Source organism: Larus michahellis, chromosome 2 (genome assembly GCF_964199755.1).
Source record: "Larus michahellis chromosome 2, bLarMic1.1, whole genome shotgun sequence".
NCBI classification, from domain to species: domain Eukaryota; kingdom Metazoa; phylum Chordata; class Aves; order Charadriiformes; family Laridae; genus Larus; species Larus michahellis.
Window position 1 is genome coordinate 158,193,150 of NC_133897.1, and position 144,179 is coordinate 158,337,328.

A 144,179-nucleotide genomic window follows, 5' to 3' on the forward strand; every position below is an offset into this window, starting at 1 on the left:
TGTCATCTCACATTTACATATTAAATGAATTATGCTATAGAAACACTCATTTCCCTCCACTGAATCTAGACAACAGGCTTGGAGGTAGCTATTCTTGGTCAGATGAAACCCCCTTTAGACAATGTAGTGCTAACAATGTAGACAATGTAGCAGACTAAGAGAATTGTATAGGATTAAAGCCTGCTAACTTATTTAGCAAATACCTAGTTAAATTCACTTGACCGATCCTCTCAGCGACAATTTTTTTTTTATGTGCCCTGCCTGCTGTGCCCCACACAGCAGTCAATTGTCACTCAACTAACCGAGGTATTTGGCTATGTAAACTCCTTTCCACTATCTTGTAAACTCCTCATGTGAGGCCTTGTCCATGATAGCAGATCGATTCTGACCTACATCAATTCTAGCAATGACTTAAAATGCACTAATGACTTCTTTGAAGATTTCAGAAGTCTTAAAAGCAAAATTAGTTTTTGTTTTCAGAGATGTGCTACTCTTTCTTGGAAGATTCAGTGGGAAAATGCTAAGGGGGATGTACTAGTCTTCCCTAGCACAATTAAAATATGTATAAAACTGTATTGTCCTACTGGCACATTTATATTTTCTGCCTCCTTTGATCCTTTTTTCTGCCTCCTATTTGGTCCTTTCCTCCTCTAGGAGAACCTGTCCTGCTTTTCATCAAAGTCGGTTCCCCTCTCACCCTTCCATCACTCATTTATGCCATTACTGCTGGCCTTCACCGGTCAGATGGTGTCGCTGTTGAGCAACGCAAAGCTGCTCTTCCTTTCTGAGCGAGGGGAACACTGATAACCGAAGTGATTTGCTTGTAGCACAGGAAGTAAAAGACTAAAACCTGTAGTGCCACCTCTGTGTTGGTAGTGCCGGAGCACATATCCCACTGATATGGCCTGTTTCTTTTTCAGCTGTGATTGATACTGAGAAACTAGATCCGTCTCAAACAATTACTGAAGAACACTTGTTAGTAACTCAGGATCTGACTTGACTGTAGGTCAGAGCTACAGGAGAACTCTTCTTCGGTTGAGGTCAAATGGGTTCCTTTCTTTGTGGACAGAGACAAACGGCCCATCACCATGACTACCACAAAAGAATCATTGAAATGCATACTTGGAAAATGGTTTTAGATGAATTGGCAGGTTTTAGAGTCAGAAGTACAGTTTTATGCACAGCAGTATGGACAGAAGGAATTTGCCCAGGTTGACCATGTCAAACTTCTACTAGAGGCTCTGCCTTCCACAGATGCACTTTAGACGAGCCCAGGAGAGAACTCTGTTCACTGAGATCATAGCGACCAATTCATGAAACAGGCTACTATGGACAGATGGAGGGGTTGCTGGATCCTCCTATGTGGCATCTCAGACTCTGACCTTCCTGGCTATAGACTGTTCCCTTCTAGGCATAATATTTGGCCAGCATCATTGCATTCTACCACAGCACTGAACATGAAGTGCCTTAATGGACTCTGGTCACCTTCTATATGGTACTAAACTTCGCCTCTCACTAGTGATGTCCGTGGATTCACAATTACATTTCTATCCTCATCAATTTCTATCACATATAAACTAGTCCTGTTACAGCTCCCCCATGTTGTACTTTTTTTTTAATGCATCTGCCCCTGTGGCTGGCATTTTCCTCAGATACCTCCTGTTCCTCAAACTTGCTTTCCTTTTTCAGACTGTTTCCATTGTAGGTCTCCATTCTGACTACTTTTGTGACTGAAAGTGAAATATAGCAGAAGCATCAAAATCCACCTCTCAAAACTGTATATTTCCAGTTATTGCCTTACTGTGTCATATCTAATTTGGATGGGTGTTTCAGGATAAGAACTACACATTTTATGTCCATATCCAAGAAAACATACCTTCGGAGTCAGGGAGATAAGGTACTGCAGATCTGATAAAAATGTACATGAACTTCATAACTATCACTAATTAAAGAGTGAAATGTCTCATTCTTTTTAATGAGCCTAAGAGGTTTTTACATGCCCATACAATCTACACTGTCCCTCCACATTGACAGTATAGTTACAGCAAGCAGGGTTCACAGTTGTCACCATTCAACACAGGGGCTGACCAGGACTCAGTGAAGAGTGAGTCAAAACATGGACATCCCTGAACCAAGAGCACAGGCTTTCTTCACCCTGAAGGAGTACAGCCAGATAGACTTGATGTCAACAGTTTCTGGGGTTAAAGTTTCACAGGTTAAGTTCAGAGTTCAGGTGGAGGAGGAAAAGTGAGAAAGGAAGAGACAGGGTGATGTTAAATGACAGTCCAGTGCTTAGGGCACTCACCTAAGCTAGAGAAGACCACAGTTCACATCTCTTCTCCAAATCAACCTCAGGTGACACCTGAATCTCTGACTCTGTGGTCATTGCTGAATGCCCTAATGCATGTTTATGCTCAGTCTTGGCTCTCACCCTCATAAACATTTTTGAAAAATAAAATAAAAACAAACAAACAAACATTAAAAAAACGCTGGTGTGTGGGGTTTTTTTCCTACCTTCAGTGCAGATTGAAAATTGCTTTTGAAGCCTTGGTCTTTTTTTTCATTTTTTTTCCTTCTATTTTGTGAAAAAGAATTCTTATTTTCATGCCAACCCCCACCTTCAACTCCAGTTAACACCATAGGCCATTTGACTTGCGATGGAGCGGAACTGATTGCATCCCATAGAAAGCAGCATTGCACAGGCACACCAGTCTGCTCCTGCTTACAGGATCCAGGGGGCTGATGCTTTGTGTGATAAAGGCCATTTCTTTCTCAAACTTCCCTTTCCTCTCTGCTGAGTGAAACAGCACTGTCCTTGAAGGAAGTGAAGCCTCAGATTACCACTTAGTAACATCTGATCCCTGCCTAAAAAAACACCATTATATATTTTCTTGTGGCATTGCTATTGCCCAGGCCTCTAATTAGCTGTGCCCTGGACTGTTTTGTTGGTTATTCTACCGTAATGGGCCTTAGCTGAGGCCAACAGGTCTATTGAAACAGGCACCATGCAAACAGACCGCAAATTATACGTTTTCTGTCCCAAACAGTGATTTGCCAAAGGTCACACGAGAAATTACAGGCAAAGGACAGAACCCAAATCTCCTGTATTCTCAGTCCAGTCCATTAACCAAAAGATCTCCCTCTCACAGTAATTCCTATGGCTCAGTGAGAGTTTTTCCAAAACACTCGATGCAATAAATTACACGTGAGATGGAAAATGTGCATTAGCGAGGAGCAGGGCTGGGAGTACAACCACGTGTGTTGGTAGGAAGGCTGTTTTTGTTTTTTGCTGACATGGATGAAATGCAAAATAGGAGAGAGCTGGTTAGCCTAAGATGTCACCTGATACAGAGAGAAGGAGATCAATAAAAAGCTTTATGTCAGACCTTGCATGCCAAGACAGTAGCTATGAAAAGACAATGGGGCTTCACGAGAAAAACAAACACATGGTTAAACGGGTGACTGGAAAAAAGTACTTCATGAAGGTTACCGGACAACATAGGAGGATTTTACTCAGAGATGGAAAAGAAATACTCATGTTCCAAAGAAAAATAATTTTGAGGCATTTTTACTGAAGAAAAAACGAAAGCTTTCAAATAAAAACCCTCCTTTCTGCCCAGAGAAAGAATCAACTTCATGTTCTCAGGCAGAAACAGACAAGAATAAAGTACTTAGATGAATGAAATCTTCATCAGCCAAAAGGTTAATAAATTTTAAGTTCATCTCTAGGCCTTGTACAGGTGGGAGATAGTAAATTCTAGACCATCTCAATGGAGTTTGCATACACACTTCTTCAGACTGAAGGGGGTTTCCCCCTCCTCCGGGAAAAGTAATTGCAAATAACACACATGAGATTCTGAAACGTCAATCCCATGAACTGGCAAGTGTGAGATTAACAGAGCTATTATAGAGAGGGTACTTTTTGATGAAACTGGCTTGAAAACCATGGAGAAGATAGAAAAAGTGGCACCTTTCAAGCAGCAATCCAATTAGAAGAGAAGAGCTTGAGCCAGTATTCATAGAAACATAGAATCACAGAATACCAGGCTGGAAGATATCTCAAGGATCATCTGGTCCAACCTTTCTTGGCAAAAGCACGGTCTAGATAAGACGGCCCAGCACCCTGTCCAATTGAATCTTAAAAGTCTCTAATGATGGGGAATCCAACACTTCTCTGGGGAGATTATTCCAATGGCTGATTGTTCTCATCATGAAAATTTTTCCTCTTGTGTCCAATTGGAATCTCCCCAGGAGTAACTTGTACCCATTACCCCTCATCTTTTCCCTGTGACTCCTTGTAAAGAGGGAGTCTCCATCTTCTTTGTAGCCACCCTTTCAATATCAGAATGTGGCAATAAGGTCTCCCCTGAGCCTTCTTTTCTCCAGCCTGAACAAACACAGTTCTCTCACCCTTTCCTCATATGGCAGCCTTCCCAGTCCTTTGATCATCTTGGTGGCCCTCCTCTGGACCCTCTCCAGCCTGTCCACATCTTTTTTGTACAGCAGGGACCAAAACTGAAACCAGTATTCCAGGTGTGGCCTGACAAGCACTGAGTAGAGTGGGATAATGACTTCTTTATCTCTGCTGGTGATGCCCTTGTTGATGCAGACCAGCATCCTGTTGGCTCTCTTTGCTGCAGCAGCACACTGTTCACTCATATTGACTTTGTTGTCCACCAGGACCCCCAGGTCCCTTTCCAGAGAGCTGCTCCCCAGCCAGCTAGATCCCAGCCTGTGCTGCACTCCTGGGTTATGTTTTCCCAGATGCAAGACCTTATGTTTGTCTTTGTTGAACTTGATAAGGTTCTTGTTAGCCCACCCTTCCAGCCTATCCAGGTATTCCTGCAAGGGTGGCTTTCCCTTCCAAAGCATCAACTTCTCCACTCAGTATTTTCAAAGAAAAATTTACCATCAACCCACTACAACTTCCTCCAGGATGATAACTGCAGTATTTTGTCCCAGCCTCCATTCAGAGTACATTTTGTCTCTCAATGCCACTCAGAGATGGAGAAGTGATAGTATTCCTGTTAAGCAGATGAGGAAATTGAGACAGAGAGAGACTACATGAGCTGTGCAAAGCTACACAGGAAGTCTAGGGCCATGCCAGGAATAGCAATTGGACTACAGGACTCCCGAGCCTCCTTCCAGATGTTAAAACCAGGGGTGTTATTTAACAAAGATTAATTTTTAGGGTCACAGGAACAGATCCCTCAATTGTCCACCAACCTTAAAGTACAAGGCTTCCAGTGCTGAGTCATATAAGGAGGCATGCACTGGAGGGTACACTCATGGCACATAGGGTCATGTACTGTGGAGAAGCAGGGGTGACAAGTTGCCATCCCAAAATGTGTCTAATATCACCGTCCTCAGCTGGTGCAGAGAACACCACCAGAAACCTTTGAGGTGAAGCTGGAGGGCTGTGTCGTTAGCTGTGTCTGGCAGGTGGGTCTTACACAGAAGAGGTGTCTCCATGTCCCACTGTTGAGTGCTGCTGCAATGATGGTTCTGGGGAGGGGAGAAGATCAGTGAACATCATATATAAGTTGTGAGATCTGTCCTCAGCAGGAGCAGAACTGTAAGCCACATAAATGCTTAGGAGTACAGATCTAGCTAGAAAGAGTAAAGGCTTGCTAGGGGCCCATTGGTTTCCCATCACATCTTAATTTCTGAAAGCAGAGAACAAAGCATCTTTTTGATTCTTAAACAGGATTCTTCTGGAAATATAATATGTCTTTATGTTACAGAGATAACAGGTTCTCAGATGAGATTTGCAACTTTTATCAGGCCTAACAGAGAGGTGCATGAAATCTTGAATTACTCTTGAAAATTTTCTCATCCTTTGCTGGTGATAGTAATATAAGACAGAACCCCAGCCAGCAGCATAAATGAGTAGCAAGAGATATCAGTGTATGTGAACGGCATATTGGCACTGTCAAATGTGCATTTACAGCTGGGAGCCAGAACATTCGCCAGCACTCATTATGCAGACCATGCTTTTATACCATGCAATGCATTGCATCCTTTTGGCTGTGCAGACAACTATGGGGACAGAGCTGCATCCACCCCAGCTTGTTATGGTGTACGACACCAAACATTATCCTCCCTCTTTCAACCACATTCACTCTGTCTGCCTAATCAGGGAAACGCTGCACATCTGTACTGACATGGGTAAGGTTATGTTTGCAGTTTTAGGGCTGAGTTGGTAAGTGTGATCCCAGTAGCATCACTTAATCCCTTTCTATTCCTTAGGGAAGAGACGGCCATAAGGGAAGGCATGAAGCAACGCTAAAGAGGTGTGGGCATAAACCAGCAAGGACTAATCAGAAGGGGAACAATGGAGCTGAGTGCTGCTCCAGAATCTCACTCTGATAACTGCCTCTTTCAAAATCTTGCACCGTCTCTTTCAAAAGCCTGACCTGGAGAAACTGCCTTATTACTATCCTTGGGGCTGGACTATAACTTTGCATCAATTCCTTAGGATAAGAAGTTACAATTCTCTCAGATATCTGCCTGAGCTACCTATTTATTGATTCCCAGCACCAATGACAGCAATTTAGTGCGTGCTGCCCAATCTTATACCATTTGTCTGTACTCCAAAACAAGGGAGGGAGGAAAGGAAGGAGTGACAGTCAGACCCTTGGCTCCACTGGCTTCCTGTGCCTCGTCAAGGTCAGAAGGGCAATGGTCCCTCCCAAGTGGAGGGGAAAAGATTCACGGCTTCACAAAACTGCTCTTGGAAATGGCATTTCATGCTCAAGGGCATGAATGAACCTGCAGAACAACACCCTTCCCTTCTGCAACGTGCCCATGGGCTTCCGTCAGTTCCTACCAGCAGCCCCTTTATCTTTCTTCCCTTTCCTTGAGCGCGACTGACAGAACACAGTGTTTTCCCCTCAGCATCAGGGCTGCCACTGGTGATGCTCAAAGCTATTGATTTCAACTACTCTTCAGAGCTCTTCAGCCAACAGGGAGTTTTACTCATTTCACAGGGTGGCAGGACCACAAAAGAACAAAGAGGAAAATCGGTTTCCATGTAATTGTGGAAAGAATGGGGAATGCAGAGTTTGAAAAGCAAAATTACAGCCCAAGGCTGTTGTAAGCATTGTTATGCAAATCCGCATGAAGGCAGCTAGGATTTCTCCTCCAAGTTCCTAGCAATGCCCACAGGCACCAATTTTTAATTAGAAATTATCTGGAATGTTCAACATGCCCATACGTGCACTGAAACACCTGTGAGAGTCCCCATTCCTCCCCTGGGTGTGACAATACACTGACCAGTGCCCAGTTCCAACATGGAGACCCTCAGTGAAAAGTCTTACTGTGGTGAGAGAGAGAAGGGCTTGGAGCAGTAGAAGTCACTTGCTGAGGGAGTGTTGGATGACTATCAGATTTGTTCCCTGCAGAACACACTCCTTGCACATGTTGGGACTGAAAGAAATCTTTTGTTCAAGAAAACAACAGTGACATCAACGCCTTAAAAAAACCTCCAAGAAGCTTGTTCAGGAAAGTGGTTAAAATAAGCTCATCTTCCACCATTTTGTGTAGGTATTGTCCAGGCTGAAGGCAGGATGGTCAGTTGTGCTGCTCCTTGCAGTTTCTACTCCACTGAAGATCAGACATTGTGATTCCTCTCACAGACAAATAAATAATCCAAGACCTTATATCTACCAGCATTTTCATCCCTATCATGTGCTGGAGCATTTAAGGCATGCTGAAACCTGGTGGTGCAGACAAATATACCAAAGCTGTAAGCATCTATATGCTTTCAACATATCTTTTAATATTAGAAGAGTATTTCACCTAAAAAGACTTTACCAGGTGAACTCACTCTCCATCTGACAGTAAATTTGGCACTTCAAACATAGCTCTTTCTTGTTCATTCTCACAGGAACCCTGGGCCCATCCTGGAATGTAACAGAAGGGCTGCACCCACAGGCAAAGAAATGATGCTCCAGCTCTTTTTTTCCTACAAGATGCTTCCATCTCATAGTTTTTTCTGGGACTGAACGTACACTCAAACCCACTGGTCCTGCTGTACCTTGTATAAGGACTCCCACAAGAATATCCCATGTGCTTCTATAGCCGAGGAAAATTATGGCTGTCACGCATAGATACTTTAGCTAGCTTTGGATGCGGTTAGTGCACTCATCCCCAAATGTAGGAAAACAATCAGGTGGCAGGTATGGGATCTAAAGTCAGACTGTTAGTAGAAAAACGTAAATTGCAAAAGGCTGAAATCATCCTGTATTCACAGTGAGTTGTACGTGACTCGCACTGGCAGGAATGCATGGTACATGCAGTAAAATAGGTAATTAGGGAACACAGAAAGAGCGGAAGCTGACTGCGAATTTGGATCAAGGTAAAGGTTTCTGTATGACATCCCCAATTCCAAAGCTGTTTCTAGATACCTAAGCAATTACTTGGACCTCATTATTATGAATTTTATCTCCATCACGTCCCTCTAGGGCAAGCAGTATTCCGTTTCCTTTCCCAGATGGCAAATAACTATATTAGATATGTAGTAAGTGACCAGAGTACAGCAACATAAATTTTCTGTGGATCTAGGTTTCCTGCAGGTCCTTGTGCTGTCCTTCTCTCGACTCCTAGCTTCTTCCACAAGCAGATTCAGAGCTGCAGCCTGAGCCATCCCTATCAAAGCATCACAGATGTGTTTGCAGTCTCAGCCACACAGTGATACCACTAGGGAGGCGAGGAAATGGACGTGGAGCTTCCTATCTGCCCTGCTGAGAAGCAGCAGCTTCTAGAGCAGCATGGTGGTGCTCTGCAGCATGAAGGGCTGGCTGCATGCAGAGAGGCAGGCCTGTGTGTCAGCTCCTTCTCTGGCTGCCCTGAGAAACTCAGCCAATTACACTAATGGAAAAACTGCATCCAAGTTCTGCCAGTGCTTTAACTTTCCTGTGCTTTGCACCCCTTCATTTCAAAAATAAATGCTTGGAGGGCACCCTAGCCTGATTAAATCACAGGAATATACAGTGTCTGTTTTCAAAATTCTGTGACTACTAATTAATTTATGTCATCAAACAATTATTTTCTACCTCATTAGCCCATGAAATGTGAAGATTGTGTCAGCACTTTTGCTGGCAGTCTTGTGCTCATTAGTTTGTAACCTTGGCCAAAAAGAGAGAGAGAGAGAGAGAGAGAGTGCTATTTGACAGCTTCAATGTGTGTTTGATACAACAGGTGCTGCAAACTGGAGTTATTTTCACATTCCCCTTGTTGCTAGATGACTGAAATACCACGACATGGAAATGTCTCTCACTCATGATTTGATGACTAATATATCATGAAAGGAACGAGTGGGGAAATGGAGCAAAGAAGAGCAAGGAGGGCTCTTCTAGGTCACACATACCACAACAGAGTGTCATCATGTGCTCCTCCCGGCCTTATTTCTCCACCAGAACCGCAGAACTCACACAAGGTATTTGGGTCAGGTGATAGGGGTTTCACTTCTCAGATTATATGACAAGGATCTGAAACAACTCTTCGCATGGGAAATGGTGGGACACCACAGTCAGGGTAGCATGTAGAAGTGGAAAGGAAGGTACGCTTGAGTTACCTGGCCCCATAAGGCCCTGCCAACAACCATGTACTTCCAAGGAAGTTTCCCACGTTAAGTATATATAAAAATAGCACACAGTCTTGGTGATCAGTTAAACGTTCCTGAGTAGGAGTCAAAACTCCATTGTCCTTGACTGTTTGCTGACTTTCATTATGTTAGTTTCTCACCTGATTTATTTTTTTGTGTTTCCTGCCCTACTTTTTTTTCAGTTGATCTATGTTAAGATTAATGTTTCTTAACATTTTAATTTTGAAGAAGCATTTTTCAGCAGTAACACAGGCCTTTTAGTCAGTGCAGTGCAGAATTTTGCATGGAAAATAGTTTAGTTAGAAAACACTCTTCAAAAAACATCTGTGAAGGACATCGGTTTGTCCAGGAGATTGAAACAGTTGGGCCAGGACACAATTTTTTGCTCTTCCTGCTGCACATGGGATCAGTTGTTTAAGCCTGAGTTGCCATTGCCCCTTTTAGGATGATCTTTCTTGCTGGATCGAATCTTTCCATTGTTGAGGAGCCCTTAGTCATGGAAGATAAAGTCTACCCAAGAAAGGAAAACTAAGGTACAATGTACGCAAACTACATTTCTTACTGATCATCTCAGACCAAATGTAGGACTGATACATTTATCAATAGAGTTTTTCAGGTCTCAGCTACAAAGCTGCAGCTGACCTGCCCTGGTGCTGGTGGCTGTCCTGCTTCAAGCAGAAGGTTGGACAGATGACTTCCAGAGTCCCCTCCAACACAGCTTTTATGGTTATATAAATGTCAAAGTGGTACTGAAGTAACATTTCACCATGCTGCATTCCATTTGCTGCTTAGTTTCACCCTAATTTGGAGCAAAAATACATATTGATGTATTAGAATTCCCAGAGAGCAGAATTTCTGAGCTTCTATCAATCAGAATTATTCAGGTTGTAAACAGAAATTTGACTTATTATTAACTACCTCTTAATGGTCATGCCCAGTGGCTAAGAATTCCAGGGAAAATGGTGATTTGAGGGGAAAGAAAGTCAGGAGTTCGAGGTTGCTGATGAGGACCCAGGAGAACTGCCTTTGCCACAGTCTGGGCAACCCTGACAGATTTACTCATACTTTACTTATACCCTGTGCCCCCCCCCCCCCAAAAAAAAAAGGAGAGTAGCGAAATAACATAATTAAATGTTATGAACACTCTTCACTGTGTCATTAAAAGACTCTGGAATATTTTCAGTCAAATAAAATTCCTTCCAAATACTCATTGAAGACAAAACATTACAGAAAGGTTTCCAGTGCATAAGGCCATTATTAAAGTTCAGGACATTCTGGCCATGTCTGATCTGAGGGAGAAAAAGACCATTTTTTTCCACTGTTTTTTTTTTGGGATATTTCCATTCTGTAAAATTTCTCCCAGCTTTTTGTCCTAAAATCAGTGTCAAATTAATACGAATTTTGAGGCTTGTTAACTGGCACAGAATAGAATGGACAGTGTCAAAAAAATAAAAATAAAAAAAAAATTGAAATATCAAGTTTTCTTAATTACCTGCACAGGAAAATTCCCCAGTTTAGTAGCTTAAAATCTAGAGAGATGTGAAACTCAGCAGTTTCAGTTCACAGAATGTAATGAAAACATTCTTAGATTTTGATTTGCATGGGGTCACATTTACAAAGCTTCTCTAGAGTTTCATATTCAAAGAAATTAGACATTCAGGTATCAAAACCAGGGTGAAGTATTGGCTCCGCTTAACCCACCGGTAGCTTTGAAACTCATTGGTTGGTTGGCTGAAATTTGCTGAAACTGGTAAATTTACGTTGGTGAATTTCCCTGCAAGTCTTTTGGTGTTACTGATGAAATGTCAAGTGATCTGCCTCATAGAGAAGTCCAATAGACTTTAACTATAGTTAAATTAATAGTTAAAACAAGAAATAAAACAGTCCCTGGTAAAAATGACATAAAATCTAAGGGACTGTAATAGAGAATTATAACATGTCTCCACATTTTATGAGTTTGCTCATTAAGCTCCACAGCAGAGATAAACTTCTCTATTAAATTCTATTGTAGGACTTTAAAGAAAATCTATATTATTTTATCACACTGGTGGTTGGATGTTCATGGCAAGATCAGGACACATTGTGCTAAGTACTGTATAAGCATATATTATACAGCCCAGTGTTTAAAAGTTAGACTTAACCAAAAAAAATCCCACCCTATTTAAAACATTCGAACAACTGAAATTTATACTCAGCTACACAATTCTCATATTTGTCTTTAGCACTGAAATTATCGAAAAGCATGTTTGTATTAAAAAAATGTACTTTTTTTTAAAGTATCTGGTCCTGTGTTGTTTTTTTTAAAGCCATTTTACCTTTTTGCAATTTCTTGCCCTTTCAGGTTTATGTAAATATCAAACAGCATGTCACAAAATCTTTTACAGGAACAAAATTCGCCATGGGGCTGACAGTATGCCTAAGCAATATCACTCCAAAGAATGTCTTTGGTGGCATGATAAAAACATCTGAAAATGTGGAGTTAATAAATCAGTATGTCTTCGACCACAATACGGTGTTACTTCTCTTCTACATTAGGTGTTGTGGAAAAACAGTCCATTTTCTTCAGCATGCTTTTAGGTATGCTTTTAGGAGTCTGTGGGTGGTATATTAAAAGCCCACAGGTTGGCTTTTCTGTTTCTTCCATAAATATTTATTTCCAGTAAACAGACAGAATTTCCCAGAGTCCCCAGATAGTAATGGCAAACTGATGAGTCTTGGCAGGGATTGACGTCTTTGTCACTGGAAAATCAGCCAGCATGACAAGGAGATCCCCTTGTTTTAAATTATGAAAAACAAGAGAGTTAACAAGGTCGGTGTCCCCTCCCCCACCAAGTCCCATGCTCCCCCCTCCCTACTCATTTAGTTAAAAAAGTGGTAAAGAATAGAAGAAGTTCTGTTTTCTACCAACAGACTTTGAACCCACTTCAGTCCTCCTTCCTGTGTATATTTTCTGATGCTTCTTCTGAGCTTTGTACTTCCTGAACCACAGAAGTGCCTACACACTCAGTTTCCTCTCATTAAGACGTGAATATCAGCTTTTACATAATTTGAGTGATCAGACCTTTAATGGCCTAATTCTCCTGTCTCTAACACCAGATCTATCACGCTATCACTGTTCAGATACTGTTGAGTTTTGTCAGAGTAACTAGCATGAAGAGTCAGGCCTAAAGGCCTCGGGTGAACCAGCCTACATAAATTATGCTGTTTATAGCTATTCTTACTTCCGACTCGCATCTGAATGCATATGATGTGGTTTGGGGTGAGGAGATAAGTACGCAGCATGACGTCCCTGTTGGAGGAGTATTATTTTAAGTTTATTGCTATGACCAATTTTTCCCCTTCAGCTGTGAATTTACTAAAAGGTGCTCCAGCCCATGAGAATTGTTTCAAAGCTGGTTCCACACAAAAAGAAAGCTGAATTACACAACCGTCCTAGACGAATTTGGGCTGGAGGTGGAAAACGTTTCTCCCTGTGTCTTCCTACTGCACGTGTAGTGGGATTTACTGTCAGGTTGGTCTGCAGGAGATTACGTGACAACAGCAGTGATCAGTGCCTGCTCTGATTCTGAGGACACCACCCACCTGATGCACAGAGATAAACAAGATCTCACCAACTGCAGATGTTTACTTTGGAGATATGACCTTCATGGGTATAACGCAGCATAGCTCTGCTTGCTGCAGTAGAGCTATGGCACTCCAGTATGAGAGACAGTTTGCGACTGGAGATACATGGTTCAAGGAGGAGGAGTCCAGACCATGACCTCCTCTTCCCACTCTCCTCCCTCCATGGGACAGGTTTTCTCAGGGTGATGTGGGTTGGTGCAGCTCTGGACCCCAGCCCTCGAGTCCCGCTGTGACTCGGTCACACCTTATGCTGTGCATGCTGATGGGAAGGTGGCATTTTCACCTGAATTTCAACAAATCTGTCAGTGTGCAGTAGGTGTCAGCACTGAGACATGGCCCTTTTTTTGGGAAGAAATAACCTTTGTCCTAAGCCTAAACTCTATTTATTTTCCCAGCTCTAATCCGGGGCTCAGTTGGGGAACATAGGAATTATGGTGCTCTTCTGCACAAGCTAAATCCCAGCTTTGGTGAGGACAGAGGCAGGGCTCTTTGGTCCTCAGAGCAATTTGTAATTATGATAGCATCTGCCCAGAGGGGTTCTTAGCAAGATGAAATTGAAGATCAGGAAATAACCAAACAAAACTAAACAAAACTAAAGCAGGATGGCTCAGTTGAACACTGAAATCTGGACAAAACCCACAAAAATTCTAACGCCCTTACTCTGGTAGTCCCCTGTAATAAACAAAGCACAAAGACATCAGAAGCTAAAAGTTCAGTGAGGTTGAAACTGGACCAAAAAGCCAGTAGTGACAGAGACAGAGAAGGCCAGACCCAGTTCATGTACTGGGTTGTGGACAGAGGGGTTATATACTGGAAAATCAGCTGGAAAACGCTAGGTAGTATTCCAGTATATCTGTGTCTATCATGGTTCTTTCAAAAAGAATTATAATCTCATTAAAATGAGAAATACTAAAATTAAATCTTCCGGCACACTTTCTTAAGCAACAGGAAAAATTAAGCACTGATTACCATCTACATTTTATCTACCCACTCACCTGCAGTAAGTGATCTTTGTAAAAGAGCAGGTAGAATATCATTAGGGATTTCTAAGTTCTTATTTAATGGTGGTGAAGGACAGGTGAGCAGACATTGCTCATGAAAAAGTTTAATGCCTGTTGTTCAAGGCATTTGGAGAGGTTACGTACATAGGTGCTGTCATGCACAGAAACGTCCTCTACTGCACACGCAACGAGCAGAGCAGTGATGTGGTACCAGATGTGAGCTGTGGCAAGGCTGAGCAGGGATGTCACTCTGCTGCGGCATTTGCATTTCAATAGTTGCTTGAGTGCTTGGATGCAGGGTGTTGTTGGAACTGCTTAGTTGGATATGTTGTATAGATACACATATAGATGCAGTTGATGTTGATAGGATTCAATAGATTCTCTCATCTTTCAAAAATTATGGCATTATTGGCAGTCGCTGCAGCCAGACTTCCACCAGAAAGTTTTGGGACCTTTGTTCTGCTGACAATGAAGAGGAAGTTCATTCTTAAATGGTATCTGCTGGTTTGTCCCCAGTGTCTTAATAGAAGGGAACTTCATTAGCACAACGGATACAGTATCACACCACACACAGACCAGAACTACAGAGAAAAGAGTTTCCCTAACCCATGCAAATGGGTTTGCTTTTATAAATTTTCCTGCTCTGCAATAAGACACAGGAGACTTAAAAATCTTTCACGCATAGGTAAAATAGTAAATCACCCCACAGCATTTCAGTGGTGAGGACTTCTGCCTGTGATGTGGAAATTCCAGGTTCAAGGTCTTACTCTACCTAGTTTAGAGAAGGAACGTAAATTTCACTCTCATCCACTACAGGTGAGCGCTCTAACCGCTGAATAATTTCCCTACTGCAACAAATGTTTTTTTAAATAAAGTTGGAAAAGTCCTGAAAAGATGCCTGAGAAAGATACAGCTCAGCAAAGCCCCATAGTTTGAGTATACATCTAAGACAGAAAAAAATCAAGTTTACATTATGTTTTGAAGTGGGTAGAGAAGGAAGTTGGACTGGACTGCAGGTTTAGGGGCTACATGCTGTTTCCCAATGAAAGTCATAGAAAAGTTTCAGCCACTATGAATCATCACATTCTACAGGGAAATAAATTTTAAAAAAAAAAGAAAAAAAATTTTAAAAATCTAAAAAAAAAACCCTCACCACCACTTCCTTGGAAGGTTTCCAATCAATTCCAGCATGTGCCTGATCCACGCAGTCCGCTGAACACTGCGGGCATATTTCCATTGACCTCAAAAAGATTTTTCATCAGGCTCAGGTTAATCAAATGTGGTTATTGCGAAAGGATTACATAGAGGGAGAGAGACAGAGGAGAAAACTGTTGATTCTTAAAATGAGGGGGAACAGGAAATGTGGTCAATCACCCAGACCGCTTTTGAGTCAGGAAATATGCATTGGGTGTGGAGAAAGTAGAGATCACTGCACTCCAGAGCTCATGACACTAAAATTTCCAAAGGTACAGGAGGTAACATTCTGAAAAGGGTTTAACTTTGAGTCATTGTGTTCCAGCTTTTGGAAAGGAGTGAAGAGTAGATGATGAGGAGTAACACGAACAGTTTCTTTTCCTCGAAACTATCCCATCCTTCTCTCACAGTGAAGGCATGCATGACTAACAACATAAAAGAGATGAGAGTTTAATATGTAACAAGGAAGAGAGGAGGAACATTTAAAAAGCTAACCTTTCACATAGATTGGGCATGACAGTGGAAAGCTCAATGCACTTCATTCATCAAAGCTGATAGCAAGATAAATACTCAGGATTGACTCTTCCAACAAAAGTATTTCCTTTTTATTCATAGTGGGCAAGGGCATTACAGAGGAATCTCTCCAGCCTTCATATTTGTGGTCAAAGCAGCTTTTGCCATCTGTATTAGTGGATGGAAGATGAAGTTTACTGAGTCATCTCTATGGCTATTGAGTCCATGAGAGTGTAGAGAGCCTAACCGTTGGGGTCTCCAAATCAGGTAGTATCAGGCTTATTCATGGAGAAAAATCAAACAAAAAGTCAGAAATGAGTAATGGGTCAACCATGAAAGGTGTGAGACATTGGTCCTAAAGAAAGCCTGAGAATGGAGACATACCAAAAGCCTGGGAACACTTCAAAGTTAGCTTGCAAGGCTCAGCCTTGCTGTTGGCCAAAGCACTGATTCTTTGAAGGTAAAATACTTTGAGAAAGCATTTCCAGAAATATTTGCATTGTTTTCCTATCAGTTCATGCCAGTTTCATGCCAGTTCTCAGGCTTCAAGCTTTCCAGCTTTGCAAAGTAGGGGATCCCTAAGCTCCGTTCATCAGAAAAATGTTGTTCTCACCCAGAGGAGGAGCTGGAAAGCTCAAGAACCATTCAGGCTTTCACAGATAACCAATAAAGAGTGACATTTTCCAAAGTATTCACAAGTCATACTTCACAAATAAAGACGGAACTTGTGTTATTAATAATGGACAGGGTATAGTGAGCTGAAGGACTGTAGAACTAACTTGTATTTAAATCGTTGCATGATATAATGAAACTTACTTATCTTCAATTGTTCTTACACCACAAACATTGATCATAAAAAGTGGAAAATACACTTTAGTTTAGTAACAATAGAGAAAACCCTACGAAAAGTCCATCAAGTATTCTAATTTCTATGTCACCCTGCTACTGCTGCCCCAGAAGTCTAAAGTCTTAGAAGACCAAAGCATCAAAGAGTTTCAAGAGAGAACTAATGGGAAGGCAATACTAGGAGTGCACGAATCCCATGTTGCTGATGTAGAGAAACAGAAGCAGAACATTTTAAGGGACCAACATCAGTTCATAACAGAAGCTTGTGACAGAACAGAAAACTCTACCCATTTCCTGAGTCAGATACTCGTGTCTCCCCACAAGATCAACATTCTCCCTATATATACTTTCCCCTTATCTTCTGAGCCTTTGTTAAGTTTACATGCACAGAATTGCATTTTTACGGTTCTGCTTTTTCAGATGCTCTCTATGAAGCAAGATAACCATGTGTTAGAGGAAGGGTCATATTGCCTGATGAAGTCAATAGCAGAACTTCTGCTGATTTTGGTGATGCTCTATCACACACTTAATACTACCAAGCAAATCCTTTTGCACAATGCATAGAGAAAAGATTTCTCTCCTTCACCTCAATTTCCCACTCTATACCTTCAAAGAAAGCAGTGTTTCCTTACAGAGCACATTCAGATTCTAGGAAAAAATATTAGAAATAGATCATGCATTTGAATTTGGGATTATTATTGCTATCGGTTTGTTACCATTAGACCTGGGGAGAGAAAGGTTTGAATGGACTGGTTGCTATTACATTGAAATGTGGGGGAGTTCTACTGGAAATGGCTGAAATCGACTGCAACCCCATGGGCTACTGATTTCTGTTGAGGGAAAGCCATGTCTTGGCTCTGGGTCTCTCCTAGGAAGAGCAAAGAAGGTTGAAAAGGACATAGCCCCCCTAGAAGGAAGGAGGATAAACTCATGCCTTCTCCTCCTCTCCTCCCAAAATGTGTGTAGTATATTTTGTGCAATCATAAAGGTAATTCCTAGGTAGCTAAACATAGCTGTCCTAGCCTCAACGGGGTTGCAAACAGATTAATTAGAAGAAATAAACTACTGTCCTAGTGTGAAGGGTAGGGGTGGGTGGCACTATGTGTGCTCAGAGGACTGGATATTCCCTAGGTATCGTCTAGCCAACAGAAGAGGAGAGCTTTGCCCAGAGGGACAGAGCTGCAGGGTGCTCCAAGCTCCCCTTGGGGGCTGCCCGTTTCCTCCACTGATGATAAAAGGTGTGTACATTGACTTCTAAAAGGAAATGTCCCCATTACCTAAAGTTCAGTTTTATGAACAACCCCGTCATAGCATAAAACTGATTTGCAAAAGGGAGAGGTGGTTCAGAGCTTTTGTGATAGAATAAAACCCACAGTATTATGGCCTGGATAAATAATGCCCTAATGCCTTCCATCTTCAGGCAGGAGAAAAGTGATTTTAAACTCTGAAAAACATCTAAACAAAACCGCCATCATATGGGGTCACAAATAGGAGGGCTTGCATACAAACAGGGCTGGTTCCCTCTGCATAAATTCTGGAAAGCCAGATTAATTTAGACTGAATTTACCACTTTGCAAGCAGCTAACATAAGGAATGCAAAGCAGGCTGAAAGAACTGGGCTTGTCCAGTTATGAGCTGTTGAATGGCCCTAACCAGTGCATCAACAGAAACTAACACCTCGGTGTGTCTATAGGGGAATCACTCCACAAAATCCTCCATGTCTTGGATTTGTTTTGTGAAATGGGAGTCTGGTTCTGTAGCCACCCTTACTGAGAGCGCCGTTTCCCTCTGCTCCTCACACTCACGCAAACAACCATACCTGTAAGCTAGGAGTTGAATGCCAAGAACTCCTTTATTGGACATGTTCCAGCAAAAGAATTAAAACGTTTAAAAGAAAAAGAAAATTTTGCTCTTTCCCACACTCCACTCCTGACTTCTGGGGAAGGCAGGAGATAGATAACTTTGACCTATACTTGTGTTGCTGCCAATTTCTTTGACACATTAGTTCATGTTTGCTCTGTCTTTGTTTCAGTGATGTGTTGTGTAACATGAGCGAGCAGAAAGCCAACTATGCACCAGCAGGAAGGCTTGGAGTACTCTGATTTTTGGCACAATGTGATGTATTGTGAGCTGGGTTGTAAGTATCTGACAGTTAGTCCTTGGAATTGGCAGCCGTACGCTAGAGACCAGTACCCTGAATAACCTAACTCACAGGGTATAGCTGGGACCAAACCGTGACTTCATTCATCCCCTGCGCACACGTGCTCGGTGCGGTGAGCATTCAGGACTCGCTTGAGTGCTTGTCCTGTGCTCAAGGGCAGCACCACACTTTGCCCTTAGCACATGCGGCAGAACTAAGGTAGGTAGCTCCACACAGAAAGATGTTGTGCTGCATGGACATTAGAAACGATTGATGGATGACAAGGACTGTAATTAATTGTATCTTCACCCTGCTCCACAAACACACTCACGCACATACACCCACCCATGTAACTTGAGCACTGAAAGGTAAGCTCCAGTGCTGGAAATGTTCAAGATAAAAAAAAATCAAAGGAACAAAACTAAGGAAAAAAAAATCTGAGACCTCTTGAATCTGCTGACCAATGATACGTCTCAGTGATAGTACCCCAAATTTGTAATATTGATGGGTTTTGACCAGGCATCTGCAGCTTTTCTCCCGTATGTTCACTTCACCTCCCCTGTGACTCCACTGCCTTGGGCTTAGCCCTATCCTTGGTTACAGACCAAAAGGCTGTGAGGAAGGAAGAGCCTGCAACCCTACATGGGGGAAGAATATATTTAAGGTTATTTACCAGCGTACACAAACCAGCCTAGAAGACAGCTGTGAAAATTGCACTGTGTGTTTCTGTGCATTGTTAGAAGTCAAGATGTCAGTTCCTCATCGATATCAGGGACCAGTAGGATTTCCTTACTTTCCAGGAACCTTCTGAGGAGCTCAGGGGTTGTGGTAACAGGGCATCTTAGATGACAAATTGACCTATTGTCTCTGGTGGGAAGACCACAGGGCAGCTTTAAGCCATAGGGTTTGTTTCTCAGCTGATTTACTGCCTTTCTATTAATGCAGTTCTGCTGAGGTCCATGCCATGGCTCAACCAACCACCCGTGAAACAGAGCTTTGTTCCATAGGATTTCACCAGCTACTTTTCCACTGAGTCAGGGATATTGAACACTGCACACTGGGAGGTGCTCGGGGCTTGCCTTTTCCTTCTTGTGTCAATGAAACAATCCTGCACTGAAAAGACTGTTGAGTCTAAAGACTCAGGTATGTTGTTTTACATGGTATGCAGAGAGAAGGGCTCCTGAAGTCAAAAGCTGGCAGTGCTTTCCAAATGAGGGTTCAAGGACCTGCTGCCAGATCCCCAAAGAGAACTCATCTCGTCAGATACCTGGTCCTGGACTATAGCATCCTCTGTGCAAGTGAAAGGCCTTGTGGAGCTGTAGCTCTCGCCCACCTGAGTGTCCAAAAGCACATATGCTGTCCAGGACATGGTGCATTCAGGCACAGCAGCTCACCCAGCTCTGGATGACCGCATACACCATTCCCTTCCTAACTGAAGAACCAGACTGTGTTTATACAACTGCAGCCTCACTGCACCAAAAGAGATGACTTAGTGCAACCAACTGCAAAATTTTGTATTTTTCATCCTTCAAATGCATGTTGCAACATAGTCTTCATTAGTAGAGCTTTAGTCATCAGATCATAACTGAGAACGGAGCTGAATTCTCTTCAAAAGTTCCCTATTTACTATTTTAAATGCTCCACAGACAGTAACTTACCTGATGTGCTCAGTGCAGGCTCTGTTTTTTGGGGGGAAGTTTTTCAACCTTATTTAACATGGAGAAGCTCTGTCAGTTCCTGCTGGGATTCCTGATGATCTCTGCTTGTCGCTGGCAGAGCCCTGTGTAACTGCATTAGTCTGGTTTGCTTTTCAATTAGCTGTCAGTCTGTGACCAGCAGAAGCCTTGAAAGAATTGATTGAAAGCCTCACAGTCAAATGGTATCAATCTGGAACCAAGGAGGAGATATTTGAATTCAAAACCCACAGAAACAGGGATCAGAACAGAAAAAAAAAAAAGATCCAGTTAAAGGTAACTGAAAAGGATGTTAAACTTTGACAGATGGATTCGAGCAACAGGATTTGTGGTTGCAGTTTTCTACATGTGTTTTCCCTGTCAGAAGGGAGAAGGGTGAACTCATCTATTAGAAATACATATAACATGGTGCATACAGTAACTAATTTTGCATTTCTTAAGAGAAAATAAACTTCCCAAGATAAATGTTATTTAAAGAAAACTATTGAAAAATACTAAAGGATATAATAAAGTCTTTATCAATAGTTAACAAGGGAAAGACTCAAGGCAAACTTGCATCCATCTTCCCCTCACTGCTGTAGTCTGGCAGTCTTTAATGTCGTTACACAGCCACCCTGTGAGGAAGAAAAGAAAGACTATTCCTCATTTTATTCATGCACAGAAGGAGAAGCGACTCCCTTCCAAACATGGAGTGAAGCTGTAGGCTATAGATCTTGCTCTTCTCTCTCCCAAAACCGTCTCCCTTTCCTTTGCCAGTTCTGATGATCATCAGACCCTTTCCTGAACCAATTCAGCTCACGAAACCAGCAGAGAACTAACCTGCAAAAAAATAAGCGTGCATACTTTTCTGCTGGTTTCATGAGTTGAATTGGCTCAACCAAATGTCAGTTGAGTACCAAAGCATATAAAGAAAAGACGAAAGCCCCATGTGCAGGAAATGCAGTTAAGAAAAGAGGGAATGGGTCTTCCATTTTTTGGCATCAGTGGGCTGCTGGATCAGCTCAGCTGTAACAAGTCAGTAATTTCACTGGGAGACAGTAACAGAGGTGGGAACTGAATCTGGTTCATGCCCTCAACGTGCAGCCATCCTACATTTCATATTAGTTATGGCCAGGGCTTGACCTCTCGTGGTGTAAGAAGGATGTTTTATGGTCTGAGCTCGCAGGCTTTGACTGGTAGCTGGAAGATTCATAGGCACTATTTCTTCATGTGCGTGAAGACGCGCATGAGAGAAGATCCTACTCAGTCCTGAGCAAAAGGGAAGTATGCATTTCTGAGAAGAACAGGGAAATTTAGTCAAACACTAAATGTTACTCAGCAGCTACTTACTGTCAACAGCTATTTTACACCCTAGGGAGAAAGAAGGCCTTTTTCAAAAAGCTCAGCTCCTTTATTAAGGTGGTGATTACCTGAAACATTGGAGATGCTTAACTTTATGTATTTTTGAGCATTATTCCAGTGAGGAACATTAGTGTGTGACCCCCCCCCAAATGAATTTTGTTGGCACAAGTGACATGGTGGCAAACAAGGAGCCAGCAGCCAGGCTCTTAATCTGACTTTTCCGAAGTAGCCAAAATATCATGTAATGGCACACAAAGAAAATCACACAGAAAACCAAACACATCCCAAACAAAGTCAAGCAAAGCTAAGAGGAAACTGAACTTCACAATCCCATTGTTTAACATAATAAAATATGGGGAAGCCTTATTAAATTGTCCAAGTACTCTTAAAAAGTTACAAAGCAGGAAAAAAAAAAAAAGAAGAAGACACAAGCCAGTGTAATCCATCCAAATCACCTTTAAAAAAAACCCAATCAATGGAATGCACTTTTCCTGCCCAAAACCACAAAGTGAAGGGGTTGTTTCAGTTTTCCTCACTTTACCAGGCTTACATCTTGGAGCCTGGTTTTCTGGCCTTTTGTGTCATGCCTGTAGCATAACAGCACTTGGTAACAACATCACGTGCACCCTGTTATTATAATCATTAGCCCTTTCAATTAAGCCTCAATGGCTTTAAAAGAGAAACTGCTTGCTTTCTTCACTGCTTTCTATTATGTTTCCTCTTAGTTTCTCCGTGAAAATAGCTGTACGTTGCAGCTTCAAAATTGCTGGTCTTCTGCCCTTTCAGACTTCCCTTTCCTGTTCTGCAGCACTGTGCGTTGTTTCCCCAGAGCCTGCCTCGCTGGGGGATTTGAGTGCAGCCTCCTGGGCTGTGGTTTAGCCGCACTCAGAGAAGCTGGGGGGGAAAGACAGAGTAGCAGGAGGATACGAGGTTCAAACCCCCCTGCATTACCAGGGTCCTCTAGTCAGTGCAAAGCAGTTACCTGTTTATACCTGCACTAAGCAGAGCTGGACACAGCAGCCAGATTCCTTCTCCATCAAACCAGGCATTGCTAGAATGCACACCACGATGCTCAGATGAGTATTTGCCAGCTGTATGCAAACCAGGGTATCTCACATCCTTTCAGGGACTCATCTAATCTACTGGAATAAAACTTCACCTCCTCGCTGTCTGCAAACGATCACAAAGGAGATGTAGCCAATGTCTGGCTCCAAAACCTTTTGGATGTAGTCCCACATCCATAGTCTTACTAGAGTCCTCTTTACTGCTGCGTAGAGGATACTTGCTTGGATGAAAAGCAGAAGTTGCGTTTTCTCTTTTGCTCACTGGGAGAAGCCTAGGCAACATGTTCCATTAAGATCCATTTTCATCCTGACCTGAGTCATGGGGATCGAGTATCATCTCACATGGAGTCCTACAAACCAGGAGCAACTTCAGTAAGGCCAGTGGGGTATCATTATACGGCCAAGTGTTTTTCCCTCTAACGCAGTGGGGCAATGAAAGTCCTTTAAGGCAACGGGGCATCATCTCACAAGAAGACAATACTCAGCCATACTGAAAAGGATTTTTACACCTTTTCTTTTTCACTGATAGAGACTTGCAAAACAGTCATAATGAAGCATAATATTGCCCTACACTTCTGTGATTATTTATTTCTCAAATAAAAGATGAGCAGGGAGCTTTCTGTCATTGTATGGCCAAGCAGCATGGAGTGGCCACAGATGTACTATACAGCACTTTTTCCTGCGTGGCCCTAAAATGTAAATGTTTGGTTTAGTTTTTTTTTTCCTAGCTCACAGTGCATGAACTTATGTAACATTTTTGTAACACGAAACTAAGAACGTGCATTACCTTCCTTCAGTGCAACATGAGGGTTTGCAGGTGCAAAGAAAACTGTGATAGTCCCCAAGGGTACAGGGGGCCAAACTCATGGTAGTCATGTCTTTGCTGCCTATTAGAACATCTGGAGCATATTCTATACCCCAAGTGTTGCCTGAGATAGTGTTACTTAGCACATTTCCAGATCATGCCACACAGCATGCTAGTGCTTAAACATCACTGATCAACTGTCCTGTGCTGTCCCTTCCCTGGGCATTTTTTACTCACTAGTAGTGCAGCGCTACTTGATTTTACAGAGGCATTGAACTAGTAATGGAGCACAACTTGACCACCTGCACTTTACTTGCTGACTGAGGGACAACTGGCGAAGAGCTTCAAGAGTCATAGAAGAAAGATTGTCGGTGTGGAGAAAATGATGAGTGTACCTTGTTCATCAGTCTTTCTTTGACAAGCCATGACTCAAAAACACACGTCAAATGCTAAACTGAGTGAAAAGATGCTCTCTTTCTCAGGACTTCTTTTTCCTTCTGATAAATCACAGCTACACTTCATTGTCTAAAGTGCTTATAGCACTGTTCAAAATTAAAACCACAGTAGCAGCTGAAAGACTTAATGTGCTAATATAAATGCCCCTACTGTTTGCAGTCTATGTTCCCTTCCTGTGCAGAATATAACCTAGAAGAAGGTGAACGTTTTAGGCCTTATTATGATGGTAGACAGGTGCAGCACCACTGTGCCTTGCTCACAGATGACAGAAGCCAAATAGGGAAGAGAAACAGAACAGAAGGCAAAATTAGATCACAAACGTAACCTAAAAAATTCTAAGACAGGAAATAAAAAAGCATGTTAAGGTATTCGATTTGCTTGGAAGATGTTGATATGTTCCACACCATCTATTAAAATACACCTTTTCCTCCCCTTTCTTCCCACCATACTGAAGGTACTGCAGCCACCCAGGCCAATAGCAATGCAATTTAGACAGAAGTAACCTTTATGAACCCCACGACTACAACCTCCCAACGCAGGCACTTCAGAGGCGCTGAATGAATCATTTCCCACAGATGAGAGACAAGAAGTCAGTTCAGATGGATGGACTGAGCAGCACCAAAGTGATATCAGCTTGACAAGCAGAAGTAGCAGTATATCATAGGTCAAATTGCTTTTGAAAGTTTTGTAGGTTTTACAGGGGAGGTTTTATGCTGTCTTTTCGTACTGGCTGTTGCATGACATTTTAAGGAGAGGGACTCAAAGCTGTAATCCCTTTCTCAGAACAACAGGACATGTTTTAGCAGAAAGAGCTGTCTGCTACCTGCCAGCTCCCTCCACCAGCCTCCTGGGCTCGATTCAGCCATCAGTTCACCTACGGGTCTAATCCTTGTTTCCCACAATATCTTTAGTAGGTCGTTCTCTCTTCCTATCAAATAGCTCTTTGTCCCAAGAACCCAGATGACTACAGAGCTTTATCAACCTTCCAGAACAACAGCAAGGGAGGTCACAGACTTTCTCAGTCTTTTCCGTATTTATATGGAAAAGGTATGGGGTTTTATTATTATTTTTATTCTTTATTTAGATAAAATTTATGTTATTTCCATTTATGGGAAAAAAGATCTTTTCCATATTTGAAGAAATAGTACTGATCCCATCACCTGATTTGTGAAGCAAACATTCCTTGGTCTTTCTGCCACATATTGATTCACTCTTTTAGCAGTAAACTGCTTTGAACATGACCCTAAGGAGCTTCTGGGTCCTAATATCTCCTGAGAGGGTCTTGGGAAGGTGCAATCTCTTCAGCCATTGCTCAGTACTCTTAGCACGGTCCATTATCATGGTTGAATGAGAAATATCCCTATCTTCTCTTTATTCCCATTTGGACATAGGTCTGAGGGAAGGTAAAAGCCAGTGCTCTTCACACGCTGTGACTTTTACGCTGATTGCACAAGGAAGGACTCAAAGGTCTTTCACAACCCAAGGCAGACCCTTGCTAAGACACCGTGGCTTTGATTCCTTACTTTCCAGTCTAATTTCGGAATGCTCAATAGTGACCCCAAGAGGGACTCCACCTTTGAACATCCCCTTTCTGTTCCTACTTAGCTCTTCTTATGCCACATGTGTTTCAAAAAATCCTGTCTCTCGAGCAGCAAGAGTTTCTTCCCCAGCAGGTACTCTAATGTGATACATTTTTTTATGTCACTGCTGAATTTAGCCCCATATATCAGACCCCCATATTAACTACTTGGTCCTTTTTCTCAGCTCCAGACAAATTCATTCCACTAATTGTGAAAGGGTCATTTCCCTAATTATACCATTTTACCCTTGTTGCCCACACCACACCTCCAGAGTTTAGCAATTAGTACAAACTGGAGAGTACAGATGAATCACCAACAGGTTCAATAGCTGCCTGACTTTCTTCATTTGACTTTCAAGAGAGGGTTTTTTTTTTTTTGCTCATACCACACCACCAGAGCTGCAAACTGCTCTTCATCACAAACGCTGCTCCACACAATGCTCAGTTTCCCCATCAGACCATGGGCAGCTGAGTCTCGTTCATGTAGGCTGTCCCCATTTTCACCTTGGGTTGCATGCTGCACCAGAATAGAAAACATGAGTCAGAAAGGTTAAGGGTTAAACTGCTAAAAACAAAAGAGGAGAAAATTCATTCAGAAAACTGTGGTTTGTAATGGGTGAGAGGAAGTACTGTACAATTTCTTGTAAAGTCACAATGGCCAGCTCATCAAAGGAAACCCCTCCTATCAGAGGCTTGCACAATGCTTCCTGAAGTCTGAACGGCTGCCAAGCCATGACCATGCAGTTAAGGGAGTGCAACAAAGAACCTCAAATCAAGAGCACATTTCCATCTTCCTGTCCAGCTAGCTCCCAATCTTTTTTTTTTCTTCCCTTTGCATTAATTAATTTATAACAACATAAGCTTTCTTAGTGATTTTCCTCTTTTTCACATTATTCCTCTGGCTTTTTTACAAGCTGGAATGAGACCTTCTCTACCTAGTCACTCACTGATTTGGAAAGAGGGGTCCTGCAGCAGCTGCCCCATTCTCTCAGCTGGGATGCATGCTCTCATTGCTTACTTTGGGGCTAGCACTCACCAGATCCCCCATCCATGACCTCATCAATTTACTAGTCTGCTCGAAAATACCCCAGCATAAAACCCAGCAGCTTTCTGCTGGGTCAGCCCACAGAGATGGTACTAAACATCAGAACCAACACAGGGCTGGGGTGGGACCGTGCGGCCGGAGGCCAGAGGTGGATGGCCACAAAATCTCTCCCTTCTGGTTGTAAGAAACCAAGAATTCGGCTCAGCTCTTTAGGAAACCGCAGCTTCAGCATGTCTGTGATAGATGCTCGTCCTAGATTACAGCGTGCTAAGGTCAGCACACTGTTTACATACATGCATTTAGTGAAAGGCTGACTTTGTAGGCTCAGAGATGGAGACTTTCCCGGGATTTCTATCTTGGTAGAATTTGTGGAATAATCATTTTAAATTGGTTCTTCAGACCTCTTATTTCTTCCCTTTCAACTTCCCCTTAAAACCATTTTCTACCACAGAGCTTCCAAAAAAAAGCCAGTGTTGATCTCTCTTGACTGTAATTTGCCCTGAATGACCAGAGTTGCACAGCCTTCTCTGATTTAACCCATGTTGGCTCCTCATTGACTTTTTTTATTGCTGTAAACTCTCTGGAGTAAGAATGGTCAATTCCAAATTATACGCGTGGTATCCCATGATTTACTACTTTACCATGAAAAATCAAGTCCCAGAAATGAAGTTACAGGGCAAAGCGTCCCTCCCACGCCCTTTCTCCAAAGCCTGTGTTTTCCTCACCTAGTTGTTTAAATATGTTCAGAGATGTTGTTGCCATAACTTGCCCTAATCATCCATTCCAAGCCTTTGCTATTCTGACCATGAGACTGTCCCACAACATCTGGTGCGCCTAATGTACAGCTTAATTTTCTGTTGCTGAATTTGTGCCAGTCAGCTCTTGTCCTGTCTCCCACAGACATGGAAAATACAATTTCTTTCCTACTTGTAGCAGTCTCTACATAACCTCAGTTTTCTTTAGGGTTAAAGCCCCAGTTGTCTCAAACTTCTTTTGCAAGTTCATGTTTTCAAGGTCTTTAGCTGTGAACAATGTATATTTTCACAGGTTTTCTCTGGAAGCTTGACAATTAGCCTATCACTTTCTGAATGTGCTGTCAAGATGGACACAGCACTTCCGTAGTTACCTGAAGGTTCGGTAGATAGAATAGTTGTCATAGATCCTAATAAGAAATACGAACCTTATCTTTCTTTTTTTTCCCCAACTGCAATTGAGGAAGCAGTCTAGATCCAAGATATTTTTTTGCAAAATTGTGGCCTGATTAGTTGTTTCCCTCAATGTATGCACATGTTTCTATATGTATGCAGTAGACTTGCTGAAAGATGACTCCAAAGGGCAAAACTCAGCACTTCTCCATTTTAAATAGCGCCCTATTTACTTTGGCAAGATCCTTTTGAACTTTATTCTTATTCTCCATCATACCTGTAGCCTCTCCTAGCAACTGGGATTGGAGATTTAGTAAGTACATTTTATTGCAGAAGATATACATGTCAACGGTACAAGATTGAGAATAGCCCCTTGTAGAACCACGCTTAGTACAGACTTGTTTAGAAATGACTCACAAATAACTGTTTTCTGAAAACAGTTTTCCAGATAGTTTTGCTTAAACCTTACTATAATTCTACCTTGAACTATCTATATAGTATCTATCTTCTATTTTCTTGTCCTCTTTCATTTATAGAAAAGGCGTATGAGTCAGAATAAAAAGCCTTACTAGAAAATTAGAATATTTACTGCTTTGCCCTTATTCCCAAAGTACCTTACTCAGATAGAAGAAATCCAAAATGCTTTGATAAGTTTTGTCCAGTTTTATTTCCCTTTCAGTTCCTGCAAGATACAGCACAGTTAATTCACAAAAGGAAGTGTAAGTGTCCCCAAATTGCTTGAAAGATGTACAGAAATATCAATACGCTCAATGAGTGCTTTTCACGAGACTATTTCACACTCTTCACAAGCATATCCAAATGAAGTAGAAGCCATATTACTTGTATGCTGTCGGTACTCCCAGGCTTTTCCATGACTCATCCTAAAGGTAACTTATGGACAGCCCTCTGCTGAGTTATTTTTAGCTTTTATCAACTCATGCAATTTCTTCCTGCAAGCTGAGCAAATTTCTTCAAAGTCTCCTCAGAGCAGAGACTGCAAAAAAAAAAAAAAAAAAGGAAGTGTCAAAATTGCATAGCGGATACTCTTTAACAACAGAGAATGGTGTGGGGGTGTCAAGAGATGTTGTGTGTTATATATTACCCCTAATGGTTTTAGGGGTAACACTTCAGGTGCTGAGCTCTTTTGGGATGTTGGGTTTTTTTTAATTTCCAACGGAAACCAGTGGAATTTGGGGGATAGTTCCATGGCAGGCAACAGTCCTAACGAATGCATCAGAGTCTGTTCTTAATTTAAAAAATAAAAATACAACCCTGAATAGATTCTGAGCATCTTTTGCAATAAAATAATTTTCAGTGTCTTCACTGATTTGAACTAAAACAATTGACATGCAATTATTCTTGCATGCTATCAAGGTGCAGTTGCTCAGGAAGTAACGCAGAGTAATGATTGAAATAGTGAAAGTTCTTTTCTAGGCCATGACAAATATTTCCTTCATGGCTTTGGCTAAATACCTTTGCCTTTTAGACTTCCCAACTGTGATGCAGATGCTCCTTTTCTTGCAGTTCTAAACTATTTCACTTCTAATATTTTTTGAAGAATGGATTATAACTCTTTGTCAGAATAGAATATGTCAGTTGGAAGGGACCTAAAATGATCACCTAGTCCTGACCGCTTCAGGGCTAACCAAAAGTTAAAGCATGTTGTTTAGGGCATTGTCCAAATGCCTTTTAAACACTGACAGGCTTGGGACATCGACCACCTCCCTAGGAAGCCTGTTCCAGTCTTTGACCACCCTCTTGGTAAAGAAATGCTTCCTAATGTCAAGTCTGAAGCTCTCCTGATGCATCTTCGAACCATTCCCACATATCCTATCACCGGATACCAGGGTGTGGTGGGTTGACCCTGGTTAGATGCCAGGTGCTCACCAAAGCTGCTCTTTCACTCCCCTCCTCAGCTGGACAGGCAAGAGAAAATGCAACAAAAGGCTCATGGATTGAGACAAGAACAGGGAGATCACTCACCAATTACCATCACGGGCAAAACAGACTTGACTCAGGGAAATTAATTTAATTTATTACCAATCAAATCAGCACAGGATAATAAGAAATAAAACCAAATCCTAAAACACCTTCCCCCCACCCTTCTCTTCTTCCTGGGTTCAACTTCACTCCCAATTTTCTCTAACTCCTCCCCGTCAGCAGCTCAGGGGGATGGGGAATGGGGTTGTGGTCAGTTCACCACATGTTGTCTCTGCCGCCCCTTCCTCCTCACACTCTTCCCTTGCTCCATTGTGGGGTCCTCCCACAGGAGACAGTCCTCCATGAACTTCTTCAACGTGAGTCCTTCCCACAGGCTGCAGTTCTTCATGAACGGCTCCAGTGTGGGTCCTTTCTGTGGGTCCTTTCCACAGGGTGCAGTCCTTCAGGAACAGACTGCTCCAGCGTAGGTCCCCTATGGGGTCACAAGTCCTGCCAGCAAACCTACTCCAGCGTGTGCTCTTCTCTCCATGGGTCCTGCCAGGAGCCTGCTCCAGTGTGGGCTTCCCACAGGGTCAGAGTCTCCTTCAGGTACATCCACCTGCTGCAGCGTGGGGTCCTCCATGGGCTGCAGGTAGGTATCTGCTCAACCGTTAACCTCCATGCGCTGCAGGGGGACAGTCCTTCTCACCATGGTCTTCACCATAGGCTGCAGGGGAATCTCTGCTCCAGTGCCTGGACCACCTTCTCCCCCTCCTTCACTGACCTCGGTGTCTCCATAGTTGTTTCTCTCGTATATTCTCACTCCTCTCTCCTGTTGCAGTTGCTGTTGCACAGCAGTTTTTTCCCCTTCTTAATTGTGTTGTCCCAGAGGTGCTACCACCATCGCTGATGGGCTTGGCCTTGGCCAGCAGCAGGTCTGTCTCGGAGCCAGCCGGCATTGGCTCTATCAGACATGGGGGAAGTTTCCAGCAACTTCTCACAGAAGCCACCCCTGTAGCCACCCTGCTACCAAAACCTTGCCACACAATCCCAATACACAGGGAAAAGGGATCTGCACCTCCCTCTCCACTTCCCCTCCTCAGGAAGCTGCAGGGAGCAATGAGGTCGCCTGTCAGCCTCCTTTTCTCCAAAGCAGACAAACCCAGGGTCCTTAGCTGCTCCTCACAGGACATGTCTTCTGGCCCTACCACCAGTTTTGTTGCCCTCCTCTGGATGCATTCAAGGACCTTCACATCCTTCTTAAATGGTAGGGCCCAGCACTGCAGACAGTAGTCAAGGTGAGGCCGCACCAGCACTGAATACAGCGGGATGATCTCTTTTTACCACCTGGTCATTCTGTGTTTGGTGCACCCAGGGTGCGGTTTGCCCTCTGGGCTGCCAGGGCACACTGCTGGCTCACAGGGAGCACCCCCAGATCCCTTTCTGCAAGGCTGCTCTCCAGCCACTTCTCTCCCGGTCTATACTTGTGCCCGGTGTTACTCCATCCCAGGTGCAGAATCCAGCATTTGCTCTTGTTAAATTTCATGCCATTGTGTATGCCATTTGTTCATACACCTATGGCAGCAGGGTCATACTGTTCAGAATTTCTGTAGAATAACTGTTCAACAGAGGTCTAGGCACACATCAGATTTGGGTGGGCCAAGGACTGAACGAAGGTGAGCTCTGCAGCCAGGCAGACAGCTGGTGGTGGTGCAGCGGAGGAGGATGCACGCACAGGATGTCGAAAGAGGAACGGTATCTGCCTTATTTACGAGCCTCACAGTGGCTGCAGGTGATGCTACAAGGTCAGCTCTAAGTGTCTCACGTGAAACAAACCCCTTCCGCTTAAGCGGTACATTTGTGGAGGTGTGGGCTGAGGCGGGATCTTTGCAGCGTGCCTATGAGTGATGTGGATAGTAAATACAAGCTCGTGTAAAAAGCACACTACAACAAAAACTAGGTCCCACGCTCCTCTTCTCAGAGTTTAGTTGTGGCAGGGAAGGAGGAAGTGGTGCCGGTGTTATTGATGCAAAGGTGGGAGCAAATATTTGCTTACTTGCCAGAGTTCCTCACTGAAAAGTTTCTCAGCAGTCCCACAGTTTCAGCCTTTTAGCTTCAGGACTCTGGTGCATTACCCCCAAACCCAAACTGCTTTAAGTACAACCCATGACCTTCATCACCCAACACCTTCTCTCTGAGCATCTCATCTTGTCAAGGGGGACCATTCCTAGATTCACATCAGGACTGCTTTACTCCCTTGTCCCCAGTTCATACGTCAGGTCGCCCTTTGATGAGCTAATCATGGAGAATTAATGAACCAGTTTCCTGTGTACGGAAACCACAGGATCTAAGGAAAGCTGTGGTGGTCTCTCCAGCGTTTGCTCCACATAGGTAGAATAACTTCAAGCCAGCTCACATCAGATTGTCTTGGAGCAGGGCTCACTCCCTGGTGCAGCGCACAAAGGTGATTTAAAGGCGTCTTTTCTGCTTCTGGTTATCCCACCCAGAGGCTTTCCTTGCAACCCCAGCAGACAGTGTCTGGAAAAGGAGACTGAGCTGGGCATATGCTAAAGGCAAGTCCCAACCCTCTCAAAACACCAAACCTCCAATCATGAAGGGTTTAGCACCCAACATTAGTGACGCGCTTAATATTTGGAAATCTGATCATTCTGTAACTGTCTGCTGAGCACTGAAAAATGAGGGTCTTTACGCAGATGATAGAGTTTTTTGAAGAGTGCATTTCATTAATTTACTTTGACTAAACTTAGTCTGACACTGGGACATAGGAATTGAAAGAAAAATAAGCATATGGATCAATATTTGCTTACACAGTCTAACCAACTGCTGTGTATTTGAGAGGTTCATTTTTCTGGCTTATAAGTTAATTAACATGGAGAAGAAAAAAATAGCTAGATTCATTGCACCAGTCCTGCTCCTGCTGACAGCAGTACGTGTTTTATATTGGACAGGAACAATATTTGTGTCTAAAAACTTTCCCTGTAAAGTCAGAAACCATCTTTTACATGTTCTTGGGCGATACAGTTCAGAGTGCCCAGTGTCTTCACTTACAATTCAGGAAAGCCATAAATACTGTCATGTAAACCTCCCTCCATCATTATTAGTGTGTGTTTTAGGCATGATTTTGAGCAGTGATGTACATTGGCCTGTTTACTAGAAGCCAATGGAGCTTCTCCTGGATAATGTAACTGTAGTCTACCATTTAACATAATTTGGAGGGGGGTGTTCTCCTTGTTTTGTTCGTTGGGTTTTTTTTTAATGAAGATACTAACTGGTTCTGCCCTTAACAATTGACCATAAACCTAAGCTCCACAGACGGTTATGGATGGTACACGGTTATGAACAGATGAAGGAGACCATTGCTCAAGTAAGCAGATACGCATGTGGAAGCAACGGAACTACTTGAATGCTTAACACTTTGTATTTGCTTAGGTGAAACGGGTACCAAAACACCTGCATGACTTTAGCTCATGGATTGTTCCACTTACTGAGACAATACTATTTAATACCTTGATAAAAGGTATTCTAGAATATCTTCCTTTGCATTGATCTGATTCCTCACTGCTTTGATGCTAATGTGGCTATGTGGAGAGACGTGAAGATGTGTATTAACTATTGTTTGTGTTTTCTCTGGATTTTAAAAGACACAGTAATTGCCAGGCTAAATCAACAGGTTTGGGTGTTCAGAGACTCCTGACCAGCCCAGTCTGGCGACGGGACTTAAGGTGGGTGGCAGCACACTCCTGACCACACTAGGAGTTTAAATTGACCCCAACACAATCAGGGTGTTCCCACAGCAGGCTAACCTGACTAAAGTGGAATTGATCCAGGACGGGCAGTTAAATGTGAGGTAAATCCACATCTAACTGACAAATGATAGGATTTCCAACAGTAATGCAGTTGGTTATGACTTGAGAAGTCTGCTTTTGGTGTTACTAAGAAGTCACAGTCACAAGTACTGGGATCTAAGGCAACCTGGAGAAGAACCTACAGAAACCCAAGGACAAGCGGAGGTCAAGGGAATATTTCTCTGAGAAATAAAGAATCAGCTTCTGTACTTAATCTCTTACTTTCATGTATATGACTAAAACACCTCAATAATATTAAAAATGGTGTCGTGATGCACAGCTTAACAGTATCTTTAGTCAGTAGAAGCTAGACTTAAATAAATTTCAGTTCATGGATTACTGCTGGACCATGTAAGTTAAAAAAATAGCTTTTCTTCTGCCAAAATTTATGACTCATCCAAAGCCAGCAGAATAGATAAATTGATGTATGCCTTATCTACAACAAAGAGAGCGATTGGGATGAATTCCCAAACAGGTGGTTATGTGACCGATGTAAAAGCCAAGATGTATGTACACACTGAAGGAAGAGCAGGTTGGTTTTGGCCCAGATTCAGTGGAACCCCTCCCACAAGTAAAAAGTAGTTACTATGAAGAGATGCAGTGATGGGAAAATAGAGCAATTACCTGGAATTCAGCCCAATTAGTTTCTGCACATTCTGATATTCTATATGTACCAGGACCGTAATGGAAGTGACACACACATGATAACACTTTATTTCAGCCTCAGTCAGCTGGGGCCCGTGCACACAAATAAGGAGCGGAAAAGGGTGAAACAAGAACATTTTTATTCTCTTTTTTAGATCAACCACAGAAGTCTGTAGGTGTCAAACCTCACGGTTTTTCAAACAACTTGATATTCTCATTAATTCTTTTTTATTTTCCATTTGAGAATAGAAACACTCTGTTAGTTTCAAAAAGCAAAGGTACTCATTTGCATTGTTTAAGCAGCTTGTACTACTAAGTATTTTCAGTACATTTTCATAGAAAACAGAAACTTACAATGAAGAGAAAAAGACTCCTTTCCCATCATAGGCTAATTTATTAATACTTCGCTTAAACAGTGTCAAAACAAGAGAATCTGTTATGGCCAGATTCTGAAATGGCATATATCACATTCAGTTCAAGCAATTTATACTAAAGGTCTTTTGCATGTAATTACACACAGATATTACTTAACTTCAGTGCTGATACAAGAGGCTTAGTGTGAGGCTGCAATCTCTAACATTTCTTGCAGTCAGGGAGAAGTCAAGAATTTGAATTTGTAAAAATAACTGAACAAATTCAGTTCTAGATGGAGATGGGTATCACTGGACCAACGGGAACTAATGGAGAGTGCATCAAAAGGGAGGGTCCTGATCTGTGTCACTTCTTGTAACTGCCAGTCCTTATTAAAATTTCCCTGCTTACTTACATCACCCTGCAATTTGTACCACACAACCTGAGTTTTCACAGGATGCCAAGGAGCAGACTTCCCTCAGATCTTGGCAGTCCATCAAGGTCACTGTGCCAAAATGTAGTTTTACTCTCCAAATAAAAGTGTGTTGCTAACAACTCATTGTCCGTCAAAGAGATATTACCCAATTAGCCCCATCAGCATGTTGCCTCTACATGAAGCAGCAGGTCCCAGCCTTGGCCAGGGACGCAGGACTACACAGCAGGCAGAACCTGAAATTTGCTGCCTGTTTTGGGATGTCACTGCCGCAAACTCCTAGTGTGTCGTGCACGAGCTTTCTGCACGCCCTCCATTGTAGGCATCTGGCTCTGCGTCCAGCTTCCCAGAAGAGGACAGCCATGGAGCTTGCTCTTGGGTGGGTCAGGAAGCTGCACGGAGGGACACAGAGGCAAAACAGTGCAATTCACCACTTTTTATGGTCTCACCAATAAAGGTGTTGCGACTAAGTCTGCATTTGCTACATACACGTCATGACTCTACATGTCACCCTTCTACACTGCTAAGGGGCAGGTTTCTGCTGCTTATATCCCAACACATCTTTCTGGAGCCTCCTGATAATCCACTGCAGCTACACCAGCCTGTCCCAGTGAAGCCAGGGAATGCACCCCACAACAACTGCTGCTGACGTGGGTGCAGTTTGCGGCCTCTTGCTGGTCCCTGTATGCGATATCTTCCTTGTAATTCACCTTAATGGAGGACTCTGGCTATTAAATTAACAGGTGTGAATGGCACAGCAAGGCCAGGACAAGGAACGGTAGAGCTCTTGCTAGATTTAAATGCAAATTATTATAATTTAAATGCATTTTCTTTTCAGGACATTGCATTGCTTCTTACTGTGTTTTATAGGAAACAATTTACGTAAAACTGACAGCCAAGATTCTAGCAATTGCAGAAAAAAAGGTATACAGGGAAGCTGGTTGTATCTAAATGGTATAAAAGTATTTGATCTTCAATAACTCATTAACAACAGGGCCATACTGTTTATTTTTTATTGCAGTTGTGATTTTTAGGATTAGGCCTATCAATATTTATTCCTATTTAGCAGAAGGCAAACATCCGGTCAGTCCTGGCAAACGCTATCCACTGAACGGCACTTTCCTTACCCTTTAGTCACAGAACACACACAGGTTCAGTTTCTCATAAGAAGGTGAAAGTACAACAGTGGGAGAGTCGGTGACAAGTGTGGCTAATGCCATAATAATTTACCTATTGCAAACGACATATGAAGTTCTCAGAGACCCCAGTTATCTCCTGCCAATGTCAGGGGCAAAATTTCTGTTCCTTGCATGCAGTCAGACTGAGCTTTTACCAGAAAGGACTGGATGTGGGACTGGCATTTCATAGATCAGGTAAAAAACAGCTATAGAAACCGAGGGAGCTTATTCTGCAAACTGCAGTTTCGAGGTGAGGTTCCTCTTCTAGAGACCTCGCCGTGATGGGGTTGAATTGCTGAGAAGTAATTTTGGTCTTTTCAGCTCCATTTTTCTGGAAGTCTGTGCAGGAGAGACCCTGAAAATCTCTTGCACTTTTCTGCCTAGGCCACAGCTGCTCAGGACTGCCCGTAGCTCTGCAGGGTCCAACATCCAGTGCTAATGGCCTTTGACCTAATCAGAAGCTCTAAATATGACTACATATTTAAAAATAGCAAAGCTAAACAACACATATACTGGGTGGAGCCTGCTGAACATGGGACAGATTTGCCAGAGTAAACTCAAGGAAGATTTAACTGAGCACTTAACAGTATGTGCAACTCTGTTGTTACGTATCTTCACAGTATTTGAAGGATTACCAGTGAACTTATCCTCACAGCACCCCGGGATGTGGCAAAGTGCTCCCAGGCTCTGTGGAGGCTGGAGAAAGGGAGGAGGTTAAAAAACCCGGCCAGGGGAGCTGGAGGATGGGCAACCCAGCAGAACACGATGCTCACGCCTTTCTGCCTCTTTGGTAGCTCTCCACCTTACCATCCAGACCACAGTCCCTTCGTACCTCAGCCCCATCACAGATAAATGCCATGTAAGTTCTCCTTGTTGGAAATATTTAGTGCTAGGTAATTTCATGGTTTCAAAAATAATAAAGGAATTTCTAGGAAAACATTTCCTGAAAGGAGACATAAACATATGTTGGAGTGAGGCTAGTTTGACTTCAGGGTTAGAGACGCTTAATATGGTAGAATTTCATCAATGGTAGTACACAAAGTGCAAACCACTAATAAAATTTTAAAAAAAATTATTAATTCATTTTGGGGATTTCCCAATACTGTTTCTCTGTCTTATATAAACTGTACGCTGCTCAGGGCAGACACTACTTAGGGTCTGCTGAAACGAAAAAGAAAATTCTTGTCTTCGCTTACTATTCTGACTATCAAAAATAAGCAGGGAGGACACAATAACGTAAGAAATTATATTATGGTGAGGAAAAAATACAGCATATTTTATACATTTATTTTCATCCTGGGATGATTTTGCCTACAGGAAAGTATTTGCTAATGACAGACGAACTGCATTGCCACTGATGTTAATATACTACTGTTTAATGATATTTTTTTTAATATTCATTTTAACACTGTTAATGTTTACTTAGCAGGAAATTAATAACACCAGGATATTTATCATATAGGAAATGGCTAATGAAATCTGCTTCATCTGTCAGTGAATGTTTATGTTTCAAGGCTGCACTGGATTATTGTTTATGCAGGATTTGGGGGAGAACGGTAGTGTTTTGTTAGTGACTAATTATAAGAGGGAAGTTAAATGGCAATTAGTATGGATTTATTATTATTATTATTATTATTTATATTACATTAGCACTCCCTTGGTCTTCAGATCAATGCTTGAAGAGCTCAGCTGTTGCTGAAAGACTTAAAAATGAGACCAAATATGTTTGGTAGTGATGGGGACACAGGACTGGGAGCCAGAATTACCCAATTCTGCAAATAAGCTGACTCACTGCTTACTGGTCCCGTGGTGAACCCTCCTGCAAGTAGCCCTTTGGCTCTGACACATCTCTTTTAACAGAATGGAGTTTATACAATTTCACTATATTCTTATATACAACAATTAATCCGGGGCCAGACTGTGTCTCCTAGTTTGATGTTTTTCTAAATTCTGTACTTAATGAGTTTTCTCACAATGGCTGCTTCAAATTGCATGCAAATGTCGCAATTTTTAAGCATAACATATATAGCTCTGGGGAGTTTTGCAGATCTCTGCCATTTAAGAACTGTACTTCATGGTTTGAACTCCGGTGGATTCGAGGGATTTCCTTTCAAAAAGCACAAATGCCACCTTTGCAATTTATAAAACAAGTCAAACATTTGAAAATGATATTTTCCTTCTTCCTTTGCAAGTCTGAGTTCATTATTTGAGGTTTTCCTTCCTTTCTTGCACAAAGCTCAAAGTGGTACATCCTTGTTGCAAGGACATGTGAGAGCTGCCAGATTGCATCACAACAGGGACAGGCGTGAGTGCGGAAGCAGGATCCCAGAAGAGCTGGGGAGCTGCACTGGTCCTTGGCTGTCCTTCGCCAACCCTAGGCTTGTTCTTCATGAACAAGGACGAGTAGTAATGTCTCCCACTGATAAAGTGCATAGTTTTTGGTCAGGATGCACGTATGCATGTGTGGAAGTTTGGGGAAAAAAAAAATCAGATCGAAATCATCAGAAAATTGAGTCACTCTGGGTATGTTAATTTCATGGAAAGGAAAGTGTATAGCCATAGCAAAATATTTCCCATTAGTTATTGCTAAAGAATGGAATGCAAATTCCAATGGCAGTTCCTTTCCTCCCTTTTCCCTTCCCCAGAAATCCCTGGGAGTACAAAATATCATTCAGAAATGCCAAATCCAACCCCAGCTGCACCCCTGCAACTACCTCCAAAGTCAATAGGAGTCACGGGTGCACAAGGAACTGAGTGCCCCGTCAACATAGTGCAATTTTTAACCACTATTAAATGTAAATCTCTCTACCATCAATATTTATTCCTGCTAAATATGAAGAATGTTTAGGTTTATGAGTCACCAGTTCTTTTCCAGTTAGCGCTTGCTCTACCACTTCCACCCTTGAATGGAACTAGAGATTTATACAAGATATCAGCACACAAAGTCAACTGTTAGGAAGAGGCAACCACAGAATAACAACTGGGGAGATAACAATGTGCATCTGTCAAAGCCAGCGCGCTCCACTGTTGTCATTTCTCTGCTGTTGGTTTTGCAGCAGGCTTGAGTGGCAAATCACAAAGACCATGAATAAGTACAGCAGGATTTGCTCGCAATTTGTTCCATGCAAGCTCACGGTTGCCATGGGAGACAGGAAGCATTTTTCGGGCACTCCCACAGCAATAAACTGTTGCCACTTTATTAACGAGTAGCAGCACGCTGTGTTTTGTTCCACAGCAGACCTATGAGATGACCAGCAAAAATGCTGGAGGTGGAGAGAAAGTTTTTTGCCCCACTTTCACTTCTTACTTTGGATGCAACTCAGGGTCCTGCTAAAGAGGGCAATCTGCTGTTTGCTGTAAGGCAGTAGTTTTAGTCTAGTTTCCAGTGGATGCGAGGTCTGCATAATAAAAACCCACATTACAATGCGCCACGGTCCTCCTAAGGCTGTAAAGGTGTTAAGGAGACACTTGAGTGGAAGCAGAAAAACAAAAGCCAGTTTGTATTCTTCACCTATGTTATTTAGTGAAAGATTGCACAGAGAAAAAAGAATGCTTTCAATCTGATCGTAGCACAGATCAGTGGCTGCCAGCCTGCAGCGAAGGTCTGCTATGTTAAAAGGTCATCTTCAGTTCGGGAAACGCGAATGGGTAGTCCCTGGAGAAAAGGTGGTAGTGTTCCTGTTTCCCAGGATGAACAGTCCGTCACAGTGTTTCTGTAACTCTGGGTGGTGACTGCGCCAAGGTGCTGAGAACCTCTCCTTGATCAGTGAAGATACCTCGTTTCAGAAGGTACCACTGTAATCCTGTTCTTCTGGGATAACAGAGGGAGAAGTGACTAATCACTGGCTGAAAAGGTAAAACAGAAGCAGGTAGCAGGAGTTGTTGGCTGTCTTTACTGAAGGACTGAGAAACAGAGTTGAAGAACTGAACAGAGGAAACAATAGAGGGGCACACTTTTAGATAACTTAAGAAATCTGGCTTCTTATCTCAAAGATTAGGCCTTGTAAGGGCACTGTGAAATCCAAGTGGAGAGGCGCAGTTCCCCAAGCCAAAGGACAGAAATAGAAGCCCTACAGCTACCATGAATCTCTGACTTCCTAAAGTGGTCCCCAAAGGTAGGAATAAATGCTTACAAGCAGGAAATCTCATATCGCTATTGTCTTTATACAGACAAAGGCATCACTTTCCCAGGTCACAATAATATGCCTTGAAGAAATAAAGTATCTTCTCTTATGTTATTTTTTTATAGTCCTCTTCCTTTCCTATAGTCCTCCCTGACTTGCCAGGTATTTTTCTTGCCTGACGGTTTAGCTTGAGGGGCCATGTGTTCTCACATGTCCTCTGCTGATAAAACAGGGTATACCTGCCCCAAAGGAATGGGTATACCTGGCTATTACCAATACATGGAACATGCTATTTCGGATAACTGATTAACATCATTTATTGCTCAGCCCTGACTGTGTTGCTCTATAATGAGCAAATACAGGACCCTACTTTTAAGAATATGTCTGTTTTGAGTGGTCTCTCCACAAAACAGCGAGAAGATCATATGCTAACTGCATCCTTCACCTGCAGAACGGAATTAGAGAGCAATATTGGAAAGGAGAGGAATACTAGGTATTTTTTTTTTAGGATCTACCAAACCTAGAAATTAAGCAGAACAGAATTCGATTTACACCTGGATACTTTAAATCAATTAAACTTCTTCTGTTGAAACGACTTAATGAATGAAAACATCCTTAGAGCTAATTAACATGTTAAAGGCCACATCAGAAGAACAGCCCCCTGGAGATAAGACGTCTACATAGAGCACACCGATACAAAATTAAATGAAAAGTTTTTTCCTTTCCATCCTACTCTTGATTCACACCTACATGCCAACAGGCACTGCATTGCCTTCTCCAAGATGATACATTCCCAGAAGTTAACAGCACCAAGATCTGAAGTTCTGCTTCTACTTTTTAATGCAGCCACAGCAGCTCTGGATTTCAGGGAGATCCCTGCTGATTAGCCACTGTGGAGTACAGCTGAGTACTCTTTGGCAAATCCTTCTTTACAAGCCAAACCAAGATTTCAGGAAAGAAATCTCAGTGAGAAGGAAACTTCACAATGCTTTTTAAGATTTTCCAACCCTCTTGTTTTAGAAACCTCCCAAACTTTTCCCCAGGGAGTCACTAACTGCTAGGTACAGATTTTTTTCTCTCAGAAAAGACTCGTTCTTCAGAGTTAGCTTTGATTTAGCCTGTGGACACAACCTAAAAACCACTGTCCCACTGTAAAGATGGAGGAATCACTCTGAAGTTGCACAAGAGTCGTACAGAGCTGGGAAAAAAACCTGATGCTGAGTCCCCTGTGATACACATCCCATCACATTCAGCAGCCACTGCAGTTCCCTTGCTCTGTCTGTGCACACGCTTCCCACTGAGACATGTGAGTTCAAGATGCATCTGGAAAAAAAAAAAACAAAAAAACCAGCCCTTCTCTTTGTGCACCGGATTAGAGGCTTTTTTCTCATCCACAAAGAGAGATTTTTCCTTCCACTTTACTAACAATAGTCTGGGTGGGCTATAGACTGCAGTTAATCTGCTCTGAGTGCTGCAACTGTGTGGGAGCACACAGGGGCACGATGCCCTCCCGTATGGTGATTTTAACTCAGTGAGGCCAAGAATAAATATTTAGATAATGCTGACTTAGAAAGTTTTGAGGTGTTTCATTTTTGTTTTGAGGAAGAAACTAAACTGGCACTGAAGGCAGTAGCATGTTTAGTCAGTTAAATGCACCAGAAGGAGAATTTAATTTTCCAGAATCCATTAGAAATCTCATGAAAATGAGACGACAAGAAATGAAGACTCTTCAGAAAATATCCATCTATATAATCAACGTGGTACAACTGAATTGAATGGAAGGACAAAGCAAAGCCAGCTGAGTTCAGGTGCACGACTGCCTGTGGGTCAGTGGAGAGAAACTCTTCCCATGTTCAAACAGGCGATGAAGAGAGGAGGGACAAACTGTCCCGTCAAGGTGTCTCTCTGGCCACTGGAGAGGCAGTCCACAGGACCAGCTTAGATTAGTCATTCTGCTTTAGCTTAAATTTACATTTTCTAGTTATTGAGCATGAACTTCTATTTATTACTTTATAACATAATTAAGGTCCCTCTGATATTTTCCTTTTTTCTTCCTTTTCCTCTGTATCAGGGACAAAATCTGTTTTGCTCTGCCAACCGGATACGCGTAAATTTCAATGAATCCATTACTGAACTATTATTTTTTTTCCATCAAGAAATCCATTGCCCGACGGTGCCTAGTCCTGTTTAAGTTTTCCAGCAATTCCACAAATTGCATCAAAGTTTCATCATTTCCTAATTCAGGTTTTCTCAGAAACGTTACTCATCATAGAAGAATGTTCTGGTCATTAAGAAGGTTAAGAGATAATATTTTCTTACATTTTTGTGGCTGTTTTCTCTTTTGGAGGGAAAATACAGGAGAGGAAGTTTCCCTGCTGATTGCAGTTGCTCAGTTTTCCCGTCTTTCTCTACTTTTTACTTCTATAATTTTTCCAATTCAAAATTGAAAACAAGTTGCTTTAAAAAAAAAAAATAAATCTTGAAGCTGCAAAAATATTTACGAGAAATACCATTGGAAAACCTGAAGGGATAAACCCTCCTTTGTCCTTCCTATACTCAAAGTCAAACGAAGGGGCAGGAGGGTGATGGAGGGTTGTGAGTAATGCTCTGAGGTCCTTCCATGGGTTTTGAAAGAAGAACATGCTATCATCTGAGACACTGCTGACCCCAGAAAGAAGGAGAAGTTACAGGAGGAAATGATCCACGCTTGCCTGCAGCAGCTGGACAGCAGGGAGGAGCGCTGTTACGCGGCTTATTTATCTAAGCAAGCTGTGGAGCTTGCCTGCTGTTAGAGCTTTCTTCTCCGACTTACACTGGTAGTCTTTTCCTCAATAATTCTCTCCCTTTTTTTTTTTAAGGGAATCTGATTTATTATCAGAGGATCCATAACAGCAGAAAAATCTCCCCTCAAGCTTTCTCTCCTTCCCTTCATGCCAAGTTCTTAGCCTTTCTCCTTTTTCTCTTGCTTCTCTCGCTGGCTCTTCTCCCATGCCTTGCAGCCAGCACCTTTGAAGAAAAATTCAGCCTCCTCCACCTCGCTGGTTCCCCTGGCTGTTCCTCCTGCTGTATATGGTGCCCTTACTCCAAGATCTGCTCTCCTTCAGTGAACTCTGGTTGTCCTCATGTACCCTCATTACCGTGGGCCTCCATTCAGTCATCTCCTTCCAGCTGAAACATTTTCTCCGTGTGAGGACCGTGGGCTCAGCTGGTATAAGCAGATGTCACTGAGCCTCAATGCAAGGCATGGTGCGATAGAGTATGGACATTGGCTGTACGTCTCTCTCCTTATGAACCTCAAGGAGCTTGTCCAGCTCTAGGGCTGTACAAGCTCTTTTCTCTCCCATCAAAATTGCTGTTGTTCAATGTGTGACACTAAGACTCAATAATGCTGTTGGCTGCGCTCAGCACACTGCCTCCTGGGACTCCTGCAAGCACTTTCCTGCCCTATCAGAAGTGTCTTTTGCCATCTCCCACCCCATGTGTTTACCCCTCATGGGGCCCAGCTCAGACCTTCATTTCCATCCAGGTTTCCCATATTTGTCCTTACCTCTGCCACTGTCTCCTGCTCTCCCTAATGCACACCTTGTGACAGAGTTTTTTATGTGCTCCCCATGCTACACCTGCCCCAGACAGTCATGGTAGGGCTCCTGTCCCCTCTCCCACTTTTCTCCTACTCCCACTTCTATATCTGCTCTCAGTTTCTATCCCATATTCCCCTTACAGCCTCTGGGTCTGACTTCACCTCCAGCCAAACTTTGCCTCACACAGCAGTTATGCCAACCTTCTTCCTCTTCCCTTCTCTGTCACTCCCTGTGTGACCGTGGATATCCTTCTCCTTTGTCTCTAGGACCTTCTATGGCTAATGCCAACCTGCCATACATCTCCTGCACACTGCTACAACTTCCCCACTCCCTCCTTGTAAAGTATTTTTTATTTTCTTAGGAGTCCAGGATACAGGCGCTGATCCTGGGCAGTTTGTAACATGGTTAGCACTAATGTGGTCAAGCAGCTTTGGAAAGGGGAAGAAGAAAGTTTATTCAACTCACAGCATCAGGAAAGCCAGGACCTTGATTTTTGTCTGAATCCGGCGTTTCCAGGCTTCTGATTTGTACCCGTTTTGACAAGGTTGTTCCTACTGATGCTAAAGAATCTCTTGACATTTTGGAATGGAAAAATTACTGCGCTAAACTCAGGCAAAACCCTGTGAATTATCTATTTTTTATGCAGTGTCCTAGGCATTTGAGTGGGAAGTGAAAGAGCATTTGGCACCTCAGTGGCTGTTTAGGTGGAAAATATATGAGTCCCCCCTTCAATCCCAAAAAGAGCAAACCCATAAAAAGACCCACCTTAGTCCTCAAGTGTATTTGACAGCACTGGCATCATCTTTGTGACTGCGTATGGTCAGAAGGCGCCCTCCCACCTTAGTCCCTGTGGATAATACCATTGCTAAAATATTATGGCAACAATCTCAGCAGCAGAGCTCAGCGATTGCCTTCACCTTCATTCAGAAACCAAGGAAGAAGAGGAGGTATTGCTCCCCTGTTGCACAATGGCTTCTCTTTTGCTTTCCAGAGAGAAGGCCATTTGCATGCATCCCTTGGGTCCTTAGACTGGGCCTCCATGGAGCCCCCTCACCCATTTTTTCTAGCTTCTCAGGTGCCACAGCTGTATGCCAAGTTTTAAATCCTTAAGATTATGAATGTCAGCACTACTAGTGCCAAATGGTAAAAAGTCAAGATTAAGGGCTCATTCAACATTATAACCGTCTGAAAAACTCAAGCATTTCTGACATCTCCAGGTGTGTTGGCTTCACATTTTCAACTGAGATTTTTTTCAAAACCACTTTGTTCCTGGAGCTGAGACTCTACAACATGCTTCAAACTTTATTTATGGTAGGTGTTATTTACCTGAATGTTTCTCTTGGAAAGGACAAAACTAATCTGGAACGGACCTCAAGTTTCATAACAGTCCTCCTGTCTTAGTGCAAGATCATCTTTACCCAGGTTGTAAGGATGGATTTTTTCACCCTGGCTGAGATATGTACAACAAAGATGTCGACATCTAACCTGATCCTTCATCATGCTTAGGAACTATAATCTGTGTGGCGAATACAGTTTAGAGAACAACTGGTCCACTCAAAACACCCTGTCTACCTTAGGATGCAATGTATCACTGTCAGGACCCACTGATTGTGCTTATTAAATTTCCACAGATCAGACTCAGAACAAAAAAAAAAAAAAAACAAAAAAAACCCAAAAGAACAAAAACCAACAGATCAGCTGCAGATACCTACCTTGTAGTGCTTAAAGCTAGGGGAAGCAAACCACACTCCAGATGTTTGGGTATATGTAAACTGCCTATCTGGTTCCAGGGCAGCAGGTGAAGTCTTGGCTGGTGGAGTTTAGGGTGCTGTTTGTTCAGCTAGACGTAGGCACCTACATTGTCATGACACGGGTCACACTTCAACCTCCACTGACCAACCAGTTCTCCACTGCTCTAAAGGGTGGACTGCTCCAATGTCAAAGCCAACACTGTTTCAAAAATCTTTAGTAGTTGCTAAGGGTCTTCACATTCACCCTATGCAATTCATGTCACCATTTCATTCCTTTTACCTATTTGTTTTGCTTTCCACCCCACCCCCCTCAACTTCTAGTTTTTCTCTTCCAATGAAAGCCTATCGGTCCATTCGCAATCCATTACAGACACAGGAAACTGAATATATCTTCCTTCCCTGCAGCAGTCATTTTCATATTTGAAAACTGTATAATCAAAATTATAAATTGGTAGAATTTGTGCTAGTTAAAAAATTGGTTACTTAAATGCATATGCCTTCATCTAGTATTAAACTGCTAGGCCTGTCCGGAAAGCACTTTTTTATTATTATTATTATTATTATTATTATTATTATTATTATTATTCTCTGGATATTTCAATTCTAATATGAAAAAATAACAAATATGAAAAAAAATCAGCTGAAAACTATGGAAAGTTATTACCAACTTCAAGATATTATGCAATGTGTGCAGAATCACACAATACTCTGGGAAAAAAATGTTTCAATGAACCCTGTATTTCCATGCTAAAAGCGTTTTATAAGAAAATTATGAACACCCTAAAAGTCTGTCCAATGACACTTCTAGCAAAAAAGCCAGCATCAAAAGGTTTTGTCAGTACTTCAGCCAGCTTCTGTTCCTTCTAACTTCTTCCTGACTGAGCTGTTCTTGAGCCCTGTACCTTACACTAAACTACAACTTCTTCCTTAACTTCTGTGACTTTGTGTCCCTCACAGAAATTACAAAGTGAACAAGAATTATTCTTTACATGTGATTTTACCAACTTCTCCATATAGGTGTTGCTTAGACAAGGAAAATTTAAACTAGTGAAGGTAATGCTTTTAGACCTAGGCATATATTACTTTTTAAAGCCTATATGTTTATTTCTTTAATGGGGTGTGTATATAGACACATATAGAGATTTTTATGCATACATAAATAATACATTGTCTCCTAGAGTCCTATATACTACATGTAAATTATGCCTTTAAAAACCTATAGCTCTCTTTCTTCTGTTATTGAATATAATTTGCTTCAATCAGTCTGAAATCCTTTGTATGTAATTTATTGGTAATCAATCGATTTCTCCTTGTCTATATTTTTGTTCTTCCAGCTATTTAGCTATTTAGCAGCCTGGTCTAGTGGGAGGTGTCCCCGCCCATGGCAGGAGGGTTGGAACTAGATGATCTTTAAGGTCCCTTCCAACCCAAACCATTCTGTGACTCTGTGATTCTATGATTCTATGATTTAGCTATGAATTTAGCCATGAGTCAGTTTTATCCTAATCCTATTTAATTTCCAATCATTTACCCTTAAACTTGCTATTTATCAGGTCAACACAGCACTGGCTGAATTTATATTCTCTGGGGAGCTATTTACCTGGACACATTTTTTGCATGAAAACCACCCCTGGAAATGCTAGCATTGGCAAACTGCTGTATTCAAAGATGTTCCTACCATGTCTGCATTCAAGGCCATATATACCCTGAGGTACTAACCCTCTAAATTCAGCCCAGTTTGTTTTGCTTTTTTCATTTTTTGATTTTTCAACTCTAAAATGAATAAGATCCAGCAAACAGTGTAAAAAGAAGGTTTTTAAGAAGCGCCTACCATGTGTGCCTTCTCCACAAACGCTGCCAATGGAAAGTCACATATAAAACGATCTATTTCCTACTGCTAATAAATATTTTGTTTCATTTTGTGAGGAGGCAGCATACACATTGTCTGTGAAAACCAATTAAAGTTCTGCGAACAGAAGGTTTCCGGAATCACACACGTATGCTCTAGACTGATACTTGGAACGCTAAATAGAAGCACTTGATAAATATGTCTGCATCGCTTTCATCTAAGCAATCCAGTCAGATTATGCAGTAAAATTGCAACAAGATCACTTGTGAAAGAGAATTGATCAGAATGCTATTTTGCTTTATTGCAGTACTATAACCATCCTGCTTTCATTTTTCTAGCCTTTCATTTTGGGGCCTGCTGGACATTGTTTTCTATGGGAACTACTGGATTAGGTCTAAGTTAAGAAAAGCATTTTAACACATGACTAATTTTAAAAAAATGCAAGTATTCTCCTTGAAATCAATGGGCCTGCTTCTATAATCAAAGTTAAGCATCTGCTTAAATATTTCTTGGCCTGTGTCTGCAATCCGTAACACAGATGGACTAACAGTGGTAGTGAGTTTCAAGATGTCATAATGACAAAAAAGCCTCCATTATATCATTAATCTATCTAGATATTTATATGGCATCCATCTTTATAAAAATTGCAGTACCTATCTTAAAGTAGCCAAGAATGAGGTCATATTATTCCCCTAAATCTAGTCTGATTACTGGCTCTTTGTTACTGTCCTTCCAGGGCAGTTAGCTGAGCCACCCTGAATAACTGGGTGAACACACTGCACCTACTGCAAAACCATCGCTGAGCCCACTGCTGCTGGATGCTTAAAACAACCTCACCGGCTTTGCACTGAAGGGAGAGGAGAGTTTGTCAAAGGCACGTTTGTTGCTCAGCTAAGGACAGCTTCCAGCTGAGGGACAGCAACAAAGAGTTGGGGACAAGACCTTCTTAAACCACTCCAGCCACAAGAGGCTGTCTCAGTCGGCCCTACGCCTGCTACATGTCTCCAAAGCAATAAACACGTTTCCTGAAAAGTTCCCCTTGTTCCCACCTCCAGAGTCTGTTGACTATAAATCATTCCATAGATCGCTAGTTAGCTGGCTTCACATCCATAACACAGCAAATATTTCCCCTCCAGCATGAAGTCGTTCAGGCTCCACGGGGGATAATTCCTGAAGTAAAGCAGTGATCTCCGAGACAGAAGTTGCTTTCCATTCCACAAAGGAGAAGGGTTTGTTAATCATGCAACTATTTAAAAGTCACTCCCAACATGTGCACCTGAGCTCAGAGCCTATAATTTATAATCTACCCACCCACACACGTACACTGCAATCAGATCGCTGTTCCCACAGAAAATAAACGTGCTGAAACACAAGACCCAGCACTGTTCCAAGCAGTGATAAAACATTTAAAGGAAAGATACGGGATAGTTTCATAAAGTCTCCAGGTATCATAGAGCAGGAGCAAAGGTACCCTTCACCTGCTGCAGAGGGTTAAAATGCAAATGTACAGATGTAAAGGAGAGAGAGTTTCCTTTGCTGCCATCTCACCTTCTTTCCAAATCAGGCCTTGATATCATGGAAGTATGTCTCCCAATGCCAAAAGACAACCAGTGGTTTAAAACATCTCTTAATTAAAGGGTTGAGGGCTACTCAAAAAACCATGAAAAATGAACTCCTCAACACGTCATTTTCCCATCAGATATTGCCTCTAAAATCAAGCAGATCTACAGGGGTAGAAACCATCAACAAACAAACCAATAAACAAATATTTTGGTGGAACTTTCTAAGAAGAAACTCACAACAAAATATTGGAATCTGAAGTCTTTGGAATCTTAATGCCCACATCCAGTGGAATGAATGAAGGGCTTCATGGCAGCCATAGACCTTGGTCATTTATAGCCATGTCCTTGCATGTAAACTTGTTTAGCTTAGAACTACACCTCCCAGGAGGCCTTGGAAGTCCCTTCCCTTGGAAGAGTGTAGTACCTCATTTAACAGCCAGTTATATAACGTGCAGCTAGTTCAACTTTTTACCTCTCTTCAGGATGAAGGCAAGTGCTGATATACCAGAATTTTTCAAAAGACAGTTATTGCATTTTCTCAACTAATTTCAAAGAAGACACTGCCAACTTCCTGCTGGCATTCTGGTGTGTGTCCTTACCAAAATAACCATGAACTTGAGTGTCCTCTAGTAGGGTAGGTAGCTATGAAGGTTCCTGGCACTGGAGTACCCAAGCACATCATAAATATTAATGGAGTTATCCTTCCAACATTGCTATGAGGCTTTATTACCCCCATTTTGCAAATAGAGAATTGAATTTCAAAGTCACTTGCCCAAGGCAACACAGGAATTTTGTACTGGTGCCAAGACTGAGCCCACATTTCTTGAGTCCTCATCCAAAGCATCTTTTCTTTTCTACCCTCTTATGCAAGACAAAAAAAGCAACTTTTGTGCCTCAACATTTTCTGTTGGCCTCAGCTATAAGCTATTTTCTCACACATATGATCGTAAAAGATGCCAAAATGAGCTTTTATTTTGGGATAAGAGATAGTGCTTCCATACAGGGGGACCAGGATTTGATTTGCAGTCTTGCTCTTTCCTTGGCTGTCAGTAATCACAGCCCCTGCAGAAAAAAGGAGTGCTCTGTGTTGCACAACCTACATGATTGCACTGGATGATTAAGAAATGGTATTAATACATTCCATGGATGAACTATCCAATCTTCCTTAGCCTGAGGGATAGAAACTAAAATCCTGGGCCTAGCTGGAGAATTCAAGAGAGTAGAAGAGCATCACTGGAGAAGAAATAATAGCACTGTCTCGCATTCGTTTGGCCTTTCTTTGAGCGCACTGACCAAATATGCAAAAACATACCAAATGTCTTTTAAGGAGGAAAATAAGAAAATCTCACACAAAGAGCCTTGCATACATGACGTTTTTGGTTTGCTTCGGTTAACATCTCCCAGGCTTTGCTCTTAATTTATTGCCCTCCAAGATGCATGTCAAAGCCCACACAGAATTATTGTATTTTATTTAGTTCAAGACCAAATATTCTGATTTTCCTACTATACCATAACTCTGGCTAGATTTGTTCAAAATTTGCTCCAGGATCCAGGCAAGACTTTTAACCAACCCAGAACAAGGTTGAGATTTGTCATTCTAGGCACAATCAGAAACATGAGCTAGAAGAACCTACAGATCTCCAAGGTGACATTACAGTCCTCACACTGCTGAGGGGCTGTTAAGCATTTAATGCACAAAATAGTAAAATATTTATGTCAACAACTTAGAACACAATGATAAATTATGTATTTAAGACCCCTTAAGCTGAATATGCACATCTTAATCATAAACTGGTGTTTTAGCAAATATTGCAGTAACTTGATACTGAGATTTAAAAGCAAGATTCCATGGTTCTCGCTCTAGGGTTGGGGGGATCATGATGCATATCAGATGTATTTGAGAGCAAAACCAGCCTCAAAATGTTTGCAGTGATGTCTATCCTTCATCTTCCAGATACTCACCAGAGTGGCATCCCCACTGTCCTCATCAATGGGTATCTTAAAAAAAAGCGCATAGTCTTGTGACTTCCAAGCCCATGACTTTTCCTGTCTCATCCTGTCTCACACTAAGTGCATAAAAAAGACAAGTATTTCCTGAACTCCAACTCTACTAACAGCTTCTAGCCTAATGACATAGAACTTTCTTCTTCATTAATATGAAGCTATGAAAAAGTAAATAATTTTTTTAGTATTTCTTGAATTTTTTCAGCCAGGACATTCAGATATCCTGACACAAATATCTTGACACTTCCTGGCTGATGTTCAGATTAGATTTGCTGGGCTGGGTTTCAGTGTGACCCATTACAGTGATGGAAACCATCTGTTAAGCTAGGGTGTAGAATGAGTAATCTTCAGTATTTGAGGATGCTTTTGTCCTTCAACACCATTTGGTTTCAGGTTCTCTCTCCAGTAGTTAAAATCACCCTTAGAGAAAAATAACCAGTTAGAATTAAACTTTGCACACACTTTGAACTCCTATAGAAAATGGAAAGTGTTCCTTTACACCATTAGACAGAGTTTGTAGGGCACAACCTACTCCATAATGCTTAGTTCATGTGGGGATATTTCATTGTATACCTATTAATTAAGGTGTCATGAATTAATTAGGCACAATGCCACTAAAAAGCTATGATAAGCAGTGCATCTTATATGCTAATAGTTTGGGCGTCTCTTACATAAGTGAATCATCCCTATTTCCCAAATCAGCAATTACGCTGTGCCCTGTGGGTAAATGCCTTTCATAGAAATTATTCCCAGAACTTCTTCAGAGAACATCTGAGACAGCACTGGAACATCACTAATTTATCTTTCTGCACCTATGTTGGAAACCTTTTGGCCAATAATTCTTGCACTCATGTCCCCACCCCAGGTGTGAGGTCCTACTCCTACCTTTGAATTGTCTTTGGGATCATAGCCCTGCTACAGCTCCCTCCCTGCAGTCTGAAACTACTGCTCTTGATGGTGGCTTTGTACCTGCACCCAAAGGGCAATGCTCTGCTCTCAGAGTAACCTCCCATTCTCAGAAAGACTACCCAGGAAGGGGCATAACTTAAGATGAACTTGAGTACCCATCCCTTTCAAAGCTGAGTTTTCTGAGGCGGTGAAATAGCAAGCTGTGATGATAAAAAAACCCAACTTCTAAGAAAGGTACATAGTAAAGAAAACCACATCTGAGTAAGAGAAAAATGCCTGAAGTGTAACAAGGTTAAATATACAAGGCTCTTACAAAGTTAGAGAGGTTAAACTGTCAAGTCCTGTCAGATATTTCAAGCAGTAAAAATGGCACCTGTAACTACATCAGCCAGACAGGACAACGCATCCTCCTGCTCCAGGCTACAGGTACCAGCTGGGGCACAAGTGCTCAGCACCTCTGAAAATGAAAGCAATCATTGAGGCAGACAGATGAGGCTGCCTCAGTCCTGAAAGTTTCACTCTGTGTTTTTTTTCCCTGAGGGATTGATGAAATGACAGTAAGGTAAAAGGTCGCCAGGTTTCAGTGACTGTCCTGCTATTCTACACTGTCCCCAGGTCCAGCTGATATGACTTACTCCTCTCTCAGGGAGAGGCATGTTCTTTTGTGTTACCTGATGTTATGTATCATCAGCATCTCCAGAGGCTTGGAATAAACTCAACTCTCCTTTCATTGCAAGACACCTGTGGACATCTACAGCATGAGCACGTGGGACCTGAGGCACTTTGGCAAGCCCATACGGAAAAAACTAGGTGTCTCTCTACTATGAGGTACCACAGCAGTTAAAAAAAAAAAAAAAAAAAAAAAAGAAATCTGTGTATCACTCTGGGGGGATTTGGGCACCTAAAATCTGCCTCAACTGGAACTTGAGCAAGTAACTTTTCAGCTCCCATCCAAAATGATTTGTCTGCGATTGCACAGGAGAGCTGCAAAAATGAAATCTAAGCCTCTCAAACTGCAGTTAAAGCCCTGCCAGTAACCCATGCTTTCCTCCTTTATAGCTAACAATCTCACTATCTGGACTCTGCTCAGCTTGGATTGACAGTGGTGTAAATTACTGCAATAAAGCGACTCAAGAAGCTGCACCCAGTACATTTCCACTCTGGTCACTAATGCATCAAAGCAGAGAGACAGAAAACACAAAGAATATTATTAGCATTGACCTAACTGCTTTGCCTAAGAAGCATCTGCAAGAAAGCAATGTGGGCTCAGATGTTAAAGAAAGACCTGCATATATTGCATTCCTCCAAAGCCAAATTCAGTGTGGTCTGCAGGCGTCTCTATCGATCTCAATGAGATTTGTATCAGACTTCCGTACCGAATGGCTAAGAGCTGCTGGGCAGGGTAAGCTGTCAAGGAAAGGATGTACTTACAGTTGCATTTTGACGAAAAAAGGGTAACAGGCTTTCCAAAGTACAGAATGTTTTTGCTGTTACTGGGATGCTTCCTAAGCCCTCCTGTTCCCTCTGTGCTTTAATTCCTTTGTTACAAAAACCACAAACACCTTCCGGGCCAGGAAATCCAATATCTCTGCAAGTAATTATCTTTACACACAATAGACACAGAAAGCATTGTCACCACTTGAGAAGTGCATATGGCTAAAAAGTTTACATGTAGATATTCTTGGGCCAACAGTGCAGGGTGAAGCAGGATAATGAAAGAGCTAAAAGAGAAAATGAGGTAGATGCTTTTAAAAACAACATATTTTTCAGTCTAATTTTTGGTTTTGTCATTAAATTAAAATTTTAGTAACCTAACCAAATTAACAGATGATCTGGATCCAGCCAAGTCCGTGAAGTAAGGCAGAGCAAGAATAGAAACCAGTAATCCTGCCCGCTCCATCCGTGAGTGATTAGTCAGACTCTCAGTTCTTCTGTAACAGTTTTCCACACCCTAGCTCTCAAAACACTGTTTAAAGAAAAGCCATGGATCACTGTTACAGGAGAATAAAGAAGCTAAGTCATGCCAAAGATCAATGTCAGTGTAAATTACAGTCCTAAATTAGTATTCTGGGGCCTTAACTGTTCCTGACTGTGCCTCTTCATAATAGCAAAAAAGATGCATTTAATTTCTAAGACCATAAAATGAAGAAAACAAAAATGCATGCTAATTAGTAAATGACACCAAGCTACTTTTTGCTTCTCTGACTACCATTAGACATTACGTTAATGCTTGAAATAAGACAGCTCTCCGATAGCAAATCGCCATTCGAGAGGAGCAAGTGTTCTGTGTCTCTGTTCAGGTTGTTCTTTAACAGCATGTAGATACCTCAAACCTGAATGGCCTTATGGCCTTCTGGTCATCTGGTCTTCCGAAGCATAAGCTGAGTACTCCACAGGTGATCACAAGGACATAAAACCTGTCTCCCTATACCCTTCTGCTAAGGGCATGTAGGAGACATACTTACAATCAGGCATTCCCATACATACGGATCTACAAATGGTTCACAGAACCAAAGGCTCCAATTTACAGTCCTTTTTTGAAAATGGAGCCCCCTGAAGGCTGAGAAAAAGTGGTGTTGGTAGAAAGATCCCAGAACACTAATGTTAGTCAAAAACCTACTGGTTAAAACACAGATCTGAAAGTGCATGGTCTTCTCTCCCACTGAGAACTCTCCTGGAGTTTCCAAGGTGCATATGTGGGGAGATAGCTTTGGTGGACGCTCTCCCCAGCTTCAGGACCTTTGAGCTTTCAGACTGCTGTCAGCCTGGCAGCCTTGGGAGACCACGCTTTTCTGGGACATCTGTAGTTTTGCGTGCCAGCGGTACTAAAGAAAAGCAGAGGTCCTGACAAGTTCAACTTTGTTCAGAGACATTGAGACCATCCTGAGAGAGGAGACCACTCTCCAGGACTAATGGGAAACTAGGATCATGGAAGCCTTGAAAATCATGATTAAATCAGGAAGTTCAGCTAATATATGCTTTTTTTGCTACTAAAACATTTTAATTATTTAAAACAGGGTATAAAAAACGTCATTTTGTTTTTTAGCTTTCTAGTCTGTAAGAAACACACAACTTATGTTTTTCTTTTGAAATAGCAAGGGTTTTCCTCATCCTCAACTCTAATTCATGCCCAGGGCTATGTTATGCTAAAAGGCTATTCATTTAAGTGGATAGACTCAGCCACATATTTTTTTCCCCTTGATAAACTAAGCAAACATGAGGTCACCACAAGGGCTTGAAAATTGCAGCATGGCAATGGAGTGGCAAATGGCCGGAGAACAGACAAACTTTTAGACAAGAAGCCCAAGAAAGTCTGCTTCAGTGCGAGTACCAGCTTTCATCTTTGAACAATTCTCCTTACCCAGGTCTAAATACTGACACCATTTCTAACTCAGGGAATGCCTGAGCCAAAAATCCCTGAAAGCAGCCAGGAGGGAAGGATCGTTGCATATTTATCCTGTTCTTACTCTCTTGTGTAGCCTATACTCTTCCTTTTTGCTCCTATCCAACCTCAGAGGGAAGATGCTGGGCTGGAGTGCCCTTTGGGCTGACCCTGTACAGCCGCTCTGAGGCTCTTCTGTTTCTGCTACATTTCAGAGGAAGCGATTTTCTCTTATTCCCAATCATTGTCAACAAACAGCAAATTCCTCCAAAGCCATTTTTGACAGAGTCAACCTAAGCGCTTGCATACAAGGATTAGTCACACACTGCTGGAGTGAAAACAAAGAAAATGTAAACAGCTAATGCTTTTGCCAGAAGTATGCAAGAGTCTGTGTGGGAAAGGATATGATATAAGAGCTTGTGTGATCATACATTCTTTTATTAAAATAAAACCTTTCACAACAATTCCTAACATGATTTTTTTTTCAAGTATCACCATTCATTAAACAAAGCTTGCCTGTGCAATTATCAAATATGTAAGGCTTGTGATATCAGGTAGATCCCTCTATGGGTGTATTTCAAATTGTCGTTTAATTATTAACTGACTCCATCGTGTTTTCTTTCGATATGTGTTCTTTATTTCAGGAATACATCCTGCAATATTAAATGGAAAGATAAGCTCAGCCAAGTATCTAAGGGATAAGATGAAAATCAGCCTGTGTATGTTTTCTCACCTTCCTTTTCGCAGCTATCCCAAATTATTGCCACAGCCAAGACAGAGAAAGGAAAGAAAATTCATTCTGGAGAGTTACACTGGGCTTTGGGGCAGAAGACACTGCTTCCCCTACGTCCTGTCCATCCCTGCCTTAGTGATCTCACAAATGTGAAACAAAAAATGTGCCATGAAGGTTTAAAGAAAACACCACCTTGGAACTGACTGCCACCATACATATGCACAAAATTTATTCTAATTTACAGGGTTTTTTTCAGGCAGTTGTTTATTTGTCCCAACACATAGTTCGGGTGATCTCTTCATAAAAAGCAGAAGTGGGATAAATAGAAAAGTCAAGGAATGGTTTCATAAGTGTCAAAAGGGTTTGTTTTGACATTGCTAAATCAGACTGTTTTGGCTCAGAGTGGGGTGGAGAAACAAGGAGACAGGGACACTATTTGCAAAACTACCCCATCCTGTTCTGGCATCTCCACAGTGAGGTAGCCCACTGCAATGTAGAAGACCCACGTTCACTCTGCTCAGAGTTTACCTGAATCAAAGGCTTTTTCTTTCTCAGAAGAGGTGCTGACTGAGAAGTTTGCCACTCTTTCTGAAGTGGCACTCTTTGATGCTTACAAAGTCACTAGAAGAGCCACTGGAACCCACCGGTGCTCTTTTCCAGGTAAGTACCCTTATGGCAGCCTCTGATTCTGTTTTGAACCTAAGTGTAAATGTACATGACTGTAAATGAATACTTGTAGGTTGATATAAAATGAAAGCCCTTCAATCGGAGTGGATGATAAAGCACCAGTCCAGAATACCTACAGACCGTCAGTGTTCACACACAAAATGAGATATCAGATTTAAAATCTCTGCTTTATTTGTGGTTAAAAAGGTATTTAAACCCCTTCAAAGTAACCTAAGCGAGGGTTTTAAAGAAAAAAGTAGAGCTACTTTGTATGAATTTTTATCAGCGTCCTTCCCAGAATAATTGTTCCAGAAAAAGCAAAATATTTATTTAGTCCTAACTTTGTTTTACCAAAGGTTAAAAAAATATTAGTTTCGGGTGGACGTAGAATTTTGGGGTGTTCTTGGCGTGAAGTTTCCTAGGAGACAACTAAGCCAAGAAAACCCATGAGGACTGTATTTTCCCTTTCTCTACACCTCCTGTCCCAGCAATCCAACATGCACAGGGGACTGCCCCATAGTCCAGACTGCCTCCAAAGCAGACAACTTGCAGATCGAGCACCTGGGCTATGGAGTTGAAAGACACCTCAGGATGAACAAAGAATGACTCCATCCCATCATGAGGAAACTTTCTAGATGAGGCAGGCTTGCTGCCCAAAGAAACTTGTGTAGGTACAATCTGCACTTACCTAGCTTAGCAACTAAGTTTTCTAGATGTGGAAGAAAGACAGCTGAGCAGTTTCAGTTCCACAGGTCAATACCTCCTCGTCAGTGAGATAAAATGCTTTTTCTTTTGTCTTGAAAACATTTTTTCCAGACCATCTTCCTCCTTTCTCAATAAATGCAAATCATTCCTCACATGCTCAAAGCAGCAATGCACTGAATGTTCCCCTCTGTCCCTTCTGTCTTATCAAGCTTCCGATTCCTAATTAAATATATAAATTCTAAAAGTACATTTTAACCATTGGCAATTGATTCCCTTAGGAACAAAAAAGCCTCCCTCTAGAGCAAGTTACATGAAATCACTTGACTGAACAAGCTAAACTAACTTCCTTTTGCCTAACCCAACCTTTTAGTGGTTGGCAATGCTCCAGTGCTTCTGATTAAGGGAAAAGATGCTGAAGGGCCAGATTTCCGAAGGTGCTGGGCACTGACAGCACATGTTGGTTTAAGCTGATGCTGCAGATGCCGTGCTTCTGTACCATCCTGCCCCATGACATCAATTCACTTTCTCTTGGTGTGATGGGATATCACTTTCACTTGTTTTTCTTTTCTCAAACTATCGAAGTTAAATTCCACGGAACAGTGATGTTTATCTCTTTCTGAGCTGAGCTGCAGAACAGTATTTGCATTTGAAACATCAAGTACTTCTACACCCACTTCTCCAAACAGAACCACTACAGGCTTTAGAGTTTGCACCTGTACTTTCCATTGCTGCTTTGATTTATTCCAGCTAAAAGCAAAAATGAAATTGGAGTTTTTAATTTCAAGTGCTGGACTGGTCCTCCAAACGGGTGTTCAGACCTTGGCTCTGCCATTCGTTCCTTGTGCAGCTCTCATTCATGAGCAACGCATCTGTGAAATGGAGATGATGTGGTTTCCTTTCCCCTGCTCTTTCATCCTCTCTCTTAACCAGTTGGACAACAAGGTCTGCAGTAGGTCCTCAGCTGAGGTCTTCAGGATCTAATGCTATAATTTTACAGCTTTTTTCAAAATTATGCTAAGGAGTTTAGTGTTCAAAACTTTGTGTGTAACCCCTATGGGAACTTGCTACAGAAATATCAATTCCAAGGCTCTGGCAGTGCAAAGCTGTTGCTGGGTGCTCAGTCACATCGCTACCATACATCCCAGGCAGACCACCTCTACTGGGAGAACAAATAGCATGTGCAGAATAAGGGCTAAACAGAAGGAATCTGATTACCGAGGGCCAAAGAGACTAAGTGTCCCTGAATGACTTACTGCTCACTGCTGGCTGAAACATCTCCGCCTTTTCTGGAGAAAAAGAAGTTCTCAGGACTAAGACAGTAAAAAGCTTTGTCATAAACTCTCTTCTCTATGTTTTATAGAAAGTCCATGACAGGATTTAGGTTTAACATTACAAACAGAATGGAAAAAAAAAAAAGGATGAAGAAGCTGAAGAGGCAAATGATAATTCCTTAGAAATCACTGGGAGTGCCTCACTGAAAGCCACAGGGTCGGAAGGAAACACTGAACGTTTCTGTCTTCCTGTGCTTCAAAGTAATTTTCTTTCCATTTGGCTTTAAAGAACGTCATTTTGGCTGGCTCCGTGGCTCTTGCATCAGGACAAACAGTGTGCCTTTCACAGTGACTCTGTGCTGATATACACCTGAAAGCTAGAGAGGAGCAAAGGGGGAACGGAAATGAAGCTTTACCTCAGAAGATAATCAAAAGAGGATTTTTTTAGCATGTCCTTCTTTTTTTTTTTTTTCCTTTTCTTATTGATGACAAGGGTTGGGGGAAAAAAGGTGTTGATGTAATTGATTTTCAGAGGAAATAACAAATGAGCAGATGAGCTCAGCACTGCTAGCCACAGGAGCATAAATACCTGGGAGAAAAAATATTCAACTTCATTGTTGCATAGTCCATGTACAACATAATCTCTTTCTATGGGATAATAACAAGTCATGGATAATAATTTTCAGATAAAAGTTAACAAATAGGAACAATGTCAATATTGCTGCAAAATTTGACAACACTCTCAGTACCATAAAACCTGAGGTACAGCAGTATTCAGTGTAAGAAATGCTGGTACGCTTACTTAGAACTGATAACTTTTAAATGCCAGTAATTTCATAGTTTAATTTAGAGTGAATATCATCAGTGCAGGACCATAAGGGTGTGGAGATGACTGCTCAATTTGTACATTCAAAAGCCCGCTGGAATCAACAGAGAGATGTTCATTGCTTGATCAGTCTGACTACAGATTTCTCTTGTCCTGGGTAAATATGTGGTTTTCAGACGAGAGAAACTTGGCAGAGGTTTTTGATGCATGACTCAGAACTCTATCTCTCTCTAGCTTACAATTTGGAAGTTCTTGAAGTTCTTCTTCCCCATATGTTGCTGAGATATTTCCACTTGTCCACCTACAATGTAAATGGGGGCTTCTACCAAAAGAAAAAAGGTATTTGGTAATCAGAAGCAAAATATTTTCGTGCTTTATTTTATTTAAATAAGCAAATCCAGACTTCTTGGGTGCCATTTATTTCTTGCAGGCTAAGTGCCATCGAAGCTACATGCAGTGCTAGCGTCAGTCAGGAGATGGCGATGTTGTAGATAGTCTCAAGGCTCCTCACCTGGTTCCGTAACGGGGAGATTTGGGCGATGGTGGTGTGGGAAATGCTCCTCTGGGAACTGTGGTGCAGGTCTGCCAGATGCTGACCTTCAGGCTGCCTGTGTCCCTCCTGGTCCAGGAGAATTTGCAGCTGAAGTTGCTGTGTACGAGGTGCATTGCTGCAACCAAAGAAAACCTACTTTGCTGCGAACTAGCAAGTATGGGAAGATGGATGCAATTCCTCATGTACTGGGACTCTGCTCCAGGGGTGACTTTTTTGGTAAAAGAACATAAGTCAAGTTGCTACCTGAAAGAACTGAGAAATGCTTGGATTGGCAGAGAGAAAAAGGTTAAAAATGGACATTGACTCTTTTTGATGTGCTGTAACACAATCTTTCAGCAATTTATTGAGGTTGGGCTCCTCTGCATCCAGACTTGCAAGACAGACAAGGCAAGGGGGAGATGGGGCCACATCGAGTCTCTTCCTACCTGATTATGAGGTTACAAAAGTGGCTCTAGGTCTCAAACCAACACCCCATCTCACTTGTAGGCCTTTTCCAAGACTTCAGGAAGAATTTATGTGGCCAAACACTTAGTTCTGCATCACCACAGAGATCTGGATGGTGACATGTCATTCATGTCCCTCAGTAAAGTCCCTCCTGGGGACATGTAGCTGTTTCAGATGAGCGCTTGGAAACTGTCACGCTAAACTGGCAGATGCCTACAAGGTTATGCAGTCACATTGCTGTTTGCAGCTTGATGGGTTTCATGCAGCCAACTTGGTCTGGGTTAAAACTGGCTCAGTCCTATCCATGGTCATTAGAGATGTGGGGGAGAAGGAAGATATTATGCTCCTCGCTGCACACAGGGTGTTTGGGACAGGCACAGATAATGCTTGCACGGACTCCTGAACCCTCATGGATGTTACCCCAATAACAAAATACTGCTTAAATCCCACCAGATTATAAAACCATTTACACTTTCATTTGCACGTGACAAAGATTTGTGCTGAGATTTTGGGATTGTTTGAACTTCAGACTCAAAGTGAAACCTGTGGGTGAACCAGACTGGTTCATAACTAACTGAAAAGAAAGTTCATGCAGCATCCTGGGAAGGAGAACTGCCAGGTTTCACACTTCCCTGTCTCTAACACAAAAAGAAACACAGTGAAAAAGCTAATAAAAGGGGAATTATCAGATTACAGGACAGAAAAGTGTTCTTCAAACCCTGGTTCATGAACCTTTTGATGAACATGCTCCGAAGTGTAAGTCTGAGGTGTAAGCACAAATCAGTACATATTTTCATTATTCCTGTCATCGTCTTGCCAAATTTCCTGACAGCTTGGAAGAGCCTTCTGCTTTTGTCTGGCCCAAGGATTCTCACCCTCGGGATTACAAGCAGTTGGCAGATGACTCTCATCACCCTGCCTCCTCTAAGGATTCACCTACACAGGATAAATCCTGCAGTGGCAGGTGGGAACTTTTTCGATTATCTCATCCACCAGAGAAATCACATGCTTAGACCCTGAAGGTCTGTCTTATAAATAGAGGACTCAATGCAACCAGAAACATGACACAAGGCAGGAGTGAGTACCAAACCGACCGAACCCAGTAGAGGGGTGAGGGCACCTTTACCCATTCCTTTCCTTCCACTCTGGTACCCTCTACGAATGTGGCCCTTCTCTGACTCTCCATCTCTTACAATACATCCTTGAGAGATCTGCCATGCCCTGACACTTCTCTCCAAGGGAGCAGAAGCATATTATCATCAGCTGAAATGCATACCCTGGAGTTGTCCATCCTGTGCTGCTGCTCAGTGGTGGGAGTATGCATGTCCAGCAGAGGAAGATACTTATAAGATACTTTATAAGATATAAGAGGAAGATACTTATACTTTCCTTGTCCCATGTGTATATTCTGCTCTTGTGAGTCAAAGCCTTTAGCCAGCTAAACCTAATTTTCAAGAGCATCAGGGTGCCTTTGAGGTTGTCTGCACCTTATAAGTATTTTAACATTTTTATGAGTCTCTGTTCACCATCTCTAATAGGGGATAATAACACTCTTCTCATTTACTGGGATGCTGGGGGAATAAATATTTATGAAAGACATTGTAATGGTGAGATTCCACAGGATGCAGGGTCCACGTAAGTACCATAAATAGACTGTAAATATATTGTGCAAAACAAAGGAGGTTTCAGCTTGTATTGCCTCCAGCCTAGCACAGGGAATCAAAGTTTGTTTAGCCCTCAGTGCTCTACAGCATCTTGTGAGATCAGGCATTTTTATTTTTTTGTGTGTGTGTGAGGTTTCTGGAAATACCACAGAGCCAAATCTTGTCATGATCTTTCATTCACTCCTACTTCCAGTCCCAGCCAAAAGGAGGAAGTTTAGGAGGAGCAGAAATGCATACAAGCCAAATGCAACTGAACATTGTGTGTCTATTAAAAGACTTTTTTGGGCACCAGCACCGAGGATATGGCTGGGGCAAGGTTTTGATTTCACCCTTGCTGGCTCCCACGCCCCTAATTAGAACTGAGCTCTTTGTAGGTAAATAACATTTAAGTGGAACTATTTCTGACCACTGGGGTCCTGCACTCTGTTGTGCAGTGCCCTTTCATTAGGAATTAGCTGACCTGATGCTGAATAAACACATTGTGTGTTTTGCAAGAGCTCTGATGTGGTCTCTGTTAATTACTCTCTTTAACCTATTGCAATCATGTGCTGCTTAGCCGCACACACCACAGGACTGCTTGGGAAGGGGAAGATTATGGGGGATGCACAGAGAAATTGTTAAAGGGAGAGACAGCATAAAGACATGCTACAAAGTCTGTTTGAACTGGTGTCAGATACAATAATGAGTGGGTAGGAATAATAACAAATACATAGCACTTCAGGAACACTTCACATTTTCTATGTGCCATGCCAACATCAAGCAATTAATTATATGACCAGGACCTTCCCTCTCACCAACACCCTTTTGAATCCACTGAAGAGACCAGCCTGGCTTGCTCATTTGCTGTTTTTTCTGCATTGCCCTTGGCAGTGGTTTGTACTTGGAATCTCTCTCTCTCCCCTGCACCCTCAAATTACACTCCCATTCATGGCAGCCTGTTCAAAGGGTGCTTAGATGCTCGCTTAGTGCTTTATTGCTGAGCTTTCCTCAGAGGTGCCTAAGGGTTTTCATCAATGGAACAATAAACTTAGAGTCCATCATCCTCCTCTTCCTTGGGTCCTTGTTCTGGACCTCCATCTTCTAGAAGATTTGCAGGGAGGCTGCCAGCAGTCAGTAATGCAGTGGATCCTCACTGATCCGGGGGTAGCTGTGCCTCAGTAATAACTATCCAATTTTCATTAGCAGCCACTTTAATACAGTCCTCGCTTAGCTCTCAGTTGTTAGGTTTATAATTACGAAATTTGTTCTGTCTTATCAGCTTCACTGGAGCATGCGAATGATCTGAACTTCTGAAAGTTGGACTACTTTCACCCATACTCTGATCGTAAAAATAGGCAGAAACCTGTGGGGTTTTGACATTAGTGATAGTATTCCAGTAAAACAACTCTCTTATTTAGTACCGGAGCAGTCTGTCTTCATTAGGTGTCTCCAGCAATGCAATTATGCTGTAATTACAGCAACACCAACTCCTCTCATCTAAACAGGTTCCAACTTCAGATATCCTTGTTTAAGCACTCAGTAGCCTTTCTGTAACTCAATTCCCACATTGATAAAGTAGGAAGCACTACTATTAACACTATTAATTATTAATATAACTATTAATATTTGCGAAGCCCCAAGGCTTCCAGATGAAATGTGCTGGGTAATTGTAAGGTGTTCTCCACACAGCCATGGGCTGTTAGCAACCAACTCAAATCAAAAAAGATTATCAAATACACACACTTAAATAGATTGAGCTGATCAAGTAAAGCGTTGCCATGGGATAATGGTCTCCCACTGCTACAGAAATTCTGAAGCATTAATCTCCAATAAGTACGACAAAGGATCTGAGGCTTTTCTCTTCAAAGAAGGAGGCATTCACCTTGTCACAAACAACATTTGAGGGCTGTGACACTGTTATGCCAAATCACTTGCTGAAATTGAATAATTTCATGCAACGGATGTCTGCAAAGCAGAGACACAGTTACTACCTAGCTATTGTAGGACTCCTTCCCATCAGCCAGACAGAAACCCTGTGAAAATGCTGACAGTTTCAAATTCATTTTTTCTTTAATACATTTTTTCTTGGTACAGCCCTACGTCTGTGTCTACTGGGGGTAAGTTGCTATGAATTGGTCCAGACTACAAATAGATGTAGTGTCCTCTTTGTGGTAACACTCTTGGGGTGCAGAGATAGGTGTGTCCCACGTGGCCCATCAGACCAATTTTCAGTGATACTAAGAGGCTGCCCAGATTCAACCTCACAGTTAGGTTGTAGGTCCTTTATAGTCAGTGGAGAGAGACAGGCATTTCCAAAGGGCAAGTTAGCTCACACCTATGATGACTTGCCCTCTGTAGGTACTTAAATTCCCTGGGCTGTCTTCACATCCTGTATGCTGGGATGCTCAAGCACCTAGCCGCGAACCACGTAATGCTAGGAGCTTAAAGTAAGCATATCAGTTATGTGCTCACAACAGGGTGGGATAAATCTAGCACCCACTCCCCAAGCTGTAATGTGTATAGCCGGACTGTGGCGAAGAAAACTTGCATGAGATACCACTGGGGTTTCCTGCCAGCGAGAGCAACATCAGGATCTGTTATGACACTGATTTGCAGCAGGCACACGCCAGTTGTGACATAATGACCACAATCTGTATTCGGTATAAGCCTACTCTCAAGACTTTCCCACTACTTTCGTACTAAGCAACTGTCAAGGTGGGTTAACCTTGGCTAACGGCCAAACTCCCAAGCAGCCCCTCGCTCACTCCCCTCCTCAGCAGGACAGGGGGAGAAAATAAGACAGAAAAGCTCATGGGTCAAAACACTGACAGGGAGATAATCACCAACAACTGTCAGAGGCAAAATCTGATCAGCTTGGGGAAAATTAGTTTTTAACTTATTGATAAAGAAAGACAAAAAATAATATATTCTCCCCCCTCACCTTTCCCCAATCCCCCCTTCTCCCCTCTCCTCCCGACCCCTCTCCCCACCCCGAGGGGCGCAGGGCTGGGGATGGGGGTGTGGGTCCGTCCGTGCCAGCCCCTCGGGGCCGCTCCTCCCTCCTCACCCCTCTCCCTGCTCCAGCGCGGGCCCTGCCCCGGGCTGCAGTCCTTCAGGGACAACCTGCTCCCGCCGGGGCTCTCCACGGCCGCAGCTCCTGCAGGAAATATCCCCCCGCTGCGGCCTGGGGCCCTCCCCGGCCTGCAGGGGGGGTCTCTGCTCCAGCGGGGTCTCTGCAGGGCTGCAGGGGATCCCTGCTCCGGGCCTGCAGCACCTCCTGCCCTCCTCCTCCTCCGCCCTGGGGCTCCCTCTGCTGCTGCTCCCTCCTTGCGTTCCTCCTCCTCTGCCTGGGCCGCCTTCGGCCCTTTCGCAAACCTCTTTCTTTTCCCCCCGGCGCCCCCAGCTTGGCTGAGGGGCTCAGCTGTGTCCTGCGCTGGGGCCCTTGGAGCCGGCTGGGACCGGCTGGGACCGGCTGTGTCCGGCGCGGGGCAGCCCCGGCCGCTCCACACACAGGCCGCCCGTCTGCCCCACTGCCAGCAGCTGGCCATGGACACCTCATACACTCACTGTCTGCATTGCTGACACACAAGCAAACTTTCATGCTGATCCTCATCCAGAGCTCTGGAGTTGGCTTCGAAATGAAGAACCTGTGAACAGTGGTCCGCTAGGATGGGACCAGCTATTATTGAACATCTCCAGAAAGCTTTGTCATAGCACTCGACAAGCTTCTCACGTTCCATAACTCTGGAGTGGCAAATTTCTAGCTGATCCAAGGTCCCCCTAACCACAACATGGTCCTTGTGTGGGTGGACTAATGGGACACTGAGGATGGAAAGCCCGTTGGGGCTCAGTGTGTGTGACCGTATTCTCAAGACCATTCTGCATCTTGTAATTTAGCTACACCTTAAAAGACAGGTGGGATGTTCCCATAAATGGCCACCTCATCTAAGTTGCTGCACACATGCACTGTGTCCTTTGCATGGCACATTGAAGCCATCTCACCTTGGTGTCTGTCCACTGTCTGCTCTTACTACAGATTATTGAAAAACAACTCTCAGACTCCTGGAAGGAAGTGATGGTTTTGCAAAGAGATCGAAACACTCTGGTCAGGCTTTGCATTCTGTAACAAATGGCTTGCACTAACCTTATAGGTAGGATTTGAAGGCTGCATGCATGCATTTCTGCTTTTTGGACTGGTGGAGCTAATTGATTCCCCACAGCTTTAGCCTAGAAAGCCAGACAGCTGGAACCATCAAGGACTCTTCTGCCTAAATGAATTAAGTAAATGAATTAAGCAATCAGACACAAAGGAGTGGGTGTGCAGCAATTGCCTATCATTTGAAACCAAGGCACAAGTAATTGATTGTGCAGTTATCGTACCACATGACATACATACACATCCCCTGTTCTTGTTTATATCTTTGCAATGTGGGAAAAAAATAATTGCAAGACGCAGATAATAATTTGTCTTCCTCTGTGTGGTAGCAACATCAATAGTCATTATTCTAAACTCTTCCTTCAAAATATGCTGGGCACTTCAACAGAAAAGCAATTCCTTGCCTGAAAGGCTCACAGTCTGTGCTGGATTCTGCCCCAGTGGAATAACACCTAGCTTCATCATTGGGGTTTAATGTCGGCAAAGCAGTCAGATAAAAAAAAAAAGAGAGAACAGAAGTGAAAAAAAGAAAGAAGAGTACTTGGTTATTTTCTGCATGCTACCTGGTTGTTTTTATAGGCTATGTCTTAAATATATTGATGCTGGCAGGTGAGGAAGCACAGCAAAGCAAAAAGGAGGTGACAATTATGGTTGTGGCAATTTGGCCATTGGGATTTGATGATTGGCATTATTGACAGAGGAGATTGCAAGGGTCCTCATGGAAGGAGACGATGGAATACACTGAATAAATAAGACACGCTGAGAAAAAGTTATGAGGCTATATATCTTCGTTTACACACAAGAGCATCCAACCCAGCTCTCCTTAGAAGCTTTCCACTAGCTTTATGGAAGCTGGATGGAGACAAGGATATTTGTGCAGAGGTCAAGTTCTTTCTCATATATCATTTTTGTTTAAAAGTGGTTTCTTTCTGAAAAACAGTAGCTTAGGTTTCCAGTAAGCAGAAATAGAATTCTCTGAACACACAGCAGCAATACTTCAATGTATAGCTTCAGAGAAAAACAGAGAGAGAAGTAGGGAACGAAATTATGTCAATTTGCACATACACATACAATTTGCCATAACTTTTAAGGGTAACAGGCCCTTAGCTAGACGCCATAAAACTGTATCCCCTTACTCTTACATTACCTCAGATGAAAATAATTAAGAAATATTGAACAAATATCCAAATAGGTCTGGCAGATCACCTTTCTGTGAATGAAATCTTCGGATTGTGGTTTCTCCAATCCAGATACCATTTCATCCACATCACCATAAGTTCTACACTAATGTCTAAAGCCCGGTGTAAAACTGAGGCTCATTTCTGAGGCACAAGACAATCTTCAACCCCCAAAATTAAAACATGAGTAGAAAAGTTAAACAAAGACGAAGAAGAAAAATAGTATTGTTATTTTGTATGTATTGGACTCCAAGGCCCAGACAATGATATATACTCATGAACAATAGATCAATTTATGATCAAGGTGAAGACTGCACACTGCTCAGGAGAACTCCTTCATTTCACTCATAATATTTTCTTTCATCTACACACCTGCATTGTGAGTGACTCAATGTGTTGACACACAGCCATTGAAAATGGCAAGCGGAAGTGACATGGCCATCATGGCAGAGAACTTAGATGCAAGTTGTTGTGTATATGGGAAGGAACAGGACAGTACGTTTGTGTAGTACAGAATGCATTTGTGCTTTGCAGACCTTGTCTAGACAGGTGGGATGGGAGGGATTTGATGGGAGCAATTTGATTTTAGATAGGACACATCCAAGTCTTTATGTGAAGGTTGAGAACTTCAGCTCAAAGACTTCAGGAGCCTGGGGCTTAGGTTTGGTTATGGATTTCCTTCATTTGCATTTTCTTGAACTCTTTGATATTTGGCCAAACTCAAACAAGGACTCAAACATCCTTTACCTTGCTAAGGTTTCTTATGTATGTATGTATGTACGTGTGTTCACATATTGCTCTGTGACTTGTTATCTCAGAGATGCAAAAGCCTGCAGGATGAGGAGGTCTCTGCCACAGCTGATGATCCAGCATGGTTTGTCATCCACCGCTGGGAGACAGGCTGGGATGAGAATGGAGCTGTGCCTGTTTTCCATAATGCGAGAAGGAACTACCCTGACTTCAGGTTAAAACACAAATGAAAATCATGCATTTCTTAAGATGAGGAGAGAAACTGAGTTTCCAAGAACATTTTGAGAGGTAAAATTATGCCCACTTTGCCAGAAATCAGAAGTAAATCATTGCAATGTCCTGTCTCCCATAAATACACACATGCTGATAACACAGGGTGGCGTCCAGCCAGTTCAGCCTGCACAGTTGGAAGCTTTGTTTTTAGGGTTCGGCCAAAAGTGGAGTAAATATTTGCAAGAGAACATTTTCCTAACAGGGACACTCTCAAAAGTACATTTGCTGGAAAAGAGCTCTGCCATCATCCTCTTCTATTGTACTGTCCTGCGAGCCCAGGGCAGGCAGGGACAGAGAAATAAATCAAGTGCTCTGAACCTGCATGTTGAGCCTTAACAGCAAACCCATGTAAGAGGGGCTGAAAAGAGAAGAGTGCTGATAAGGTGACCTGTCTGGATAGAATTTTGAAGAGCCATCCTTTGAACTTTGAAAGCCTCATTTGTAAAAGATAAGATTTATGGCCTTAAAAAAGGCAGGAAAGAGCTGACAAACTGTTGTCACCTGGGGAAGACTTCCTGATAATTTTCCTTTCCAGTTCCAAGAACAGAGCATTTCAGAAAGACAAGTGGACAATAACCTTTTTGCTGAGTCTATTTGACTTTGATTTCAGTCAAGTTGACATTTTAGGCTTTACTTAAGTAACTTTGATGTACTTTTAAAGATTAGGTCCTGATAGCAAAAGAACCTGTACACTTCAGAAGATCTGTCTTTGTTCAGACACTAAAAAAAAAGAGCAAAAAACCATCTGCACACTTTTGAAACCAACTTGGTCATTTTCTAGATACAAACATTATTACTATTTTGTCAGTATTCATATTTCATTTGCAGACACTGAAGAGATCAGAACCCTCTGTGATAAGTAGTCTTTATTATTGAAAGACAATCCAGCCTGGATTCATCTGATCCAACCTGAGAAGTCTAATTTATGACCAAAGTCACTTGAAGCTTCCCCTATAACCAATGGGGCACTACGTAGGGTGCTTCAGACGTTTGTCAGATGGTTGCCCCCTGGAAGTGGTTCTCTGCCTTGCCTATACATAAATAGCTTAGATACCTGAAGTGCTGAAAGACAGGTAAGGTAAATCTAGGCGTCCCTTCTCATAGAAGGGAGTACAGTAAAAAAAGCAAGGGAGAAAAAGAGCAGAAGACAGAAATTGCTAAATTCCCACCCTACACAAAGAGTATGAAGTACAGAGCTTAGGCAGAGCTTAGGTGATCTGCCTCAGGCCAGAAAGCAGGAGACAAGTCCAGGTATTGATCATGAACCTTTGAAAGCAGCATCTTAATTATAAAAGCAGCTTACACCTCTGGCAGTGGCCTCAAGATTTTCCCTAATATAAATAAAGACACTAGAGCTGGAAAATGCTTCAAAAAATAAGTATTTATTCAAATTGTTTATTTCCTCTTTCATAAAAATATTGGAAATTATTATAAAACTTAACACTTGTCACTTTTCCTGTGAAAGTTCTCAAGAATATTTATTTCCTTCCATAGGATATGAAATATCGCACAAAGGCTAATGTAGCTATGCTGAAGTTTGTTTCTCATCTACCGTATATAATAGTTTTGTCCACACACGAAGTAGCAAGATTCCAGAAACTGGAATAACTGTATTGTGTGGCGTATTCCTGCCCTAAAACATGACAAGAGGTAAATATCTTCAAAATTTCTGTAATTATTGATTTCCTTCACAAATTATTTCATTTTCATTTACTGAAATTTCGAAATGAAAAATTGTCATATTACAAAGAACAGAAACGTTTCATTCAGACAAAAACAATTTGGTGTGTGTTAACATTATTTCTCTAGCTGTGTTGATTCCTTAGAATAACTCAATGTCTTCTGATTTTTATTTTTTTTTCTTTTCCAAGGGATATATACGCACAAATAAAAGAATGATTACAGCAGATCAGAGCAAAGGTCTGTCTGATTCAGTATGCAGTCCCTTACAGTGTCTATTTCTTATTAAAAAATGCCAACTGGATTGAACAAAAAACTGAACAGCCAGAGACACAGTTGGCACAAATAGCCTGTGCACAGCAAATGGATTGAAATATTCATGCATAAAATATGCAACAAACAGTTCCAAAGTTGTAAACAAATACAGAGCAAACAGAGTTAGAATAAAACTAATGAAATAAATTATTTGCTATAAATACTTCAGCTGGTTCTTATGGATGAAATTTCTGCTTCAAGGAAGAGAAAAAGTTTCTGGCCTATATTTATAGAACAGAATCCAATTCAGCATTTGACAGTAAGAGTTCAAAATTGCACAATAATAGGAAGAAGAAGTTCACAGCTTAGCAAGAAAATGAAAATTTGTTGCATGAGCAGTAGAGTATGTAAAGGATTTTGCTGCAGCACCCTGTCTAGCTGTGGTGCCGACATTTTAAAAAACATGTATAAAGAAGACATATGGAGGGTAAAGAGAAGAGCCAGCAAAATTATGTGGACATTATAGAAAATGCACTGCTGTGATGCACTGAAAGAGTTGTGCTTGTTTAGCTGCTTCCTTAAACAGAAAACAAGCAGTGAAAGACCTGGCAGTGGAAGTTTAACCACTGGGAGACACTCCTAAGGGAAAGACAGATTATCTCTTTCTTGGTTTCTTCTAGTCAGTGTATGCATTAGTGAAACACAAATTATTTAACTCAGTGCAGAGTTGTGCAATATGGGAAGCCAAGCCAGATGTTGCAGATATTTGTGTAGAAGAAAGTGTCTATTAGCTCAATAAAAATAGAACCTAAACAGGCTGCTTCTTGCTGATCAAAAAATTTAGGTATCCAGCATTCAGGGTGCCTAGAAGCCTAGAAGAAAGAGGATTTTATATGGACAAGCCCATTGTTTTTGCATGGGGGAAGGCTTGTTATAGACTTACGCTCCATAGAGTTCACTGTCCTGCTGTACTGGAGTTTCTTCCACTCCTAAGTAGGCTTCAGCCAGAGGTGAATTTGCAGTAAACAGGCAGCTGATCACAGGGAACTTTGTCCTGTTGACATCAGAAATACTCTTTGTGCCAGTAACCTAGAGAGCAAAGAACCCCAAAAGTGGCAAAACTGCCAGATCACTCCACCACAGTCCCATTAGAAAAGGCCATGAGCACATAGACCATTCATGACTCCAATGATCTGTTTGTCTGTGGAAGGCCAAAGGTATGGATTGCCCAAATAAACACTATCTTTTAAAAACAAAACAAAAGTCAAACTAGGCTACAAGGTCCTCTGCAAAACTACTCAGGAAAAGCATCCAGTTCATTAGTAGCTTTGGTTCTTCTCAACCAGTCACCGCTCAATGAGCACTTCCACCTGTCTGAAGTTTCCCGGCTCATGTAAGATGCCCTCAGGACCAGGCTGACAGGGATCTTACATAGCTCTGTTATTCCAAACACACCTGTGGAAACAATCACATGTTAGAAAGAAAAGTAATTAAAAATCATTTGTCCACTGGGAGGAGAAAAGAAGAGAAGAGAAAGGAGAGAAAATAGAGGGGAGAAGGTATGGCTCTCTGGGTCACTGTTCAGTTTAGGTCACTGAATTAGGGAAAGAGAAATGTGAAATCACTTTCCAGCTCTGATTCACATTCAGGCATTTAATACAAAGAATATGAGCAACTGAAGCCACTGTAAGGTCATATTAACTGAGGCTTAATCATGTGTTGAGATTGACCACCAGATCGTGACCTTCAAGAGAACTGCAGGGAACACTTTGTGAGTTTTCTGGGGATCAAGCAAAGAAACCTCTAGCTTCTGAGGTTCTGAGGATGCCCTTCTCCAAATCTCTATTCAGAGAGCTCCTAGGGTTTTCAAAGCAAAAATCCAGGTTAAGTACCTATAGGCTGTAGATCCTTCTACATTTGTTTGAGCAGCTGTTCTGGGGATCTGAATTTTGGACTTGGGCATTAAAAGTGGGAGTTAGGAGGCAGCTGAGCTTTGTAGAGCTCCAACATTATCTACTGCACACCTCTGTAAAGTATGCAATAAATAATATTGCATTAAGTATCTTCAGCCTTTCATTCCTATCATCTTGTTAAATGGTCCTCCCTTTCCATCACTTCTGGTTAAAGCTAACAATCACTTCTCCTATATTTCCTAATCCCTTTGAGCGTCTATTTTGCTGAAGTAGAATTGTTCATGATGCTTTGCCTCCAATACAAAACTGCCTTGATGTCTTTTTTTTTCTTCTTTGCCGTCAGTATCCTTTTTATCCCCCCCTCTTTTACTATTTTCTGTAAAATATTCTTCCACACTGAACTTCTAGATGTCAAAAGCAATTTTAAAAGCAACCACAACTGAAGCTAATATGTTCAAATTATTTTGCTTCCTGTACGACTACACCAATAGCATTCTTTTCAATGTTACATAGTTTATCTGCTCTGCCAACTTCCCCTACCAAGTTATTCCTTTTTACGAAACAGGAAGATTTATTTCACATTTACATTAATCTCATTTAAATGTTTCATAAGTATCAAGGTAGCAACAATCCTGGAGTTAGTTCACTGTGTCATGAAGCTTCCTTGGACCACAACTTGTAAGTTGCAGATGACATTGGAACTCTGCATCTCCTCTGTAAAGGATAATAGCAGCTTTCCATCCTCTTGTGTCAGTCTCTCTCCTCTGTTACCTCCAAAATCCATCGCATATAGAAGAAATAGCCATCTTATTCTCCTGTCAAATAGGCAGATAAAAAACTCAGGTTTATTTTGAAAATAAATGCAACTTCTCTCACCTAAAGTGAGCCATCTGTAATGTGGATGTCTATGTATGAAAGAGTTACCTAAGCTTCTTTCATAGACATTGGAAAGAAACTGGTGACTACAGAGTGCAAGATTCATATTTTTCAGACATCCATCTGAATCACCTACTAATGCATGTTTTTCCTCACTGGTTGTGAAGGGAATTAATAAAGCTAGCTCAGGCAGACTCTGTATTGGAAATATTTATAGTGAGACAACATGGAACTGCTGAATATAACAAGGTTTTCCTACTTTAACAAGAAAATGTTAAGTCATAAATAGTAAAAATGAAATCCTGAACCTGTGTTGGATTCAGAACATGTTGGGTTGCCTTTTACTGCTGTGACTGTAGATTTCATTTAAGTTATTTCTGAGTTATAGCAACATTGACAAAATCAGAGCCAAGTCTTAGATTCCCTTACTATATGCAATAGCTATTGACCAGTTTCATTAGGTTGGTTCCTCTGAAGAGATTAAAGTTGACTGCAGAAGCCAAACCCTAGCAGGGTTTTCTGAGAATTCTCTAGTAGATTTAGAATGAAATCAAAAGTACATCACAGGTGAAGATAAACTACTCAGGGTGATTTGGACAAATTAGATACATGGAGCTCTCAATCTCCATAGTGTTTTGTAAATGAAACCGCTCTGAAAATACATCAAGCCTGAAGCCTGCATTTTGAAAAATGCTGTATTTAAATTTTCCTAAAAAATAAAAATTTGTATTATTCTTAAGCATTGTTTAAGATGCATGAGTTAAAAAATTAGGGACCGTAATATTGGACAGTAAAGACTGAAGAATTATCATATTTCTTTCTATCTAGGGAAAATGCTAAAATCTAGACCAAAAATATCCATGAAACATGCCAAGTGGCTCCCTCCCAGTGCTCTGTGAGTTGTTACTGTCATGATCTTCTTGAAAAATCTCCTATTGGGAACCTTCTTCCTCACTTCAAAAAAGAAACAAAGTACAGGGGATAACTATTGACCTGGTCACTCTTACAGCAAGGACATTGCTTAACCTCAGTCATTTACTTCCAAGGTGATGACTGTATTGTCAATGAGGGTACTTTTCATCTTAAAGTCACCTTGAACTTGCACTTTTTCAGGATAAGGCATGCAATTTTCCCTTGAACAACAAACCAAATGAGAATCAAGTTTAGTTAAGAAGCGTTGGGCTTGATGATGCAAAATTTCCTCTCCGAAATCATGTCAATGGGCAATGGTTATTTCCAAAGCAAGCAGTGACGTACATACATTGCAGTTATTTACCAGTAGCATACCTGTGTAGCAGGCTTCAGGCTCTACACTTAACAGGTATAATTAAAGCCACCACTGCATCACTAAGAGGCAGTATGGTCTACTAGAGCCCTGAGTTGTATCCTAGGCTGTCTCACTGATCTGCCGTCCTGACTGAGTCACTTCGTCCCTCTTATCTTCGTTCTCTTTGTTTCTTCAGACTGTGAATGCTAAGGCAAGAAAGGGCTAAGGAACCTGCTGGGAGAATTTACCCATGTGTTGGGTTGCTGATGTCCATGTGCTTTTCGCAGGTATGGGCAAGAAGCAGTCTGTAAGATGAACAAATTGTTCTGGTAGCAGCAGGCTTTTCTCTGGCCATTCTGGGATGCTGCAGCTGCTACCTGACATGCGACAGGGACGCATCTGGGCATGGGAGGGCTACCAGCTATGGGGAAGGCCATGAAAACAACAAGCAGTCAGGTGGCCCACTTGGCTTGTGCTCTGTTTTATTCTGTGCCTCTTATCTGGACTCCTATTGTACAAATAGGTAGGAGTTTATGAATCCTGAGAGGATGCACCCACGAGTGCTGAGGGAGGTGGCAGATGTTATTGCTAAGCCACTCTCCATCATCTTTGAAAGGTCCTGGAGAACAGGCGAGGTGCCTGAGGACTGGAGGAAAGTCATCACTCCAGTCTTCAAAAAGGGCAAGAAGGAGGACTCAGGAAATTACAGGTCAGTCAGCCTCACCTCCATCCCTGGAAAGGTCATGGAACAGCTCATTCTGAATGTCATCTTTAAGAATGTGGAGGAAAAGGAGGTTATCAGGAATAGTCAACCAATCACCAAGGGGTAACCATGCTTGACCAATCTGATAGCCTTCTGATGACTGGCTGGGTAGATGAGGGGAAAGCAGCGGATGTTGTTTACCTCAACTTTAGCAAGGCTTTGGACACTGCCTCCCATAACATCCTCATAGGTAAGCTTAGGAAGTGTGGGTTAGATGAGTGAACAGTGGGGTGGATTGAGAACTGGTTGAATGGCAGAGCTCAGAGGGTTGTGATCAGCAGCACAGAGTCTAGTTGGAGGCCTCTAGCTAGCAGTGCTCCCCAGGGGTCAGTGCTGGGTCCAGTCTTGTTCAATATATTCATTAATGACCTGGATGAGGGGACAGAGTGTACCCTCAGCAAGTTTGCTGATGATACAAAACTGGAAGGAGTGACTGACACACGAAAAGGCTGTGGCATCATACAGTGAGACCTGGACAAGCTAGAGAGTTGGGCAGAGAGGAACCTGATGAAGTTCAACAAGGGGAAGTGTAGGGTCCTGCACCTGGGGAGGAATAACCCCATGCACCAGTACAGGTTAGGGATTGACCTGCTGGAGAGCAGCTCTGCAGAGAGAGACCTGGGAGTCCTGGTGGACAAGTTGACCATGAGCCAGCAATGTGCCTGTGTGGCCAAGAAAGCCAGTGGTATCATGGGGTGCATTAAAAAAAGTGTGGCCAGGAGGTAGAGGGAGGTCATCATCATCCTCTACTTTGCCCTGGTGAGGCTGCATCTGGAGTACTGTGTCCATATCTGGGCTCCTCGGTTCAAGAAAAACAAGAAACTACTGGAGAGAGTCCAGCGGAGGTCTATGAAGATGATATGGGGACTGAAGCATTTCTCTTATGAGGAAAGTCTGAGAGACCTGGGTCTAGGTTAACCTGGAGAAGAGAAGACTGAGAAGGGATCTCATTGATACTTAGAAATATCTAAAGGGTGGGTGTCAGGAGGATGGGTCCAGAGTCTTTTCAGTGGTGCCGGCTGACAGGACAAGAGGCAACAGGCACAGACTGGAGTACAGGAAATTGCGTCTCAACATGAGGAAAAGCTTCTTTACTTTGAGGGTGGCAGAGCACTGAAACAGGCGGCCCAGAGAGGTGGTGGAGTCTCCTTCTCTGGAGATATTCAAAACCCGCCTGAATGTGTTCCTGTCCAACCTGTTCTAGGTGAACATGTTTTGGCAGGGGGATTGGACTACATGATCTCCAGAGGTCCCTTCCAAGCCCTACCATTCTGTGATTCTGTAATAAAAGATATGACAAATGCTGAACCCTCCCTATAGGAAATGTTTTACTCCATCCTCAAGAAGTTTGAACTTCTTCCTATGATATACGTGGCCCAGGAGTACCTGTAACTCCAGTTACATCAATTACATGTGTGTGTAGTGCCTAAGCTGAATTCTGTATTCAATCAGTCATGTAAATGGCAATCTGTCACAAGTGGGGTCCCCCACTTGTGGGGGATCGATATTGGATCAATGTTGTTTATTATCTTCATGAGTGATCTGGATGATGAACCTTTCCGATGATATCAAACTGAGTGGGGAAGTGGATGCTTTGGAAGGGAGAGCCACCCTGCAGGAAGATCTGGATAGGCTGGAAGGGTGGGCTAACAAGAACCTTATCAAGTTCAACAAAGACAAACATAAGGTCTTGCACATGGGAAAACATGGCAACAGGATGCTGGTCTGCATCAACAAGGGCATCACTAGCAGAGATAAAGAAGTCATTATCCCACTCTACTCAGTGCTTGTCAGGCCACACCTGGAATACTGGTTTCAGTTTTGGTCCCTGCTGTACAAAAAAGATGTGGACAGGCTGGAGAGGGTCCAGAGGGGGGCCACCAAGATGATCAAAGGACTGGGAAGGCTGCCATATGAGGAAAGGGTGAGAGAACTGTGTTTGTTCAGGCTGGAGAAAAGAAGGCTCAGGGGAGACCTTATTGCCACATTTTGGTATTGAAAGGGTGGCTACAAAGAAGATGGAGACTCCCTCTTTACAAGGAGTCACAGGGAAAAGATAAGGGGTAATGGGTACAAGTTACTCCTGGGGAGATTCCAATTGGACACAAGAGGAAAAATTTTCATGATGAGAACAATCAGCCATTGGAATAATCTCCCCAGAGAAGTGTTGGATTCCCCATCATTAGAGACTTTTAAGATTCAATTGGACAGGGTGCTGGGCCGTCTTATCTAGACCGTGCTTTTGCCAAGAAAGGTTGGACCAGGTGATCTTCAAGGTTCCTTCCAACCTAGTATTCTATGATTAAATCATACTGATTTCCATGTATTGACACTTACACATGAACAAATTTCTGATGAAGGAGTATGTTGGAAAGAAGGGTATCCTTGAAGATAGATAGAAAAGTTCAGAATGTACTTCTCTAAAAGTAAATGTCAGACAGAAAACAGACTATTCAGACTAAGCACAAAGGGCTAATTTAGCTCCAAGAAGCCAGTAGTACAACATATCTTCAGTAGAACTGATAAGGAAAATGGAATTTCCATTCACAGGAAATCCCAGCATATCAAAAATAACACTATGCTTTTAGTATAAAGGAGAGGCAGTTTCAAGCTCTGCAAAATATTTTTTTTTTCTTTTCAGTCCTAAATTTATTGCTGAAAACACAACCAAAACACATGGAAGAAATAAAAACTTTGCATTTATAACAACTTTAATGCTAATATATATATGTTAAATATAATATACGGTTCTGTGCAGTTATATGCTTATTTTAAGAGAAATATGTAAATGTAATTAAATAACTGTTATAACCCCTAAGTTTAACATAGTCCCATTGAAGGAGACTGTTTTACAGGTATCGAAGTAAAATGAAAAAGTAGAAATTACTCTTTTCACTTGTTTCATATTTTGCTTTTATCAAAATCAACAGGCTCCTGTGACTTTTTTTTTCTCTGAAGGGTCAACTGTTACAATGAGAACATTTTGTTCAGCTCTGGACTTGAAACCTTCTTTTCTTGGCTGGCAATTTTTTCCTAGAAGCACCAAATCCCTTTACCTGGCTTCCCTGTGCAGACAAGCCACTGGACAAACATTAACTAATTCTTTTTGCCAAACTCTCGTTCCATCACAAGTATTGGAAAAGCAAAGGACACTTCTTCCTCCAACACAATGGATCTGGCAGGACATCATCAACCTGGACAGGAGTATCAGGCCAACTTGTACCGCCACAAAGCAAAGTCACAGTCAACACATTCTGCTAAACTGACTAGAGAATTTCTGCAGAGCTATACTGATCTGACGGTATTATCCCATTTTAATCTTTTTTTATAGTTGCCTGCAAACATCAACAGAAAAGGAGAGAGGTCAGTTTGGATGTGCAGGGAGAAAGAGAGCTCAAATGCAATCTGTGGCTGTTGAAAGAGGTTGTTCTTCAGTTACGTGAAACAAACAAATTTCTCGATTACAAGATTTCCATTGTTTGATAAACACATGCAGCAGCTTCATCGGAGGCATATTTTTCTTTCCTTTCACTTAATACTCAATAAAAATGTTACACACACATGTGTATGTGCATATGTTCTGTCTTGTGCATTTTGAAAGCATGTGGGTGCATGGCTAACAGGCCACACAGAGTGTTTCTGGAGGGGTTGTTTCCTCCTGCCTCTCTCTTTTATTTTTTCTTCTCTTTTGGTCATGGTTACAGAAGGAGTAGATGGGGAAAAATGATTAATAAAAGCACAAAGTTGGAGGATTTTTGTTTAGTGCCTAGAACAAGTTTGTTTTCTTTATAGCTTCAGCTGACTTCATCTGAATTAAAAATGCTTCCCTTAAAAAGGTTTCCACAGAAAAATTTTGGCAGGATGATTTTAAAATAGGGTTGAGTTGGTCCAAGTGATGGCCGGTGAGATACTTGGTCTCCTGCCCATGACTGGGGTAGTGCCTTAGTGCTACCCAGCGCTAGCCCACAGACCAGCTCAGTGCCTTCCTGCTGGCTGCTTCCATAACCAGCTGCAGAGTGCCTGCAGAGTGCAAAAGCTGGACAGCCCTGAAATGAAAAAGTCATGTAAAATGACATGGAAAACCCTCACAAGGAAGAAAGGCACAACACTGGCTTTTATGAGACCACGATCAAGCCCTCTTAGAAGAGATCCAATGCATAAACCATAAACTACTGTTAATATTATGGAAGAACTGAGAGCTCCTTTATTAGGAAGGTTTAGAGTCAGGTCTGGTAATGGGACTGTGGTCTCATCATTACAGAGGCTCATAATGTTTTAACACTGTTCTTAAACCTGGAAAAAATCAATTGTTATGCCCTTCACATAGTCTTATTTCATTAATAAGCACAGATGCTAAAATTTTGGCCCAGATAATGGCAGACAGATTAACTAAATTACTCCCACACCTAGCAGCTTTTAGACCAAGTGGGATTTGTATGTGGGAGTTGAGCTGAGGAGACTATTTAGCCTTCTGTATTACGTGAAACATTAGAAAAAGCCAGATTTAACAGCACAAGTGAGGACCAAAAAAAAAAAATTGCATTTAGCTATGTGCAGTGGATTTCCTCACCACCGCATTAAAAAATAAACTTTGGAAGACGATTTATTGCCTAAATTATGTCTCCCTGCTAGGTAATGCTTAAAGGATGTATTTCATTTTCCTCATTCAATGCAGACTGGGAAAATGATGCAAAGTTGTCGGTTACTCAATACAGTTTGGTTGGATGATAATTTTTTTAACAGCTCCATGTATGGAGTCAAGCATAAAAGAAAAAGCAGTAGCATGAAGAGTCACAAAGGATTTTGATGCCGTTTGGATTTGAATTCCTTGAGAAAACAACACTGGAATTTATGAATGAAGAATTGTGGGGGCAGTCTGGCTTTAAGACTTAAAGTATTAGGGAATCTATTTAGCCACATGTGTTAACATCCTTAAGGTGCTCCTTAAGGGGTTCTTGGAAAAGCAAAACAAAAAATATTAGGACACAGAGGTGTATATGATTATGTGTAACCCTGGAGTATCTATGGAATTAAAACCAATGTCTAATAATCTTTTATGACATACACTGAGAGACAGTCCCTGATCCAGTGAGTTCACTTTCTAACTGGAGAACACCGTTGTTAAGAAAGGGAGCAGACAATAGAGGGAATTAGTTACCCAAGACTCAACCCACCAGTACCAAAGCTGAAGTTAAAACCCAAGTCACAAACCTCAAGCTAAGTCTGCAATAATGCCTAGGTACACACAGTCTCATGTCCATGTTTTGGACATCGCTGGGGCATCACTACATCATCCTCTAGTTTTCTTCCAAATACGTAAATCTGTCACAGACATTTTTTACAGGTATGCAAAGGCACTGCAGACTGCAGGTGGGAATATTGAAAGGAGTGGTTGAGACACCATAGAGACCTCGAGAGGCTGGAGAAATGGACCGATGGGAACCTCATGAAGTTTAACCTCATGAAGTGCAAAGTCCTGCACGTGAGGAAGAGCAACCCCATGCACCAGTAAGCTTTTACGAAGTTGCATGAAGCAAACACTTGATTTTAATGGAAAAGCAAGAAACAAAGGCTCAATCTGAACAGAATTAACTCTGTGAATTAAAATGTGAATTACTTCAGCACCTCTTCAAGTATACCAAGAGCAGGGCACAGAAGTTGGTTGAGTGCTGTTTATGGAATCAGCCCCCAGCATCAAAAGACCTCATGCTCTGGAGATGTGAGTTGATGTCGTACCAGGAAAGCGGATAAGGCTTGGTTACAGTTCCTGAACACTCAAACCACCCTCTTCCCATCTCTTGAAATACTGCTAGGGCCATGTGCTAGAGGAAGGCTTGTGGGGCAGATACGACACAAAAAGCTGATACAACATGATAGCTTCAGTCATGTAGTCCCCAGGGTGTCACTTTAAGCATCCTGCATGCAAAAGCAGTAAGCCTGACACTAAAGCTCCTCACTGCAGAAGACATTGTCCTGAGCAAACCAGATACTCCACTGGCCAGAGCAGAGGGAAACAGCCTGTCTCTACATAGGCTTGTGTCCTCTTATTCTCAGTCTGCAATAAGGCACAATGCTGCCAGTCGGTGAGCAATGCAGTCAAGCACTCAATTCACTCAGTCCTCACTGAAATCAATAGCAGCTGAGGGGGCTCAATGATTTTTAGGAGTGGAGGATGAACCCCCATACAAGAACCACCTCACAATGTAGTGAAACATTCATAGAGGTTGGCTGTTTGATCCACATAATAGCAAACAGCTTAAAGGGCATGGAAAAAAACAGTTATAAAATCCAGGATTATAGACCCAATCTTTACCCTTCTACAAGTCTTCTCAGTCTCCACCAAGATTACCCCAACCATTCCAGGAGGAAATTAGTTCAATAGAAATTTTCACCCACTACTTACAAGTATTATTTGTCTGAGACTGTAAGGTGTCTGTGATAACAATAGCTATATTATTCATTAATCTAGGTATATGGGAAATACTTCTGAAAAAGAAAAACTCTTGAGACTGGTAAACCACAATATGTTCATTTTGATTACCTGTAAAACGAGATTTAAAATTTCAAGAGTGAGTACTGTTACACAAAGATGTGATGGAAATGGAATTGAAGCCCTGATCTCACATTCAGTTGATAGGAATGGGCAGAATAAACTAAAAGACAGACATAATATTTTGGTTTATAAAAAAAAAAAAAAGACATTTTACTGAGACATTTCATATGGAGGAAAGAAAGAAACATCCAGTGAAATAAGTCATTAACCAGTTGTTTGTACCTTGCACTTGTGACTTGTACCAACAAGACCACACTTATTTTGTAGTATAAGAGAAAACAGTGTGTCCACCACAAAGGTGACATTCACTCTTGGCCAGTCTTCCCACCTACTGCTTCTGACCCTACAGCACGGGTTCAGAGGCTTCGCTGTGGCACTTGAGAATTACTGGGGAGAAGGTGTTTCCTCGTGTACGGCTGCCCACTCTGCTTAGTCCTGCCTGGCTATTCCTCTTGGCGGTTCTTCTACTGCACTTTAGACCTTGGCTTGCATCCACATGGAGTGTGTGCTTACATACAAACAGAACAGGAGAAAAGTCAGAACTTGAGATTAGACTCAAATCCATACTATGCTGCCTGTGTAGGTGGCACCCACAGAGGGCTTTGCTAGGAGGGTAGCACTGGAGCAGGCACCCAGAGGTGCTGCAAAATCACAATCCTTGAGGATTTTCACGACTTGGCTAGAGAACGCCACAGCTGACAGCAGGTGTTGGCAATAGTCCTGTATGAGAGGGAGGCTGGTCCCCATTAACTCCAACCAGTTTCTCTGTGATTCTGTAAAACCTATTGTAAATTCTAATTAATTTCATTCTATAATAATTACTAATAAAGAAAACCCACTGATTGGTGACTTTACATTGCTGTTTATAGAAAATGTAATTACCATATTTGTTTAGCTTGCTTTTGTCTAATGCTCATTTAAGCCATTTATTTTGCTGTTCTGCATACTTTCAGTTCAATTGATAAGTGTGTATGACTATATTTAGCAAAGACTGTGACTCTATTAACAGCCTCATCCACTTGACATGATTATCTCTCACATGAGGCAGCACATCATAGTCCTGATGACTCATTGTCATTGAAGATATTTCTGTCCAAATTACTTATGCCATTCCACATGGTTATTGTATGAGCCTTCATCTCGTCTCACAAACTGTCACACACAGGTATTGTTTTCATATGTATTACAAGTTACGCAGAGTGGCCCCCATTTGAATGGAAATCTTATTAGCAGGGATCAAAATGGTCTACGGAAACATGAAGTGGGAGAAGAAAAAGGCAAAGAAACAAAACCACACACATGGCCGTCTGCTGATATTTCATGATGTTTGCTGATTCCCAACAGAGAGCTCCCTCTCCACGAGACCGTGTAACCACCAGTGATACTGATGTGAAGTAACTGTTATACTTCTCTCCTGAGCTGGCTTTCTCTCGTCAGAGGATGAGTTTTTGTGCAGAGTCTGTTACAAGCAGAAAACAGTTTGGGATTCTCTGGGAAGCAAAGAGTAAAATTCATTATAAAGTTTGAGGCATTGACTTGAGTGCTGAAGCACTTATTACGACCTGATTCAGATCTAAAGAATCTCTTCAACAAAGGAGACTCTTCTGCCAGTGAAGCACAATTTGAGACTCATAGCTTGTATACACAGGGAAAATTACCAGCATAATTATGCCAGTATAATTATACTAGCTTAGCTACGCCAATAAAATTCTCCCTCTATGGACACTGCTGTCCCAATATAAAAATACTTCTTTTCTATGGACATCATCTCGACATAATTTAAATCAGGACATTTATCCTGAGATAAGAAGGGCATGGGAAGTTTAACTGGCAGGGTATACTGGGGCAACCATGTTGGTATAGTTAGCCATTTCCATATAGGCGGCTTTCAGTTGTTCACAGGAGTGTGAGATTGTGTCTTCTTAATGAAAGCACTGGGTTTAAGTGTTTTCACATTGCTTCATCTACTGAAGTCAGAATAAATAATTATAAAAGAGAATCAGCTCAGTAATAGGATCTGATAAGCATATATCTCTGCTCAGCGAATTGCTGTGCTTGCCTCATTAGGATTAACCACCCTGCAGACAAAGAAGCCAAGTCACAGCTTCTAAGGATGCAGTGCCAGATGGAAGTTCCTATTCAGAAAATGTCTCAGGAGATGTCTTGGCATCTGTTATTGAAGAATGTTATGGGTAAAACCTTAAGAACCACCCCTAAACAGGGGCAAACAGATGCCTGACTTGAGCTTGCGTTGCTTTTGTGAGGGTCTCACAAAGAAATTCTAGAAGTTCATACTTTTTAGCTGAGCTACTGCATTTCAAACATACGCATTATACAGGCCCATAGCCTGAGGAAAATCTATTTACCTGGATCTTCATGAGAAAAGCCTTCAGAGTCTCGCCATTAAAGCTTTGTTGGCTCAACTCTGCCCCGTGGTTAGTCACAGAGACTCACAGCTCTTTAAGATCAATCGTTAAGGATTTTATTAGGAACTGAGAATCACTCTTGCAATGTGTGAAAGAAATAAGCAGGAAGGACACTGTACCACTGGGCTTTCCCCTACTGCTTTTACAGAAAACACTCTAATACAAGCCTGGAGGTCTCAGAACATCCACCATTCCCTGATTTCTGCACTGCCCTAACTGGAACAGTTTTGGGCAGTGACTGGTGAGAAATGCCAACTCCATTTGCCCTCTGTGGGTACACCTACACAGGCAGCATAGTCTGGATTTTAGTCTAATCGCAAGTTCTGGCTCCTCTGATTAGTAGACACTCAGATATGGACTTAAGCCAAGGTCTTGAGTGCAGTAGAGGAAAGAGCCAAAAGGAAGAGCCTGGCAGGACTAAGCAGAGTGGGCAGCAGTGCACCCTCTCCTCAGCTCTTCTCAGGTGCCACAGTGAGGGCTCCCAGCCTGGGCTGCAGCAGGGCTAACATCTAGCAAAGGGGCAGGGAAAAGAGCAGGCCACGGGATGAAGCATATTTAAGTCCACTCTTATGTTAACAGTTTGTGTAAGAGACAGCCTGTGAGAAATGAAAGAATGAAAACCAAGGCACTGAATGTGCTACCAAAACCTATCTCCAACCTTTGTGAAGCGGTATGCTTGGTCTCCAAACAGTACATTTGACAGACCTTGCTCAAAGGCCTGGATGACCAGGGGGAAGACACTCAAATTTACTGGTCTGAATTTAAGAAAATGGTATCGCACTTGCTTCAGCATTATCAATGTAGGGCGTGACCCACAGAAGTGACCATCTGCTTCCCAGAAGATGCCCATGGAGGGCAGCCCAGCTCTCAGGACATGCTAAATTCCTCACCAGATGAAGCATCCTGACTCTGTTTTGTAATTCATGATCCCAGACTGCCGTGTTCAGGATTGCTCATCCACTAGATGTCTCTGTGCACTACAGGGCAAAGCAGAGAGGATGGATGAACTTCAGGACAAATCCAAAGAAAAAGACGGAGAGCAGGCAGCATGGAAGCCTCCCTATTTGTGTGTCAGATCTTTGTCTGGGTGATGTAGCAATGGAATGATTTTCACTTGCTGACAGACTGTGTAATTGTGAGCATACCTCAAGGAACTTGCTCATTGCATGTCCTGTCTTGAATTATTGAGCTGGAACTTGGGAATATCCACAGAAAAAGTGGGAAGAAAAATCCTGTCCTCTTAAATGTCTGAAGAGGCAGATCTGCACTCCAGTTTCTCTGAAAGAAGCTTTTCTAAACTAACCAGCTTCATCACCCCAGCAGCCCATCCCAGAGTGGAAGGAAAGTCTACAGCAAAGGCTCTTATCTATCCTTTCTGTTGGATAGGTCACAAAAGGACAGCAAGTATTCCCTCAGATCCTTTCCCTGTGTTAGTTCTGCCATGTGCACTTGTGTACACTGTTATTTTCTAACAATATTGTTGTGTTCAGGACTTGTATTTAGCTCATCAGCACTTTGGGGCATGTAAGGTCAAAAGCCATAAAAATAGGTTGTGCAAATCTCATGGGGTCTGCAACAAATGCCAGCCCGTGACCTGACTGCAGAGGTAGAAATCAATAGATGAGGAATGTGTTTGAGTGGCTGCTGGAATCTTTTATCTTTTGCCTGACAAACAACCTCTTTGGCTTGTGAGAGCAGGGCCTGTACCACCACACGAGTGCTGGGGACCCTGCACACAAACACAAACTTAGGGGAAAAAAAAAAAGTTTTGTTCTGTTTTTTTTTCCCCCTGAAACACAAACATTGTACTATAGATCCAGCTCCACAAGCTGCTCATATCAGAGCCAGGCTGGCGAGCTGTGCTAATGCAGAGATGGAACAGCTACAGTACCCAGACACAACTGTGGTTGTCAGCTTGGAAATGCTCTTTCAAAGGACTTAATTTTTAGAAGACAAGAGCAAGGCAGATGTGTCAAACTGGGCAACCATGGAAGGAAAGCTACATAAATCACACTTTTGACAAGCTTACCCAGAGACCTCATTCCCATTTTATGTTCCTAATCCCAGATTGCTTGTAAGCACACCAGGCAGCACACGATGGGCCTGATCTGCAAACAACGATGCACTATATTTGCAGACAGAAGTTCTCTGATGGTATTAGGACCACCACACTATTTCATAGAAAGCTTTGCATGTGTCAGTGAGGGGATTAAAGTGTCAAATAAAAAGCTGGTACTTTAAAGGAGATTTCCAATAGTATATCTTATTACTCATCACTGACTCAGCTTGATAATGTAAAGTCAATGAGAGAAGTTGCCAGCATTCCTTTGTGTTATAATCATTAAAGAGCAACCGCCAGTGTTCCCACACTTTCAACTTTTGCAAAATTGTTGCTCTTTGCCCTTTACTGCATCTGTGTTTGCATAACCAAGTGGTGTACAGCCTGTCAACACCTCTTTATGCCTTACCTTCCTCCCTCCAGGGTTTTGTTTAGGTGTCATCAGAGCAAATCCACTTCTGAGGATTAGAATCTCCTTTTCCATGGTGTACAAAAGGGATCGATAATTGCCATATTAATTCTCAAGCATGAGCTCTGAAGGAATGAAAAAGGCCTGTACAATCAAATCCAATTTTAGGAGAACTAACTCGGCTAATTGCCTCACACCCTGGACTGCGGGGGTTCCTTTCTGGTTATGTTCGGTGTCTAGTAAAACCACCCAGTGTGTAGGCAGGCAGGAAGAAGACACCAGTTCTTAACCTCCGGCCAGGGTCACTGCAAGTCCAGCACCGGTTCCCTCACCCCCATTAACATACGTGTTGCAGTGCCCGTGGGCTCAAGCCACAAGGTGTAGAAACATGCCACCACTGCTAGCCAGAGAATTTGGGCCATGTCTGTCTTTGGTGGAATTGGGGTGCCTCGGGCCATGTTCAGTCACCTCCTTTGCACCCAAGTCCCTGTACTCTCCTTTCCCATTGGCATGTGTCAGCAACCCCCTGCTTTGTGCCTTGCTTACATCGACTGAATCACCTCTTACCAAGTAGGTGCAGGGTTTGCAATGAATTTAGGCCATCTGTGGGAACAACCTTTAGGTGTAAAGTGATGACCTGGTCTGGTATTTAAGACTGCGTGATACTGGAGGTAGTGAAAAATCTATTCAGCTTCTTGTGCGCAGAGTTGCTGAGGTGTTTCAACCTTTTCTGCTACGAGTGCTCAGGACCTGGCAGGTTTGCTCTAATAGGCATCTAAATTGTTGCAGCTCAGAGGCAGACAATGAGGCTCTGACACGCTACCTCAGAGAGGCCAGATTTATTAGGTGTGCTGAGACTATGCCTAATACTCACAGCATCAAAACAACACTCACTCTTCTGACTCCTGCATACATCAGGACATTTAAAGACCAGACTCCAGTGCTTGTCCAGACATATACCTTTGCCTACTGTTTCCCAGAAGTTAGCCAGATGTCCACTCAGTGTCTTTCAGAAATGAATCACACCTATAAATGTTCAGTAAACTCACTATGTTGGCAATGAAGAGCAATATGCTTCTGTGTTGAGCACATAAATTGTGCACTGCCTGTGTGGGGAGTCCTGGGTGCCCAGCTTAGGTAGCAAGAATCAACCTGAGGGATCAGGTACCTGCTAACTTTATCATACTTCAGTTTGATGTCTGTGGTAAAGCAGTTTGAACATGGATTTTGTCCCTTATTCAAATTGTAGCAGCTTGTTCATGCACTGCATTTTCTGCTTTCAGTTCTTGGTAAGTAAATACATGAAAGTTGGGATGGTTTCTTTGAACATCAAACTCTGAATTACCTTTTAGAGAAAACTTTCCTTGACAGCTGAACTATAGCTACTGTTCAGCAGCACTACCTACTTCAACAGCAAGCAGACATTTTCTGGTCTTGATTTCTAAATGCTATTCCACCTCCTCTCTAAATTTCCTTTTTTGATGTTACCTAGCATATTTGCATAAAATTGAGGAACTAAGCCAAATACTTCTCTTACCACTTCAAAGCTACTGACCTCCGTGAAGCTGGACTGGTGTAAATGAGGGGAGAATCTGACGCAATAGGGTAGTTCAGTATAATTATATATCCACTGTCCAATACCACCAGAAGCCAACTAGCTGCCGTTGTGCCTGGCCAAGCCCAAGGTAAGCTTGGACTCAGCACCATACTAACAATGTCAGGCATCTTCTGGATCACAGCTGATTCATGCCCTGCTGGCTAGAAGCAAAGCCAGAACTTGCTTTCATCTGTCTGCAACAGACTCTAGTAGATATTTCCTAAAGATGGAGTTTAGACAAGATTTCGATACAAACGAAGTCACAGTATGTTTCTTACACTTTTAGAATCACAGAACCATAGAATCATAGAATGGTTTGTGTTGGAAGGCACCTTAAAGATCATCTAGCTCCAACCCCCCTGCCATGGGCAGGGACACCTCCCACTAGACCAGGCTGCTCAAAGCCCTGCCTAACCTGTCCTTGAACACCTCCAGGGATAGGGCATCCACAGCTTCTCTGGGCAACCTCTTCCAGTGCCTCACCACCCTCACAGTAAAGAATTTCTGCCTTATATCTAGTCTGAATCTCCCCTCTTTCAGTTTAAAACTGTTACCCCTTGTCCTATCGCTCCACTCCCTGATGAAGAGTCCCTCCCCATCTTTCCTGTAGGCCCCCTACAGGTACTGGAAGGCCATTATAAGGTCTCCCTGGAGCCTCCTCTTCTCTCAGCCTGTCTTCGTAGAAGAGGTGCTCCAGCCCTCTGATCATCTTTGTGGCCCTCCTCTGGACCCGCTACAACAGGTCCATGTCCTTCCTGTGCTGAAGGGTCCAGAGCTGGACACATTACTCCAGGTGAAGTCTCACGAGAGCGGAGTAGAGGGGCAGAATCACGTCCCTCCAAGCTCCTGTGAATTCTACTTGCTGTTTGAGCTGTGATATTACAGAAGGTTGTAGTCAGGCTGGGAGGCAAGCTAAATGCTGGAAATAGTTACAAATCTAAAATGACAGTTTTGTTCTGTAAATCAGGAGAACTCCTCTGTTCAGTAATCAGGAGAATAGGCAAGTGACTGAAGCAGTTGTATTTCTCCACATTCCTTAAAACAGGTCACCCTGGTTGATGTCTCAAGGTTGTCACACAAGCAACACTTGAATTTTTGAAACAGGAGAGGCCAGTTGCACTATCTCTCATTTTAGTAAATGCTCAGGTCACTGTTCCGTATGTAAACAGGAGCACATCAGCTGAGGGTGAAGTGCTGGATACTTCAGGCGTATTTCCTGGAAGAAAGTAAATTGAATGTTAGATCCCTTCATCTAACCCCATCCAACAATGACAGGATTTCACATGACTTACTATTTTGGTGTACAGCATTCCTTTGACTACAATTCTTTGTGCCCTCAACAATTGGTCGTTAATTCCGATCTGCGAGCATAGTTCAGATTGATCTTAATTAATCTGATTCATACTATATTAATGCTCAATTCATCAGTGTATTTCAATATGCACAATAATACTAATAATAGATCTGGACTTAGATTTGAAATAGATCTCGGTTTACGATACAGAGTGTATGATAGAAGACCAAATGTGAATACTGTGACCAAATAAGCCAGCCTTGATGAAAATTAAAAACCAGATTTTGAAATCACATGTTCATGAATAGTAGGTTTGGGGATAGGTGTGTTAGTGATTCATGCTCTGATACAACATCTGCATTTATTTTCAAATAAATTGAGATGAGACAACTTCTGTGAATGAGCAAATAGATCAAGCCTACAAAGTTTTGTTCTATGTGATTTTTTTTTCAGTTACAATAGACATTGATGACTCCAAAATCTCCTCATGGACTGTGGGCCTGGAAATCCAGTACTGCGCTCTGTATGGCTCCACTGCTCACTTGCATCTGCGGTCGCTTGGATTGATCTCTATTTCAAGCTTTGGGTCAGAGATGTTTTTGGCCAATAGCTATTCATTGCAGTTATGGATCAGATAAGGGTCTGGCTCTTGAAAACACTGTATATATCTGTTTGAATGTGTTCAAAATTTTAAAAATAAACTGCAGTTAGGATAAAACTGTATCCCATGACTGCTAATAAATGCTAACTTACTGCTGCCTGCTGTTTTGGTGTTAGTGAAATGACTCTTTCCAACAAATAGATTAACTAATTAATTAACTACAAATAAATTATTTTACTTTTCCATAGCTTCTTTCTTTTCTACCAGGTTCCCTATATCTTGTTATTTCAGGATGTGGTCTCAATGTGCCGTAGCATGATATAATTCACGGTGACACTATCAAATGTGCGACAGCAAAATATGGAGCTGGGAAAAGGAGAGCTCACACTATGATGACATGTAATTATTTCAGATAGCAAACTGCTGCAGGCAAAGTCTGATATACTTTCATTAACCATGAGCATGCATACCCTGCGTGTTATCTGCTGCTCAGGCAATGAGGCTTTCTTGAGGGAAGACATGCAGTCTAGTGGCTGGAGGAGCGGACTAAGCTTGGTTTTGAGTTCCCTACTTACAGTGACCTCATGCAACCCTTTTGCATTAACTCTGATAACTGTGAAGTAGTGACAGAGAGTAACTAAGCCATCCTTTCAGGGAACATTAGCAGGCTTGACTCATTAATATCAATATTACCTGTAAGGTTTTGGAACATAAGTTACGGAATGCATGAACATAACGATAGGGATGTTAGGGGGCAGCAAGAGTAGGACTGCTCCATAAGGAAAGATGAGCCAGAAGCTGAGGGTGACCTTGGCACAGCCTGTGTTCTCACCCACAACATCTAAACATAGCAGGTAGATCTGAGTGCTGGCAACGGGGTCTATTAGCAGTCCCACACAAGGCAAAGAACAAACCAGGTTCAGAGTCTAACCACAAGTCAAGTCAGGAATGAAAGGAAATACAGCTACAAGGTATGACCAACATCCATTTAGGTACACCTTTGCTCTAGTAAGTACTGGAGGACCAGACCCGAACTTAACTAAAGCTCCGGCGTCAGTGGGCAGAGGTGATGGCTGGAAGTCTCATGAGAAGCTGCGCCAATTAATGCATTTTGTTGTAATTAGCGGCCGAACAGGGACCTCCTGGATCATCAAAAGTAATCCCTGGTATCACAATGAGACACACTCACAAATTATCTCTGGAAACTTCAGCTTGAAATGTTAAAACTTCTTGCCCTTTCTGCTCCTAATGAGAAACTGTCCCTAAGTCTTGAAGTTAGGCACCTTCTTTATCGAGCTGAATTTCCATCTGTTGTCAGATGACGGCCATTCATTCTCATGCCAAAAATTGCCTTTAGTTGAAATGTTTCTCTTTGAACTTTCTGTTGTTCCCACTCCTGATTTGTTTTGTGGGGTTTTTAATTGAGAACAATGGTATCAGTACGTTCTTATCACTACTCAAAATACCTTATCTGCTATATGGCACTTGCTCTTTTACAGCCACATCACAGCAGTGATACCTAATTAGCCTGTGATTGACTGGCGCACACTACTCTTTCTGTTTTCTGTCCTTTTCAATAGATGCCACCACAGTTTATAGTGGTAATACTTGTAATTGTTCACTAAGCACATGACCTTGCACCGCATAGTTACACACATATCCATTTCTGTTAGCTCACTCATCAAAATTCTTCATTGTCTCCCATATTCTGATCCTCTGCTGTAGTGATGATGCCTCCCAGCTTTGCATCAACAGCTAATTTTATTTGCACTTTATGTAAAAGTGACTAATGAATAACTCGGCAATGTGTGTCAAGAGCAATCCCTGATGTTTTGTATTGGTACCCGCTTCTCATAGAGTCAGTTGCTAAATTCATAGAATTCAGGTTGGAAGAGACATCTAGAGGTCTGTAAGTCCCTTGTTCAAAGCAGCACTAATATCAAAGTCGGATCAGGTTGCTCAGACCACTAAAATCCCTTTTCAATATGTCTACTGTTGTTTCATCTTTGCCTAATTTCTCGTGAATTCTGAAACTTTAAAAATTCCTTTTTGTCATCTTTTCTGTATTAAAAATAGTTCTTATTTGGCACTATATTTAGATGTTTACTGAAGTCCAGCAATCATAGCTCTGTTCCACTTCATTTCTCTGAAAGTGAAATATTTTTATTTACTTCCTTTTTTGCTCCTAATTCTGAATATCTAAAATGAGGCTTTGGCCTGTCCAGTGGTACAGAGGTTTCTTTCTTATTGCCATTTTCTCTAGGGATTACTAGAATTCTTTAAATCGAAAGGATGGGCCTTTGAGATCTTAGACTACTAGAATTTCTTCCTTCGATCAAATCATATGACATAAAATTTTAATTCATATACCTATCTTAATTACTATTTTCCCTCCTTCCTACAAATGCTGCAGTCATGCAATCTGTTTGTCCGTAAATTAAACTTCCTATTGCCACTCTGGAAACCAGCTTTTCCATTCTTGAGATTCTTTGTAAGTCAGCTGGAAGTTACTAGGAACTTAACACCCACATACAACGGTCTTATCCACATACACCATTTCTCAGACTTCACTGAAGTTTGATGTTTTGTCAGAGTGTTATGTACTTATTTCAGCAACACAAGGTCATTTGGGAGAAAATATCCATGCTCAAAATTAAAAAAAAAAAAGATAAAAGAGCCTTTCTAACCATTATAACCATTATCAGACAGAGTCAGTGGATAAAGATGTTTCTAGTTTGGACTGTGCTTCCCACTGACCACTGAAACATTTGCCAGTGCATCAGGCCAGTTCTTCCACTAGTGTAAACCACCACAGCTTGATTAAATTTATGCTTTCCAGCAGCCAGAGAAAGGTACCACTAAATGCAGGCCAAACTGTAATTGCTGTGCACAGCTAGTAAGGGTTCAGACAGCTTGAAAGAACAGCAGTGAGACCAGAAGACTTTCATCTCTAAGTCACTGATGCAACTAAATGTAGAATAGATCAATGATGATCAAAGTCTTCTGAAAGCGCGTAGTAACAAGCTGGTGGTGCAGGCTGCACTACTTTGCTTGAAGTTACAAGGGAAACGTTAGAGTGGCAAAAGCTGGTCAGATTTAATCCTCTTTGGTGACATCAAGAGTAGAGGTTTTAAGATACAGATCATAAACTACATGCAAAGTAGGTATAATTATGCATATTAAATGGTATGAGAACATGGCCCATGGCAGGGGGGCTGGAACTAGATGATGTTTAAGGTCCCTTCCAACCCAAGCCATTCTATGATTCTATGGCATTCTCCTCTTAGATGCGTATCCCAAATTTTTAAAAAATCTGCAATCAAACTTGACATCAAATTTAGATTTTACAGATCATTCATGAAACTCATATTTGCAAGTAGTATCTCTATTGATGCTAGTGTTCTGCTTTTGGGGGTCTGATGACAGCCTTTTTGATTTCCATTTTTCTAACCGCTGCACAGTGGATTGCAATTTCTTGGAGCCACCAGAGCCAGCAGCAATTGTTGATGCCCAAATCCCACTGCAGTACAAATTTAGAAGCAGATGAGAACTCAGAGAAACAGGAATTTTGACTCTGTCATAGGGCTGGGGCAGAGCAGAAATATCTCCCAGCATAGCGGTAGGAAGTAAGCTCGTCTCTACTTGCTAAATCATCTGCTTGCTAAATGCTAAAAACAAGGAGTCAGGCAAAGCTCTATAACAATGATAGCAAGTAATATGCAAAACTACTACAAATACAATAAAAACTAACGCAAATTGGATGCAATCACAGATGTGGAAGCAATGATCTGTTTGGTCAGACAGCATTTTTGACAAATTGCAAGCACGCTGGAAATACAATTAACTTACTGTTTTCTATATGTACAGCTAGTACACAGCTAGAGATAGCTATGCACAAGCAGGCACAAAATGGGATCTATGAACCCATTTAGCCATCGGGCAGGACTGTAAGATTGTTTGAACACCGGGTCTTAGGGTAAGCAAACAGGTGCAACATCAGACTATGTCAGACCTTTCTTCAATGGATATTTTGTTCTAAATCAAAGCATGCTGCCAACTAATAAGGTACACACAATATAGTTCAGTTAGGACAGAAGTAGGTTAAACCAGCGGTTCATTTACTTTCTCTGCGTCAGTAGCAGGAACTCGGTGAGTTCCTTCAACTCGGCATTCCCTTTTCTTTCTGGTTTATATACATGCCTTCACAATCTCCTGCTACGTTTCTTTTTTTTTTCCCCCTGCATACTGCAGGCAATAACTGTGAAACTCTTTAATTTAACAATATGTTCTTTGTCCTGCAACTGTTCCTGTTTTGCAACCACATAGATTATATGTATGGGCCTGTAGGAATAGTCAAACAGTTAATAAGGGTAGGGTTTGGCATGCTTTCACTATGTACAAATTCTACAATCAAGTCCTGACAGGAAAGCACTGTATCTCCTGTGGTTCCCAGTCCTGACTAAAATATGTAAAATATCACTACCGGGAATGATACCTATTTCCCAGAGAGACGTAATACCAGTTTTTTCTTATCAATGCATCATTGAAAGGTATTTTGTTTGTAGTTTATGCCATTTATTTTCCCAGGCGTATCAGGTTTTCAAAAACGACCTACGGTTCATTGTGCCCGTCAAAGGTACAGAGGTGCTATTTCAAATTGCATTACACCCTTAATACAATATAAATGAGAGAGACCTGTAACCAAATAACTGTATTAACCCCTAAGGTTAAATATCCGGCTGCATGATTCCTTGGATCTTCTGTTTCCGCCACATGCCCCTTTACTTGGGTGTACTCTACATCCTTCAAGAAGGCAGAAATGCTCTGTGCAAAAGGCACCACAGCACAGAATTACCACAGGCAGGATACAAAGAGCAAGGGTTTACTCTGCAAAGCAACTGTACAAACTCAATTACTGATTCTGCAGATGGGATGGGAACCAGAGTGAAATCCAACATGTTCCTCTAGAGGTACGTCAAGAGCAGCAGGAATACAAGGAGGGGAAACGCAGTAAACAAAAACCACTTTATTTGTATCTAATAAAGTAAGCAGTCATCAGTGTGAACATGTAGGGAGCCCAGATCTGGAAGGTAAGGAAGTAGTACCTTTGTATAATCCCTTTTTAGACAAGAAAGGTATTTAAAACCCTTTATGTGGTCTTGGGCCTTGAACCTGAAGGCTTACTAAGGCAGAATCTGAAGACAGAATTCAAATGTGAATTTTCTCCTCTTTAAAAATTGCCTTTTAGAGGTAGAACCTCAAAAGACTTGGAAATCTTGCTCTGACCTCAGAAGACTTTAAAAAAATAGTTACTTACTTAAACCACTGGAATGCACAGGAGCAAGTCGTCTCATGAGGTTCATGGCCAGCTCAAAACCAGAAGGTAAGAAAACCCAGTCAAACATTTTAGACCTCTACAAGGCAGAGATTTGAGTTTTAAAGAAATGTTGAGAAACCTATTGTTTGGCTATGCTTTTGCTCATATTTTAAATGCGAACTCAGTTCCAAATTCAGCGCGGCCAGAACCCCTCACATTCTCTGTCAAGGTCCATCCAGTTTGCTAACTAGGGTGAGACGAGGTCTTTCAAAGGGAGAAAGTGCTCTCCTGTGATACAGCGGCCTCTAACCCTGGCAGAGCTTGGAGGAATACCCTCACTGATTTTCTCCATCAGCATTCAGTTAGCTTTACCTTCATTGAAGCTCATTAAATTTCCTGGCCAGTTTTCCATGTGTCCAGGACTATCCACCCCAAAAACCATAAGCCCCAAAGAGCACAGAGTAATTCACTCTTCATTCTGCTTCTGAAAGAGCTTTCTAAAGTAAACGCCCTAAGGAGAACAGCGAGAAAAGAGGAGCAGTCTAGAGAAAACAGAAAAAAAAAACCAAATCCTAACACAAGGGTTAAAATAGGTGGGAGCAAGAGAGAGACACCTCACCACACAGTTCGTGAGCCACAAGAAATGATGGTGCAATGCTGGTTTGCCCTCCAGCCAAGGAGAAGGAGAAAAGCTCTCTTCTTTATAGAAGCAATTGGAGAGCCAAACTCTCCCACTCTCCTTTTGCTTTAGGGACAAGTCCTGCTCACCATAAAAGTCTTCTCCAGGAGCTTACCAAGTCAGCACAGCCTTGGCAGTTTTGCTGTAGGAGGGAGGAAGAGGACAATTCAGGGTATGCTGTATTCAACAGGTTCTCTGACCTCAGAAATGCAAAAGGGTGGACAGGAGTAACCAGCTCACGTCTCCCCCTGTGATTTGAGTGTGCGTGTCTGGTATGGGACTTGCAGATATGCCATGTAGCGCCTCAATCTTTGCCACCTGTGGGGAGAGCAAGTCTCCACCCCTGTACTAAGCCCTTTCCCCCCTGGGCTTGGCAAAGGACATGTATTCCTCTCATAATGAGTCTCTGAGAACTCGGAAAAAGCAGCATCTATCTGCAGCGCCATATCTCCCAACTTCCCCAGACCTGCTGCCTAATTAAACCTGCTTCACTCCTATGCCCCAGGTTGTCTAGGGTCATTAAGCCAGAGCTAGCTGCTGTTCTTGCCAAAAATGCATGCATCCATCTTCTTCCTGCTCTTTCTTTAGATTCCTTCACGCCAGGGGACACAGACAGTAGTAGAAAGTTACACCTCCTGGCTAATCCAGTGTTACAATCAGCATGGATTATTGTTCCGGCTCAGTCGTGTTTAAAGAGTTAGTTTTTCTCGCACCAGACCTTATTTTCCTCTGGATAGATCCGTTGCACAGATGAGCATATTTGCCCAAAGCACCACAAGGGATGGGTGGATATTTTCACTCTTCTGTTCTTCTGAACTCACAGCCATGGCTGGAGATGAGTGGTCCCTGCAGAACTGTTGCTTGTCCTGCTGTGCGCAAGGATTGCAGCAATACTCAGGATAGCACACAATCATCCCTGATTCATTTTAAAGCAATGTGTCGAGGGTATTTTGTTACATTTACTTTGGTCATTCAAAGGTCCCAGTCATTGGAGGTATGCAGGGACTGCCCTTAGTGATTTCCTTCTAGAAGGCAAATCAAAAGGACCTAACCAAATTACAAATATAAACAGTAGACCTTATCTGCCTATATCATTTGGCTGTCTTTCAAGTTCTTAGACTTAATATTCCTGACAGTTAGGAATATTGTTTTCTGTAAAGGGCCATGGACGTTTATGGTGCTATATAAATGCATATTATTAAATAATAACTACAATACTTAGTGCCAGTATTTTAAACATTTACATGAGCAGCTTCATGAACAGTGGCACGCATTGCTTTTTTTAAGCTCGTAATACAATCAGCAACACCAGCAGACAACAACCAAAGCCCTCTTTGGTCGTGTCACTGTCTGGGGGATAGCTTTCCCTCTCCCTGCATCTCTCCGTGCTCTGCACCCCTTCAGCCATCAGGCTTTGAGCCATTGCTGCTCTTGTTGCTCGAGAGCTGACCCCCATTCTCAGGCCACAAGAGCCTGGATATCAGGCGTGCGGAGCCCCAGGATCTGACTCAGTGCCAACACCTGAGGCAGCGTTGTGATCCTGAAGCAAGTTATGATCAATGACATATGCAGTGATCAGAAACTATTGTTTATTTAGTACTAGGAACAAAGCATTTAGAGACAAAAGAGTTTCAGAACAACAAGCAGGCTGCACATGTCTATCCTGCTTAAAAATCTTTCTGTCCCCCTAGGGTACTGCAAAGTAGACCTCAACATCTCTAGAAATTTGCTCTTCATACAACCAGTACTCCTCACAGGAGTCAGTCTTCTAAGTCAGCGAGCCACATCCTTTGAGACATATCCTTAGACTCTCACCCTTAGCATTCAGAGCAAAGCACTTCATTCTGCAGGTGTATCAGTGATAATCAACAATCCATTGTATTGATGTGTTAATGCATTAATGGAATTTGATCCTGCCTGGCGGAGTCAATGGTGAAATGCTGAATTCATGTAAATGTGTTATTGACTGGCTACAGATTTGCAGTCTGAAAAATATTGCACACAGCTACAGAGCACAAATTCGTCTGATTGATAGATTTCAGACTATTTACTTTTCCTACCACTCACCTTCACTTGAACTGTGCAGCTCAGTTCCCCCTACCACCTCTATATCTTCATCATTTTATAAATTGACTAGCAACGAATCATCCACCAAGTTCTCACCCCATACAAAGTCCTAGGTAAGAGACCCTACACTAAGCAGGACAATGAAGAAGACCGTGCTGAGAGGTCTTCCTTGCATACTGAGGTTCAAAATTATACATTTTAGCTAAGTGACCCGCCTTTGCCTGGAGGTCCCTCCTAAGTACTGACTTCCCATTTTTCCAGGCTACTCATCCTGTTCACACCACAATTTTCCTTACAACACACAGAAAAGCCAGACCCTCACTGGACGGTGCTTCTTCACAAATAGCTGTTTCGAACTCTGCAACAGCCACCGAGGGAGACTCTCATGGTAAAGCAGGCAGTTTAGCAAAGCCTCAGAGAAAACTAACTGCTATCATGGAATTTGGCCACAGGATCAATAGAAGGTGGAGCAGGAAGAGGGAAATTTGGAGGGAAATTCAGAGGCATGTAATGAAGAGGAGAAAAGAGAGTGCAGAGAGGAGCAGAGAGCTCCCACCTAGGACTAGGATTCAATGTGTTGGCATAGCCTTTGCTTGCTGAAGGTTCCAACCCTGCAGCATCTCCCTATACCATGGAGAGACTGTACAGACCCTTTCCTTCCTTTCCCACCAAGCTCTGTGGCCTTTTCAATGGCCTTGTTTCCTCTACAACATCCCCTCCTTGACACTACTCCTCTGGGATGGTTCATTTCCCCCTCGCGCCCGAGGCTCCAAATTCTCGGCATCTTAGTAATGACTTCGTGCCCTTTGGATCAGGCCCTCGTCAGGCACTACCTGTTTAAGCGCAGAAGAAATGGGAGGGAAAGTAAGAGATGTGTAATGAATCACAATGAGCTCGGAGGATTTTGATTGTGTAAATAAGAGGAGTGTTTAGTCACCAGAGTGCGTAAAGTTACGATACCATGACAAATTGAAAAGAATGGATGTATCTTTGCCTAATCCCAATGTAACCTAGATTTATTCTGGAACAAAATGGCTCCCTAGCATTGTCAGCTGGAGGTGATATTTGTAAAGTCACGAGGTGTCGTGCAGATTGCATGATGGAGTTGCATAATATAACTTTCACGGAGTCAGCCTTTTCTGAGGTGTTATACATATATGTCAGATTAATTTGAGCTAGATGAAAGGTAGATTTTTAAGAGCTCCTGCCTCCTGTGATGGTGAATGTTAACACCTATCAGACTAATCATTAATAAGATATAATTATGTATAATAATGGGGTTATATAAATACTGCAAATAAATCCTGGGGAAACCCAGGGAAATGACAAGCAAGAGTCCCAGAGATGTGAGAGTCATGTAGACAAGCAGATACTGATAAGCATGGTGGAGTGCATAGAAAAGATCTTGGGGCAGAAGAACACGCATTTTTAGGTAAGCATGAAAAATGCCTAATTTTAAGAGACTCCCTGCAGACATTACAGGTTTGGGGTTTTTTTTCTTTTACCTAAATATGTAGTTTGTTCCACATAACAGGATTTGTGGGAAACAGTAGAAACAGTAGGCAAGACTTTTACAGTAAATCTTCTCAAGAATCATGCGAAAATAAAACCCCACTACTTCCAGAAGGAAACAAATAAAAATAGGAAACTCAAATCATCAGGAAAGGTACTAAGTTCCGGACATACCTTGCAACGTGTGTCAGATTGTGAGCTGCACAGTGTAACCGCAAGAGAGAGTGGCTTAAGGAGTGGTTTTGCCAGGATCTCTTAGGGTGTGTTTAGATGGCATAATGTGATTCCAACACATTTCTCAGATGCCTGAGCATATTTATCCTGGCCACTGTATGCTAATCACCTGGATATTTACTATAGGGCCTCAGCCCAAACTATAGATATGGAAACTCCAGCCTACACTTCTCTTGAAAGCAGACAAGATTCCTTTAACATAATATTGACATGCACGGTGCTTACCTCTGACTGCAGTCAGCAAAATGTTCTAGAGACTAGTCAGCAAATATTCTGGAGACGGCATTCAGAAAATAAAAGAATTCCCTTTGGGTTAGTATTCAAAATTCAGCCTATGCTTTGGAAAGACGGCAAAGAAAATAAAGGAAAAAAGAAAGAGTCTGGGGTCAGAATCTTTTCAGTGGTGCTCAGCGACAGGACAACGGGCAATGGGCACAAGCTGGAACACAGGAAATTGCATCTCAACATGAGGAAAAACTTCTTTACTTTGAGAGTGGCAGAGCACTGGAACAGGCTGCCCAGAGAGGTGGTGGAGTCTCCGTCTCTGGAGATATTCAAAACCCACCTGAATACGTTCCTGTCCAGCCTTCTCTGGCAGGGGGGTTGCACTAGGTGATTCTGAACGTCCCTTCCAACCTGCTCTATTCTGTGGTTCCGTGAAAGCAAGGAAGCAACCAGGATAGAAGACAAGAAAAAAAAAAAAAAGAAACAGAAAGAAACAAAAAATGGAAGACATTTCCTACAGGTGGAGAGAAAGAAGTGGTTTAGTACATTTCTAGCTCCAGCATTAATAATTTCATAATCAATCTCAAATATATAGAAGTTTTAGAAGCTTATGGTTATTTCTGTCAACGAGTGGCCTCCAGTTTTGACCATACTACTCTGAAAAGGGAGTGAAATGGAGGTTTACAGAAATGGCTCACTTTCCGGCTCATTATCGCAGTAACTCAGGGCTGCATCCTTTTTAATCCTCAGCCTCTTGTGCAGTTTACTCGTACACCTCAGAGATATTGTACCTCAAAAATAAATCCTGGAGGATTTGCACTCAGGGGCATCCCTCACAAAATTAGATGTGGGGCAGCGCCGGGGTGGCTAAAAGAGGAGCAAGAAGGATTGAGTGGGAGAAGGGGGTCAGAGGCAGGACAACTACCCAGCGTGGGGTCAGAAAGAGGGAGGCTATTGGGTACAGAGCCATTTCTGGGTAAACTTATTACTTACACACCTATTACACCTGCTGCTACTGACCTAAAGAAGGACATTTGCTTTGATTGGTTTTATTTAGCTATTACAGATAGCCCAAAGTTCTACATGTGGAAATACCATCATTCTTCAATTTCTTCTGTGGGCAATGTTGTACTAAGTGGTCTTAGGCTGGTGGTTTGAGGATACTAGATGCATCTATAGATATGTGTAAAGCCCTATACAGCCTTTCTACCCCATCTTTACTGGGACAGTCATATTGGTAGTGGACTGACTAGCTATAACCTACATCTTGACTTTTCCCATGGAAGTATATTATCCCTACCATGTAGTACACGTTTTTGTTAGCTTACTCTAGCCCAGAACTTCTCTCTGGACTGGAGCCTTTGTCTGTGAACTTCCAGTCCTCTACCCCCAAATAAACTGTCATCTCGATAAATGTTTACGCTCCATATACAGAGAGAATTATGTTGTGGTTTCTGGTAAAACATTTCAGCATGCAAACTGTGTCCCAAAGACGTGTTGTCTTCCAATAGCACGAATATGTGCTCTTTTCTTCCAACTCTGTCTACTGGAATATCCACCTAGAAAAATACCTGTTATCACACTAATACACACATTTCTCTGTTGGCAATAGAAAATGTTCCTATCTTACTTGCCTGATCACAAGGAGAGGATTTAAACTTTCATTTCTACCATATATGTTCTTTTACTCTCTCTACTGCTTAGCAGATTGGTTGATCTATCAACCTATCTATCCTTTCTTCTGGCTTTAGGGTAGAATAAAGCAGCATTATGGTCTCCATCCTCAGAAATATGTCCTTAGGCATGTCCTGAAGGATTTTCCTCCCTTCTTCCAACAAAACACCTTCTTCAGGAAACTAAGGGCCTTACCTACTGCTAACACAGTACTTGTTTTGACAGCAGTGTTAAAACAAACTGTTGCAATTTACAGGTTATTATTTTCCCTACACTTGAAATGCAAATATACCCTGCAATGAAGATAAACACTTACTTTTCACCACAACGCCTCCTGTTTAATGCCACGCTTTTCAGCAACATGGTAGCTCATGTAGTAGCATTTACTGTAAAGTTAATAAATGGACTGCCTGAGGTAGACACCCCTGGTGTCTTCTGCTACAGTGAACTCCATAAGGAATGCCTGGGGCTGATCTCCTCTGAGCTGAAGTTCCTGCCCTGAACTCTTTAGAGATATTTTGCTTTCTCTTTCAGGTCCAGGCTACCAAATCACCACCTGGTCACTATAAAAGTCACTGTGGGCTCATATTTCGTTTGGCTGGCAAATTCAAAACAGCCTTGTTGGGTTAATTCTGAGTATCTTTTTAGTTTCTGTCAAAGTTTTATTTTGAGTTTCAATGTGACCCGTTCTCTCATGAAGAGGTCCACTGAAGTTTCCCTCCAAACAGCTCTTCAGCATTAGATGGAAGTCACAATCTCTTCTAAAATTGAGTGTTTCTTTGTGAGCCTAATACTAAAAAATCCTCTTCACTGGGTTCCAGTTTTTCTACAGACTTTAAATTTTTGTAGTGCAATTTCACACATACCCTCCTCCGCTTGAATTAACTAAAAATTGTTAAATCTACCAAGGATACCCAAGCCTGATCATGAGAGAAAAGAGCTTCCTTTTTGATTGAACCTCTTTTCTTTGACCCTTTGCTTGCATATGGAGAGTTAAGTATCATCTTCTTGTGACCCAAGTCAAATTGCTTCCTCTTAAGAGCTGATATATTTCTACAGAGCTTCTCCCTTCCACTCTCTCAGTGAAAACACTTTAAAGGTACAATTCTCAACCCAGTGGCAGTCACTTAAACCTGATATTCCTAGTTTTGAAGTTTGCTCAGTGTTCACTAATCCCACACTATCTCATATCAAGAGAGTATCTAGAGAAGAAGTGTTAGCATCTACAATATCACATTGTGATTATTGTGTTTGGGACTTAAATTATTTTTTTTTAACACCTGAATTGTTACAGGGTAAAAGACGTGTGCTTCAGGACATTGGGTGACAATCTCAGGAAGTAATTATGAGGCTGGCTGTCAACAAGGTAAAAATAGTCTCAGACAACTTTTGCATATCCAGACAGAAGTCAATTTAAGTGAACAAACACATTAAACATCATAATCTCGCACAGACCACAAGCAGGAGCACTGCTGTTTTATCACAACAGAAACAGGGAAGAGGAGGCCTTAGGAGTCAACTGATCCAAAACTGCTTTGGGCAATGCATTTGGAGCCAAAGTTACATGATGTCCCATTCCTGAACAGTGGTATTTTTCTGTGTTTGTTTGTTTAAACAAATAATTGCCAAATTTGAGCCCTGCCAGAGAACAGCATGCGAAAGAACCCTCCCAAACCCAGCTCCAAAGGGAAGGCTAGATTTCAATCTATCGCTATATCCCCAACAGTCAGTGATGTTCATGTAACACACTCCCTTCCTTCTAGTCTCTGTTTGATGTTTTCCAAGGTGCTCATAGGACTTGGATCCTTTTTGGAACCACAGGGTGTTTACTGTGCCAACCACGGGAATACATTTCATTATGAATTTCCCTGCCCATTTATAGAAAATATGTATACTGTCTGTTCTTGTAGCGTTAACAGGCTTCCTTAATAAATTAAAAAATAAATGTAGAAAAACAAAGCATTATCCTTCAATGACTTAATAAGATTTTGCATCATCATCACCATTATTATTATTATTATTATTATTATTAAAGTATCCCAGCAACAGAATAATGAAATTACACTGATGTGAGCAATTCACACACCTTTGATTAAGGATGTGTCAGCACTTTCCCGCATGAATCCTTCTTTTTGGTGGAATGAGAAGGAGTGGGAAAGAGATAAAAATCACCTGCTGTAATTCTTTGTGGGCTGCTCCCTGGCAGATGATGTTTTAACAGAGGAGCCGCTTCTTTATTAATCCAGCTTTACAGAATAAATTAGCCTGAAACATTTATGATCCTGATTTTTAGGACTGTCTTTGTGTTTAATTTGCAGGCCCCAGTGACTGCCTGATGGGTCAGTTAGTTTGCTAGCTGCTTGTCTGAGGGCACGTTTACTGATGTCATGTGTGAAGTTGTGGAAACCGGCATGCTTTAGAGGTGTGACCAGGATTGCACACATCCTTGTTCACTCATATGCATCCAAATCCAGGACAGAATAAGTCCTTAAGAACAGACTCAGCCAGTTTAAACCACTGGTGCTCTACAGCAGGTATAACAAAAACCTGTATATGTAGAAGTTACAGTCTGGAATGGGACCTAAGTTACACCATCCATCTTTAGGTGCCTGTCTTATCTCCTCTGATGTCTCAGAAGTAGGTAGTTGGCCCTAGTAGACGAGCTTAGATACCTAGACTTCCTAATACAAGCAAGGATGAGATCAGACACCTCCTGAGGGCAATTCAGGGCTCCTAGGTGCTAAGCCAGGAGTTTTCTTGAGCTCTTGGGTAGAAAATGGTTCCAGTGGGGAAAGGAGGAGGCAGACAAAAGCTTCATCCTTCTGTGGCCTTAACCCAGGCCACGCAGTGAAAGCTCTCGAGCGTCAAGGCCTCTTCAGAGAGTAGTGCCCTAGAAAACCAAAACAATAACAGAATAGCTTGAAGAGGGGACTCCATCCACTTTTTGCATGGCAGCCTAACGGTTAAAGTACACTTCTGGGAATGGAGAGTCCCAGGCCCTCCTCAGCCTGAGGAGTTTCAGACCTTGGTTTCTCAACTCTCCAAGGCATGATCTAACCACCAGCCCTCAAAGCAGGACGCATTCTTCCACTTCTTCTGTCCACATTAGGCCAGTTGACACATCCAAAATGGTAACATGAAGATAGCAAGCAAGAAAGTGTGACCCTGCAGCCATGTGGGTGAAGCACGCTATTGGGAGAAGAAAAACCTGATTTGGGGTTGCTATGTTTTGGCTCACCTATACATTTTCTACTAGATAGTCTGTCAATAAAACCTGTGAGTAATCTGGGCTGTGAGTCAGAGCTAGTGCTGTTGATTGACAAACCCAGTTTACTGCTCATGGAATAAGATATATTGCAAGGCAAGTAAGTGTACCAGTAGCCTGTCTGTTGGCATTTAGTATTTATATTAACTTCTAGTGGTAACAGACGAAAAGCCTATGTCTATGCCGGTAAATTAAACAGTCCCATGGAGCATCGCAGGACACCAGAAGTCCATCATCTTTACCATTTAATTGTGGAATGGCTCCTGGCACATTTCTGGCCTGTGACAATTAACACATTCCTAAGCAATTCCCCTGGAGTTAGCACAGCCCACTGCCCACTCCCGACAGGCAGCCTGGATGCAGCCACCCACTCTTTCAGAGAGAAAAAGAGTTTAATAACAGGAGATCTGTGCCAGAGAAGGGCTGTAGGCATGTTTTTAGTACTAGAGGTGTTTCCAGTAGGAGTTTGAGTGTGCAAGGTGCTGTACAAACAATTAAGAGATTGTCTCTAAAGAGAGACTCTGTCCTACACAGTCTCCAGTTCAGCTGTGTTCTGGTACTTCGTAACTTACAGATGGCTCTTCAAAATAAATTCCACGTGCTGTATTTCAGTAATTCTTTGTGCCTGCAAAACAGTCGTGCAGTGGTGAGAGCTGACGAAAAGGAGAGCAATGCAAAGTGTCAGTTCAAAAGGAAAAGGGTAAAAATTCCAGATAGAGATTGCCTCAGAAGAACACCATTCCAGAAGCTGCCCCACATGCAACGCCGCCAGTAAGGATGAACAGCTTAAAACCACAGTCTGAATTACTCTTCTGTACTGAGCGGTGCGATCATTACATATGCAACAGAGCTTGTGGGCAGCGCAGAGGAATCCTGGAAGTATTTTAAGCAGTGGTTTTCACAATTTATGGCTGTCACAGATACAGAGCTAATGAACAACACAGGGAAAGTGACCTCGTTAACTCTTTCATAGACACTTATCCAAGACCTCTTTGGCAGAAAGAGGAGTCTTTTCCCTAAGCCTATACGATTTGTGTTGAACACAGTTCTTAGGGGTAACAACAACAAAAATTTTAACTTGTATATGGAAAGGAAAGTATTGACGCTTACTCAAAGTCCAGGAGTGGAGTCTCAGTAAGCAACAGCAGACAGAAGTTTCAAATACCTATACTCCTTCTTTGGCAGGTATATACATGTCTTGATTTTCAAGAGGGCTGCCACTGGCCTGCAGGGGCAAACTCTGATTTATGGAGCTGATGACTTGGTCTGTCACGGCTTCCTAGGGGAAAGATCTCAAGGAATCCCAGCGCTCAGAGACTGTGGGCAGACACACTTAGCTTACAAGTGATAAAGAGCAACACAGCTCCTCCTGAAGGGGGTCATTGAGGCAGTGGACATAAATAATTGGATACACAAGTGTAAGCAGAGTGGAGAAGAAGGAGCACAGGGCCTGGGAGTTGGCAAGGAGGGCTCCATGAGCTGTGAAGGGACTGCAAAACTCTAAGAGCCACATTGTTGGATTACTTGACCCAGACATCAGAGGTGTCTCAAATATAGTTTCTCATATGAACCCTGCTACATGTTACATTTCAAAAGAAAGCACGATATGTAACTGTTGTATTCATCCAAACTGCATAAAACGTAAAGCTGCAAGCACAGAGCAATGCAGGCGGTCTTCCCATTGGCTTGTAATTTTAGTCTCAGTCTAGTAACTAACAGGTCAACCTCTCACTTCCAACATCTATTAATAGCTCCACTATAGTATTTTCATCTGAAAAAAAGAATATTTTCTAGCAATAGGCATTGATCTGCTGTATTTAATACCAGTAGCAAGCATAGAGAGAGTTCATGGATTTGAAATTGCCTTTCTGAATGTGGCAGGCTGTGCCCAGGATACCTCCCTAAATGAAAAAGATGAATGTCCTGAAGCACACGATAAACTCATTTCCCATGCCGGGAAGATGCAATCTTCACTCAAAGAGGAAAACTATTTTGTTTTCTTTGTTATTGTTCCAAGTGACATAGTAACATCTACCTGAATGCAGACAGTAATTGCGACTGATACCTATCAGGATAAGTAACATTATACAACAGGATTTGACATAGCACATAGGGAAGACAGTCATTTTGTTAAGAGCTGGGTGGTTACTAAAAATGCATACAATAATTCAGGGTCAGGATTCTTGTCTGGCTCTATGTCCTTCTAGATAACTGTGTTACAGAACAGTTAGTTGCACCCAGAACTGTGCAGACTTTGGACTTTTTAATTCAAAATATGAACTTAAATTTATTTTGCGTGGTTTTCTCATATTAGCCCCAAACATATTTGCCTGTGTAATTGCTTAGTAAAATCAATTAACTAAGTATCACTGGGAGGAGGTGTTGTACATCTAAGGTGTCTTGTTCTACCTGAAACAAAATTTTTACTTCATTTTACTAATATTTTACTTACGTTTTATTTCGTGTTCTTAATTTTCCATTTTTTTCCAATTTTCTAATTTCTATTTTCTTTTAAACTGAAAAAAAACAAAGCATTTTATTTTCTCTAAATCTCTGTTTTCTTATTCAGCTGAAACTAATCAATGGATTTAACTTGAAAGTAATTTCTGTAACTCCCCACCAAACTATATTTTTTTGAGACAGACCCACAAGCCATCCTACACAGCCCTATCCATGCCCCTGAGGGCTCCGCAGATGGCACAGCCCCACAGGGCGTGAGATGGCTGAAGGTGGGAAGGACTTATAGAGGCTAGTAGCTCCCTGTTGCTGCCTAGACCATGAAGAAGCAAGCCCAAGGTGTCATCATGGTGTGCTGCAGCCATCAGGCTTGCTCTCCCCACAGCAAGGGCAGCTGGCCAGACTCGTCCCGTTGTGGTGTTTGGGTAAATTCTCCTTTCTGAGGAGCGAGCATGATGATACATGTTTCTTCCTTCTCCTGACAGTCACTGTTATAAATGCCTACATTTCGCAATGAGTTCTGAATTATCTTCTAAAATTATACATGGCATCTCCCATCTGGCACTGATGTCAGCGTGGCATATGTTTACCACGGGAACCTGAAGAACACTCTGAACTTCTACAAGGGGAAAATCAGCTTATTTCACTTTTAATGTCAAATCCGCAGCAATGCGAGTTCTGCAGGTGGCAGCCAGATGAAACAGCTGCTGATCTGTCTCCTGCAGGCTTGGATGCAGCTCCCCAAGCTTCACTGGGACCTGATCACCTGGGGCAACCCAAGGAGGATCCAAATCTCCCAAGGCTTTCTTTGCAGTCCATCACTCAGCCCACCTACTGCCTGAAATTCCCTGGGGAGTGAGGAGACGAGCCCAGACCTTCCTGTGCTTCCTCCTCCTGTCACTCTTCCTGAACCAGCAGGAAAAGGCTGCTAAAAAACTCAAATATACATCAGTGCTTAGCTAAAATATTTTTACCCCAGTTGTCACAAGCCCAAAGCAGGCTACAAAGAGGACTTCAGTAGTATCCACGTAGAAACAACATCCTTTGAAATAAAAACATTTTAAAAAACCCTCCTAGGTAGTAATTTTGTTATTTTACAGACATTTCAGTCATCTGTTCTGCATTATTTTTTTATGTCAACAAGCTAGAAGTAGATAGTCCTGACAGACAGTGATGGTTCCTGAGACAAACAGGTCCCTCGAGTATTTCGTGCATTGGTCTGTGATTCTGTCTGACTTCTGGTACATTCAAAAGACTTAAATGAATGAGGAAAAAGCTACTTTGGCATTTGCTTTTAACCTATTTCCTTGAAACAATAAATTTTTTTCAAGGGCAGGGACAAGCCCCTTTGTTCTGTGTTTATACACCACCTGTTTCAGTGGCGCTACGTTCATGAGATGGCTCCACTTACTAATGGCTTCGTTTACTATTTGAGTGTATTAAAGTCATCATCTTTCAGTGAATTTAACATATCTTGATACAGACTACACTGTTCTATTATCATTTACTACTCCACCCATGCAATAATAGTGTATCATCGCATTTAAATAGGACTTTCTTAACCATAGGGTGCCAACATTTTAATGCAGAATATAGGGAATTAACCACATGAGGGAGAAAACAAGGTTTAAAGCACCAAAAGATCATTATAGATAATTTTAGGACTGCCAGAAGTGAAGAACATCATAATATTAGTAGGTAGAGACACTCACGCTTTCATGTTATGCAGGCACTCATGTAGAAACAAGGTGTATGTACCTAAATATAGTAGATAATCCTGGAGCAGGTTCCCAATCCTGCAAACTGGCAAACATGTCCAGTTCCTTACATTCACAAGTTAAATGTGCTCCTCACCAGAACTGACACGTTACGTTCAAAATCACAAAGAAAAAGAAAGAAAATAATGCGACAAAATTCTAGGCTTCATGCTTTGTAAAATTCGTAAATTGTAGATTTTAAGGACACAAGAGTCTATCTGCGACCAGCTGAACAGATCCCACACATACCACAGGTCTTCTCTGGACTCATTCTAGATTGGGATTGGGGTCCAGTCATGGAAGTAGAGCTACTCACAGTTCTTTTAAATCTGCTTTACTATCATTCACAAATCACTTAAAAGTTCCCAAGAGTCGTCCCCTAGGTAGAAGGAATTCAGATCTACTGCTAGATCAGGTTTTCTGCGATGTTTTTGAAGCAGCCCGCGTATTTGCAGCAGTTCTCCAAATGCAGGCTGAAAACCAATGAACTGGATCACATCTTCCATTTTCATTAAAAGTTTCCTGATGATGGACAATCCACAATAATCTTAGGAAGTTGTTCTCTTGTTGAATTACCATCCCTGCTAAAAATGTGTCCATTATTTTCAGTCCAAATTTGGCTAGCTTCAACATTTAGGCTTCAAATCCAATTAAACATTTGCATGCTGGATTGAATTGCTGTTTTCAAACAACTGCTCTCCATGTTGGTCACTGTAGTATATATGTGATCAAATCATACGGTAACCTTCCATGTATAAACAGATGAAGTGCGCAAGACATAAAATGTGCTTGGTAGCCACTGATCACCCATTGTTAAAAGAAGTTTTCAAAAAACCTAAACACAAATCCATCAAAACCTTCACTGAGTCTGTGCACCATTGCTTGGTAATTTGCCAAGAATGTGTTAACATACCTGCTCCCATATGAGCAATAACTCCTGTGATGGGAGTGTTTGAAATGTCCTGACAGGAAAGTTTGAACTGCGGCCAAAGGAAGCTTTCACTTCCAAAAAGGCTGGGATTTGCGAGCTCCTGTGGTGGATTTAGTCACACACAGCAAGCCGTTCAGACTTGTCACCCATCAGATAATGCAAGCAAATGAGGAGTTCCAATCAGTGCTGGGGCCAACCACCAACATTTGGAGAAGCATCTGAACTCCCCTCAAATTTCTGATGGGATTGGAGGCAGGGGGTAGGTCCACAGCAAGGGTGTCTATTGGAAGCCCATTTAAGTTGAACCTCATTTTTTGAAGCTACCAGGAAATGCAAATAGGCATGAAGCAAAGCAACATGATTTGTGTTACGGTCAACATTTGCATAACACAGTTACGCATGTCTACGTGTATGGGTGTATAGCAAGCACATCTAATAGTCTGCAATTATGCCTTGGAAAATACACACACCAAGGAATTTCCAAAGAGTCTGACCCGGCAGAAAATGCAATCCCAGGAAATCTACAGCAGTTTGCTGAGATGGTCCCAACACACGCTGGAGCTGCATGGCGAAGAACTGGGTCGGTGAGATCAATCAGGTGGGACTCTGCTTTTTCCCTGGTTGAACACATGTGCCATAACCTCTTGGCACAAGTACAAATTTTAAATTTGGTTTCCTCAGATATGCCCATATGCAACATTGACATTGACTTTCAGAAACATCTCTGCCAGTAAATATCAGCTGCTAAAATATTCCTGGAAAGTAAACATAAAGTGGCACAATCCTTAAACAAAAGGGAATTGATTAAAAAACCGGACCTGACAGTGCTCACTTTTACACAAAATGCTGAGATGTTCTCGCAAATAATTCAAAATTTTATTGTCTCTTGAATTTTTCTCACCCTTCCAATCTGAAAAGGAAAGCTGATTCTGTGTTTATATGTGTCTATATTATTTCTTAAAAACATTCTAATACTGATTGGATAAAGCTGTAGTAAAGTATTCTGCCTCTGAGGTGGCTTCTCTGCAAATGCCTATCACTATTGACTTGAGTTCTGCCTCTGCTCCAGTCCTCTGGTCATACAAGAATGCACAGAATGAGTCATTTTCTGCTGATACTGAACAAGGATCTCAACTAAAAGGAGGAAAAGAATACTACCCTTGAATCTGTGCTTTTTGATTTCTCTCTCCATTTTAGAGCTTTGATGTCGAATCACCCTAAGTGACTTCAACACTGCTGTCTTTCCCTCATGCTCTCCAAACATCCAGGTTTTACTTCCATCAGGACATTTTATGATTACTCAAGCCTTTTTCAATTTGATAGGGTTTTCTTTGGGTTTGTGGTTTGTTGTTTTTTTTTCCTGACCCTTTGTTTGTTTTTAATCCCAGATACAAGTGAATTTGCTGTAACGCAATAGACAGACATTTTATGGATTCCTCTACTTCTGAGTATAAGTGGCTATTTTGAATGACATTTTTCACCCTGGAAATTATAGGTATTAAGATATCTAGGGCAGGTAAACCCAGTGACCAGGTATAGGAAGCAAGGAGCTCATTCTGTTCTTGGAGGTGCAGTGATGCTGCAGCAAATGTTTGTCAATATGGAAATATGGAGAGAGGAGACACACAAGCGCGCACACACACACACACAAACCACGCCATAATTAGTGATACGCGTGAAGTAGGAGGGAGATCTCAGCTCCCTGAAGGATGGGGTGTTAGGCAGGGGGCTGGAGACCAGTGATTTGATCCAGGGCAGCAGCTGTCTTCATTATCTGTGGGATCCTCCTTTACTGCCACTGGCTCCGAGGCAACCACGACTTCTGCGTGCCAAAATGATTGATGAGAAAAGACCCCATCTCCCTTTCCCCATACAAATGGGTTTAAGCAATTTGCAGCATGCCATCAGCTAATGAGGAGAGAATAACTGCTTTGAACCATTAAATGAAAAGATTATGGCTGACTTTATATCTGAGGTTTGAGGAGAAAAAAGCCAAACGTAATAACCATTGGTGTACTGCCCTTGTCTTGGAAACATCACATTTCTGTTCACTGGAATTCTCTGTCTTTTTTCTTCTTTTCCAGGACAGACAGACTACAAAACATTTTTCCAATGCTCTACATGTTACAGACAGAGAGATTTTTCCAGATGGTCCTCACAAGGACTACCAAGACCCCTTCTTTTGCAGTTTAATTCTGTCACTTGAACCATTACTCTCTGTTTGTTTGTTCTTCTGCAAATTTCAGTGCTGTCAAACTTCTGTATGAGTCTGGAAAATCTTTTTGTCCGGTGAAGACTGAGCTACTCAAATAATTTTTATATTTAAACTCATTCAATTTGCACAGAACAGGGACTGTGACAATAAGCATCCTTTTGTTGAAAGAGTCGACATTAGGCTTTTATATATTTAGATGCTATGCGTTTAAAGATAACGAAAGAGAAGTGTATCTTCATAGACTATCTTGACTTCTTTAGGGATAGAGGGCTCTGAAAAATTAATTTGATACAAAGTACAACTTTCATTACAGAATGAACTGCGCCTTTTCAAAATTTGACTTGGCAAAGTTGGAGGAATTTATTTATTTTCACTTGTAATCTTTATTATATGCGTAAGACATACAGCACTGAATGCCAGTTCCTTCCCATGACAGCTGCACAGCAATAGTTAAACATACCAGAAAATACACAGTAATACGTACACAAATACACAGGAAATAAATGGAGTAACAGTTGTTTACCCTGCTAATGTAGTCTCTTACTTCATAATGTGATAAGGAGACACACTGCTTCGCTTACTGTGTTTCTCTCATTGTGGAGTTAATTGTTTTTCCTATGGGTCTTGTGTATCGCCAGTACCTTTACCTGATTAGCAAGTAAGCCAAATGACATTTGTTGTTGTTATTGCAGTCTTTTTTTTTTTTTTTTTGGTGCTAGACTTCTTCTGTGCAAGCTCAGGTAAGCTTCAGTGTGAGGAGGAATTCCCAGAGTGGAGTGCACAGCACTAGATGAAAATACACAAAAAACTTTGGATTGTCTGGTACACTCGGCTGGCAGCCAGAGACAGAAGAAGCCAGTTACAAAGAAGGTAGACCATTGCCTGGAAAGGTTTGTTAGCACATTTCAAGTCGACATGAAGCTCTGATTCACCTTCATTAGCTTGTGCCTAGAGGGAAACTCAGCATTGTTGAGTTGCAGTGGTGTTATCCATGTAGGGATATATGTCTACATTGCACAGAGGTGTGACTTGCTAGACTAGAAACCACAGGCTATGACAGGCCAAACTCTCAGGTTATATCTCATTCTAATCAAAAGTATGATGGAAGTGCATGCAGATATACCCAACTAAGCTTTCAACACTTTTATCTGCCTTCAGAATAAGATCCAGCCCAAGTTCTGTGAGATTTGGATACAACTTCCCTCCAAAGTCTCAAGAGCAAGACTTTTCCTGTAAAACTTACAATGGGAGGTGCAATACCTCTTTCCTGGAAAGTCTCCAGCCAAAATTTGCAGACTCAAAAGATTGAAGATCACAGATAGGCTCATGGATGCAAATATGAACCTCTCAAAAATGTGATGCTACCCCTAATAAGTTCAGACTCACCTCTAGTTCAGATGAAAGCTTCACCTTAGGGTGTTTATCCAAATTAAGTTCCAGTGACAGTTATTCAATGTCATAAGAGTTTTGCATTTACCTTTTATATTAAAAATGAGCAAATATCTTTTTTGCATATACCTTTTGTGTTAGAAAGGATCTTCAAGATAACACTTCTAACCATTGCAGTACCAGACCAAGGCCCAGCTGACAGCCTACATACAAACACAGAAGAGCTGTAGCCTTTTGAAAATAAATGACAATGTAAACTGACAAGGCAAACATAATTGTGGGAGGAGAGCATTTGCAAAGATGTGACCTGCAGGGCCATGTTGGACAAGTAAGGAACAGAGACAGTAAGACTCTAAGAACAAAATCCATTAAAGTCAAAGAGTTTTACCATGGAATTCAATAAAGTCGGGATTTCAGCCCAAATGGAGCTAAAAAAAAGGTGGAGTGTCTAGTATTTACTCCACTCTTTCAAAGCAGTGGAGTGTAATGGTGTTAGAATTCATTTATTCTTCATGCCTGAGTAGTCAAAGGCAAAGCAGAAGATAAGTTAGCGGGTGACACTGAATGAGACAGCAAGCCAGTTGGTGTGCACCAAGTTGTGCAATATATTCCTCTTGATTTCTACTTTGTTACCCACAACTATACCTTCCAAGAATCTCATCCAGCAAGTCCATAAGACCAGCAACTCAGTGTTCAGCATTACTAGCTTAAAATAACTTTCTCAGCACTGAGAGCATTTGAGGGTCTTTTGTCTTCCCATTTGTATTTTAAATTTTAGGATTTGAACTACATTTTCAAGCTTTTGGCTCTGTCCATGAGAGTAGAAACCATTAAAAAAAACCTAAACCATATTTAGAAATGTCCTGCAGAATTTCAGCATCTTGTCCTTGAAAAGAAAGTTGAAGTGTCACAAAGTGGAGAAATGGCAACTGCATTGGTACAGGAAAACAGTAACAGCAGCGGAGGCTTCTGCATTGAGTAGAAATAGAACAGGTTTAGTTGGCACCAGCAGCTATTCAGAAGTTCTCACCATGAAGAAAGATGTCCTAGGGCTGAACCAGCTGCCCATGTAAGCAACCAATTCCTTCTGCCCAAATGTCTTCCCTGATCCTCTTTCTTTGGTGATAGACTTGAATTAGTTCAAGTTTTTCAAGAAAACTAGAAGCAACTTCACGTACAATTTACAGATCCTGCTTTCTCAGGGAAACAAGGCTTATGTGAACTTTTTGAATGCATTTTGTCCAGCTTCACCAAAATCTGATAGCAGGGTAAAGCTCTTAATGGAAACAACTTTTTACAAGAGGCCTTATAAAACATGTACCGAGGTTGCATGTAGCCTGGAAAGCCACTTTTTTAGCCCACCAACATCAAAGGGACATGACATTTATTTCAGCTCATTTAAAGCTTAAAGAAGCGATGTTTACTGCCCAGTCACCCATGCAGGTCTGGACCATAGAATCATGGAATAGTTTGAGTTAGAAGGGACCTTAAAAATCATCTAGTCCAACCCCCCTGCAGTAAGCAGGGACACCTCCCACTAGACCAGGCTGCTCAAAGCCCCATCCAGCCTGGCCTTGAACACCTCCAGGGATGGGGCATATACAGCTTCCCTGGGCAACCTCTCCCAGTGCCTCACCACTCTCACAGTAAAGAATTTCTTCCTAATACCTAATCTAAATCTCCCCTCTTTCAGTTTAAAACCGTTACCCCTCATCCTATCGCTCCACTCCCTGATAAAGAGTCCCTCCCCATCTTTCCTGTAGGCCCCCTTTAGGTAGTGGAAGGCTGCTATAAGGTCTGCCCGGAGCCTTCTCTTCTCCAGGCTGAACAACCCCAACTCTCTCAGCCTGTCTTCATAGAAGAGGTGCTCCAACCCTCGGATCATCTTTGTGGCCTCCTCTGGACCCGCTCCAACAGGTCCATGTCCTTCCTGTGCTGAGGATTCCAGAGCTGCACACAGTACTCCAGGTGGGGTCTCACCAGAGCAGAGTAAAGGGGTAGTCTGCAACGGCTGTCATTTCTTCCAGGTCAAACAAAAAGGAGAAGGAAGTATCATGGATCAATCAAAAGGCTACTTCATTGGTCTGCTGCTCATGGAACTATTTACTTAAATCAGTATTTCCAAACATGTCTGGTGTTATGCTCCATGTTTCATTTTAATGCCAGAGCATACTCTTTCCCAACTATGCATCATATTTCTCCTTTGTAACTTCTGCCTTTGAGCTATCGTCTTCCATGTGTTAGTCAGCAGAATGCTGAAATTTCCAACTCTGGGACACACAACTTTTCCCACAACTATTTGAGCTCACTTGCAGAGGGAAAGAGAAAAGATTCTGAGACCGAAGATACATAGACAATAAAAAAGATCGTCACGTGGTAACAGAAATGGAATATTTGTCTATTCAGAGATCACTGTATTCTACAGTGCAGCAATTTCACTCAGGATCAGGTGCCCCAGGGTACATGGCTGCTGTGTAAAAAGCAACTCCACACCTTATGAAAGCATGTAACCCTGTATGACAAATGGGAAATTATTACACAATAATTATATGCCCTTGCAAGACCTGATTGCTGGTACCTATCATTCCAAAATATATCTTCTAAGATTGCTATCAGGTGGCTAGCACTGTAACAGTCTCTCAACTTGTGCTCCAGCTTTAAAACCTGCAATGTGATGATTTTCACTGGCCCTTATCCATAGATTCTTTTTGAAGGATCTCAAAGCACCTACAGAAGAAGACCTTAGTGCCTGCAAGCTGGCTATGAACAGGATGCAAAGATGGCCACAGTTGAGGCTTTGGAGATCTACCTCCATACCTTCTCTTTCCTCTCTAACACTGAAATAATACTTCTGTTTGAGGTTTCTTAGCTAGCTCTGTCATTCAGGGCAGAGAAATGTCTTTTTTACACCACTTTTCGTGTACCTAGGGCAATAGCGTCCTCAACTCAGTCATACATATAGTCCTTATTGTGCTATGGATAAGGAATAGTGACAACCTCACTGTCACTTGGAGCTGCACCTATTTATGTCAAAGGGGCTCATCATCATTAGCCGATTAAAATGGGTTGCTACTAATCAGAGGCAATGAAGTTGTTGAGGGGGAAGTGCTGACATGGGGAAAGAAAGTGATTAAATATCATTAGCCATCTTTTATGATATCAGAACAGCCTCCCTGTCTGAGCCAGGTTAACTCCCACTTTCTCATTGATGCACTGGAGGATATTTTCTGGAGGATTCAGCCATATGGCTTTCATTCATTACAACTCTTCCTCCTTGTGCGAACACTTCTCTTACCGGTCTGATACATCTAGCCAAGACATGCAGAAGCAACTGGCACAATTTACCCATGCACAGTCTATTTCAAAATACTTGAAATTATTTGGAATTCTTATGAATTTTGGGGGGGAGGTGGTGTTTTTTTCTTTAATGAGGTGGGCTTAGACTGATCTTCCAAAGGTGAAAGAAGGAGTGACATCTGGGGCATTTGCCATTATTACATCCTAGCATTTTATTAGAGAGATCTTTTAAGAAACATGTACTGCAACTCAAAGGATCCAGCTAGGGTCAGGGTCCCATTGTGTTAGACACCATATAGTACCATAGAATCATAGAATTGTTTAGGAAAAGACCTTTAAGATCATCAAGTCCAACTATTAACCTAACACTACCAAAACCACCACTAAACCATGTCCCTAAGCACCACATTTACATGTTTTTTAAATACCTTCAGGGATGGTGACTCCACCACTTACCTTGGCAGCCTGTTCCAACGTTTGATAACACTTTCAGTGAAGAAATTTTTCCTCATTTCCAATCTAAACCTCCCCTGGCGCAACTTGAGGTTGTTTCCTCTTGTCCTGCTACTTGGGAGAAGCGTCCAACCTCCACCTTGCTACAACCTCCTTTCAGGTAGTTGTAGAGGGTGATAAGGTCTCCCCTTGTCCTCCTTTTCTCCAGGCTGAACAACCCCAGCTCCCTCAGCCACTTCTAAGACTTATTCTCCAGACCCCTCACCAGCTTCACTGTCCTTCTCTGGACACGCTCCAGCACCTCAATGTCTTTCTTGTAGTGAGGGACCCAAAACTGAACAAAGTATACAATGTGCGGCCTCACCAGTGCTGAGTACAGGGGGACGATCACTTCCCTAGTCCGGCTCACCACACTGTTCCTGATACAGGCCAGGATGCTGTTGGCCGCCTTGGCCACCTGGGCACACTGCTGGCTTATATTCAGCCAGCAGTTGACCAACACCCCCAGGTCCTTTTCTGCCAGGCAGCTCTCCAGCCACTCTTCCCCAAGCCTGTAGCGCTGCATGGGGTTGTTGTGACCCAAGTGCAGGACCCAGCACTTGGCCTTGTTGAACCTCATACCACTGGCCTTGGCCCATCAATCCAGCCTGTCCAGATCCCTCTGCAAAGCCATCCTACCCTCAAACAGATCCACACTCCTGTCTAACCTGGTGTCATCTGCAAACTTACTGAGCGTGCACTCAACCCCCTCATACAGTTTGTTGATAAAGATATTAAAGAGAACTGGCCCCAGTACTGAGCTCTGGGGAACACCACTTGTAACTGGCTGCCATCTGGATTTAACTCCATTCTCCACAACTCTTTGGGCCCAGCCATCCAGCTGTTTTTTTACAGCAAAGCATGTGCCCATCCAAGCCATGGGCAACCAGTTTCTCCAGGAGAATGCTGTGAGAAAGTAAAATACAGTCCCCATGCTTTAAAAATGGCAATGAAGGACCAAAAAAAAAAAAAATCATAAGAGGCAAGAGTCTCAGCACACTAAAGAGTATTTTGTAGTTATACAGCACCTCAGAGGTCTAATCCAAACCGAACCCAAGTTTTGAATGAAATAGAGCTGTCTCTCTTTTCCCCATGTCCCACGACGGGATGGCTTTTCTCATACCAAAACCAACTTCATGCCACTTGTAGGTGGCAGAGCAGGGAACAGCTGGGTTCCAACAGTGTGCCAGGCTGGCAGTGCTGGGGAAACTGTGTTTGTGGGAGGACTTGTGGGCAGACCACTCTCTTTTTCTAGTTGTTATTTTGATAAAGAGCATTGCTTAGCCATTACATCCGTGCATCTCATTCTTGGTAGCTAACAACGTATAATCCAATTATTTCATATGTAAGGACCTGAGGCTGTACATACACTGTGTATTTAATGGAATAGGTGTTACATTAAACAGAGTCACACGTGACCCTTAAGTTCCTGTTTTCTTGCTCCCTACATTATTCATTTCTTTGCAGTCTGTATCGGATCTTATGTTAAAAGAGCATGATGGTTGGGAGCAATAAAATCTCACCAAGGAGATCAAGTTAGCAGTAAATAAGAAACCAAGACAGGAGCTGAAGACAGTGATTAATTTTGGCAAGGTAATGAAATGGCACTGAATTAAAAGAGCCTGTAAACACCTTCTGAGATTTTTCCAGCCTTCCTGCCTTGTCATTGCTTTTCTAATTTGGCAGAATATTTACTAAATGCTGAGGTACATCCTGCCAGTGTTAGTGTCCTCTCGGCTATTGTTATCAGCGGTCTGATAGGGGATTTTTATTGTTATTTGTCAGATATTGTCATCTAATGAATACTGTGAACACAAATGGACAAATCCTCATTGAAATCAGGTAAGTTTTAATAAAGTCAGAGGAGCTTTGCTGATTTACATCAGCTGATAATCAGAGACAATGAGTTCACATGTACTTCAAATCATCAAGAAACTGCAGCGTCCCCTTCCAAACAGTTGTCTGATCCAGCTACCTTTGCATCCCAGTGTGGCATGATGCTATTTTCCTCATGCACAGCAAGTGGCTTTATAGAATACAAATGAATCTTCCACATCCCCCCTTCAAGCACTGGGTTGCATGAAAGATCAAAAGTATGTTAAGCTTTAAAAAAAAAACAAAACAAAACTCGTTTCTCTCATATAGGGTGAGAGTCCACTCTTATATGAGGTTAGGGTGTGTAAGAACACCTAAATTACATACAGAACAGCATAATTAATCTTTCACTGCACCCCATGCTGTACCAGGCAGCACCATTTTATTTTTTACATTTTTAGACAAGTCAGAACTCTAATAATAGATGCTACAAGTGCTGGAATGTGAACTCTCTGTACAACCTCTGCCTTCATGTTCTGTCTTCAGGCTTTCTCCCTGCTCAGCCATGATGCCTTTAAAACCCTCTGTCCCACTAGGCAGAGAGATTGACTTATTACTCCTACGAATCGTACACATGGGTTAGCATATGTGAAAACATGCCCTTGCCACTATTAATTCATCTACCCTCCACGTTCCACTCCTGCTTCACCCACTCACTTTTCAGATTAAGAGTGCTATGGGGGAAGGGAAAATATTGTCTTTCAGGGGTAGATTGACGGGGGAAGGAGCCAAAGGGTGCTGCAGCCCAACCCTAGACTGCCCGGGGGAGGGACTGTGTCTATTCCAGTCCTGTGGCTGAGAACTACAACCACCCTCCCAATCTAACCCTTCTGTCTTAAATGTCTATATGGCCTATTCTAACGACGGGCATCTGGCATCAGAATATTAACACTTATAATTACTTTGTTTTTTCTTTTTTTTTTGGAAGAGTATTTAGTAGACAGAAATAATTACAGTGATGGTTCTGAAAATATAGTTCTAGCTATAGCCTACGCTGCTACGTTGGGATTTTTATGACACTTTCTTAGCTAAGCCAAAAGCTTGTGAGACTATTATGGTCCTTGACCAAGCAGACATCATCCTGGATTTGTGGTTTTGCTAGTTACATGTTGTTGAGAGGCATCTCTTAACAATAGCAAGGGGATACAAAGACTACAGCAGTGATGGTGATGCTTTTTGGTGAAACAGTGTTCATTTCATAGGTGTCACTGCTGGAAGAAAAAAAAATATTTAAAATCTCTGAAAGATCTCTCATTTATTTTCAACAGCTGGGATTCTTCAAGGTGCATCATGGGCATTTGGGCCTGAATCTTCCATCAGCGGTGCTGTGCCATCAGACCTGGGACCCTTCTCACAGTCATCAGGAGGATTGTGCCTTGCCATCCAGCCAGGGAAAATGCTCACAGAGAGTATTAAAACAGTCAAACCAGATCAGAACAGACACATCTTGTCAGCAAGGAACAGTACGAAAGATGGTCCACAAATCCTTCCACACCCTGGCAGCTTATTCTCCTTATACACCTTGGTCTCCCCGCAAGCGTTCTGGTGCACCAGGGAAAATCATTCAAACTGTCTTTGGTAGAGCCAGGATGGCACAGGGCTGCTGTGAAATGTATGCCACGTAACACAAAACTCCAATAACGCTTCTTATCTCCTAATTATATACAAACTTGAAATTCAGACTTGGTTTGCCAACAGTTACAATAAAATCCTCTCAGATTTTGAAAGTATTTCTACCTACTACCTAGCACTGTCAATTCTGTTTGTGCTGGAACTTCCATAGGTTTGGATTTTTCTTCACTCAAGTGAAATTTGGAGCTTTTGATTCAGTTTGGCACCATAAAAATGAGTATTTGAGTTAAATAAACCCCCCAAGGTGCAAATTCAAAATCAAGTTAACACCACATAATAAGTTCCCAAGTGTCAGCCGAACCACAGTAACTGCCCACATATTCAATCACAGCCTTGGGCAAAGGTGCAGCAACTTATTAAAACAGAAGAACCTGAACTGCATAGTCTGAGCCCACAGTAAACCTTCAGAGGAAAACAGTGTGAGACAAGAGTATCAGCACAAACCCCTGAGTGATTAGTCAGTGGAGATACACATGATTTTAACAAAGAAATCACACCCCCTCCAGCCTTTTTCATTATTATTATTTTTCCCAGAAGAGGATTATATTAGGGTGGATTGAAAAATGGGACATAGAACAACAAACATTTTATTTTTACCATCAGCATTAATATTACTTTATAGTTGTCTACATCTATAGATCCTACTGTCTATGCTGTACATAAACAGGCAAAAAAAAAAAGCCACAGTCCTTCCGCTGAACTCCTTACAGTTTGATGTGAGGAACAGCAACCAACCCCAATCTGCATCTTTTCTGGCAAGCACTGCAGAAAGCTGTAACAGAAAAAGGAAGGGGAAAACAGAAAGCATTAACAAAGCTGCCAAAATCCAGTGCCAGCCTCCTCTTTGTATTTGAGATCCTCCTGATCAAGCCAGACCAGCTGCAAACAAGCACAACACAGAGATGGCTCTTTGGAAGGTTTGGAGGGGGATGTTTAGCTGCAGGCTGATGGGGAGGTGAGGGTAGGGACTCTATATTACTCCATCTTGGCTACTCATCAGAGAAAGACGAAGGGGTGCCTTGGACTGCTGCCATTGGAGTTTGGGAAATAATTTAGAAATAAAGGCATTTAATTAATCATGCCTACTTCATAATTTTTTTAGCACACCTCCTCTCTTCCTCTGACTTTCAATGAATTAGGGTGGCAACTAGGAGAAACACCAGGGTCCAAAACCTGGAAGAATTGGTCCTTGAGAAAATGAGGCTCCTTCCCATAGAGTCTGCAAATAAAAGGGAAGTTTTAATGACGTTCAGATTGAAACTGAAGTTCAGATTGAAAGGTTGACATGCCCAAGACTTATCTCATAGAAACTTGGGACAAATCCGGGTCCGAACTCAGTCTGGCAAGAGTCTTCCTCAGTGCTGTTCTCCATAGGTGCAGGCCCAGCGTTCAAGGCAATTCAGTGTCCGTATGGCCTCTTGCCTCAACAGTTCCTCAGCTACGCATATCCACTTCTTCTTACTATCTGAAATAGATGGATAAATCCATCTAATCTCTCTATTGTATTTTTAATGCACCTGTTACTGAAGGATTTATTCTAGGCAATGTGGCTTGTCTATCTCTGTCTATCTGCCCTAACATCCGGAGGCAAAAGTTTTATGAGTCTGAATCTAGCCAAGATTGGGAACATTGTGGTTTCACTTAACTCACTCTTTTCGTCTGGAGTGTATTTGCGGTGACATTTCCCTTGTAGTTATCATGGTCAAGGAAAGCCCTATTATTTAAACAACAGCGGTAAAAAAGATTAGAGTGTAATTATTGAAGGTCACCCCAGGACTATATGTGGGTGTCAAAAGGTGTGATGGCTTATACACAAAGCTTCCTATGCTGGCCATGGGAACTCAGTCCCTGCATCCTTGAACACAGAGGAAGGGAAGATAACTTGCCTCAAGAGGTCAGAGACTTCTGATTTGGACAAGCTGTTGAGTCTTCAAAGGGATGCAAAGGGAAAGTCCTTTGTTTACCTAGCTGGTCTTGGGATATGGCACAATTTGCATAGCTACAAGTAGTCATTCATAAAATTTTCCAGTGTTGGCTTTGTCCCCACTTAGGTTGTCAGAATTCTTTATTGTTCTAGAATCTGCAAATCCAGGGAGTCCTCTCTTCTCCTTATCAAACACGTAAACCACTTCTGCTGCCCGCTTTTGAGACGTACAGCAAAAACAAAGGAATTCATCCAGAGAGAGCAGATGGGATGGTATATGAAGTGTTCCTCCATCAAAGAGGGTTAAGGTGTGGAAACAGGGACTGAAGTAAGTATTGTATACACAGACAGCTCTTTGGGGATCTCCAGGACATTGTCTGCTTGAGGACAGCTGTGTTAAGCTCTCTAACGCCTAACTGGCAACTGGGACACATTTACGCTAAATCACAGTATTAGCCAAATAAGCCCTCTGCCTCCTCCTCTTTCTGCTGTAACAATAGAAGCCAGAGCTGGTGCCAATTTCTCCTTGAATTCATAACAGAAACAAAGCAGTTCTGAGGCTGAAATTTCTAGTAGTTGTGACTCTTCTGCTGTCAAATCACTGCATGATAGGACATCCGGGATCACGCTTGGCCCAGCAGGGATTTCTTACGTATTCAGTTCCTTTTTCAGACTTGAAATACTTCTATCAGTCTGATCCCAATACTGAAATAGTCTTAAAACTTAATGCACACCAATCTTTCTTTGATTTTTGCTTTGAGTGGCTGTCAACTTATCCAAGATGAAGGTGCAAGGCACCTGCACCTTAAACCACTTATCATGGTATCCTTCAAAACAGAGGTGTTCTCACCCCCAGCTTCTGAGAACTTTCTACTTAGGCTTTTAGCACTGAATCTAAGATTCATCTGCTTTTTTGTCAGATCCAGAATCACCATAGGGAGGTTTTCAATGGGATTGTTTTCTGTGGAGTTCAAAAATTCTACAGAGTTCACGTCAAAGTTCCTGGCAAAGAGCAGATTGTACAGTCAGATTAAATGATGTAAAGGCTCCTTCTGGCTTTAAAATCTGTATTTGTCAAAAATTGACAACTGTAAGTTAAATATCATGACAGAACTGTTCAGGTGAAGGCTAAAAGTGAGCTTGTAGATCATGAAGGTAGACAAGTCAGGGGTTTATATAAATTAACACCAATTGCAAACCCAGCCCAGAAGGCGGCCAACTGCATGACCTGAGAAAGAACACCTCAGGTGATGTGCTGACCCATCTCTCTTTCTGTCTAAGAGCGAACTTAGCCCTAAAAGTAGTCATCCAGTATGAATAGCATGCAAAATAGGCAAGTTGTAGGGTGGTGTTTATGGTTAACAGAAATATACGAACACACAAGAAAGCAGTTCCAGGCTAAAGAATGAAAGGAAACACACATATAAAGTTTCTGCCCTGTTACTTTGAGTTGTGCTATATTTAAAGCAACTGGTGACACTATACATCATCAGGAAGAATCAGGAGATGGGCTAATGGAGGAAATTAATGCCCATAAGGCAAAGGCCAGTGGTTTCCTTTTGCTTAAGCACAGCTGAGAAAATATCATGATAATGTTATCTTTCATGCAAGCAAACAGCTCGGAAAGTGGCCATTTCTTTCTTCAGAAACCAGCTGCCCATGGAAGCTGTCTGTCTGCAGGTTTTCTATAAGCTCTTTCACCACAGCATTTAAGCACTTCCCCATGTAAATTAAGGATGCTTGAGTCAAGAATAATACTGACATTATCACAAACAGTGACAAAAATGTGTTTTTCAACTAAATAAATTAAACCTGTATGGAAACAGCTAGATTATTTTTATTTGTAGGAATTAGAAGAGATTGCCGTTCTGCATGGTGCTTTTGCTAAGTCTCATGATGGGCAGGTTTACCCAACAAGAAAAGGGCAGGTTTCCTTGAATGAGTCTCACACTCAAAGGATAAAGATGCAAAATAAGTCCTGCCAGAAGCAGCCACAACTGTTATGGGAGTATAGGAGACATAAAGCAGTTGCTACCAAGGCTCTGTTTTGCCTAAAGATTTCAGGCACAGGAAAATAATCTTTGAAGAAAACATCTCTCTTGGAAACAAATAATCAAATCGAAGATAGCCATGAAAACAAAATCGTGTTTGACTGTCTTAATTTGCAAATGCTGGTAAAGAGAAACCTCAGAAAGAGGTTTCAGAAACCTCTTTCAGAAAAAGAGGTAACAAAAGAAGGGCATGGAAAACCTTTCATGTGAAAAGAGATTGAAATGAACACGTGCATGAGAAAGGAAAAGAACAAAGGGCGCTCAACTAAATTAAAAGGTAGGATATGCAAAACCACTCAGGGAACTACCTCTCTTCATACCACGTGCAATCAAACCGTGGGATCCAAGCTTACAGGTCTTCCTTGAGACAGAAAACACAGAGGCCCAACTTCATTGGACGTTTATATGAGTAACAATAATAACTGGAATGACATAACATTGACGACTAGCAAATTTTGGAAAGACTATTAAATGCCCTGTTTTGGGGATGAAACTACTACCTTCTTTAAGAGCAGAGAAGTTCTTTGTGTCTTCATTTGTGTGGCATAGGTTAAAAATGCAGATTATTTCACGTAGGCCTACTGCAAGGGTTTTTAATGGCTTCCTTGAGTATAAAGTATTTTGGGCTGACCACTACCTCTGTGCAAATATTTTTCTGTTCACTAGCGCTTCTGAAGACATAACAGAAATCATATGTTTTTCAAGCCATCTTCCAATCCAAATTTATTCTGGTACCAAGCAGTTTTTGCTAATAAAATTTAAGAATAACTCACAATGAGAAATCACTGCAATTCAAGAGAAATAACAGCAGTTTGAAAATACCACCCAAAAAACGTTATTAAAAAGTTGCATTTTCTAAGTTCATTTTCTTTTGCAAGCCAGAGAAATGGAGGCAAAATAGGAAACAGTTTGGCACTTCCCAACTCACGGGATTTTTTCCTGGCGTATTGCTAGCTGGAGAAAAGGTCTAGCAAAATCTTGCATCTGGTCCCAGATGTGAACACCTGTATCTCGGTCCATCTGTAAGGAACCTTAGAAGAGCTACGTGAGCTTAAGCATATGAAAAAAACTGCACGGATCAGGAACAGCACAAATCTCTGCCCTGTGCCTGTACCAAGGGCAAAACCCAAGTCATCTGCTGACCAGCAAATTGGGTAATTCATCATCCAGTCTCCTACTAGCACTTATCCACTGAAGAAGTAACTTTCCTGTGCTATACACAACCTCTCCAGACTGACTTGGAGATGACATCTGGGATGTCAAGGTTATGCCCCCTGGGATGTCCCCTTACTGGGATCCTGTAATTTCAGAGGGAGTCGCTTGGTTGGTTGCTGGGTTCTTTGGTTGTTTTTTAACTGAGATCATTGCACGCTCTAGGAAAAGCACTCCATAAAACAGGGATTTGGACTGTGCAAAGTTAGGGCAGATTTTTAGAACTAGCATCTTCTGTGCCCAGTGATATTCATCACACATTGTTAAACTTAGTCCATTAAAATCGTAAAGAAGAAAACAGAAGAATAGTTCTAGTGCTACAACTTTCTTCCTCATTGTTTCATATTTTATTAATGCAGAAGACAGAATAGTCTCTCCACGCCTAAAATGTTAAGCAGCACCCCATAACCCTGAGCCTATACACCAAAAACTGACGTCACAATTCTTCATTTGCTTTAAGGTCCAGTGCTCATTAACAACAACCTTTTTAACCACCTCATTTAGTGTCAAAGACCTACAACAAAACTAACATGCCTGTTAGTGCTGGAATTGTTATCAGTTTTTCTGATCCTTATTGCCTAAGCTGAATATAAATTAGTAGAATTCTACTGTAGATTTTTCTGCCTCATTTCTTATCCTAAGTTGGTACTGAGTTTTGGCATCTAGTAGAATACCATCTAACAGTATCCACAAAAAATAGCAGCTATGAATTGCACTACACAAAACAAACAAAAAGCGATTATTTCTTTTAATAAGATGTTACTATATATATGTATTTATACATATATATAAACACAGGCTCATGCACATTTGTATACACACACATTTCCTTCCCCCCAAAATTAACCATTTCCTTTTAGATGCTAAACAAAAATTAGGTCAAACTGGCTAGCTGCTAACCTGTCAGACACGCAAGGGCTGCTTCCCACTGCTGTTCCTCGATTAAAACTGTGCACATTACCAGTTCTCAGGTTATAAATGGGTCTTTTTGCATTTCCACAGGCCAGCTCTCCTTGCTACCCCAACAGAGTATATGCAGCAGGTAAGCATGTTGCCACCAGCGGTGGAAATGACTTTTTTCATGTCTTATTTAGCCAGTAAACTCTTTGAGTCCTTCATACAGTAGCTAAGCACATCCCTGACCCAGCAGTGCTGCGGCGCCAATGGGGGAGCCAAGACATGAACAGAAGGGAACTGAAGACAGATGGCATGCGCTGGGCCAGCAAAGACCTATGCCAACAGGACACTCCCTTGCCATTTAACCACCCATTTTGGTCATATGTCCTTCAAAGTAGACAGGAATGGTTTTGGATGAGATCAGGAACATGTGAGGCATCTGGCGAATAATAATAACAAGTTAGTAATTTCAGAAAACTTGCAACTTCAGGTTATTTTTCCTGAGATTTGGTTTCTTTCTTAAAAAGCAGATATGGAAGATTAGTCCTAGGTCCAGTCTCTCTGTATTATTCAAGAGGACATACCTCTGATAATTGTTCCTAGGTAATCATTATAATTCTCTTAACATTAAATGCCTTGGCTCAACCCAGTAATAAAATTAAATTCAACATGTGTCACCAGAATATGGCTTTAAAAATAAACAACAGGGTTGAAGATTTAATGTATTCTTTACAGTAATGAACACTAATGGCTTTAGAGATTCAACCATTAGTTTTGGGCACCTTAAAATGCCCAAATGTCTCTGGAGACATTCAAAACCCGCCTGGACGTGTTCCTGGGCAACCTGCTCTGGGTGACCCTGCTCTGCCAGGGGGGTTGGACTAGATGATCTCCAGAGGTCCCTTCCAACCCCCACCATTCTGTGATTCTGGGAAAAACATAGAAGCGGCATCCTTTGAGGGAGAAGGAAAAGGCAGCTGCCATTACCTTTTTGGAATTGCACCTGAAAATCTGTGAGGTTTTGGCTTTCAAGGGCCAAAGAGGTTTTTGGCAATGGCTGGTCTCATGGCAGAGCCCACAGCTTTGGAAACAGATGGAGGTCTTAAAGGTATGAAAGTACCAGCTGTTCATGACCCCATGTAGCCAGAGCTGCCACCCCACAGCAGAGCCACCAGAAGGTGCAGGGTGAATGTCACCCTCAGCCAGCAGAATCAGGTGAGTCCCCGGCAGCAGTTCCCGCTGAACCGACCAAGTGCTCGCCAAAGCGAGGAGTGCTTATGAACAGGGTATGGATGCAGAAAGCAGCAGTCACCTCCAACCACACCAGCTGCAGGCCTGTGGGGATGTTGCACTGCGCCCTACATCACTCACGCATTTCTGAAAAGGATGTCCTAATGGCTCCTAGAAAATGGATTAAGGTGCTTCTTGATAGCATCGCTTCCCCTATTTCAAAACCGGCCCTTGAGGCATGCATTACAGTTAATTATGGATGTGTGATGTTTTTGCTCTTTTGCAAAAAGCAGTTGTACAATCAAACTTCTGCTTTGTTATTTGGAAGAAGCGTTTGGCTGCTGTCACCAGATTACAGCTAATTTGTGCATGGTGAGGGCAGTAAAAGTGTGATACAGAAGAGGTTTACGATGGAATTAATGTGGTGGAAAGGCGTGATGCACAATGGAAGCTGTTTCTTTTGCAAGCCTTGTACAGATGCCAGTGTATAAATTCAGCTGCTAACATCATCTGATTTTAAATTCGGCACACATGCCTTATCCCTTTCTAGCTGTTTATTTACTTTGGTTACATAAAATACATGCCATTAAGGCCATAATCACTGTTGGTGATGTCAGTTAAAGCACTGGTGTGTCACTGCTTCTAAATCTGTCTGTCTTTCGTCAGCTGGGTGTCAGACGAACTGGCCAATTTGAAGGCCAGCTCCTAAAGCCCTACCTGTCCTCCTCACACATCAGGAGATGGGTACGTACTGCCAGATGGACCAGACATCGCTCCCAGTACAAAATCTGAATGTGGTATTTTAAGGGCAATGTACGAGAAGAAGCCTGACCCAGGGAGGTGCTTTGTCAGGAGACATGCACATCGTGATTCCCTGATATTACATTTATTGGCAGCTATTTCTGCAAGACTGCAAGCTGAAAGATAGCAGAGCAAGGTTTGTAGGTACAGGAAAGGAAGAGAAGTGCCAAACTAAACCAACATTAGAGATGGTGTTTTTCAAGCATGTGAAGACCCTTTGTGAAGTCTGGATGCCTCAAACTAAAGGGATCTCTGTCTACTTCATGGGACTTGTAGCCATGTCTGTTTAACCTGATTCTTAGATGTACAGGTTGACTTAGAGTTATCTCTGGTGGTAAATAAAAGGTAAAACAACCCATCTGATTGCATGATGCAGCTGATGGAGGCTTATACCCCCTTCTCATCTTTCTGACGCATGGGCTGGGAAGGCCATGGTGAGCTGGGTGGTTGCCCTATCCTCACCAGGAGCAGCCATTTCTGCAGGGGACCTCTGATGATGATGCCTGTTAATACAGTACCCCTGTAACAAGTGACAGGCATAGCAGTCGTGAATGGTCATCCCTTACCCATCGCCCTTTAAAACCTTATTTTTCTTTAAAAACTGATATAAGCTATTTAGGCAGCATTAGGCATATTTATTTTATATAACTTGTTGAGCAGGTGGGTTTAAGCAGTTTAAGTCATACTCTAATCTGAATCTATTTTCTGTAAGAACTTGTGTTATATTTTTTTTTCTGCATCAATTAGACTTAAGGTGAGGAAAAATTACAAACTCTGTTACTAAATATCTCTGTTACAAAGCTAAGTTCAATGCTCAGCTCAGCTATGCCTGAACTGTGTGATCAACAAAGGCAGCATTCAGGTCCTCTTGTATTTAAAGGGTATTTCATCTGTCGATGAAGGAAGAAAGGTAAAAAGAAAGAATATCTTAATTTTTAAAAAGCAGTCTTTTCTTCACTCCATCTGCTTCATTACCTTGGTGTACTATGCTTAATAATGAGACTATTTTCTCTAGAAAGCAGCATTATTTTTTTTTTTGTCAAAACCCTTTTTTTTTTATTACACAGGCTTCAGCTGCCCATTTTAAACATCTCTGCAGAGAGCAGATATCTGTTATAATTCACCGTAACACCGGGTAATTCCTATTCAGAATATGTGATTTACAGCTAAGAGATCTGACAGCCTGCTGGACCAGGAAGAAGACAAACTAAAACCAGCAAAGGTTGAGCAAATTGTTAACATATGGGACCGTATGTGTCCCAGGCGCCATTTTCTCCTGTACTTTGCCCTTTTTTGTTACTGCTTTTTCCCTGTGACTTTTCCTCTTTCTTATTGAAAGCTCCTTAATAAAGCAGGGACCAAGTCTGCCCGGTAGTTGCACAGTGCCCGACCCATCAACACCCAGACTCCCCTTGAGTCTGTTCAGTGCTATCAAAATCACAGAGCTGTAACACCACCCCCTGCCATGCAAGTAGTGTATGTTATTAAAAGCTTTCAAAGTGCTTTAAAAAGGAACAAATTATGTTACTGAGAGTAGGAATAGGCCACAGAAAGAGGCTGTAGACTGCCCAGTAGGCTAGTGATGGAGCCTACAATACACTGCTTCTCTAATGTGCAGTAGTCATTGAGCCCTGTTTGCTTCTTGTCAGGAGATAAAGGCAGAGATTTGTGCTGAAGAGTCTGAGTGCAAGAATGACTCCTGAGCAAGTTCACAGGCACTAAGGTGGTTCGTTTCAGTGGCTGCCACCCATGACTGCTTTTGCTGGAGGCACCGAACAAGGGAATGTTCTCCACTCTTACAAGTAGCTCTGACTCATCACGAGCGTCAACACGCTGAGTAACATTAAAAAAAAAAAAAAAAATCATCCAAAGCCTACATTTATGTGTATTGCACTCACTGAACTGTGCTCGTGTATTTGTGCACTGACCAAGCTCTTTCTTCCTGCAGTAGGCAGGAGTACAAAGGGACTGTCCAGTTCTGGGCGCCCCAGTTCAAGAAGGACAGGGAACTACTGGAGAGAGTCCAGGAGACGGCTATGAAGATGATATGGGGACTGAAGCATCTCTCTTATGAGGAAAGGCTGAGAGACTAGGGTCTGTTTATCCTGGAGAAGAGAAGACTGAGAAGGGATGTTACCAATGCTTATAAATAACTAAAGGGTGGATGTCAGGAGGGTGGGATAAGGCTCTTCTCAGTGGTGCCCGGTGTCAGGACAAGGGGCAACGGACACAAATTGGAACACAGGAAATTCCGTCTCAACATGAGGAAAAACTTCTTTCCTTTGAGGGTGGCAGAGCACTGGAACAGGCTGCCCAGAGAGGTGATGGAGTCTCCGTCTCTGGAGACATTCCAAACCCGCCTGGACGCGTTCCTGTGTAACCTGCTCTGGGTGACCCTGCTGTGGCAGGGGGGTTGGACTAGATGATCTCCAGAGGTCCCTTCCAACCCCTACCTTTCTGTGATTCTGTGATACAGCAGAGGAGGGCAGATCAGAGTCAAGTCCAGCAGATCAGTGCTCCAGCAGATGCTTTGAATGTAGTGAAAATGAAAACTCTGCCAAACTGGGCTAATTTACCAGACCCTTATTTTAGTAGACTGCCAAAGCATCTATTCCAAAAATATTGACTTGTCCTGTCTCGGTGCTCTAGAACAATACATCTCTGGTCCTTTTTTAAGAATTTGTAGCATGTAGGTAATTTTTCTTTGTCCTGTTCTGATGCTTTCAATCAGACTCGTAATGCCCCATTTCCAAACAAAAACAAAACAGAAAGTGTTTTACTGGACCTGAAAGGTAAATTCTGCAAAACTCCATTGAGAAAATTTCAAAATACTCAGTTTTTATTCCTATTTGGAATGAAACAAACCTTGTGCACCATTCCTGAAGAAATATCCTTTCTCGGCCATGCTACTGAGCCAGTCAGTACCTCGCTCCAGTTACACAGGAGTCACTTTCTCACAGGACATGAATTCACACTTTGGCTTTCTGTATCTCTTTCAGCCATCAGCAGAATTACAGCCACATGTCCACACAACACCAGGCAGCTGTTCGGAATGGGAAAAAAAAAGCTGGTGCTTAACTGATATACAGAAGTAATAAAATTGATGGACTAACAGAAGCCAGCCATAATTGCTTTGGATTAACACCTCTGCTTTGTCTCTAACCACCATTAGTGATTGCACTTGTTCCTAACCCCAGTCCTGCCCCTCTCTGTAGGGCGGCGCTTCCAGCAAGATGCCACATTTCCCTCTTTTATAGTGCTGGAAAACTGGGATGCAGGCAGTCCTCAGGGCTCTCCACTTGAGTAGAAACAAAGCTTGCATGCTTTGACTGGATCACCACAGCCAGACAGTGACTTTTTTTTCTTGTATGTTATCTTTTGAGCCTGGCAAATTAGCTTACATGCAATAGGGAATAATATTATCAGGAGACCATTCAATTTTGGCTACTGTAGGGCGTGGAAATCACACTGTGTTAAAAGCTGCGTAGTGAAAATGATCGTCAGAATTATTTTAAACAGATTAAGCTATTGCAGATCACTTGTTCTCTCTGAATTTAACAAAGCTTTAGTAACTGTCTAAAAGAGCAAAAGACTTCAAAATCCTCCATCTTTTCCTTGAGTAACTTAAATGAAATCTGAGCTGGAAGATAAGGATGTTACAAAAAGACACCTCTTCGTATAAGCAGAAACGACTTGAATGGGTTAAGCCATATCTGGCTGAGTCCCAACAGACATAAAAATCACCTGTGCCTGCTCTGAAATAAATCAGTGTCCTTTTCTGCTGCTGCCGTTGTCTGGAAATAATGCAAATGCAATGGGCCTGCAGTGACATTGTGCCGCACTCGAAGGATACACATAATAAATTGTCCCCTAATACTGTTAAAGAGACATTTTCGTCTTACTCAGTAGCTTTTGAGGTTGAACTGTGCTACTTACTAGTTGAGGACTGTGATATGGTGTCATGCCATTCTGCTCTATTATTCATTTAGCCTCTTATTACTTATATGCACATTTGGTTCTTGAGTCTCAAAATGCATTTTGCTGCTTACACTCAATGATATGATGTTTGCTGGCATGCAGGAACAAAGCAGGGAGTTTTCTTTCTACTTTGTTGCTGTTGTTTTAATCATTTCTCTTCAATAGCAGCTGGAACAGATCGTAGATTCATATGATTTGGTTCTACTGCATTCATCACTGGGAAAAATGCATGGCTGTGTTAAAGGAGGACAGAAAGAATTTGTCTGCCCAGCGGGAAGCTATTGCTGTTCCAAATTGTTTGCTAAAAGGAAGCTGGAATAAAAATGGAGGTAAATGGGTATCTGTGTCAATCCAATCCATCAAAATGAGTTTAACTGACTGGGGAGTCACAGCTTAGGAGCTGGATGTGAAAGCTGGCAAACCCAAGATGAAAGGAAATAATTAATTACTTACTTACTGTAAATATTTTAACCTAAAAATTATAGCTGATTGCATCGTTTTCTGCACACACAAAAAATTAGTAGAACTACCAGCAAGAAATTTCCTAATATCCAGGGAATAAAGTCAAGTGAACACAACTATATAAAGACAGTGATAAGTAAGAGTTTAAACTGCAGAGCGTAGTTGTATTTGTTGGTTGTTGTTATTGTTGTTGTTTTATTTAAGCATCATTAAATTCCCCATACGCCTAGTTCTGTCCTAAAATTGCCCTCTATCTTGTACCAAGCCAAGTAGGCAAATATTTGAGTATCCCTCCAGAGAAACAGCTCAGGAAACTGATCCTGGTAGAAAATTACGCAGTAAAAGAAAAAAAAAAAAAAAGGGAAAAAACAAAACAAAACAAAAAAAAAAAAAAAAAATTACTTTCCTCTGGGCTGGCAGCCCAATTCTTTCATGCTTTTGCCAGAAGAGGATGGCACGGGGCTGAGAACAAGTGCCTGTGCAGAGCAGATCCCTTAGTATTGCAACCCATTGCCCACTCAGCTCCCAGTGTCCAGTATATTTTAAATGAATAAAAAACCCTGTCTTGGCACCTTTCTGCCTCATTTTTATGTGTGAACACAACAGACAAAACAGAGACAATGAAAACCACTGAAGCAGAGTAGCAGCAGAAGGGATTTGGCTTCAGGTGCCAGTGCTGTAAAACTTGTAAGCAATACGGTTAAACCCATTAGTCATCTTCTGTATGTGTTTCACAGGACTGGGAGCGATAGCTGAGTAAGGGCTAACACGTCGATGTTCCTCAGATGTAGCTACATTTTGGGTTGAGATTCCTAGATTACAAAGCTGGAGGAAGCCCACGGCAATCACTTACCTCGACCATTTGTACACCACAGACCATAGGACTTGCTTGGCAAATTCCTGCTTTGAGCCCCTGATCTAGGACTGAATGGCGGTTTTTCAATCTGTGGCCCATTGGCCTTTGAGGATTATGTCCACAGAAACTACAAAACCTGCCATTAGAAAAGGGGTTTAAATACACTGTACGAAGGTGTATCATTCCCTTTAGGAAATCCTCAGGGGGTTGCATATCAAAGACAGCCCAAGACAACTTACTAGAGCACAAATCTTCTAGAACATCTCCCAATATTGACCTGAAATTTCGCACTTCTACATCAAGAAGTCACTTAATGTTACCTTGTTTTTAATTGCCATATTTCTAGTCCAATTACACTTTACTTCAACTGCCAGCCATTCAATCCGCTATAACTTTGTCTGCCAAACTGAAGAACCCTCTATAACCATGTTTCTGCTCTCCAAGTAGATACTCACAGACCAGCTAAATCACCCTTTACGCCCTCAATAAACTAATCAGATTGTGCTCCTTGAATCTTTCACAGTAAAGCATGCTTCGTGGCCATCCAGAGCTTCTCAGTGCTCTTCTCTGAACACTTGCTAATTTCTCAGTCGTTACTGAAATACAGAGCTGGACACAAGCGTTGCTGTGGCTGCTGCACCGCTCAAGTACAGATGTAACAGATGCTCTCAGCTTCACGCTGAGACATTGATATTCATATTGACAAGTCCGTATTAACATTTCAGCTAAAGAGTTCAGTTCATGATCAGCTGATGGTCTGATATGACCCACAAGTCTTTCCAAGACCTACACTTTCCCAGGACAGAATCCTCGTGCTGCAGAACTTATCTACATTCTTTGATTTTCATCATATGACATCATACCTGGTTGTTCACTTACTGGAAGTTATGCTCCCTGCTTCCATCCTGTTGTTGCAAAGCCATTCCCATTAAGAACCCATCCGGTTTTTAAGGTATGGTCACAGAAGCTATACAAAAGTTAAGGCTCCACATGTGCAACCTCTCCGGAAAACTCCAGCACCGTTCACTTCATGCTCTCCTCCGCATTGCAAACACTTCACGCATCCCCAGTCTTTCTGGAAACAATTCATATGCTCTATTTATAAAAAGTAGACCGGAGGTACTGACCTACTGTAGGTAGGCATGATGTAATTTTACACAAAGTATCTCCTAATACTTACTAAATGTGTATTTGCCTTCAGAACTCCAAGCAACTTTTATTTCACCAATAAGATCTGGTAAATAAGAACAGGGTCAATATTATACATGGTTACCTGGCGCAAAAAACATCTTTTTGCTCATACCTGTCAAGGATACTCACATTTACAAAATTATCAGGCTTTGGAAATTTTCTTAATGCCCACATGCTTTACATTTTATGCCCCTGAGATGCAAGACACGAAAGACAAGGAGAAACCCTGAACTCTGCTCCTTGTGGTTTTGCCTTGTGTTAAAGGAAGCAGCAATACTAGCAAGCTGGCTTATGTCTCCAAAAGTTCACAAAGATTTAGCCTGTGGCTCAGGGCGGGACCTTTTGATAATATTTCATTTTCATTTTGAGAGTACTGGGACATAACACGGGCCACACACTTCACAGGCTTGTGAAAACACCTTGCTTATGTACTGCATTTCTGCAAGGTGTGATGATCGTCGCTTGCTTGTTATCTGGCCACTACCTACTCAGAATAAACTGGTTACTTCTGAACATTTCCCAAGCCACAGCTTTCTGCAGGAGTGACCGTCTTCAAGAGGACTGGAGGAGGATTAGTGCTATCACATACAGAAAAGAATTATGCCCAGAAGAGTATTTTCCTGGTCAGTTTGAAATTTAGTCTCCAGATATTTTGACCACAAGGCCATGGCAAATATTTTTGTGCAATTCTCTGCTGTTGGGAATTTCGTTTTGTTCTCTGAAAATGGCAGAACTGTTTTTATTCTTTGTATCTTTCTGTGCTGTGCAAAATTACCAGGGAGATTAAAATTCCCTCAGTAAACTCAGTTTCTTAGTACTACTGAACATCCTCTGCCATGGGGATGTTTTCAGAAGCTGATAAATTGAAAAGAGTAGATTAAACTAAGAGCTGAATCTTCAATAATTTCAGCAACTCTCAACACAAGTCCCTAAAATAAAGAAACTTCATTAATATTAAAACTAACTCCTATCAACGTGAGCACTAAGAGATTTATAACAAAAATTACCATGGAAACATAGGAGCCTCAAATTGAGGTATATGAAAAGAACACACATTGTTCTCCCTCTAGAAGATACTCCCATCGAGAGCCCTTCCAGACAGCGCAGTGTTTGATCTTCCGCCTGGATATATGCAGGCAGATCCCACTGCTAACAGGGAGCCCTATGGTGAATCTGAGGCTTCCTCTGGGCAGAACTGTGTCTGTCCATCTGAAGCCTTTTCCATGACTGAGACCTGCATGAGTTTGAAGGGTGCCCCGTGAATTAGATTGCACTACACAGAGATGTTCCATCTACAACCTCTAAAGAGCAAACACAGGATTAGTAACTTCTGTAAATGAGGAACAAAGGGTTAAGAGTGATCCAACAGGTGACATGGGTGACAACCATGTATTTCTCTAGCCTTGGGCCCATAAATGACAGGGAATCTCTCACCTGAGGGCCACATACAGCCCACAACATCACTTCACAGAGTTTGCAGGCACCTTACTTCTTTCTGCATTATTGTGGGGTAGTACTACAGCGCAGACAAAAGTCAGCCAAGCACACTTTCAAAGACTGGTTTAGCCCTCTACTGAAATAGTCATAGAATCATAGAATGGTTTTTGTTGAAAGTGACCTTAAAGATCACCTGGTTCCAGCCCCCAGATCTGTGCTAATGCCCTGCTTTGTGACAGCCCTCTAACATTTAGGGCTAATAAGTAACCCTTTCTATACATAACCATCACATGCAATGCAATCACCAAATAATTGTGCCAAGCAATAATTTGGCCAACTGGATAAATAATGGAATCATAGAATCATCTAGGTTGGAAGGGACCTTTGAGATCATTGAGTCCAACTATAAAACTAACACTGCCAAGTCCACCACTAAATCATGTCCCTCAGCACCACATCTGCATGTCTTTTAAATACCTTCAGGGGTGGCGACACCACCACTTCCCTGAGCAGACTGTTCCAATGCTTGACAACCCTTTCGGTGAAGAAATATTTCCTAATTTCCAATCTAAACCTCCTCTGGTGCAACTTGAGGCTGTTCCCTCTTGTCATATCTCTTGTTACTTGGGAGAAAAGACCAGCCACCACCTCGCTACACCCTCCTTTCAGGTAGTTGTAGAGAGCGATAAGGTCTCCCCTCAGCCTCCTTTTCTCCAGACTAAACAACCCCAGCTCCCTCAGCTGCTCCTCAAAAGACTTGTGCTCTGGACCCCTCACCAGCTTTGTTGCCCTTCTCTAGACAATATAGTTCTTGTTGTACTTCATGATTTTTAAACACACAAGCTTACAATATAATTGCCAGTTGCATTTCTGGCTTTGCACCTTTCTGAGAAAAAACAGCAAGGAACCAGTATTTCAGGCTGCAAACCCATGGAGACAGAGCCTGAGGAGACACTATCAAGAAGCAAGGATACCGCAGTCACACACACAGAGGCACAACAGAGCTGAGGAAGGATTTTTGATCTTCAGCCCAAGCTGGTCCATGGCCAAGAACATTCTGCTTTTCTAGAGGAGTTGATGAGTCTCCCCTCAATACAAAAAAAAACTACCCTCACAATCCACCCTCACGTCACAGCCTCCTGAAAAAGGCAACACTCCACCCTCATTGTTCTCACTTTAATCCACACTCTTTGAAAACCCAACACTTGTACTATTGCAGCTTCTTATTGGTGGTCCCATTTGTCTTCTCAGCCTTTGTTTCACCAGACTAAGGCCCACACCACTTTGTAGCATCAAGCCCACACTCAGAGTCAAGGTCAGATTAAGGCAAGGACACTGATATATATAACAATATCTGCATGTATGTACAGAAAGCCTGAGACAGTTGCCCATAAGGGGTGAACTACCTCAGTTTATTTCAAATGATGTTAAATGCTGGACTCGCTTCACTGGAAGTCCAACCAACACCATTTTCCAGAAGATTTTTACTTTGACTACTTGGGCTCCCCTGTTCAAGAGGGACAGGAAACTGCTGGAGAGGGTGCAGCAGAGAGCTACCAAGGTGATTAGGGGACTGGAACACCTCTCTTATGAAGAAAGACTGAGGGATTTGGGTCTCTTCAGTCTGGAAAAAAGACGGCTGAGGGGGGATCTTATCAACACTTATAAATACTTAAAGGGTGGGTGTCAGGAGGATGGGGCCAGGCTCTTTTCAGTGGTGCCCGGGGACAGGACAAGAGGTAATGGGCACAAACTTGAGCATAGGAAGTTCCACCTGAACATGAGGAGGAACTTCTTTCCTTTGAAGGTGTCAGAGCACTGGAACAGGCTGCCCAGAGAGGTGGTGGAGTCTCCGTCTCTGGAGACATTCAAAACCCACCTGGACGCGTTCCTGTGCAACCTGCTCTGGGTGACCCTGCTGTGGCAGGGGGTTGGACTAGGTGATCTCCAGAGGTCCCTTCCAACCCTATGATTCTATGATTCTATGATCTCCTAATTTGACTGATTTTACTCTTACATAAGCACTCTCTGAGGGAAATAGGACATTTGTGCTGCTTTCTCCCAAAAGCAAGCTTCTCCATGTAACAGAAAGCTCCTTAGGAAAATCTTCTTTCTTTATGACTGTTTCTGCAGGTTTCTGGAATGGAATAGCAGAAAAGGAGCCATGCGCTAAAAGAGTGCTATGATGTGCCAGACATACCAGGTACCTTTTCCTGATGCTTGCTAAATTTGTTGTTGACCCTAAAGCCAAAGTTTTGAACCAGAAAATCACTGAGGTCACTGAAACACATGTATCATCTTCATAGTCCTTGATCCAAATCAGTGGCAACATCTGGACTCTCCAAAACAATGTTTTATCCTTGGAATCATTAAAAATTTTAAATCCGTTTTCCAAATTTTAAAAGATTTATTTTCCAAAACACTTGTCTTTCTTTAAAAAAATTTTGACCCAGAGAATGTGGAAAGTCCATCAGGACAACATACATTAATCTGAAGAACTGTATCAAACCTAATGGAAGGCATGGCCAGAAAAACAAAACAAAGCAAAAACCCTAAACTCTGAACAAACTGGAATTTGTAGCAAATATTCAGGATTTTTTGCTGAGATGTTGCTACTTTCTACCTCTTTGGAGACAATAAGTCTTTTGCACAGGTCAGAACCAGGCTAAGACTTCTGTTTAGTTGAGCTTTTACACACTTGCTGAAATGATTAGTTTAAGCACTGGCTAAGACCTTGAGTGTGTTCGTAAAACCCAGTCACCAGCTGTCTTTAAGGTGACCTCAGACTGGGGACACAAAGTCCAAGACTGCATTCACATCTGGAATTGGGTCACTCTTGAACACAGAGAGACCATTTAGTCTGCATTTTAGCATTGGACTAACTTCATTATTTCTGATATCAATGGGAGCATCACGGACAGCTTTAAAATGTTCCTGGTTGCTCTCAATACTAGGAGGCTTCAGGAAAACATTCAAGGGATAAGTCTACAGCCTTTTTCAGGCAGATGAAAGCTTACTCTGCCAAAGGTACAAGCTGACTCTTGGTTGTATTAACTCAGTGCAGAGTCAGTATATGCAGACTCTCAGACGACTTAGCTGAGTTTCAGAAACATGATGACTAGAGCTACAGGGCTTCCAGTTTGCTAACAGTATGGTCAGAGCAAGCTTACACTTGTCTGGAAATACTACTGGGACTACTTCAAGAAAGGATGCACTTACACCTGAAAAACTATGCAATTGCACCTGCAAACGTTGTATAACTTTATCCTTTCTCCCCCAAAACATAGCTATAGTGGCAGAAATGCAATTCTGATTTGTCACAGTAAAGCCACTGATGAACTTACAAGTTACGCTAGAAGACCCCATGAATCAGGTATTAGTCCTGCAGAATGCATGTTTTTATGCACTGTGAGTGTTCCCAGCAACCCTAATAGCAATTTCAGCGTGTTTGCAGAACATCTGTGCTTCAGAATTCAGGAGAAAAGGGTTTGTCCCAATGCCATGTAGAGCCATTTGTTGCTTTTTTTTTTTTGGTTGTTGCTGCCTAGAATATTTTTTATGGAAGATGATAAAATATTTTTATCATAAGCAAACAACAGAAAATCAAGTCAAGAATTTTACTAATGAGGGCAATAAGAAAAGAACCAAACTTAAAGACCAAGAACACATAAGACTGAATTTCACCAAAAATCAACTAATCTTCTGGTTCAAAAACAAAAATACATCTGTATTAAATATTTAGGAGTGGGTGGGCCTAAGCAGGATTAAAGGCAAAAAAGAATTAGTAGACAACTTTTTTTTTTTTAAATAACGTGAAATCTAACTTGTTCTAACATGTTCTTGGTCCCAATTGGGCTCAGTTTCTTTCATCAACAATTCAGCCTGAACCCAATACCTGCATGTGAGCCCCTGGTTAAGGTCAAATACCTATATTACACTGCCCTTCAAGCAATATTGAATCCGTAAAGTATCTTTTCAGCTACAGTTATATTAGATATAGCTATTGACTTCCTTCTTTTTTATTGCACTATAAAACATGCTGTAGTGAAAATAAAGGTTTACTTTGCAACAGAGAATTCACAGACATCTATTACTGCTGACTCTTCAAATCCTTGGACGTGTGTCTTGCTGCTGTGTTGATTGAGATATTCTGAAAAACAATTAACTGTCCTTCAACCAGCCCCTGACTTGTATAATTAGTGCAGTGTGTTTCATGTATCTGTGTACAGTAGATGCTGAAATTGTTGTCCCTTTGTGTATAGCCAAACCATTAATAAAAGGTTAGGTTTCTTTCTTTCCTGTTTTCAGAAAACAGGCAGAAAGCTGCCATCCTCACAGAGGCTTCAGGAGTTGGCTGCCTCCTTTTGATTTTAAAGATAACAGTGTCTCATCTTGATTCATCCCTCTCTAACAACTGACGATCCAAGTGTTCCTTTGCCAAATACTGAGGTAGCTTTGAGACTGATGTAGCATCAGGAACAAGCAATTATATTCACTTTTATAAGCCTCAGGTAGAGGCTTTGACAAAAGAAACGTTCTGTGATCCTCAAGCAAATAATCAGTGGCAAAAACAGGTTTAGATTTTAAAATTCCACCTTGTTCCTAAAGTGCTCTACAAAAGAAATCATCTAAGACTATTTCAGAGTGCTATTTTTCAGACAGCTGAAAGATGCCTAAACTGCAGAAAGATCCCTTTTACACTCAACTATCTCATCTCTGGTTTTGACACCCCAACACTGTGATGCAAACTCCCCTGTGAAAATCTCTGTCCAAATGCAAAACAAAATCCCAATTAATAAAAAACAACACTACTGCCAAGGGAATATACAAGGAAGAAAGACGTTCTGTAGTATCTAGCCTCTGAAAACATTCAAACACAGGCAGGTCAGAGAAGCCTATGTTTTCTCTACAGGCATTTTTCTTGCCTGGGTGCTACAGGTCCAGGCAGCATCTCAGATTGCAATGAAAATAGAGATTTATGGTATTTGTGTACCTAGATCACAAATGCCTTTCATTGCCTGCCTATCACAGAGTAACCTACAGGCCTGATGACCGAGCCGTATCACAAAAGTACATGCTGATGATTCCTATCAGGGAAGGAAGAATCAGATTGCTTCTCTGATGAGTAATATCTGGTGAGGCCTATCCACAAAATACAAAGAGTCTCCCAGTGTTCTTGCTATCCCCTAGAATCACTGAAGAGCCAGGAATATTTATGCAGAGATCCAGGCTTAATTGGAAGACACTCCTTAATAACAGTCAAGGAAACAACATAGGAAGTGGGAAACCTGAAACATGCTCCTAGTGTATCCCTGGGGCAGAGGAGCAGAAGGTAATGTTACTATTCTAGACCTAAAGATTAACCAACAGATGGGCCTGTCTGGTCTTCAGCAAAGTCAGAGTAAGAACTGGTCGAGAGGACACTGGTGTAAAGGTGTCCAAGTTGGATAGAGCATTAAATCTTTGCACGCTTCTAATGCTTTACTGAAGAGTTCTACATTTAGAAGCAGGAAAGGAGATGTGAAGAACTAGGGTATGGTCTAATCTTTTGTAGTAAACCTAGCAATCATGCAGCAGCACTGAATTGAGGTCTCTGAAAACTGATGTCTTTTGCTTACAGGACAGGTGCAGAAGGTTCAGTAGCAATAGGGGCTCCTGGGTCACCTCTCTAGGGGCAGCAGACCTCACATTCTGTCCATGTTTATGAAGAGAGTAATTGAAAACCAACCAAAAGCAGAGCCGGGCTGTGCTATTGTACAAACATTGCAGGCAAGCAATCCCCAAGAGCCTGCAGTCTCAATAGACAACACGGATGCAAGGGCAAGGGTAAGACACACAAGCAGAGCAAATGGTATAATAGCAGCAAATGGCTGCTATTAGTTCCATAGTTAGTTCCCAAGCTTGTTTTATTTTTATCCCTTTCTTTGAGGATGGGAGAATGTCCAATGAAATAATTTAAAAGGAAGGGAAGAGGCTGAGATGGAGTAAGGCTTGAAAAAAATTTCCTGCTGGAACTACTAACCCAGGCTGTAGCTATCCCTTTGCAATATGGCCAAGCTCCTCAGGAATCACAGCAAATACCCCTGCAGTTCACAACAGCCCCAAAAGCTGCAGTCTGGGCAGGGAGGGAGAAGAGTGGGACGTTGCAATTTAGAACTAAAGACATGCAGGGTCCAAATCTCAACCTTTCCAAGAAGTTGTGAGTGAATCAGGCAAGTTCACCCATTTCTCCTTCTGTCCTCCGGACTGTCTGTTTGAAAACAGACAGGCCCTTCTTAGAATCATAGAATGGTTAGAGGTGGAAGGGACGTTAAAGATCATCTAGTTCCATAAAGATCATCTAGTTCCAACCCCCCTGCCATGGGCAGGGACATCTCCCACTAGACCAGGTTGCTCAAAGCCCCATCCAGCCTGGCCTTGAACACCTCCAGGGATGGGGCATCCACAGCTTCTCTGGGCAACCTGTTCCAGTGCCTCAACACCCTTACAGTAAAGAATTTATTCCTAATATCTAATCTATATCTAACATTTCTCAGTTGAAAACCATTATTCCTCATCCTGTCACTACATTCCGTGATAAAGAGTCCCTCCCCACCTTTTCTGTAGGCCCCCTTTAGGTACT